The following is a 144179-nucleotide window of genomic DNA, read 5'->3' as shown; positions in this document are numbered from 1 at the left end:
AGCAAACACTTCTGGCCGGAGGTATCCAAGAAAGTAAGTAACACTTACCCAGTGTTTTTTTTTTCCTGAGTTTGGTTGAATTTAACTAGTGATTAACATGTGAATTAATATGAAAATGAAAACTTTCATCCTTTTTGTATTCAGTTGGGGCACAGAAAATGAAATCAAGGTTTTTCTTTCGTTTACTTATGTAGGTGTGGGGAAATTATCTTCTGCATTTTGTTTGGTTAGTAGTGACAGGAAGTAAATTTACTTTTATGGTTGACTTTAAGGAGTTAAATCTGAAAGCTTTTTTAATGTACAAAAGAAAAATTACTTTCCATCTTTCTTTCCATTATCTGGGAAGAAACTGATGGCAGAGTAACCAGACAGTCACATAAGGAGAAGGCACCCGAAATGGCAGCAAATTGTTTTCAGGGTTCATGTTCTGATTTAATGCATCTGCTATGAGGACAGGCAGCAAGGAACACTCCTTTTTCAAAGGAGCAATTCTCATATCTGAGTTCATAATTATTTGTAACTTAACCAGAGCTAGAGCCTTTCAGCTCCTCCGCAGTCACAGCCATTGTCCCAGTGAGATAGTTATGCCACGGGTAGATACAAGCAGCAGTAAGTCATTAATCACAGATATGTCAGAAAGCTTCTAATATTGAGGACATTTGACGAGGCGTGGTTGCCATTGTGGTTTGTATTCCCATGCTTCCATGTTACTGTTATTCCTAGGCTCACGTGCAATAGACAAGTTTAGATGTGACCCAAATAAAATCGTAGTCTTTTCTTGCTAACAGTTTCCACTTGGATGAGAATTAGATGAGCTAAAACCCATTAAGATGGGCTTTTGGCTTTGCCATATTCTTTATTTCTGAGCCTTTCTTGTTGCTGCTGCTACTGCTGCTGTTGTTTTTGTCATGAGATGCTCATTTCTACTTGGTAGCTGATGTAGGGAAGAAAAGGCACAGATCCAGGAAGGAAAATGAGACAAGAAGAAAATGGGTTGGCATGGACCATTAGGAGCCAAAGGAGCAATAGGAGCAAAGAGTTCATGGGGAAAGGGAGACAAAGGAGGAGAAAAAGAAAATAAACTGGCTAACTGTCCAAATAAAAACAGAAAAGTAAAGCATAACTACATGGGATTCTCCACCTCTGCTGCAATACCTGCTTACATTTAGTCTCAAGGGATACCTTGTAAAGTTTAAGTAGGATGGAGAGCAAACAAGCCTACTTATCTGTTTGCCTTTTTATTTACATCATGTTCCAGAAAGGTTTTCAGGCATCACCCACTCCTATTAGCCCACCCACTGCCCTACTGCTTTTGAACTACTTACTATTCAGATGACTTTCTAGAGAAGCCAACTATGCTAAGGCTAGCAAGGTGTGCAAAGCAACCAACATCAGAAAAGAAACAGAAGTTGAATTGAGAGCCAGCACTCATTCCAGTACAATTACTTACTTACTTATGGCATCACTTAGCTAATTTCTAAAGTAATATGCTGCCCCAAAAGTTGAATCACTAATTCTCTTGGAAATTATATGAATATAGGGCCATAAATCATTTTAGTTGTTGTGAATATAATACCTTCACTCTATGTTTCAACCATTCATAGATATGTATCTGAACAAACACAAGATAGACTTTCTTGTTTCCTTATATCCACCGGCACAATAAATGTCATTCTAACCACATTTATGTGTTTTTCTAATCTTACAGTGGTATTTGCTTCAGTGCAGTAATAAATGACCATGGGGGTGACTTGGGGAGATCTTGCCTTTATCTTGTAAGAATCCACACTACCTAGCTGAGTTCATGATCTCCCCTACCTTCCAATTATACTATCGTCATTTCCCATTCCAGTTCTTATAAATATGATTACCAAAGAGCAACTCTGTAATTCCTGAAACCAAACAAGAAACGCAGCCAGTGCATACATGGAAAGGGTACGAGTATGCTACTGATTAAAGTGTACTTAAAAAGAAAAGATATCAAAGCAAAATGAAGTAATTCATCTTAGGATATAAATTTCACGAAAAGGAATGTAAAGGAGGGGCCGAAGTCATTATGAAGATATACAGATAAAAGACACTATGTACCTCCTATGGTAAGTTTTTCTATTGTGAACAAATACTATTTACTTGCTATTCCATGGGGAATTACAATATACTGTCTTTCATATATATGTCCTGGCCTTCACCACAAAGTCATGTTGAGGTCACTGAAAATCAGGAGACCAGGTAGTAGTACAGATTCTTTATTCAATCAACTACTACATTCTATGTCCCAGACAAAGAGCTTGGGATGCTATCCATGTTCCTAGTGACCAAGACCCTGACTAGGCCTGCATCTGAGCAGTTAAGAATCCAGGGAAAATAAAAGTAGTCTATTAGTCTGGGAAGAATATTTCCAGAGGAAAATGATCCAAGCATCTTGTATAAATTTAAGACTCTCTCTTTAATAGTATGGGCTGGAATGAAATGCTGATTGACAAAGTAAAACCCATGGTCTTCTGGACTTTGCTTTGGTTGCCTTTGGGATTCGTGAGGCCTGTGGGGCCTTTGGTAGAGAGAATGACTGATACATTTGTACTTTTGTAGTGATACCTTTGTTGTCTCTGGGCTGTCTCTGAGCTCTCAGTGTTTGCTTTTCCAGCCCCCACAATACTCCTTCTTGTTTTCTTTTTCAACATCTGTTTATAATAAACAGTGTTTATTTAACATCCTACATCTGGTGTTGACATTTCCAGGCTACTAAGTCTTTCCTTTCCCTCCCACCTTCGTATGCACAAAAGATGCAGATGATGGATTTCAAAACTGGAGTAAGCAATATTTGACTCCAAGTGTTCCTCAAACATGCATGTGAACACACACACACACACACACACACACACACACACACACACACACACACACACACTTATCCAGGAGAAAAATAAAGGAGGTTCAACTCTGAGCGAACTTCTGTACTTCTTTCCAAGCCCTAGGTTTCCTGAGCCACAGCCGTACCTAGGAGACTTGAAAAAGTCTTGAAGAGGCTTGAGAAAAGCCAAGTCTATAAGGCTCTGTGTTCAGCTTTCCTAACTGAGCAGAAAAAAAAAAACGTATTCAGTTCCAGAGATTTCGAGAGGTCACCATATTGAGAGTCCACTTCTAAGCAGTAACTTCCTTACAATCCATGAAGCATACTTTTGGGGGGAAAATAGTCTTACTTAAAGTTCCCTGTGTTCCACATTGAACATGAAAGAATTAGAAACCAACTCTTCAACTAATCAAATCAACATGGAGAAAACAAACCAGAAAGGCTGTAGCTCTTAAACCAGCAGTTTATAAACACAGCACAGATTTTGTACCCCACTCTTTCAAACTTTTGTGAAATGAGACAGAAACACAAAGTTGTGTGGATGAAATGGCATGTGTTTTCTGCCATAAGTCAGAACTAGGTGGTGATTTTTAGGGCTGCTGAGAAGTAATCACACACACACACACACACACACACACACACACACACACACACAGAGAAGAGAGAGAGAGAGAGAGAGGAGAGAGAGAGAGAGAGAGAGAGAGAGAGAGAGAGACAGAGAGAGAGAGACAGAGAGAGAGAGAGAGAGAGCAATCAACATATTCCAGGAGATGCTCCTTCAAATTCCACATTCTAGCAGCATGAGATGAAAGGTGATGGGGATAAGTGAGCATTCTGTCCTGCCCATGCCACCTCAATTGCAGAAGATCATCGAAACAGTCTCATTTAGGTTTCATACCCAAGATCATCCAAAGCTGAAAATCCTTTGCACAAAAGAATTGCTTTTTGCCAAGTCTCAGTCCAGCTTGCTTACTGGCTATTTTCTACTACTAACATCAGCCTCAGAGCAACTTTCTTCACTCATCTCTAGGCACACAAAGGGACAACATTTCTCTCTAGATTGCCTGGGCTCTTATACATGGCAGTCTAGTGGTTGAAACATGGTACAGGAAAAGGATTTATACCCTCAAGGCAAAAGCTGGAGATGTATCTGGAATCTCTTAAGCGGGGAGCTGAGTTTCATCAGATGCTGCCACATCAGCATTTTGGAAAAGAAGGCATCTCTTCATTTTCTTTTCCTTGCAAGACCCAAGTTCACCCTTGTACAATGATCCTTACTGGGCCAGTTGCTATTTTGGACTATTCAGGCATACCTCTTACAAATTACAGGATGCTAGATTCTGATTGCCATGAGTATACTCTTACTGCTTATCCATCAGGTTGTATTTACTGTGCGCTTTACAGGACATGTGAAAGTATAGCCTTCAAACAGAGCTGTACAGAGCTGTAGGGAGAAGTATCCCAGGTGAGCTATGGATAGCTGCAACCCAGCAAGCAACCTTAAAGGTACCAAACAAATGTGAGAAAAACTGGACTTGCCAACTCCAACATTGCAACTAGAAAGGGCATGTAGCTAGAGACTGAACCCTCAGAGGCATTCAGTAACTTGTCCAAAGTCATACAGCTTGTAAGTGGAAGGACTAGCATTAACACGCGAACATTTTCCAAGGATTCTTTCTTGTTTTCCAGCTGAATTGGGGAACTGGGGAGAGAATTGTGGATACAGAAAAACTTCCCAACTAGTTCAAGTCTATAGATGAAGTAAATGGACTTCCTCTTTCCTTCCTTCTTTCCTTCTTTCTTCCGCCTTTCTTCCTTCCCTCCCTCCTTCCTTCCATCTTCCTTCCTTCCGTCCTCCTTCCTTCCTTTTTTTAAAGAGGAATTGCTGGTTGCTTATGCCAATATTTTCAGGGCTGAGAACTGGTGATTGAAGATGCAGAAGTCAAACTAAGCATAAGAAATAATCTGTCGGCACTGTGTTGGTAGAGCAATACCCAGAGGCCCTTTAATTCTCACAGGCTAGCTCTGTAATAACATGGTAAACTGCCTTCCCTTCCCTTCTGTCCAGCCTAGCTCCTGCTAGCCAGCTATTCTGAGCATGTATTTCACCTTTGGAGCATGTACCTCATAAACAGACAGTAAAGGATGAAGGTGAGGGAAAAGACCAGCTAGATTAATCACAGGTTTCAAAAAAACAATCCTAAGCCAAATGTCCTCAAATCCCTGTCAGGACAGGCTAAAGCTACTTGCCCCCAAACAGATCCATCACACTACTGTGTGAGTCAGCTTTACTCTTTATAAAAAGCTTTCTTTTCTGATTGCAAAGATGTCACCAACAGAGACAAGAAAGCAGGGTAAAGTGTTCACATTGCAGGAGGAAGTTAGGGCTTATGGGCTGCCTGAATGGAGGACTTAACTGGACTGAGAACAGAATTCCTAGACAGGGAAGAAAAATTCACTTATGCCCCCCCCATATTTTGTCAGTGTGGTCTTCTTATATATTGCCTGTGTTTAACCATACACCCACTAGTCCACTGGCTTCTCTGTACTAGTCCAAAATTCTAACCCTCATGAAGCCAGTAAGAACCCATTTGAATTGTGTTGGAAAGATGCTGTCACTCATATCTCCTGCTCCTGGTAGCACAGTACCTAAAATGCACCCATTACAACTTCATTCCTTTGAGTGAAGCATTGCATTCAATTTTTCAAACTAACAAATATCTTTTCTGTTGCTAATATCTAAATGCAAACTCATTTGTCAGATTGGTTTCTTCTCTTACATAAGATCCCTAAAGCACTGACAGATTCCTGGTTGTCTAGACAAAAGACAAAGGAACAAATGGAAATGAATAAGGAATGGGAAAAGGCTATGAAGGTACACAGTGAACAGGGTATGAAGATACCAGAAAGGGGTGCTCATCTATTTGCCAATTTGGCAAGGGCATATTTCATGTCACATGCTATCCTTGCTCTGTCTCTTCTGGAATAAAACTAAGTTGAGGGCAGAGACTGAGGACAGATGCTTGGAGAACACTGACACCTTCCTAAGGTCAGCCATCCTGTCTCTGCTTTAGTTTGTTCCTGGACAGGGTAAAGCCATTTAGTGCTTCATCTCCAGAAGGCACTTCAACCCAGGAGCCAGGGAGCTTAGTAGACAGCAAAGTACTTCTGATGCCAAGAGCATGAGCTCAGTCTTCATACGGGCCAGTGAAGCTTGCATAGTCATTACCCAAGCAGTGTGCTCCATGGGGACCTGAGTGCGACAGTATGTCTGGATTTACTCAAACCCATCCCCACACAGTCCAAAGTAAGTCATTGGCATCATCCTCCTAGACAAAGGACAGTCTGTTTCAAAAGGACACCTTTGATAGCAGAATTCCATCTGGGTGAATATGTAGCTCCCTACTCCTACACCCTCCCACACACTAAGGATTCATACACAAATGAAGTCATTCTGTCTGATCTCACTCTATTTAAGAAGCTCCCGTTGCTAACACAGAATCAACAAGCTGATTAATGGGTACAATTAATGAGGATGCCTCTTCCCTCAACGAAGAACAACAACAGCAACACAAACAAAACCAACAAATCCAATTCTTTGCAGAGATGTTGGAAATAATGAAGATCTGCTGAGCTTGGCAGTTTCCAATAGTACTCATCCAGAAAGGTGTCCAAGTACAGTGCATTGCCAAGAGTGCAGGAAAACTCATTCCACACAAGCACACTGAAATTTTAAATGTCACCAGCACAGTCCCATAGTCTTCTACTGATGATTGAAAATGCAGTCTGTATTTTCTCTTTCTTTTGCCCAGGTAGGCTACAGTCCAATATCCCCTAGTCTCTAACCCAGTTTTTCCATGCAATAATCCATCAGTGGTGCTACTGATGAAACAAACACCCCACCCCAGCCCCTGGTGGCTAGCACTGTCAACATTTGTCTCCACAACGGATAGTATTTCTAAAGAAACTACCCCCTATTGGGAAACCTGACAAGCCTGTGTCTGAAGTGGATGCCTCTGTCCTCTGCTTAAGTCAGCAGACAGAGAGCTCAATTTTTTTTGTCATACCTAGAAGTTTCTCTCCTCTAGCTGGCTTGCAGAACTAGAACTGAGAGGATACAGGCAAAAGTAATTAACATGCCTAAAGGAGTTTTCTACCTGTCACAAACAACGCCAACCTTCCTAAGTTAACTCTGCAGTTGCTGGAGGGTTCCCCATATTCTTTTCCTTTATTTTAAATGACCCTACCAATTGTCAAGGCATTCCTTTATGAAGATAAGAATTGTCATTAGTGGTGATACTTAATCAGCAAATAACTGCTATCCATGTTTAAGGCACTACAGGGCTAAGGGAGGTAAAATGCCTTTGCCTCTGTTTTTCTTTTCAACAGCTCCATCAGACTTTTCATGCTTGAAGTAACACTTGTTTCTACAAACCCATCCAACTTGTTTTTCTACTTGAGTTGGGAAAAATTTGACCAGGTTAAACTAACATGCTGTCACAGACATCAGCAGACACTAAAAACAACACAACCAATGCAAGCTCATGGGGGAGGAGGGGTGCCACTAGGAACTGTTTTATTAGAAAGCAACTCTGGCTCTGTAGGCAACTTGCTTCTTCAGAAGGACAAATGAATACATAGAAACCTAACAGGCAAAGGCCTCCAAGCAATGGGAGAAGATAGACTTGGAAATGGCACCATCAACTCTCCATGGTTTGCAACAGAGATCAAAGTCCTTTGGGATTGGTATTTGTCTAAAGCCCCAAATATGTCCCAAGTAATAGGTTAAATGCTTAACCCCAAGATAGAATAAATCACGGGACTGGTCCTCTTGGACTGTAGTGAGAGAATTGTCTTTTAGAAAGCAGAAGGAGGTGTGGGGATTTGTTTCAGCCACTCAAGAATGGCTTGATAAACAGCCACTCAGAGGCACTCTCCTTAGAAGATTCTGTTACTTAATTTATGGCACCTCACCCTGTCACCAAAGTCTATCTATGCAGAGGAATCTAGAGAAGTTGGAAACAATGGAATCAAGTTTAAAAACACAACACAGCAATAACCTGAGTGGGGATAGTTAACCCATGAAATTCCCTGCTAAGGGAAGGCAGGTGACTGCTAGATTTTGAAGAACAGGAAAATAAATTCATACAGGATAAGATGATGACTGAATATTGGCCAATAACATCTTCAGTTTCTCAAAAGGACAAACACAACACTATTGAGGCACTATTAAAATCCTGATAGATATGGGAATAGACAGTAATAGCTAACTGCTCTAAGTGTTTTCAAATCACTTTCTTGGATGTACTAGATTCCATGGAAGGGATGGAAAGAGTAATCCCAGGACACTTAGACAAGGAAGCAGTGGCTTCAGGAAACAGCATAGGCTTGAGGTGATCCCTAGGCTTAACACAAGGAGAAAATACTTCACAGGCTGATTTACAGAATAGCATTTGCTACTTAGCCAAGGGTGTCAAGAAAACCTTTGGAATTCTTCATAATTAGCTCAGCTACTTGGCTTCAATACAAAACTCTGACTCTGAAGGGATCCCTGTATCAGCCTGAACGCTAAAAAGCACCTCAGTTTGATAACAAATATTAAAGAATGTCCAATGGCAAGCTGCTGTGATGACCCCTCAGTAGAAAATGCTGTGGAAAGAGAAGGTGCCCCAGGCCTTTCCCCAATTAAAGCATTTTATGCAGGAGTTCACAGACTATCTTAAAGCTTGCTTTTGTTCCTCTGCTCTCACAGACCTATGACATGGAGCACACTTTCTACAGCAATGGTGAGAAGAAGAAGATCTACATGGAAATTGATCCCATGACCAGAACAGAAATATTCAGAAGTGGAAATGGCACTGATGAAACATTGGAAGTCCATGACTTTAAAAACGTGAGTTGTCTGTCTCCCCTGAGGCTTTCCACTTAAAATATTACAACCATTGAATCAAGTTAAAAATAGCCTTTAACTTTCATTTCATTTATGACAAAGCTTTCTCTATGAATTCCAAGTTTGCTAGTCTGAGGCTCTGGTAGGCCACGGAACTCATTGGAGCCATTACAGGAAATTAATTGTGGTACTGTTTTGTCTGTTTGTAGGGATACACTGGCATCTACTTCGTAGGTCTTCAAAAGTGCTTTATTAAAACTCAAATCAAAGTGATTCCTGAATTTTCTGAGCCAGAAGAGGAAATAGATGAGGTATGTGAGAAAAATGATGGTAGTAAAAGACATCATTTACTATACAACTGCTGTATGGAATGCTCTCTTCTCATTGAATCTTCGATCTTGTAAATAGGCACCATTGTTATCCCCATTTTCAGATATAGGAGCTGGGACTTAGAACAAAAGAGTGACTTGCTGAAGGTACACAGCTAGTGAGTAGCAGATTGAGGTCTTGAACTGAGGCCTTTTAGAAAAAAAAATGAAGTTCATCCATTGGGATATAACACTATACATTTATACCCAGATACCTATTTTAAAAAACAAATAACAACAAAAACCCTATGAAGGCAAGGTTTAAATGAGTCCACCAGACCCAAGATAAATGATAAACAGGTATTTATTAGGGAAGCACTTACACAAATAATAGTCAATAACTGTCTCGGTCTTTCTTCTCCAGAAGATGCAGTCTCTGCCCTTCCAATGCTCTCACGGGAACCCAAGAGAGCGAGCCAGACCCTCCTCTTCTTTATAAGGGTCTGCACCTGAAACAACACCCATAGGATGTGGCCACCACAGCAAGTTCACTGGCAAAGCAAGATGCCCCTATAACCCTATGTACTTATGCTCCCAAACCAATGATTTCTAGTGAGAGCAATGAATCAGAAGAACAAAAGCAAACATGTGTGTGAGAAAGACTTCAAGAAAATTAGGCCAGGGATGGAGAAGATGGCGCAGGGACCCCTAGTTCAATTCCCAGTGTGCACATCAGTCAGTTCATAACTGTCTATAACTCCAGCCCCGGGGGATCCAACACATTTGGCCTTCATTCTCATGCACAAATCCCAACAGAGATATACATGCATCCACATAACTAAAAATATAATTAAAATAGGGGCTGGAGAGCTGGCTCAGAGGTTAAGAGCACTGACTGTTATTCCAAAGGCCCCAAGTATTCAATTCTCAGCACCTTCATGGTGGCTCATAACCATCTGTAACTCTAGTTACAGGGGATCCAATGCCTTCTTCTGGTGAAACACATACACGCATGTAAAACACCTTACATATAAAATAATAAAAATAAATAAATTTTTAAAAAGGAAACTAGTCCCAAGGCTACATACAACTTCTGTCATGCTTCAACATTCACCCACTTTAAAGGTCTCTGTGGATTCACTTTACCATTTTATGCTGAGATGCTAGTGTCATAATCTAAAGTGCTCCCTGGGAGAAGCAAAGACAAAGGCAAAGGCAAAGACTTCCACATAATATGGATTCTCTGGAAACACTGCTAAACTGGGATGACTAGGCCACTGCTCCAGTTAGTGAATGAATGATCCCAAGAAGCCATGGGAGATGGGACATCACTGCCTAAAACAGAGCAATCCTTATATCCCTTGTGGTTCTTTTGGTTTAATTTGGTTTGGTTTTATATTTAAAACTGGAAAACCTAAAGCACAACTGTGGCAATGGCATAATGGACTCTGTATACTTTGAAATCTCTGTCTCCCATATTCTTTTCCATGTTCTTCCAACTGGCCATGTATATGTATTTCTTCTACTTTTCCTTTTCTTTTATGGGAAATTCTGATGGGTAGCAATGCTTTTCCTGTTCCTTACCCAAGATTCCTCAGTGCTGTGGCTAGTTCCCACGTTACTTTCTCATGCTATTGATCTCTTCACAGCTACATAAGTTTCAGACCCCTGTTCCTAGAATTTCCCCCAAAGAAGAAAGTATCTCCAGAGAGGATATTTTGCGTCCAAGATCCATGGTAGATTTTACAGACTTTTGTTTTGTTTCTAATAAACTTATGCTAGATGCTTCTGGAAAACAGGTCAACTTCCAAGAAATTAGGAAGTAGTATAGGTGGCAATGATAACATGAAAGGAGATTAGGATTTAAAAGATACTTTTGAGCCAGAGAGAAGGGTCAGCAGGTAAAGGCACCTGTGGTCATGTCTGATGACCCAAGTTTAATTCTCAGGATCTACCTGACACAAGGAGAACCAGTTCTTGTAGGTTGCCCTCTGACTTCCTCATGGGCACTATGGGATATGCCCTGCTCCCCATCATACAATAAATAAAAATGTTTTAAAAGTGACTATATGAAATAGCATATGAGAATGTTTACAGAAAAATATGTCTCAAGCACAGACAGGCACCAATGAGAGCCTAAATCAATAGAATGGGATTTTTCTGAATAATAAGGAAGACCATGTCTTCTCTGTGGCTCAAATTTTTTTCCTCAGTTCATTTGGTGGGATCTTTTAAATAATACACATATTGGTCACATGGTAGTAAAATTGTTTCATCTCCAAGAAAACGTAATTTCACACTACAGGTCTTTTTTAGTGGGACAAATTTGTGGTTGTGAATTACACAACCTCTCTAACTCTGTACTTCCATCACCACTGTATCTATGGCGTGTGTGTAAGTAAAGCTTGCAGAGCTGATATATAAATAGCCCTGGTTTTGCTAACAAAGCTGGTCAACACATCAACCTCATTTTATACAACCCTTTTCAATGTGTTCCAAGGTCTTCACAGACTCAAGGGCAAAAGAGCTTTAAAGTTGGGAATGGTTCTGAGAAAAAAATCATACAAAGGCTTATTTTGGATAATAAATAAATACACTGAAACCATAAAGCCAGGAAGAAACAAAAGAGGTACAAGAGCCTTCTGTGAGATAACCCTTAAGCATCTGAAATGAATGGAATTAATGAGTCCACCTTCCACACTGAATACTTAAACATAAAACACTAAACATAAACATTAAACATCAAACATGTAAAGACAAATTTCTCTTAAATCCAATATGATAGATAGGTTAATTGGCTATTTAACTGATTTGGCTAGTTAAGATTATAGGAGGGTTTTTTGTCTTCATTTTGGGGCGAAATCCTGTGTTCAACCTTAGCTATAATCCTAAAACAAGGTAGATATTCACCCATTTAAAGGGGAGAAATGTAAATCACTCATGTTCCAGATAATCGAATTAAAACTTGCATGGCCCAGGAATTTCCCAGAACATGATGGAAAGCCTCTCAAGGGAAATGATGCCAGACAGTACTCTTATTTTAGTGAGAAACCTTGCTGCCAGACCCAGAAAGAAAGGATCAGTTAGCTCCTCTGTGGGCATCTACTGTCAGCATAACATGGAGACAGCTCTCACGCAGCTGTCCGCTACTGCAGCCATTACTCAGGCTTAAAACATACTGCTTTTCAGTACTTCATAATGTCTAACTTGCTGTACTAATTTCCCTACAATCCCAACCCTGACCTTTCTTCTTTCAGAATGAAGAAATCACTACAACTTTCTTTGAACAGTCAGTCATTTGGGTTCCTGCAGAAAAGCCAATTGAAAACCGAGACTTTCTGAAAAATTCTAAAATTCTGGAGATTTGCGATAATGTGACCATGTACTGGATCAATCCCACTCTAATAGCAGGTATGGTATCCTATCCCCAATCTCCTTCTCTTCTCAATGATGGTAACATGCTAGGAATGTTGATACATCTATGCATTCTCAGTATCCATGAGTCTGAGGCAGGAAGATTTTTGAGTTCAAGGCCAACCCAAGCTGTGTAGTATCTATATACTACATAGACAGGTATGTATATGTACATATGTGTGTGCTTTTGCATATACATATATATAGAGAGATTATATATAGCAATATATTATCACAAAAATACAGTAACAGGTTAATGTTTCCCACATTGAGAGACCACATTTCTATGAAAACAAATGATCGGTTTATACCTTCTTGGATGAAACTGTATATGCTGACTGTGGCGAAGAGGGAATTTTTCACAGCCAAGTTATAAATCAGATAAATTAATGCTGACAGGCTTTTAAAATATCTCAGGAAAGGCAACACAACCCTAATGTGACCAGTGATAGCAAAAAGCTAATCTATCTTTCTTTGTACATCGATATTCATTGCAGCAGGGATACCAGACTATTCCTCAAAACCACAGTGTCCCATCCCAAGAACTGGGGAGAGATGAGACCAAAGAGTGCACTGCTATCTCAAGAATTCTCATGTCAAATGGCATTCTCTTCAGAATATATGACAATTGTGGCAGTACAGTTTCTTTAGGAATGTTTGAGGACTCACTATAAATGGTATTGGAGGTTAGGGGTCCAGAGCAGAAAAGTATAACCTTCAATTCAAGAAGACAAAGGTCCCCAGACACCTTATTCTGTCTAGCTGACACAGACTTTGGCCTCCCTCACTCTGCACAAAGACTACTTCACTGTATTACTCAAGACAGGACAGTACCAACAATGCAGGATTCTACTGGCATTATTTGTGTGTTTTTTAGATGAAAAAATGCAATCTGGTATCCCAAACTGGATGCTGCAAAACAAAGAACATGAATGGAAATATTGATAAATAAAGTCTGTAGTTTAGTTAATGGCAATGAACCAATTCTTACCTGTTACTTTTGACAACTGTACCACAGTTGTGTAAGATATTGAGAAACAGAATAAAATATATGTAGGAACCTATACTTTCAGCAAGTCTTCCACAGATGTCAGTTAAAAATAAATAAGACATGTGACCTTATAGCTCAGCAGTTAGAGCACTTGTCTTGGGGATGGCGCTGGAGAGATTTCTCAGTGGTTCAGTGCACTTGTTGCTCTTGCAGAGGACCCAGGTTCAACTCCCAGTACACACAGGTGACTCACAACCATTTACAACTCCATTTCTAGGCTGTCTGATACCTTTCTCTGGCCTGTGTGGGCACTGTATGCATGTGTTGCACAGACTTATGAGCTGGCAAAAATCCATATGTGTAAAAAACATAAATGTAAAAAATGAGACACAAAAGAAAAGTGATAGGAAGGCAGCAGAGATGAAATCAAATCAGTTAATCAGGAAATATCTTGAGCACTTGCAACTAAAACATTGAGGGAGACAGAAGTCCCTTGTCTTGTGTCAATTGACTCTACTACTAAGAAAAGGGGCAAATCTTTGATGACAAATGAAGGTGGTGAGAAGTGAAATACAACTATTCACTTAAAGAGCTAGGAAATGTAGTCCATGAATGCCTAAATTATACCAGTCAAAAAATAGCTCTCCCTGACTTTTATTCTCCTAAACATTTCTCTCAGAAATACTTGCAAAGTAATGGCATCACAGTTTCTTATTTACTATCTTAGTTTCAGAATTACAAGACTTTGAGGACGACGGTGAAGATCTTCATTTTCCTACCAATGAAAAAAAGGGGATTGAACAGAATGAGCAATGGGTGGTTCCGCAAGTAAAGGTGGAGAAGACCCGTCACACCAGACAAGCAAGTGAAGAAGACCTTCCAGTAAATGACTATGTGAGTGCTAGGCAGCCCCTGCACTCATTTTCAGGGTGGAAACAAAAGAACTCTCATTAAGTTTACTATCTGTAAAAGCAGTGGGAAAAATTATCATGATTTTAACAAACATTTAAGAAACTTGGACTCTCCAGGGAGTACGTTCACCATCAACTTTGATGTCTACATTTCCATGATTTGGCTAAGAAAATTCTCACCAGCCTCCCAACTCAAAGTCACATAGTTCTCTCCTGTTTCTGTTCGGTGGGACCCCCTCCCTAGAGAGCTTTTCCCTTCACCACTGTCTTCTTCTTCTTTCAGACTGAAAATGGAATCGAATTTGACCCCATGCTGGATGAAAGAGGTTATTGCTGTATTTATTGTCGTCGAGGCAACCGCTACTGCCGCCGTGTCTGTGAACCTTTACTAGGTTACTACCCATATCCATACTGCTACCAAGGAGGACGAGTCATTTGTCGTGTCATCATGCCTTGCAACTGGTGGGTGGCCCGCATGCTCGGGAGAGTCTAATAGAAAGTTTGAGTTCAAATGCTTAACCTTCTGTTAGCCAACATATAATAAATGCATGCTATTCAATATTTTTCTGTCTTTGAGGCATTTGCCTCCTAGTAGCCTATCCTCCAGAATTATTTTTAGGATGTTCCTCTCTTCATGTTCTAATAAACTTCTACATCATCAATGGCCTTGTTGCTGCTGAACACAATGGTACCCATTGTGTTTGCTGAGAATACTCCTGACAATTGAAATGGAATAGACCTGCCTAACATGGATGGCAAAAATATAAGTTTACACTACATCAACAGGCTTGGGTAAAGCATACCAGTTACCAATGCCCATATTTTTACTATTCAGTTTTGATAAAGTTACAATGAAGGGGTGATGATAAAATGTTCCCAGAAGCAATGAATAAAAACATAAAATTGTGTACATAGTCCCAATGCTTAATTACCTGAAGGCCATGCTGTGGACTTGCTTAAGTGTCTATAAAACTGCTGGTCAGGCAGTGAGTCACAGCAGGGCAACACTAAAGTGTGCTAACTGCTCAGACTCAGCAAAGGAGAAAGCTATCTTAGCAAAGGGGGTCCTGGGTTTGCCTCCTGTGAATGGGAATTCAACTTTGAACAAATTCAATATTTTAGGACCTTCACATCTGAATTCTCCTTAGATCAGTGTCTGGCTACATAATGTTCCAAGGCACTTTTCTGAAACATGAAGACCAATAAAAAAATTCACAGAAACAGACATAAGAAATTACTGAGGTGAAGAATTAAATGCTCTTTTTTCTTCCCAAACTACAGGGGATTAGCAATTTGCTACTTAAAGGAGAGGTAAGACCCAGTTTCCAATTACCCCATATTTTCCTTAGAAATAGAAAAAGTACAAAGGGGAAAGGGAAAAAGAGGTTGGAGGGTAATATTAACTTCAAAGTCCCTGCAAGGTCAAGTTTCAAAATGCATGCTCTGCCAATCTGTCACCCCTTATAGTTTTATTTGAAGATAACACCCTTTGTCACCAAAGTATCTGTAGGCCAGGAAGTCATTCTCCCACTTCACTGTTGAGAAAATATAAAGAAAGAGCTATGACCAAGATTGATTTAGGACTAGCAAGTTACTACTTACTAGCATATTACCATACTTGGATTAGTATAGTCACAAAATGAAAGTACAATCCAATATAGCTAACAGTACATAGCACTGAAATGTCTCCTCTTTTATTAATGATTGAAAGGCACCAGACCTTTTTGGATTGCTTCAATTTTAACAGGAATTAATTTATGTTTGAAGTAGACAAATGTGAAATATGAGGCTGTATGAACTTAGTGATGTTAGCTATCATTTTAAATAAATTACTCTTTTTAACACTGTTTCCACAGATTAACCAGTAATTTTAAAGGTCCCAAGACACTCAGGATTGGCTAGTCTCTAGTAGGTACTGTGCTCTGTGGAGGATACAAATTAATTTGAAGGTATTCCTAAGAACAACAACAAGAATACACGTTCATAATGAATAGAGGAACATCTACAACACAAACCACAGTTGTACTTCCTAGGAACATGTGCTGCTTACACAGCTATCCACACCCACACACGGATGTATACACTGTTCTATATAACACGTTTGAATACAGGATTCCTATTCACATTTCCCCTCCTTTCTTTCCCTCCTCCTATGTCTCCATGCTGGAAAATAGCCCAGGGTTTTGAGCATGTGAGGCACAGAAAGCATTTCTTGTTCAAATATCATACCTCAACCCACTAATAATTTCTCGGTGGAAAGTATGAGTCCTTTAACGAGGCAGATCAAGTGGGGAAGGAAAGGAGCACGTGTAAGAAGCGTTTAAACCATCTCCTGGTTTACAGGGAAGAAAAATACCACCACAAATAAGCAAAGAACCCCAAATATGTTGGCCTATTTCAGCACAAGCCAGAACAGAAAAGGAAACTGTGATCTCACTCCTGCCACAACTTTTTGTCCTCTTTTGAGTCCTGTGTAGAGATTTCATGTCTTATGCTATGCCCAGATCAACTCATTAGAGCTGGAAGAGCCTCATTTAATTCCTGCCTCTCTTCCCGGTGCCAACTTCCCAATCACAAGGAGCAACACTGAGGAAACACTGACCTCCCTTGTGTATGATTCACCTGTGTATGCATGTGCACTGACTGCATTCCTAGTTCCCTCAGAAGCCAGAAGAGGGCACAAGATCCTCTGAAAACAAAGTTACAGACAGCTATAACCATGTGTGTTATAGAAACCCAATCCCAGTCCTCTGAAAGAACAGCAAGTGCTTTTTACTGCTAAGCCATCTCTTCAGACCCTTGTAGTCAGTATTTTTAAGCAATCTCTCCACTGACAGAAATTTAAATGTATCTTTTCCCTCTACTCCAGGCTCTTACCAAATGCTCCCATCTCTCCCTCCTAAACCATCCCTCAATTATGTTTATAGTCTAGTTCATTGTCTTAGCCTTAACCATGACAAACTGTCCTTGCTGAAATTCCCAGGTTGGAGATTAAAGTTAACATAAATGCTTTTACACAAAGTTTACTTTTCACATATAGATTTTATTAATGTTATTTTCTTACCTGAAAGCTACTTACTACATTAAACATCAGGTGTAACTCACCTCAAGACATCCTTAACCAAACCACTCTCAATAGCCACCTCCAATCCTTTTTTCCCCTCTCACTACCAAATCTTCCCCACTTGGCAATTCTCAAACACCTTAGTTTCATGTTCTGTTTATCCAGTCATCCCATCATCTCCTTTCCCTCTTGTCTACACATGCAATCTAAATCTTCTGCATTTAAGTATGATATCTAAGGTATACAGGAAACTCCTGAACATATTTTTGTAGGCAATGAGACGGAAGAGGAGGAAGAAGAAAGAAGAGAGAGGGTTAGAAAAGAGTACAACTATAAGGCCCTTAGGAATAGCACCAAAAGTTAGCTTTGAGCTTTGTTCAAACTGTCAACGAATGTACTTACCGTACTTAAATCCGTCTTCATATTCCTCATCTTCTGACAATTACAACAGTGAGGAATGCTCTAATCCCAGAATGATCCAATGTCACCATGACTGTCCACAGCCCAGTGACCTATTTCCATTATTAAACTGCAGGCTTCTGCGTTTTGATCTCAAGTTTCAGTGATTCTACTCATAGCGGGAGGGGATAGGCAAAAGGCATAACTTCTGTGAAATCACAAGAAATATATTAGCATTCAGATTCATTGGGGATCTAAATTGCAGTTAAAAAAAGTCAGGTGAGGCAAAGCCATGCATCTCTCCCACTCGGCAGAAGGACACTATGCATTAGTGTGCTCAGCGCCTTCCTGCACACCTAAAATGGCTCTTTGGCAGGACTAGGGGCAAAGAAAATCTATTTTTGAGTTTTTATATATAAGGCTCACTGTCTGGCTGAGTCCAAAACTGTCACTTTGGCTCCTAAAGTCTAACGCTGAAAGCTTACTGAGATAAATATGGACCTTCTCATTCAGGCTGTCAGGAAATGCGTGGATCTATTTTATTTATACCCTTAAAAATGATTTCATTTTGGCTTTCCTTTTTTGAAGAAGTTTCATCTAGGGCTTAATTTTGCTGACAGCATGCTGTTCCCTAAGAAGAAATAAAAGTAACTGCATATTCAAAACCAGGTATGAGTGAATATACAAAAATTATTGTTCCTGACATCACGGAAGTCCTGCTCCAATGTCTCCTAGAGTATTTTAAATCAATTTCAATGAAAGCCACTTATCCAATAACTGTGATTGTGACTTCTTTAGATGAATATTCTGTCTAGTATTTATAGACTAAGAAGTAAATAGTCACTTGCCTACTTGCTTCTCTGGTATTTGGTTCTGTTTTTACCTATATTTTTCTCTACTTTCTTAACTTCATATCCATGCCTGTTGTCCTTGATAGAAGTGCTCTAAAAGACGGACCTATTGAACCAAAGGGAACAAACTAAGTCACAAGAAATCCTTCAGTCAAAACAAATGGCAGCAACAACCAAAAGATTACAGCAATTCCATAGTGCTAAGCTGATCTCTGACAGTGATATTAACACACTGTTTACATTTATCCTTCCCTAATTGATGCTATCATCTGCCATTCTGAATTTTCCACTGACAGCAGTATTTCTGCTGCTCTTCCAGAGATGTAGACTACTAAAATACGACTCAGGCTTACACCCTTATCAGTCTTCATTGAGCCAAGAGCAAGACACATGCCAAGGGCAAAGGACTTAAGGGTACAGGACATAGCCAGAGTTGAGCAAAGAAAAAGCAGCAGTGTAAGTGCCAAGAGATAGAAGAGAGAATTGAGGTTGTTCATTTTACAAAGGAGCCCAGGTTTATTTTACAAAGGCTTGCCAACTCACAAACTCCCTGTCCACCTGAAATCCATTCCTTGGTGTGAAGATTGCCTATTATGTAGCAACATTGTTTGAGTTGTATATATCTAGTAAGCCAATGTGCTGTAACCTGTCCCCTCCAACCCTTCCAATAATAGCCTTTGATGTTTTGATCATGCTAAATCATATTATTCTGAAATCAGTATGGTTTGTGGTTAACCTTTTATATTTCCTGTTCCTCTAAATTACTTCTCCTTTTAAGAATGCCTTCCTTTAAGGTCATACCAGCCTAGGACAACTGTCACACTAATACCAAGACCAACATAGGAATAACCAGCATTGAGTTTGACAAGGAAAATAAGACGTTCTTTTTATTTTATAGCATTTATAAAATATTTTAATGATACAATCTATGCACTTTAAACAGCTAAGAAAGTATAAGACAGTTTTTGCTAAAGGATCCAAAACAGCAAAACTTCTTCAAACTCTCAGAAAACAAAAATTTTCTTTCAAAAGACAACAGTTGATTTGCTTTGAACCGGAATGCCAAGTGTACTGGGAAATCTGTAAAGCTTTATTTCCAGAAAATGTTTCTTTTCAACGTATCATTAGGATCAAGTTTGGCTGCACAAAACATTAACCCATCAGAGTACGTAACATTTAAATAAGGTGATCCAGGTGATTCAATCAAACGACCTGTGAGCTCCTCCCCCTTTCTGTTCCACCGTCCTGATTATGTAGTTTTACCTTCGAGTTTACCTCATGATCTTAGATAAGTCTAATTGTATATTCACACTCTAGGTTGGCATCAAAAAGAAGGTAGAAAAGATAAAATGCCATTCTATCTTTTGTGTAGAATTAAGTTTATATACTCTAGGCTTAAAAGTAACTACATGAACAAATAGAGTTCAAAAAAAAAAGATTTGTATTAGTTCCATGATTACCTCAAATGAAATAAAGATTCTGTTATTGATGAAGAAGTAGCAAAGACACAGTAGAAAAGGTAACTGGCAACTTGGCAGTTATCTGGTAACTTGTCATCAGATCTACAATCACCGCTACTGATTGCATGCTACTTTTCAACACTTGCAAAGGGGTAAAAGTCATTAACAAACAAAGACCTGTTCCTTTATATTCACAAACCAGTCTGGTTAACTTTACCTCAGAAGAATGAAAGCAAAAGGGAAGCAGCAGCACCTATGAAGAAATGATAGCTATGTTCACAGATAGTGTGAAGTCAAAAGACTACACAAGGCAAGGTTGAGTGTAGAAAGATAACCAAAACCAACTTTACTGACTTCAGCTTTTCTGCAGCTTCATCCCACACATCTGGGTTATAATGCAATGGTCTAAAATTGCTACAATGTACAACTTATACCCAAAGACAGAACACAAATTGAACAATCTCTCTACTTTTATCATTCCCAAGGCTTTTATTTGAGGCAGAGGAGAGAGCATGAAAAGACTTAGAATGGGGTGCAGAAGTCCCTTAAACAGTCTTACCTAGTGCCATTACACCAGAATAGGGCATTGTTTTGGAGAAAACTTGGGGGAGAGGTTTTGTTTCACAAAACCCATTAGATTTTGGAGTAAGACCTTCGTAAGATGATAGTATTCATTAAAGGGGTTTTATTTCTACAAAGTTAAATTGACTAGAGAAAATGTGTTTTCCATGGTGGAGAATCAAAATGTGTCTAAAAGAACAGAGTAAATCTCATGACATATTATACACAGTGCAGATGTGAAAGGTTGAGGCCAGAAAAAATTATTTTACTGTCATTCAGGGAAACCTTTCTTTTCTATCAAAAGCCAACAATCCACACATAGTTTTCAAAATCTGGATTCATTGGTCATCCCAATGAATATGGATCTGAAAATATAAAAGGCTGGAACCAATTTATATACCAAGCCCAAGAGTAGAAACATTTAATTTTTTTCCTTTTATTTAAATTAGAAACAAGCTTCATTTACATATCAATCCCAGTTCCTTCTCCCTCCCCTCCTCCCCTGCCCCCACCAACCTACCATCCCATCCCTTTTCTGCTCCCTAGGGAGGATGAGGCCTTCCGTGGGGTATCTTAAAATCTGCCATTTTATATCTGTCATATCATATCATTCGGGACAGGGCCTAGGCCCTTCCCCGTGTGTCTAGGCTGAGAGAGTATCCCTCTCTATGTGGAATGGGCTCCCAAAGTCCATTTGTACACTGGGGATAATAATCCACTAACAGAGGTCCCATAGATTAACCAGACCTCCAAACTGACATCCTCATTCAGGGGGTCTGGAACAGTCCTATGCTGGTTTCCCAGCTATCAGTCTCATCAGGTCCATCAGCTCCCCCTTGTTCAGGTCAGCTGTTTCTGTGGGTTTCTCCAGCCTGGTATGGACCCCTTTGCTCATCACTCCTCCCTCTCTGCAACTGGATTCCAGAGTTCAGCTCAGTGTTTAGCTGTGGATGTCTGCTTCTGCCTCCATTAGCTACTGGATAAAGACTCTAAGGTGGCATATAAGGTAGTCATCAATCTCATTATCAGAGAAGGGCTTTTAAGGTAGTCTCTCCACAATTACTTAGATTGTTAGTTGGGGTCAACCTTGTAGATCTTTGGACTTTTCCCTAGTGCCAGAATTCTCTTTAAACCTATAATGGCTTCCTCTATTATGGTATCTCTTTTCTTGCCCTCCTCTATTCTTCCCCTGACTAAATCTTCCTGCTCTCTGATGTCCTCCTCCACCCTCCTCTTCTCCCCTTCTCTTTCGTCTAACTCCCTCTCCTCTCCCTACATGCTGCCAATTTGCTCAGGAGATCTTGTCCCTTTCCCCTTCTCCAGGGACCATGTATGTCTCTTTTAGGATCCTCCTTGTTTCCTAGCTGAGAAGAAACATTTATATTCACATAAATTATAGTGACTATTAAGGCCTTAATAAAATAAATAAATATTATTACTTTGAAACTCATTCAGTTTTAGGGGCAACCAAAAGAAACTGATTCTCTGCCAACACATTCGTTGTAGATACTCAACAAATATTAACCAATATCCTGCAGTGTGGCAAACCAGTATCATACTTAGGTATCTTAATGAAGCCTGTTCAAGTACTGAGAGATTATTTCACAGAAATTCTATTTGTCTTATGTTCAATATATGCTTTATTCTAAAACTTGTTTTCTGATCACCTGCGTCTTATTCAAGAGCCATTCCTTCTCTTTGAGTTTACAGAACACACTGAGAGGGGTTTTTCATTAGAGTGGAGTACTATCTTGGTCTTGGATAGTTTGATTTGTGGGAGTTAGGAAAGGGGGAGAAAAAGCTGATACATATTTTAGCTTATCCCCAAAGCTTCCAAACCCATATTATCCAGTATTCTTTGTAGATGAAAATTGGGCCGCTTTCAGTAGCTGAGAAGAAGAAGAAAAATTTCAATCACAGAACACTTTCCTAAGGGTCCACATGTTTGCCTCTGGAAGTCTAATTACGAATATCAAAGTCTATTGTTCAACAAATTTAGTAATTCAGCATCTCCTAAGTTTTCTTACACATTTCTCAACTTTTCACACCCCATCTTAAAGTTGTCACTCAGAGCCTGCATTTTACACAAAAGGAGACCTCAATATCATCTCATGATGTGGCATGCATAGGAGCTGGTTTTCTATGTTTTTACATAGGTATTAGACCTATTAGATTTCACTCTGTGCTAACTTTGAAAAATTAATACCACAACCTAGAAGGTCACATTCTTGCCCTCATATAGAAGTGGCCCTTGTCTCTTTCTACACAACCGGGAAGAAAAGATACCCACACTAAAAAGAAGAAAATAAACACCTCAGCCTTCTTTGTTTTACAAAGCTTAAGATCAACAGACTTACTGTGCTCTCTACTGGCAAAATCAAGAGCTACAGGCAGCATCAAATACTTGAGGAAAACTTTACAGAGCTAGGCACTAATGATTACTTTACAGTGCCCAGAAAGAGGATATCGTACTGCTGAGTTCAAAAATTTCAAGACAGCATTAGCTGGAGAGCAAAAGCTAGCGAAGTCAGAGCTGCTCCAGGATCAAGGTGAATGTGGATTCATATACTAGTACCTTGTGAGATCATGGTCCTTGTCACCAGCTGTTCCAGTATGCTAGACAAAGCATATGTAAATATACCCTGGCTCAATGGCTCTCACACTGTAGTCTGCATCAAAGTTTTCAGCCTTAGCTCCATGGTCCAGGGATTGTGCAGCTTTGAGAAAAGTCTCTGGGATTGGTATTCTATCAATTCTGACACATATAGCCTGGGAATATTTTTAATTATTATTTATTTCTACTTTATATGTATGGATGATTTGCTTGCATAGATGTATGCGCACTGCATGCATTCCTGGTGTCCATGGAGGCCAAAAGAGGGCATCAGATCCCCCTGAGACTGGAGTTATAAATGATTGTGAGTCTACATGTGGATGCTGGGAACCAAATCTTCATTCTCTACAAGAGCAGCCAGTGCTTTTAACTGCTGAGCCATCTCTCCAGCCACAACCATGAATACTTTTGAATAACACTGACACATTTTACAAAACGTCTTGATAGTATCATCAGCTACATATAGTTCGTTATACAATCAGAGAATTTGAAACACAAACATAAATAAAGACATAAGTTCAGAGAAGTGAGGGGTCTTCTTTATAGTCAGCATAATAAATCTCTGTCTGAACCTCACCATGTTTGGGTATGTCACATCTTCAACTGTAGACCTTCCGTTTCTTCCTTTTGTGCCCTTCCTTTAAACCACTATTTTATTCTTTGTGTTCTGTGCATAAACTACTTCTAAATTAACAGACACAATGGTCTTCTTCTCTGAGCTTCTGCAAAAATAATTGTGAGTTCAAAACATATGCAATTCTTTCTAGGTGTGACACTGAATGCAAAAGGTCACCAGGAAATAGCCAAAATGGTCACCAGAAATTATATGTTCCATTCGGAGTTCATCAGAGTCTGAGAGCAATTTACAAAAGGGAGTCGCATTTATTTTATTTTTACACTCATTTGTAGTGGTGAAGTGTGGACATGTGAAAGTCAGAGGACAACTTAAGGTAGTCAATTCTCTCCTTCAAACATGTGGATTCCAAGGATTAAACTCAGGTTGTCAGGTTTTGGAGCAACCATCTTTACCCACTGAACCATCCCACTGGCCTGGGAGCTACACTTTAGCCACAGCTAAAGAAATGATATTTTATCCCCACTCTGAAACAGTAAGTAAGTCAGACATGATTTGTCTCCTCATTTTGTTTTCTTTCGTTTAGTGACTTTTCCAGACTAATTCCCTAATGTTTATGTTACCTATACCATCAGGAAGTATGTTTCTGCTCAGTTAGTTTAGTAATAAGCTAATGATTTATCAGATAGTTCCTACCATGAGTTAAAACAAGTTGCTCCACCATTTGCCAGCAATGATGCCCTCTGCCATCTGGGGGCACACTTTCACTGTTCTCGGATGTCAACTCTGCCCTAGCCTTCACTCTGGCTAGCCAGAGACTTCATGTTTGCGTTCCCTCAGGTCCTTCCTGGGATTTAGACAGCTGTAAACACGGAGGGTAGCTTTCTAGATCCCGTGAAATAGATCAGCGCTCTTTCAAGTCCATCATTAACACTGAGCTCTTTCTTTTAGGTGTCTGGCCACCTCACACAGAAGCCATATTAAAGAGCTGTAACTGATTATTTTTGACAAGCGCACTACAGATAGGGCCTCTCTCGAGGAGAAAGCTCTCAGTCTGGTGAAATAATGAAAATACTTTGTAAACAGTCTTTCCCCCAGGGAGCCATGAGATAGGTTCAATAGTCGCATACTTCCTGAGGAGCTTCACAAACATCGTCTGCCCGCTCTGAGCTCTGCAAAACTGCTGCTTGTCACGGGTGCTGCAATTGCAATTCTGCGAGTCTTCAAGGTGACTGTGCAGTTGGGGAAAGAGACATGGATACAGGCCAGGTTCCAATGCTGGGAAGTGTCCTGATAGAAATTAGTCTTCCTAGGATTACTTTAGGCCTTTGATTAATTTCCAGATATTTGAAAAAGTTGATGTTTATCATTTTTACTTAATATTGTTGCTGTTCTTTTGGAGGATTAAATTTACATAAGATTTTACTCTGCCATGCAAGCTGCCCTGCCTCATTAGCTATTATTTTATTTCAGAAGCTATTTCTAGGATTGTTTCTCTCTCTACCCCTATTTAACCATTTCTCTTGAAGGGTTTTATACCAGGTCATGCCTATCTTATGTAGTGTTCCAGAGTGAGCATGGAACATAACATATTTTAGTTAAAACTAAAATGCAGTTGCTGGGTCTGTGGAGGGAGAAGATAAGACACTGAGTTAACAATTATTATTATCGAAAATATCCATTTCCAACAACTCTTTAAGAAGGGTCAGATGTGATTCTAAAAATGCATTCAAAGACCTAAAGGAAATTGTGGCTTTAAAATTTCTAAAAGGAAACATGACAATGATACCCTATCATTTCAACATAGAATGTCAACAAAAATAAAGACTTTACAAGATCCAGATAGAAGTTCTAAAGGAACTTTAGCCAGGCTTAGCAATTGTAGCACTTGGGAGGCAGAGGCAAGGAGGCAGGGGATTGCAAGTTTCAAACCAGTCTGAGTTACAGACAAAGCAAAATAGCAAAGACACGGTGAAGGTAGTGGAGTGAGTAGGGAGGAAGAGGACAAGCAGGGGAAGGGATTCTGACGTTGAAAAGTCCAGTAATGAAGGATTTCACTAGAAGGTGTCAACAACAGACTTACGCTTCAAAAAAACATCAGAGAACTCACAGAGATCCGCCTGCCTCTGCCTCTGCCTCCCGAGTGCTGGGAACCAAAAAAAAAAAAAATTCAGAGAATTCAAAGATAAATCGAGATAGATAGCTAGCACAGTCTGTGTAACAGAAAGCAAAAATGATAAAGCAAACGAACAGACCCTCAGAGTCCTATAGTGTACCACCAAACATATCGATGGATTAAGGAGTAGAAAGAGCATTTAAGGAAATAATGGCCACCAGGAAGAACTTTGATCTAGACTCAAAATGGGATAGACACACATCTATACCCAGATAGATCATAATCAAAATGCTGAAAGACAAATGTTGACTCTTGAAGGCATCAAGAGGGAGGCAACTCATTACATACAAGATCCTCAGTAATATTAACAGTGGTAGCTCCATCAGAAACCACAGCAGTCACAGTGCATTGAGAAGATATACTCTGAGTGAAAGGAAGAAAATTCTCTATTGAATTCTGTATTTGATGGTATTTGATGGTAAAGATATGTCTCAATGTTTAAGAGCACTTGGTGTTCTTGCAGAGGACCCTGGTTCAGTTCTCAGGACCCACGAGTTCACAACTCTCTGTAACTCCATTTGCAGGGGGTCCGATGCATTCTTTTCTAATATCCACATGCACCAGGCATGCATGTGATCCATAACCTTACATCCAAGCAGAACACTCATACATTTAAAATAAAATAAATCTGAAATTATTTTAAAGAATTTTAGGTTTGACAAAACTATCTTTCAAAACCGAAAAATAGCCGATGCACTCCTAGATGAACAACAACAACAAAAAAAAAAAAAACACAAAGTATTTTCACTAATATGCTTGATATATAATAAATATGAAAAGGATCCTTCAGTTTGAAATGAGAATACTAAACAATGACTCAAATCTACACAATGACATAAACACCAATAAAGGTCCTTCACAGATAAACATAGGACCGTACAAATGCATTTTATAAATTTAACTTCTCTGATCCAACTATGTCAAATGAATAAAATATTTTTAAACACATGTGTAATATGCCCACACAAAGACATTTCTGGAAATGCCCCACAGCAGCATTCTTCATAATTGCTCCAAACTTGAAACAAAGTAAATGTCCATCAACTGGAAAGTGGATAGACAGGATGTGGTATAACCATACAACAGGGAAGATGGCTCAGAGGTTAAGAGCACTGGCTGCTCTTCCAGAAGTCCTGGGTTCAATTCCCAGTAAACATAACCATCTATAATGAGATTTGGTGCCCTCTCTGGCATGCAGGCAGAACACTGGATAGATAGATAGATAGATAGATAGATAGATAGATAGATAGATAGATAGATAGATAGATAGATAATTTAAAAGAAACATACAGCAGAACACTACTCAACAGCAAAGAGGATCAAACTACCACACATGCTCCCTCATGGATGAATCTTACATTCCATGGAATAAACTACGTTCAAACCAAAAGTCTATTGCATGATTCTTTTTGTATGAAAGTCTAGAACAGGAAAATAGATTAATGATTGCATATAGTTGAAGGTAGAAACAATATTTAACTGGATCAGAAATGTAAAATTAATTTATGGAGATGACTTCACCATATAGTAAGGTCAGTAAAATACTGAATTATATAACTGAAATGACTGAATTTTGTGGTAAGAAAAGCATATTTCTATAAATTCCTTGCAAACATTAGACAAGACAAACACTTAGTATGTATGTATCAGACATAGTTTTAAGTACCTGGTATATACCAATTCACTTAATTCTCACAACAGCTCCATGAAGGAGATAATAGGGTTTGTTCCCCTTTCATTAATGATGAAATGGAGGCACAAAGATAGAAATAACTTGTCAAAAAGCACACATGGCTCCCATTGACTTGTTTCTATAATTTGTGTTGTTTTTTAAACCATGACTCTATTTGTTCAGAGGGAAACAGAAATGTATAGATACACTGCTATATGACAATGTATGGAAGAAATTACAAGGATTGTTAACAACTACCTATGAAACAGGAATGAGGGGACCTGAGAGGGACCCTTCAACATATTACTCTGTCAACCTTGAGATCTTACACAATTTATAATAATTCATGTATTCTTTTTGTAGATGACACATATATTTTTACATCAAAGTACTGGTTATCTTTATTTGTTAGAATATACATTTTAAGTTTTCAGTAAACATTTTTATATCTTTTCCCAGTTCTTTGAAGAATATTTTCAGGAGGTCAAATTCTCCATTAATTACCATGACACAATTTCTGCTACACTTCATCCTTCCAATGTCAGAGCACCAGGGTGCTCTGAGGCCAAGGACGAAGACTGGATAAGGCTGAGGCACACTTCATTGTACTATTTGCACTGCTTGACAAAACCCTGATTAAATTGGATTCAGGGCTACCGTGAATGAACTCTGGTGTGAAGTTCCCAATTCCCAGAATATTCTGGGTTCCAACAGGGGTGTTAGCTGCCTGAAACATTACTGCTGACCAACAGGGGAAGAGATTCTTACATGCATTTGCTCATAAGAAAAGAAATCCATTTAATGAAAACTGTCTGGATTTGTACCTACAGGGTGAGAGTGATTCTGCCTCTGGCATATGTATGTCTGTGCAGTACAGGTTTATTTATCTGGTTTTATTTTCTGCTCAAGATACTCACATGGGAGTAGACTATAAAAACAACCAAGAGATGGGAAGTATCTTTACTATTGCAGGAAATAACAGCTTGTAAATTTTTAACTGTGCAACAAGATGCATAAAATTAGTGCTTAAAGTTTAAACTATAATAAACTTTCTGTGATCATTTCCTTGATTCAGTAGTGTTGAGGGGTCCACCAGGAATAACAACAGGGTGGACTGGTTTGTAATAATGTACTTACTGTACACTGACACCATTCGTGGGCATGTCATTAGAAAACAGAATGCCCTTTTCACGAAGGTCTTTCTTTTTAAAGATTCCACATTTAGTAAGACTGTTGAAATATATCTGGAAAGGAGGAGGGGTTTTGGTTTTGTGTTTGTTTTTCTGTTTGCTAGATATAGGCTGTGTCACATAATCTCCTTCGATATTAAGATGCAGAAAAAGCAAAACAAAACATGCTGTAGAGTTAGAAGGATGTGGCTCAATGGCAAAACACTTTCCTAGGCCTGCCCAAGGCCTTGAGTTCAGTTCTCAATCACACACACACACACACACACACACACACACACACACGCACGCACGCACGCACGCACGCACGCACGCACGAAAGCACAGGCACACACACGCACAGGCACACATGCACAAGCACACACATCACAAACAAGATATAGTAAAAATCTCGTGAAAGAAGCACAGGCTCGAAATCTGATTTACATTCAAATCCCAGATCTGTCACTACCAGCTATGTGACCTTGGAAAAATTGGATAACCAAATCTTCATCGTTTTTTAAGGTGGGGAATGGAATCGCACTACCACCCTACCTGTAGTTGTCAATTAACTGGAGCAACCAGTGAGATCTCAAGAAACAAACATCCTGTCTCTCCTCTGGAGAGGGAATTGAGTTAGGAAAGAAAAATCCTTTGGGCCAATGACCTACTTCCTCTTAACATGCCATTTCTCTTCTAAGAAAGTTATAGCCTCTCCAGACATTGGAAATGCAATGCAGCCACCCTATACCCCTCAAATTCACCTATGTTGTACCTGAAGTATTCCCTCACACTCTACACAATGGAGCCACTCTACACGCTCCAGCTGATTACGTAGCTGTTTCGTCCACTCTACACTGAGTGCACATATTTGTGCAGCGCTGTGCCTATCACACCAAATCCATTTGACTTGCTTTGGGATATTGCTACCAGGCTATTTTCCCAAAAGAGGTGGTGCAAAGCTTCTGTGTTCCAACACAGAAAAACCCTTCCATGTCATCATTTCAATGTTCTTAACCAAAACCTTTGGAGATATGGTGATGATACCACTGCCAGATCAGGGACAGCAATCTTACCCAAAGAATTTGTGATCACCTGATATATGAATGTGGCAGAGCCAATGAGGATCAATTTTTACAGCATCTACCCCATTTCCTGCAATTCTCATAAAGCACATCACCCTGGTGAGAAGCAAATCAGTGAACACCAAACGTGTACTTGTTACTGGCCATGTATCCGTTGTCATTGAAGGCTGTTGGGGAATGTTTATGTGATCAGAGTGCTAAGCTTCTAGGTGTCAGAGGGCAAGGGGAATGCAAATGAGTTTCTTGGACCAGCACAAAACAGAAGCATGTAAGAGATAGCTCTGTTCATCATTTAACAGAAGCATGTAAGAGATAGCTCTGTTCATCATTTAACAGAAGCATATAGGAGACGGTCCTGTTCATCATCTACATTGAGTTTCTCAAGGTAACAAGCCTAAGGGAAGAACAGAAAAGCAAATGCAAGCCCTGGAAAGGACGGCAAGAAAGAGGAAATCACAGTCAAGTAGAAAGATCAGTGAATGGAAAGAAGATCAGCATCTCACACAGTCAAAGTAAAACAAGAGGGGGGCAAGTTTTCAGTGGCATCAAATACAGCAAAGGATTTTAGGAAGAGAAGCGGCAAGAAGCGATCAAACCAGGGGGAAGTTCACAGTGGTTTGTGAGGTTAAGTGGTTTCTGGGTAGGTAGGTGGTTTCTGTTATATAAACACCGGCTTACATAGAACGAGATATTTAGATCAACATCTTGTTTTTCCCGGACCATTAAAGAGTTGTTATAATTAGACTCAGTCATTCATTCATTTATTCCATTAGCATTTACGGTGCTCTCATAAGCACCTAACTCCACTAAGCTCCATGGGGTAGGGCACCTAATAGAGAAGCCATAATTAAATCACAATGCTCCTTTCTTAAAAGCAATCTGGCAAAGTTTTAAATGAGAGACTTCTTTAAAAAATGGAAGTCTCACTGCCCTGTAGCTATTTTCAACTTATATTCTTTTCTAATATAGTAACCTTTTGTTTTCCTTTCTTTCTTTCTTTCTTTCCTTTTTAATTAGGAAGGTTAGGTTTGCCAATCTAGAATGAGGGGCACCAATTTGCAAGGAAATAAAATAGTAAAATCAGAATACTGTGAGGAAAGGCAGGAATGGTATTTTTATCTTGTGTTAAATTTTACTCTACCAACACAGAAACCCACACAACATAGTCCAAAGGCACCAAATCAGTTACACACACACACACACACACACACACACACACACACACACACACACACACGCTTTTATATTGCCTTGCATCTCATAACTTAGCAGATTTGTTTGGCCACGCCACCGGCAAAGAACTAACTTGGATGTCAATGGGAGGTTAAAAAGAGCAAATCTCAAAGAATCTTGTGTGAGCTCTGAGGGAAAACAGAAGTTGTATTTATTCCTTGTACTAGGTAGGTATGTATGTCCACAACTCTTGGTGCCTACAACATAAGCTTGACTGCCCACATGGAAAACTACCAAGAATTCCACATTTTCAGAAAACAGAGCTCTGAGTCTCCAACTGGAGCTCAGAGCCCCCTTGCAGCACAGAATATGGTACCCGACAAACAGGCAGCCCACTGGCCACATTCGACACGCCAAAAAGGAATAATTTTAAATTTAAACATGGGTATGATGGGAAGGAAAAATAGCAAGTTTGCCACATTTTTATAAAAACAAAGCTTCAAAGGATTTTTCCCCCCTTTGGTTGTGAGACTAGCCTTTAACAGCTGAGCCATCCCTCCAGCCCCAAAGGATTTTTTTAAATGAAGACTCAAATGCAGGTCTGTGTCACAAAAAGAACTTATTCAGTGAACGATTATGGATTTTAGCATGGAAAGGGACACCAGTGCAAAGTGAATAAGGTTGACTTACATCACTAGATCCCCTCAGTCTCAGCAGCTATTGCTTTTTTTTTTTTTTTTTTTTTTTTTGCTATTTTGAGACAGGGTTTCTCTGTGTAGCCTTGGCTGTCCTGAACCTCATTTTATTTTGTTTCCCTTTTAAAGATTTGTTTATGTATTATGCATACAGCTTTCTGCCTGCATGTATACCTGCAGGCCAGAAGAGGGCACCAGATCTCATTGCCATGTGGGTGCTGGGAATTGAACTTAAGACCTCTGAAAGAGCAGCCAGTGCTCTTAACGTCTGAGCCATCTCTCCAGGCCCTTACCAGCTATTCTAATCAGTAAAGACATGTGGAACTTTCACTGTTCAGATAGAACCTGAGAAAACCAGGGCACCCATTACCACCACAATTACAGTTTACAATCCAATATGCACAAACATATGGAAGTTTTATGAGTGCCCTTTTGTACTGTGCCATCCAAAGGAGCCCAACTTAAAACTAACCAAGCCACTTGGGTATGTACTGAGAGGTGTAGTATTTTTTTTTCTTTTTCTGCTTCCCATATTTTAGCTTCCTCCAGTCTTTTCTTTTTTCTTTTCTTTTTTTTTTTAGTGAGGAAAAAGAAACATTTTTACAAAAACTAAAATCCTTTAAAGGCTTTCCAAGATTAAAAATGTCTGAAAAACCATTGTGAAGACCCTTGAAATGCTTATTTCCTTACTGTCATTAACCCCTATACCTAGAAATCTGATTTATCAAATTTGGAGCATCTCCACCTTTTGACTCATGTCAAAAGTCACACCTATCAAAAACCCAAGAATATCCTTTTTACACAACTTCAAGCATTTCAACACAAGCACTTTAAATTCATCAACTAGGTTTTTTTTGTTTTAACATCTATTAATTGCCCCAAATGAGTTTCATTATGAAATTTTGTGTTTGTGTACATGTGTTGTTAACACCTTAAGTGTCAGTCACCACGAATCTTTCTTTTTTGTTTCTTGAGAAGAGAGAGTCTCTCATCAGCATGCAACTCACCAAGTAGGCTAGGTTGGCTGGCCAGGAGGACCCAGCGATCTTCTGTCTCCACCTCCCCAGCAAGTGTGCAACTCCTCACCTGGCTATTTTAAGGTGGGTTTCAGGGATAGAACTCAGGCCTCTGTGCTTTCAAACCAAGGTAAGCAATTTAACTGAGCTAGCTCTCCAGCACCATAGGTTGTTTGGGTCTCAATTTTCTTTTTTTTTTTTTTTTTTTTTTTGCAGGACTAAGAATTAGGTCCCCTGCTAAGCAAATGCTCTATCCCCTGGGACCCAAATCCGGCCTTTCATTACAACAATTTTATGCATGTATATAATATACTCAGATCATATTCCACTCATTCACCTCTCTTGTGCCCTCTTCCCCTCCAACTAATCCCCTTCCTTATCGTGAACTGGGTAGGTTTTGACCATTTTATTGATAATTGACTCCTTACCATGAATTCGGTAACTATGTGATGAAACAGGGTTCCCTACTGGATGCACAGACTCAAAGTCAAACAGTATTTCATTATTCTAAAGACACAGGCTATATGATTTCTCATGTAATTTTTCAATGTAAACTATACCACCAAAAAAGTCTGACCTCTTAAGAAAATGCTAAGCACATGTTATTTAATGACTTGGAATGTGCTCTTATCATATCATAGAGAATACTAGTTTTAGACAGGGAGCGTATTTTTTTAAATAGCAGAGTCAAGGCCTTGACCTTACCTTCCATCCCTAAAAGTGGAACTCCATGTGGAAATGTAGGGCTTCACTTTCTCAGTGGAAAACAACCACTCTAATAGGTTTTCTAAAAATTAACACGATTCTTTTAGAGGAAATGCGGGGTTTATTGCGTAAAGGATTTATATTTATTAATCAAGGATACAAGGCAAAACGAACACTATTAAAATTAAGCAAAATGTTGACAGTTGATGTGAACTATTATTTCAGCTTGGTGAGAAAAATCTAGCTAGAGTTAAGGTAAGTTCCATTAAATTCATAAAGAAAATACAATAGTTCTGATACCATTAAAGTAATAATAACCTTTGAAATAACAAAGTATAACCAGTATAAATGCCTTAGTTTGGAGACAAAAATACATACATTGTGTGCTGGAAGCTGATGTGTCACAGAACATGGGTAATGGTTTGTAGTCTTACTGCTTTACAACCAAAGCCTGAGATGGTTACCACCACCCAGGAAAGCTAATGATAGGCACCATCTGATGACGAGCTGGAAGGAAATTACACGATATGACTCTGCCTATCAGCAGAGACTAATGAAGCATTTTTCTTCTTGGTGCAGATTTATACAATCAAGCCTCAGGGAGGCCAATTTTCTATCATACAACATCAACAGCAAATTCATAGGGGTTAAATTTCCATCACCACTGTATCAAAACAGAAAATTCACAGCACTTTTCACAGTTGCCACACTGAGAAATGAAATTCAAGGGAAACATGGTATTTCATTTACAATTTACTAGCTCTTCCAGTGTTTCAGAGATACAGGGATATAGGAATAGGACAGAAAGTGGACATAGAACACAACAATACACAAATATCTTGATTGAATCAGTCTACTGCTGTAGTTTTTCAAGCTAATCAGATGTCTGTCTCCAGCCAGGCGATGTTAAAGCTCACAAATAACCTTAGTGTCCAAAAATTAGAGAAAAATGGTTAATTTACTTGTTACCTAATTTCATCATCAGCATTTGCTTACACCCTGCTGTATTCCCACTAATGAAGACCTCCCCATTTGCTCCCAGGCTATGCCCCAATTAAAATATAACAGGTACACTAGAGATTAATTCAGCCAGTAACAATTGCCTCCCACATCTGCTTTCTGGTTTAATCCAGATGAAATTAATCCACCCAAATCTATTCTACCAAAAGTACTTTTCTACCAAGCAACACTCTTAAGCACTGATTAAGACTGTTTGGTGAATGAAAATTAAGGAGTAGGGGAAATGCCAACATTAGTCAAGAGCAAGACATTTTCTTGAACACTTCACGAATTAAAGGTCTTTCTTGGCTAGACTCTATTTCTCCCCACTCTAGGTCAAAACACATGAGAAAGGAGACCTCTTGTGATCTTCACGTTAACATGTATAAGTCACACTTCAATTCAGACAAGATCTGTTATTGGAGAAATTCTTGAAAAAGCAAATGTGGATAAGCCTCATTAGTACTTTCAGGCCAGCCTTGCAGATAGAAAGCTGACCTGTCTAAACAGTGCTTAGATACCAAGAAGAAGATTTAAATAAGCTACTGGAGAACACCTTGGAAAAGTTCATAATTCATATGCACAAGCTACCATAATATGAATATGAACAGGGTTAAGAATCAAACTGAACGCACCTTAAAGTTGGAGAGAAATAAGCCCGTGTGTATACTGGTTATACTATTTCATATTGATTATTTGTTATAGCACGAGAAAGGCAGTAGGCGAGAAAGATTCCAATTAGCTGGAGAGAAAATATGAACAAAATTAAACACCACACACACACACATGTATATATGTATGCTGTATACTTACTGGTGGGATTAAATTGAAGGCATAATTGAAGGCATAATTGGCTATGACAATAAAAATTAAAATTTAGAGCTATTTGTAGTTGTGTAAAACAAAGAAGTCAGAAAACCCTTCACTTGAAAGTAAGTCCCATGACTTTACCATAGGAAAAGCCAGAGGGTTGCTATCCTGTGATGGTCAATTGGCTGCTATTTGAAAAATAAGACTTCAGTAGCCAGTCTCCTGAAGCAAAACCTTCCCATCTTTTGTTTGTTTGTTTGTTTTGTTTTTGAGACAGTGTTTCTCTGTAGCTTTGGAGGCTGTCCTGGAACTTACTCTGTAGACCAGGCTGACCTCGAAGTCACAGAGACCACCTGCCTCTGCCACCTGAATGCTGGGATTAAAGGCATGAGCCACCAACGCCCGGCCAACCTTCACATCTTAAAAGTGAAACCCAGCTGGGTGTGCTGGCACATGCCTTTCATTACATCACTTGAGAGGGAGAGGCAGGTGGATCTTCTTGAGTTCAAGGACAGCCTGTTCTATCTACATTTTGAGTTCCAGGACAGCTAGGAAATATTGTGACACTCTGCCTCAAAGAAACAACCCCCCCAAAAAAAACCTTCCTCTTATATCTACAAGAACAAGACATTTCACAAAGAACAAAGAGCTTACCTGAAAGCAAGCAACTCCAAAAGAAATTCCAGCAACGACTCCCATTTCTGACTCTATAATTGTCATTACCTTTATGAAGCAACCCTAACGGCAGAGGAAAAGACATTAAGTACAAAACAAGAAAGCTGTGCTTTTCTTCCTGGCAATTACTATTTTGATCATTCAGCTGTCCACCGAAGAAGGTTTTGAGCTACGATTAGCCTTTATCATTTTACTGAAATCTAGCTTGTTTTATCTGCTCCCAGTCTCAACTACTTTCACCTTTTGGATGATGCATTGGAAAGTCACTTGCTAGTTGTAGCACCAGCTACCCTACAAACCAGATTATTTATATTCACACTTTGTATTCCATTAAATCCCCAAATACTTCCAAAAAAGCCCTAAAAGGGTCATTACCTCTTCGTTGACTTTATCTGCATCTCTCTGCGGAGAACACCCCTCCAGCTTACAGCAGCTCTTGGGAAATCCTGTTTCTGAGTAATAAGTAGTACCTTTCCAGTCTCTATAGTTGGTGACACCACAACAATGCAACTGAAAAAAAAATTTTAAAAAACATTTGTAGTCATTCATATTACTGGTTTGCAGCCAAGCATTTACCCTTCATCTCCTATTGTAATATGTGACCAAACCAATATGTGACATACTGGACGATCTCTCTTCTTGATTAATTCAAGAGACTGGCACTTGACTCTAACAATAAGCATCAATGTTTTAGGCTGACTTTACTGCCCTGTCGTGGTTGGCATTCACAGTATTTGTCTATGATGTAAGTGGGGAGGAAACGAACAAGGACACGCAGGTGGACTTAACACATCGCTTTGTAGGATCATCGCACACGACTTTTGCATACACGGGGGGGGGGGGGGACGACTCCTAGCAGCCTCGCTCCATCCTTTCCACTGCGGCAATAAAGAATGTACTTCCGTCTTGAGAAGACACCAGCCCTAAGCACTTACCGTACTTTGGATCTTGTCTACAGCTTCACTTCTATAATCCCGTGTGGCATTGTACTCCTTCAAAGCATTTTCATAGTTATTCTTAAAGCTGTTCTTAATCTGTATCAAAAAAGGAAAATGCCGATCAACAAATATTCTAGAAAACACTTGGGGCTTGCTACATCAAATAGAATTCTAATGTCTGGCCAATGGTTATAGCTTGGATGTGTGGTAGTTAACTTCCACGGTCCAATTTTGTCTACTAAGGGATACAGTTTGTCTAAAAGGCCTATAAAGCAAGATGTGAGCTGCAAAGTTTTACATTGGAAGATTACACTAACAGTTCAAACCACACTAGATGAATGGCCTCTCAACAGTGCCGTGTTTACTTGATTTTAATAAATAACTCTTAAGACTTTGGTGATTTGCATTAATTATTTCTTTTCAAAATGTAACTTATGGGAAGGTATTAATTGTATTGTAGACTGTATTTTACTTTCCCATTAGTAAAGTTATAAAGCCCCACTTTAATAGGTGCATGTGCACCAAATTACAACTAGAAACTAGTGTGAAGGTGGCACCATTTTCTTTTTCTTTCTTTCTTTTTTTTGTTTTTTTGTTTTTGTTTTTGTTTTTCGAGACAGGGTTTCTCTGTGTAGCTTTGGAGCCTGTCTTGGCACTCGCTCTGTAGACCAGGCTGACCTCGAACTCACAGAGATCCGCCTGCCTCTGCCTCCCTAGTGCTGGGATTAAAGGCATGCGCCACCAATGCCCGGCTTGTGGCACCATTTTCTTCTAGTGATTATTATCTTACAAATTTTTGAATGTTCATTTACATTAAAAGTATGTCAGAATTTTTACTAGAAAACCACTATTGTCAGACTGAGGTTCAAAGCTTGAAATACAGCCTGAAGTGGTTTTTAAAAATAATGAAAACTGTCAAACCTGCTACCTAACCTAAGATGAATTTTAACATAGTGTGATTGTCTAATTCAGGCTTACCTCATGTCTGAAAACAAATCCTACAATGGCAGCAACTAGTTCGACCAAAAAAATGAGTGTCAGAAACATCGCATACTGTGAGGTTAAAAAAAAAAAAAGTTCAAGTTAGTACAAATAAGACTCATTGAGGCTGCAAGGGGAAGGTGACTGGAATTCAACATATTTTTTATTGAAAGGGTAGGGAAAGCAGTATCAAAATGTCTACTTAAATATGGAAGCCGGTAGTGGGACTGTTAGCTTTTTTCATAAGAAATGAGAAAAAGTGTAAACAGCTATGGGCAGTTCCGAGAAACATAGACAAAAGGTTAGAACATGTAAGACTTCTAAGAAAACTCACCAGTTTCAGCATCCATGCAGAGGCTCGACAGGTAGCAAAACAACCAAAGGTGCCCAAGAGAATAATGACAGTGCCTGTGCCAATGAGCACAAAAGGGACATTGGTGGCCTTCTCATTTAAAAGAGAAAAATAATTTTCCAGGCTCACCTTGCCCCAAATGCCAACGGCAAGAAGGATAACACCAGTGATCTACGTGAGAAATCAGAGAAAGAAACAATTAGGCACCATACAAGCTTGTGTCTTCTACCACAAACTCAGGAAGTATCTTAAGACACAATTGGTGTGAGAATTAATTTAGCAGTCTGGTTGCCTCAGTGCGGTGGGTAGGATAAGGGGGTGAGGGGCAGGTACTGACAAGGTATGAAAGGGTTCTACAAATAAAGGAAGCTTGTGGACAAGGCATCTTCTCAAAATTGCATAAAATCCATGTGTTTTATTGTGTAAAACACATACCCCACGGCATACAAGTCTAGAGATCAAAATTTCCTTAAGCAATTTACTCCAGTCTGAGAAAGAAAGCCATTTTGTAAGGGGGAGGATCAGAAGCGTTTCTGGATTCCAGGAACTTCTTGCATCCCCCATCCCCAATTTAGGGATGGACGTAGGATACAAAGGGATGGAACACAAAAGAAAATCCAAGGATAGACTGGCAGGAACAGAATCACACCATACTTACCTGTGAAAAACTCCCCTCTTATGAAGCAGTGAAAAGAGAGATACTATTATGCAAAAGACCCCTTCAAAGGGAAGGAGACAAGCCTCTCATCTCCAAAGGTTCAGGGACACCTTGTGTGCTCTAAGGGCCTTAACTCTTGTTCCAACCTCGATCTCTCCTGAGACATCTGGGTTCCACTTCAACCAGGAATATCGCATCAAGATCCTAGCGCCGATGCTACAACGCCCGGGACCCAATCTCGGGGACCCCGCCACTGCGGCCTAGGCCACTGGTCGCCAACGCTGGGGTCTCGGCGACAGCCACCCAAATCTCAACCCATTCCAGACCTGAGGTTCTCTGCTCCGGGTCACACCCACCACCTAAGCCAATGTTCCCCAGCCGTTCCCGTGTCTCACCCAAAAGATGAAAGTGTAGATCAAGAGAACGCTTTTGAAACAAGTAATGACTGGTTTAGTCTGCAGCCTCCGAGATGGGGACGCCATGACTAGCCCGAGACCCTGCGCCTCCGCAACGGGCGATCACTCGAGCCAGCCAGGCACGGGAGTTCCCGAGTTTCCCCGGAAACTGCCGAAAACTTACGAATATCTGCAACTGAGAAGAGCCGGAAACACGCTACGATTTTCTAGAGGGTCACGTCTAGGAGGCTGTCCGGAAAGCTGAGACAATTTCGGAGCGCCCCCTGCTGTGCGTTACTGGAAACTATACATACAGTTTCTAGTGGAGCTTGCTTCATTTTGTTGTTCCTTCTATGGAATCTTTCCCGTTTTCCACCCATCCCTCTTCCCCATCCATTTTTTTTTACTTCATCATATGTTGTCTATCACTGCCCGCAGTGCTGAAAGGTCCAGCCTCCCAGGTCCCTAGTGCCCTAAAAGAAAAGAATAAAAACAAAAATCAGATTACCCTCCACTTGGATATGATTTTTGCTTCTCATGGGAATAACAGGGTAGGGATATTTTCTACTAATCAAGTTCACAGTACTTACATAAATACAAATGAATGAAGTGATATAGGCACTCTCTAGAAACAGAGAATACTTCATGGGTGCAAAGACTTTATATTAATTGATGTATATTCCTGTTTCCTTCATAAAATATATAACCTTTCATGAGAAAATAATAATCTCTGGAAATTCTAGTTGAAACTAACAGCAATTATACAAATTTATATGTTCCTTTGTCTATACAGTGACACATAGCAGTTTAGTTTTGTAATTGGATATCCAGACATTTAAAATATAAGAATGAAATATGCTATTGCGTGTAGGTACTTGCTTCACCATTATGTATTACAAATATATTGATTTATACTGTTACATCACAGAATGCATATTGAGGGCTGGTTTCTTTGAGAGCAGAGATGGTTGAGCGTGTGCTATCACTACAGGCAATATCACATCCAGGTTATATGTTCATGGGAGACAAGTGGATGCTCAAACGTTTCCTGCTTGAAACACATGCCGCCACAGAAACAGAGAACAGGAAAGTTCCACTGACTTGATCATGAAGAGCTTTCCTGTGCTTTAAATATTGACCTGGGACCAGTTCCTATAACATCCAACCAGACGTCTGCAGTCCAAGGAAACACCACTTGGAAAATGAGTTACTTCATTGCCAGGGTTTATACTAAGTTTTACCCCTAAATTACAAAGATGTAATACACAAATGCATGGAAAATGGAATGTGTGTGTGTGTGTGTGTGTGTGTGTGTGTGTGTGTGTGAGTTTCTGTCTGTGTCTGTTGTGTTTCTATGTCTGTGTCTGTGTGTGTGTTTGCATGTGTCTGTGTCTGTTTGTGGTTGTATGTGTGTCTGTATTTTTTGAGTCTGTCTCTGTGTGGGTTTGTGTGTCTGTGTGTCTGTGTGTGTGTTTGTGTGTGTATCTGTGTTTGTATGTGTGTGTTTCTGTGTGTGCTTGTGTTTGTGTTATGTTTATATGTCTGTGTCTGTGTTTGTGTGTGTATCTGTGTCTGTGTGTGTATCTGTATGTCTGGTGGTTTTGTGTGTTTGTGTCTCTGTGTGTGTTTGTGTATCTGTGTGTGTTTGTGCATGTGTCTGTGTCTTGTGTGTGTGTGTTTGTTTCTGTGCCTTGTGAATGTGTTTGTCTGTATATCTGTGTGTGTGTCTGTGTGTATATCTGTTTGTGTGTGTGTCTGTGTATCTGTGTGTGTGTGTGTGTGTGTGCCTCTGTATGTTTATGTGTGTATCTGTGTGTCTTGTGTATTTGTCTGTGTGTGTCTGTGTGTGTGTCTGTTTTTTTCTGTGTGTATCTGCGTGTCTGTGTGTTTGTGTGTGTCTGTGTTTGTTTGTATTGTATCTGTGTTTGTGTTTGTGTGTGTGTGTCTGTGTGTTTGTATGTGTATATTTGTGTGTGTGTTTCTCTGTGTGTCTGTGTCTTTGTGTGTGTTTGTGTGTGTGTGTATTTGTGTGTGTGTGTATGTTTGTGTGTGTATCTGTGTCTGTGTGCGTGTTTGTGTGTGTCTGTGTTTGTATGTGTATCTGTGTTTGTGTTTGTGTGTATGTGTATGTTTGTGGTGTGTATGTGTGTATTTGTGTGTGTGTTTGTGTTTGTGTGTTTCTGTGTGTGTCTGTGTGTGTTTGCGTGTGTCTGTGTGTCTTTGTGTGTGTTTGTATCTGTGTGGTTGTGTGTGTATCTTTGTGTATGTGTGTTTGTGTGTGTGTGTGGTGTTTGTGTGTGTGTGGTATGTGTGTGTGTTTGTGTGTGTTTGTGTGTGTTGTGTGTGTGGTGTGTTGTGTGTGTGTGTGGTGTGTGTGTGTTTGTGTGTGTTTGTGTGTGTGTGTTGTGTGTGTGGTGTGTTGTGTGTGTGTTTGTGTGTTTGTGTGTGTGTTTGAGTGTTTGTGTGTGTGTGGTGTGTGTGTTTGAGTGTTTGTGTGTGTGTGGTGTGTGTGTTTGAGTGTTTGTGTGTGTGGTGTGTGTGTGTGTTTGTGTGTTTGTGTGTGGTATGTGTGTGTGTGTTTGTGTGTGGTGTGTGGTGTGTTTGTGTGTGTGGTGTGTGTGTGTGTGTGTTTGTGTGTGGTATGTGTGTGTGTGTGTGTGTGTGTTTGTGTGTGGTGTGTGGTGTGTGGTGTGTTTGTGTGTGTGGTGTGTGGTGTGTTTGTGTGTTTGTGTGTGTGTGTTTGTGTGTGTGTGTTTGTGTGTGTGTGTTTGTGTGTGTGTTTGTGTGTGTTTGTGTGTGTTTGTGTGTTTGTGTGTTTGTGTGGTGTGTGTGTATGTGTGTTTGTGTGTGGTATGTGTGTGTGTTTGTGTGGTGTGTGTGTGTGTGGTGTGTGTGTGTGTTTGTGTGTGTGGTGTGTGGTGTGTGGTGTGTGGTGTGTTTGTGTGTGTGTGTTTGTGTGTTTGTGTGTTTGTGTGTTTGTGTGTGTGGTGTGTGGTGTGTGGTGTGTGTGGTTTGTGTGTGTGTGTTTGTGTGTTTGTGTGGTGTGTGTGTTTGTGTGATGTGTGTGTGGTGTGTGTGTGTGGTGTGTGTGTGTGTGGTGTGTGTGTGTGTGTGTGTGTGTGTGTGTGTGTGTGTGGTGTGTGTGTGTGTGTGTGTGTGTGTGTGTGTGTGTGTGTGTGTGGTGTGTGTGTGTGTGTGTGTGTGTGTGTGTGTGTGTGTGTGTCCATCGGGAGGGGAGAGACCATACTCCTATAAATACTTGGAGGTAAAGTCATCAGGAAACATAGCAGACATCCACCTTTTAAATATGTTGACCATAGCTACACAGGGCAGCTGCCAGAAGCTGGCTGTAAGTATATGTGAGGCTTCATTCTTAAGCTAACTGACCTTATCTGAAGACGCATGTATTAAAAACAACAAACATCAAAGGAAGTCTCGCTAACTCCTTGTCATCCTAAACAAAGTTTCCTCTGAAGTTCAGATTTGTTCCATGGCCTAGGAGGGATTTCATTGTTAAGTCTGAGAGCAAAGTAATATTTCTGTGGCTGAAGCAGAAACAAAACAGCTCAAGCTAAAAGGCACATCTTATTTCCAAGAATGTGTTGACTTTCCTTCTCCCTTCCTCTGCCACTCACAACGCTGCTTTGTTTGAAGGACAGTCAATGCCAAACTAAACCAAAAACCAACATGGAAATTAATATTCCTGTGGCCACACCACCTTGTACCAGTGCCTCCTGCCTCATTACACCCGCTTTCTCCCTGCCGTGCCACCAAATCCAAAAGTTCAGTTTAGTTAAAATCTAGGCTGGGGTCTGGATCCTAAACCAAATTGATAGTTAATCCCATCTAAAACAGCTTAAGATACACTTCTTTAGGCCACAAGATAAATGTACTCCTTCAAGTACTGTTGACTGCCGTAGTGGGCACCATGTGCCAACCACTGCTGCTGTGCCCTTGATACCCTAGATCCTATCTACATCACAAACTACCTATTATGACCTCAAACCTACTACTCTCCTCATTTTCCAGATGAAACCCCAGGTTCAAAGAGACTGGGTAACTTGCCCAAGATTAAGCCCCGCATACCTCTGCTTCCTTCATCAGACACAGGGCACACTCTGAAATGAGACATAACTAATACAAAAACAAACAGCTATCTTGACTCAGATGGAGCCAAGATTGTTCCTGCTCAGACTTTGAATCACAAATAGGTGCTCTGCAGAGTCCCTGGAGGGCCTGCTGCCTCCAGTCCCACCTTGCTCTTAGAGAGGCAGAAGTTTCCGTTTTGCTTTTGCCTTGGCTTCTAACAGTCCAATCACTTACACAGAAACACTAATCTCCAAGTGATAAGGCAGACTCCAACCTTTTTTCTTTTTCTAGTTCAGTCTGTTATTTTTCTCCACATTTTGGGCAAGAAGAGTATCCTTGATGCCAACAAATGTAAGAAAATATTTTCCCTAACTATTTTTGCTACTTGTGTTGCATTCAACGTTTAGTAGAGATTAGCGTCTCTTTCCTATCAAATTCCTGTAACCTTCAAGATTAGGTTTAAATGGTTTTCTTTGCCAGACATCAGGCATGGGAAACAGCATAAACAAGAGGTCACTTTTAAGTCAGATGTCCTCTGTGGTACCCCAATCCCTTACCCCTATGAAACCCTCAAAAGAAATCTTAATGTATTTGCCAGTGCCTTGCCAGCATGAATTAATCGTCTGCTGCACACCAAGCCCAGTGAGCAAGGCTTGCTCCGTATTCCCCGCCAACCTTTGAACATTAAAGCTAGTTCCCCTACACAAAGTCTACCTGCGCGCACGCGCCCCGACTCAGTGACAATGTTCTCCCTCCCACATCCCTGTCGCCTAACATTAGTACTTGTAGGCTGACCACATTCTGATATTAACTTAGACCGTTAGTCGGCTACTGTAGTACCTACTCACCTACTCTACATCCTGCTTCCTAGATGTCCAGATACTAAGGAAGAGCCTGTGGGGCAGGGCCACTGCACCTCCTTTTAAACCCTCTGAGCACCTAGGACATAATGCTTCATTGATGACCTCATCCAGTTTTCAGCCAATCCCTGATTAGCACATGGCTCAATAAGATCGTGGCTGGTCTAGAAGTAACAGCCTGTTTGTTACTCGAGGACTGACTAAATTAAATAAAAACTATCTAAATCATTTTAGTGTTACACTGCCACAAACCAGGGAAATTAATCTGAGCTGCTACATAATGTCTTCAGGCATTGCTATTCTGTCTTTAAAACCAGTAAAAAGTCAAAGTACATTTTGTCTCTTATGTACATAATAACCTTAGTATTTTTTACTTCCTTACCCTTTTTCTAATATGCCTCCACTTTCCCTTGGCATGTCAATGAGGAGGACTCAGCACTCTAGGGGGCCCCTGGTAGTGGATTAGTATTTTTTCCCTGTTGTAAGAAGGGACTTTGAGAACCCATCCCACGTGAAGGGAGGCTCTCTCGGCCTGGACACATGGGGAGGGCCTAGGCCCGGCCCAGGATAATGTGGTGGACTTTGGGGAACTCCCATGGAGGGCCCTACCCTGCCTGGGGAATGGACGGTGGATGGGGTGGGGGGCTGGTGGGAGAGGTTGGGGGGAGGGGAGGGAGAAGGGATTGACATGTGAAGTAAGCTTGTTCCTAATTTGAACTAATAAAAAAAGATCTCTTGATACAGCTCTGAAGCCAGAACTTCTCACTAGATTTATCAGAAAAAAACAATCATATTTTGTCATGTCAAGTGATTCCAAACATGGGATGGACATAGGCTTTCTCCATTTTGAACACTCCAAACATGTGTAGCTACCTAAATAAATGTCAGGCAACAGAAAAAAAAAGAAAAAAATTAAAAGCACTTTCCAGTTATTTTTCTAAAATGTAATATTGGATGTTATATCATCTTACACTTTATAATTTCATCAACTGATCAACATATGCAGTATTAAGGCGGCTTATTTTCCTGAATGGTTACATCTTTTTATTCCCTATTATCTCTTGCATGTCCCCACTATTTCTTCTTTAATTGTCTGTTATATGTCTGTGTTTCTTTTCTGTTCACTTATAACTTATTGAGACAAGCTGGCCCGAACTTGCTGTAACTCATGAATATCTGCCTGCCTCTGTCTTTTGAGTACTGGCATTAAAGGCATATGCCTCCACACTTCGAGATATATATATATATATATATATATATATATATATATATATATATGCAGTATGTTATGCATCAATAGCAGCAACAGCTTTTCCAGGTTCTGCAGTCATTTGAACAAAATTGTAGAAACATCCAGCACTCTCCACTAAAAAAAAGTAAAAAACAAAATCCCAGAAAAACAGCACAGTTCTGTTACCCTTGTGGTACCTGGCACCATTTTTTTTTAAATTAGCTTCTCAATCATCATCTGGAAGGAAACCATTCTGAGCAATATCATTAAAAACAGCTCTGATAAAGCACGGTCACTACTATGTATCATAAAGCAGGTCCACATATGAGTGAGTACATATCATGTTTGTCTTTTTGTGATTGGGTTACCTCGCTCAGAATGGTTTCTTCGAGTTCCATCCATTTTCCTGCAAATTTCAAGATTCCATTGTTTTTTTTTTATTTCTCCATTGTGTAAATGTACCACATTTTCTGTATCCATTCTTCAGTTGAGGGGCATCTAGGCTGCTTCCAGTTTCTGGCTATTACAAATAATGCTGCTATGAACATGGTTGAACAGATGTCCTTGTTATATGAATGTGTTTCTTTTGGGTATATGCCTAGGAGTGGAATTGCTGGATGTTGTGGTAGACTCATTGCCATTTTTTGAGGAGTCACCATACTGATTTCCAAAGTGGCTGTACAAGTTGGCACTCCCACCAACAGTAGAGGAGTGTTCCTCTTTCTCCGCATCCTCTACAGCATAAACTGTCATTGGTATTTTTGATTTTAGCCATTTTAACAGGAGTAAGATGGTTATCTCAGAGTTGTTTTGATTTGCATTTCCTTGATGGCTAAGGATGTGGAACACTTTCTTATGTGTCTTTCAGCCATTTTAGATTCCTCTATTGAGAATTGTCTATTTAGTTCTGTACCCAATTTTTTAATTGCATTGTTTGGTGTTTTCGAGAATAGCTTCCTGAGTTCTTTGTATATTTTGGAGATCAGCCCTCTGTCAGATGCAGGGTTGGTGAATATCTTTTCTCAGTTTGTGGGCTGTCGTTTTTGTCTTGCTGACTATGTCCTTTGCCTTACAGAAGCTTCTCAGTTTCAGGAGGTCCCATTTATTAATTGTTGATCTCAGTGTCTGTGCTACTGGTGTTATATTCAGAAAGCAGTCTCCTGTACCAATTAATTCAAGGATATTTCCCACTTTATCTTCTAGTAGGTTCAGTGTGACTGGGTTTATGTTGATGTCTTTGATCCATTTTGACTTAAGTTTTGTGCAGGGCGAAAGGCTTGGCTCTATCTGTAGTCTTCTACATGTTTGCATCCGGTTATGCCAGCACCATTTGTTGAAGATGTTCTTTTTGTTCCAGTGTATATATTTGGATTGTTTGTCAAAAATCAGGTATTTGTAGGTGTGTGAGTTAATTTCAGGGTTTTCAACTCTATTCCATTGGTCTACCTGTCTATTTTTGTGCCAATACCAAGCTGTTTTCAGGATTATAGCTCTGTAATAGAGCTTAAAGTTAGGCATGGTGATGCCTCCAGAAGTTCCTTTATTGTACAGGGTTGTTTTGGCTATCCTGGGTCTTTTGTTTCTCCATATAAAGTTGAGAACTGTTCTTTCAAGGTCAGTGAAGAAATATGTTGGGATTTTGATGGGGATTGCATTGAATCTGTAGATTGCTTTTGCCAAGATTGCCATTTTTCCTATGTTGATCCTGCCTATCCAAGAGCATGGGAGATCTTTCCATCTTCGGGTATCTTCTTTAATTTCTTTCTTTAGAGACTCAAAATTCTTATGGTACAGGTCTTTCACTTTTTTGGTTAGTGTTACTCCAAGGTATTTTATATTGTTTGTGGCAATTGTAAAGAGTGATGCTTCTCTGATTTCTTTCTCCACCAATGTGTCATCCATATATAGTAGGGCTACAGATTTTTTTGAGTTAATCTTGTATCTTGCCACTTTGCTGAAGATGTTGGAGTTCCCTGGTTGAGTTTTCAGGTCACTAATGTAGACTATCATATGATCTGCAAATAGTGAGAGTTTGACTTCTTCCTTTCGATTTGTATTCCCTTGATCTCCTATTGTTGTCTTATTGCTCTAGCTAGAACTTCAAGGACAATATTGAAGAGGTATGGAGAGAGTGGACAGCCTTGTCTTGTACCTGATTTTAGAGGAATTGCATTGAGTTTCTCTCCATTTAATTTGATGTTGGCTGTTGGCTTGCTGTACATTGCTTTTATTATGTTGAGGTATATTCCTGATATCCCTGATTTCTCCAGGACCTTTATCATGAAGGGATGTTAGATTTTGTCAAAGGCATTTTCCGGCATCTAGTGAGATGATCATGTGTTTTTTTTTTTTTTTTCTCAGACTGTTTATATGATGGATTACATTGATGGATTTTCGTTTGTTGAACCATCCTTGCATCCCTGGGATGAAGCCTACTTGATCGGGATGGATGATTTCTCTGATGTGTTCTTGGATTCAATTTGCTAATATTTTATTGAGAATTTTTGCGTAAATGTTCATGAGGGATATTGGTCTGTAGTTCTCTTTCTTAGTTGTGTCTTGTGTGGCTTGGGTATCAAGGCTATTGTGGCCTCATAAAAAAAATTTGGTAATGACCCTTCTGCTTCTATTGTGTGGAATACTTTGAGGAGAATTGGTATTAGCTGTACTTTGAATTTCTGGTAGAATTCTGCATTGAAGCCATCTGGCCCTGAGCTTTTTTTTTTGGTTGGGAGACGTCTAATGACTGCTTCAATTTCATTAGAAGTTATAGGTCTATTTAAGTTGCTTATCTGTTCTTGATTTAATTTTGGAAAGTGAAATCTGTCCATAAAATTGTCCATTTCCTTTAGATTTTCAAATTTTGAGGAATATAGGTTTTCAAAGTATGACCTGATGATTCTCTGAATTTCCTCTGTGTCTGTTATTATGACCCCCTTTTCATTCCTGATTTTATTAATTTGCATGTTCACTCTTTGTTGTTTGGTAAGTTTGGATAAAGGTTAGTCTATCTTGTTGATTTTCTCGAAGAACCAACTTTTTGTTATATTGATTCTTTGTATTGTTCTCCTAGTTTCCATTTTATTGATTTCAGCCCTCAATTTGATTATTTCCTGGTGTCTGCTCCTCCAGGGTGTATTGGCTTCTTTGTTTTCTAAAGCTTTCAGTTGTGATGTTAATTCTCTAGTGTGATTATTCTCCTGTTTCTTCATGTGGGCATTTAGTGCTATGAACTTTCCTCTTAGCACTGCTTTCAGAGTATCCCATAGGTTTGGATATGTTGTGTCCGCATTCTCATTGTATTCTAGGAAATCTTTAATTTCTTTTTTATTTCTTCCTCCACCCATGAATTATGCAATTGGGTGTTACTTAATTTCCATGAGTTTGTAAGTTTTCTGTAGTTCTTGTTGTTGTTGAATTCTAATTTTAAAGCATGGTGGTCTGATAAGACACAGGGAGTTATTTCAATTTTTTTTGTACTTGTTGAGGTTTGCTATGTTGCCAAGTATGTGGTCGATTTTAGAGAAGGTTCCATGTGGCACTGAGAAGAAGGTAAATTGTTTTGTATTTGGGTGGAATGTTCTATAGATATCTGTTAAATCCAATTGCGCCATAAATTCTATTAGTTCTTTTGTTTCTTTGTTAAGTTTCTGTCTGGTGTTCCTGTCCAGTGGTGAGAGTGGGGTGTTGAAATCTTCCACTATAAGTGTGTACGGTTTTATGTGTGATTTGAGTTTTAGTAAAGTATCTTTTACAAACGTGGATGCCTTTGTATTTGGGGCATAAATGTTCAGAATTGAGACTTCATCCTGATGGATTTCTCCTGTGATGAGTAGCAAATGACCTTCTTCATTTCTTTTGACTGATTTTAGTTTAAAGTCCAATTTGTTGGATATTAGGATTGCTACCCCCGCTTGTTTCTTGGATCCATTTGATTGGAAGATCTTTCCTCAACCTTTAATTCTTAGGTACCGTATGTCTTTGAGGTTGAGGTGAGTTTCTTGTATGCAGCAGAAGGAAGGATTCTGCCTTCTTATCCATTCTGCTAATCTGTGTCTTTTTATAGGGGAGTTAAGACCATTAATGTTGATGGATATTAATGACCACTGATTATTGTTCATTCTTGTTTGTTTTTGATTTGGTGATGGTGGCAAGATTATGTGTGGGTTTCTATCCCTTTTTTCTTTTGACTGTTGGTAAGTTGGGATTATCTATTGCCTATGTTTTTCTGGTTGTAGTTAACTTCCCTGGGTTGCAGTTAACCTTCCAGTACTTTCTGTAGGGCTGGATTGGTGGATATGTATTGTTTAAATCTGGTTTTGTCATGGAATATCTTGTTTTCTCCATCTATAGTGATTGAAAGCTTTGCTGGGTATAGTAGTCTAGGCTGGCATCCATGGTCTCTTAGTGTAGGTAGAATATCGAAAACCTTCTGGCTTTCAGAGTTTCCAAGGAAAAGTCAGGTGAATTCTGATAGGTTTGCCTTTATAGGTTACTTGACCTTTTTCCATTGCTGCTCTTAATATTTTCTCTTTGTTGTGTCCGCTTGGTGTTTTGATTATTATGTGTCGAGGTGACCTTTTTTTTTTTTTTTTGGTCCAGTCTATTTGGTGTTCTGTAGGCTTCTTGTATTTTCATTGTCATGTCTTTCTTTAGGTTGGGAAAGTTTTTTCCTATGATTTTGTTGAATATGTTTTCTGCGCCTTTGAGTTGGATTTCTTCACCTTCTTCTATACCTATTATTCTTAGGTTTGGTCTTTTCACAGTATCCCATATTTCCTGGATATTTTGTGTTAGGGATTTGTTGGACTTAAGATTTTCTTTGGTTGATGAATCTATTTCCGCTAGTGTGTCTTCAACTCCTGAGATTCTCTCTTCCATCTCTTGTATTCTGTTGGTTATGCTTACATCTGTAGTTCCTGATCGTTTACCCAGGTTTTCTATTTCCAGCATTGCCTCAGATTGTGCTTTCTTTATTGTCTCTATTTCAGTTTTTAGGTCTTGAACTGTTTCTTGTACTTTTTGGTTTGTTTTGTCTTCAGTTTCTTTAAGGGATTTTCTCATGTCCTCTTTGAGGTCCTCCATCATTTTCCTGAAGATGTTTTTAAGGTCATTCTCTTCTGGTTCATCTGCATCGTGGTGTTGAGGTCTTACTGGTGTATGGTTCCTAGTCTCCGGTGGTGTCATTTTGGGTTTTCTGTTGTTGGATGTGCTTTTACCTTGTCCTCTTCTCATCCTTTCTTCTGGTGGGTGTAGCAAGTGTTTCTTGTTCTCCTGGTGGGTGTGGGACTATGGTTCCCCTCTGGTAGATGCAAACAGATCCAATACTCTGATGTCGGTCCTCTTCTCGTGGATGAAGGCGTCACTATTATCTGGGTTTCGGCAATGTCCGGGCGTGCCGGGTCCTGCCGGGCCAGCAGTTGGAGGCAGAGCTGTCACCGGGCCTGGGGATGTTGGATTCCGCTGCCAAACTCCGTATGGTCACTTGTGTCAGATGACTCTGAGCAGCGATGACGGGAACCCGAAACAGTTCCTGGCCTACCTTGGCCTGTGGATGGAGGCCGGGCTGCCTCTGGGTGTTTGGTGTTGGTAACCCTCCATGGCCGAACTGGGTCTGGCACATTGGTCCCTTGCCTCAGATGACTCTGAGCAGTGATGACAAACTGGAACCGGAAACAGTTCCTGGCCTACCTGGTCCGGCGGATGGAGGCCGGGCTGCATCTGGGTGATCGGTGTTCGGAACCCATCGCTGCCGAACTGGGTCCAGCTCGAAGGTCGCTTGCGTCAGATGACTCCGGCCATATTTATTTTTATGTGTGTGTTTAGCCTGCATTTATGCACCTCTTTGAGCATCTTTGAAATCACAAGAAGACAAACAACTTTATCTAATATTTTTAAGAGAACAAACCTTATTGAATGTTTAGAGGCCTCATATCAACATTATTTTTTCTGGTTTTTTTTTTTTTTTTCTGAAGAGGGTTTCACTATGTAACAGCCCTAGCTGACCTGAAACTTGCTCTGTAGACCAAGCTGGCCTTGAACTCACAGAGATCCACCTGTGTCTGCCTCCCAAAGTGCTGGGGTTAAAGGTGTGGGCCAACCCCCACACCACCACCTCCCTGGCCAGAGTAACATTTTTTAAGTTGAAAATGATACTGAACTTTAATAAATTTAGCATGTTTTTTTTCTGTATTCCCATCTTATCTTTCCAACCAAACACAAAGAGAGGTGGGTTTGTTTAATTTTATACTCTAAAGTATCTAGCGTGATATTTTCCACACAAAGTAGGTGCTGCATAAGTGTGTGTGTGTGTGTGTGTGTGTGTGTGTGTGTGTGTGTGTGTTGTGTGTGTGTTTAACCCAACATGTTCTGGGTGAGGCATATAACAATCACCCATGTGCTTCATAGGAATGCTGTCTCCTCATATATGTTTTTCCTTTCATGAAGCCTTCTGGAACATCCCCATCCTAGTCTGTGCCAGGCTCTCTGTTGGGAGCTGGAAATATAAAGAAGAGTGCAGATAAGAACCTGGCCCACTAGGCCCTCACAGTCTATTAAGGATCAGACATAAGTCAAGAACAATGACAAACAACTGAGATGGGTATGCAGTAATTAAGATGTATACAAATTGTGTTGTTGGAAGCAAACGAAGGAAAGTAAACTCCCTCTGACTGACTGAGTTGGGGCTTCTTGGGAGAGAAGGTGTTCAATTGGCCAAGAAAAGAGGGGGATTTGTGAGGAACTTTGTGTGGACAAAATGACAAAAGCATTAAAGGGAGGGTTCCGAACTCAGTGTGTTGGGAATGAAGGGTAATGAGATGAGTGAGATGAATATCCGAACTAGGCTGAAGACAGATGGGGGCTTGCTTGCAAGGGGGCAATATGATGTGTCAGGACCTGTTGAGGAGTTCCCTAACAGCCTGTTGACTGTTCCCTAAGTCAAGACAAAGCCGGAGCCAGAACCAGTGAAGGAGTTATTTCAGAAAGCCAACAACCTAGGAAACAATTGTTATTTTGCCTTTACCTCTCCAACACACACACACACACACACACACACACACACACACACACACACACACACACACACACACAAAGAAGAATGAGAGAGAGAGAGAGAGAGAGAAAGAGAGAGAGAGAGAGAGTTCATATATTCACTTTTCCTAGTCATGACTTTGGATCTTCTGAACCTAGTTTATTTATTAAACTTCATTTACTGTGACTCCCCTGAACCATCTTACCCCACCTAACAGTGACCCCAGTTTGTCATTTCTTTTGCCTGAGAATAGATTATTTAGATTTACTTAAATAGCCTTCCAGAAAAGCCTCACTAGGCAGACTTTCCTCCCATTAATAGTATGGGAAATTAGTCTTGGTTCTTCAGGCAAGTGTTGGTAAGTGGGGGGTGTGCTTCAGAGTGCTCACAGGGCATGTAAAAAGCCCCACGTTTGATGCCCTACAATCACACACACACACACACACACACACACACACACACACACACACTGCATGATATTTTTGTAAACATAATCTTATCATGAACTTATGGCCAATGAAGTTGTTTGTTTTTAAAAAAGAAAAGAAAGAAAAAGAACGTAAAGTTGGTTGGGTAGGCAGGTGGGAGGATCTGTGAGGAATTAGGGAAGGGAAAACCATGATGTATTTATTGTAGGGGAAAAATCTAAAAGAACATGAGAACAGAAGTTAAGTCACTGAGGGGAACATTTCAAAGTGTGTCTGAGCCTGCATCACGCACGTGGAAAAAGCAACTGTGAATTTGAGAGAACTAAAGAATTATAGGGAAATTTTCAAAGGTGGTATCTCAGAGTTGTTTTGAAAATTTCCCTATAATTCTTTAGTTCTCTCAAATTCACAGTTGCTTTTTCCACGTGCATAGAGTAAGGGATTACCAGCCTACAATACACACTGCCAGAGAAACTAGTAAACAAGGAGGACCCTAAAAGAGACAAACTTTGCCCCCTGGAGAAGGGGAAAGGGACACGATCCCCTGAACAAATTGAGAGCATGGGAAGAGGGCAGAAAGAGCTACAAGAATGAGAAGGGAAGAAGAGGAAGGCTGCAGAGGTCATGAGGGAGCAGAAAGGTTGAGTCGGGTATAGATTAGAAGAAAGGATATGTGATAGGTAGGGTTTTAGTTGGGGGTGGTAGGGGAGGAGGGAAGGAGAAGGGAACTGGGATTGTCATGTAGTTCAATCGTGTTTGTAACTCAAATGAAAAAAGAAAAAAGAAGAATTATAGGGAAAAATTCCTAGGGAAAAGCTAAGGTCAGCTACATGCATGCCCCCTTTGGAGTTGGTGAAATTCCTTTTCATTCACTCCTGATGTCATGCTGAGTCATAAAATGTAGTGTGTCTCCAAACCCATCTCTGGAAGTCCTTTGTTAGTCATCACTACACTCAGAGCTTGAGGCCAGTGCCATTCACACTTGCCCTATTCTGCAGCAGACAGCTCCAGCTCCTCTAATCCTCCTTTTTCTCCCCACCCCCCCAAAAAAAAACTTTTCTTGAGGAGTAACAACTATAGCTTTGGGGATAATATAGCTTTAAGACAACTTTTGGCAGATGCAAACATCCCAACATCTGGGCAGTGTTACCAGAATCCCGGAGGCCCTGACAGACCAGGAGCCACTGGTTCTGGGAATGTTAAAGTAGAAAGGGTTTTTCCGACTGATGAGAGGAGCAGAGAGCAAGGAGAAAAAGGGGAGAGAAGGAGACCGCAAAAAATAAAATAAAAAGCAAGTAAGTACTGCACTTAATCCCTCACACTGCACTGCCCCATTTCACAGCTGTGGAGAGGTCAAAAGACCCGGGACTTAGATGCTATGGCTGGAGGTGGACGAGGAAAGAAACTTTTTTAATGAAATTGGATCATATGCTGTTTTCATTTGTGCTGGCTGCAGATGCATGTTCCTGCTCTCTTCTCCGCTTCCAGCAGAAGGATGGCTCCCTCCGGTGAGTCAAATTTCTCAGTCTGAGACTGGGCAGGAGGTGGGCAGGAGAGAGGTCATAGGCTCTAAGAGTCTGGGGGCTGACACAAGAAAACCTTTGTTCCACTGCAAAGGAACTGGTTTGGGGCTGAATATGGGAGAAGGGTCAGTGACTAGTTCATTTCCCTGGATATTTTTTTAACTTTTTTCCCACTTGGTGGTTTAATCCATCTATTTCCTTTCTCTCCTTTAGATTTTCTTTTCTTGATAGCCCCCTTACCATAGCATTCCCCCATTCTTTACCTGCATTCATTATTCTCACTTGTCCCTCTCTCCTACTTTGTAAGCACTACAGATCTAAAGCCAAGGAGTAATGACTTGGAAAATGAATTTTTGGCTTTATCAGATGCCCCTTTAAGGACCCTGCCCAGAACCTGCCATTGTCTTTTGTTTCTCCATTTCTGAGACTGATTACTTCTCTGAGTATGGCATTGCATGGGAAGCATGTGGGTGAACGGATGCTTGTTGAGAGGTTCAGTGACCAGTTTTTATTGATGGGCAGCAAGTGTTAGTGCTGCTACTTGGGGAATATTTGTCCAGTAGCACCACAGAATTCTCTCATCTCATCTCATTAGTGTGAAGATTTCCCTAGAAAGGAAAACGGGATAGCAACAGGAGCTTGGTCATACTCTTCTTGTGGGCCTCGTCAGGTCTTCTGCAACCACTCTGCCATCCTGCTAGTTCAGCAGGGCAAAACTGGAGAGGTAGGCTGAACTTGAAAGCCAGAAGTGACTGTCAAACCACTAAGCCTCAAAACCCAAAGCTAAGAAGAGAGCAGAATTATAGTTACTGCCTGCAGGGGAGAGAAAGAAAACGCCCTGTCTTGTCCAATATGAAGTTAGTAATAATAGTGGGAAAACACACTGATTGTTTCCCGATGTAGCAGACGATAATATATTCCATGAGGTAGGTACCATTGTTATTGTTTTGTATGTGAAGAGACAGAGACGTAGAGAAGTTGCCTCATTTGCTAATTGGTGACAAAACTGGATCATATCCAGATCTGCCTCACTCTCCAGCTCAAGGTCTTAGACCATATATGTTAATGCTTCCTCAGATTTGTGGTTAAGAAACCTTGAGTGGAAAAAATCCCTAACTAGCAGCCTTTGAATTTCCAGATTCCCTCCTAGTTCTGTATGACTTTATGTTAGCATTGCCCTGGTCTTGGAACTTCAGTGTCCCTCCCTGTGACTTGGACCATACAATATCCACACTGGATGGCACCAGAGTTAAGTTGAGGACTAGTTGCTTAATGTCCTCCTCTTCCTGCTTGGAGGAAGGGGACCATAAATCCAGATAAGTCTTATCACCCTATGAAGTAAGAAAGGTTTATGAGCCAGATTATACAGCTGGAATTGATTAATGTTAAAATTTTCTTCCTAACAGATCCCATATATCTGCTTCTTCTCACTTTTGGGAGTTCATAGCTGGCTCAGTTCTGAAAGTCATTGTCCCTTACCCTGATATTTCTGGCCTATTCTTGCCTCCTGAAGCTTCCATGTTAAGGATGGCTGGTCAACTGACCCAAAGAGGTGCTCTCTCACTGCTGCTCTTCCTAACACCAGCAGTGACACCAACATGGTATGCAGGTAAGTTCTGGGAGCTGTTGTGCATTCCTGCTAGGGTGGTCAAGAACTACACCAAGACATAGAAGAGGGAATAATGAGACTGCAATGAGAGATCCCTAACTTAGAACCAGAGAAAAACTGTTAGGTGGCAATAATGGTGACAAAATAGTAAAAAGGGCTACCAATCAAGGCCCATGAGACACCCTAGCAAGAGCTATTTGATAATAGGCTATGCTAACACAAAAGTGAAAGAGTGAGACAGTGTGGCCTTTGAGGCTATGTATTAACTTCCTGACAACAATGAGGTTTTTAGGTTTGGCTGTGTGTTTGGTTGCTTGGTTATATGTTTTGATTTCTATGCAGGGAGATGAACATAGAGTCTCACAAATGCTAGGCAAGTTCTCTACCACTGAACTGTATCCATAACCCACTGAAAACTTCCAAGGAGTTTTTAATAAGCCAAAGATTTATCAATATTAATCCTTTCCTGAGTCAAATATCCTTGATAAGACTACAAAACAGGACTCAGATTGTGTATCACTTTGGGGGAAAAAATAAGGGAGACAGGCAGTCTACTAAGGGGGAACAAGAATCCACCAGGCCACCCTCTTTTTTCTTTCTTTCTTCCTCTCAGTGTATCTGTAGGATTTGTACAGCCATTTTTATTTGTACAGCCTTTTTTGGTTAACACAGTCAATGACAGTACGGATCACATTTTCTTAATTAGGAATCCCCCAGTCTCTTCGGGTTTGTTCCCTATTTCAGAAAGGATGTCACTTTCTGGAGTCCTGAGTATTTCACTCTGCACTCCTGGGAGACATAGTAAGCCAACAAGAGTGGTCTGAGGAGGAGGGGTTAGAATGCAAGCGGGGCAAGAAAAGGATACTGAGCCACCATACAGAGGTTTTGACTGGGTTCCAGGGGCATTTCATAGTGCTAAGAATATTCTGTGGCCTGCAGTGTCTGCCCTTAGAGGGGCTGGAGAGAGTGGGGGAATGAGATAGTCCCAACCAGTGGGGTTAGGAAAATTTCCAGAGATGAGTAAATAACAAACTGCAACCATCACAGCCACCACCATTGCAGCTAAAATTTTCCACATACCCCCTAGCTCCCAGTAGAGGCCTTTGGCAGCAGCTCTGTTTGTCTGGAACAGCTGCATCCAGCTTTCAAACAAGTATGCAAGCTTCTTCCCCTCTTTGGCTTAACCTGGCTTTGTAGGGGGTAAAGCACAAGGGCTGACATTCAGCTGAAGAAATTCAAATCAAGCCCTTGGCAGAGTGTACACTGTTTGGGGTTAAAAGAGCCCCAAGTCTTCAGGAGATAAATATGCAGCTGTTCTCCCCAAACACCCACTGGCTTCACTTCAAGTATAGAAGACCAGAATCTACTCAAAAGACCACAGAACTAAGGGAGTGGAGATCTGATGGTTCAAAGTCCAATTTCGAACACCTGTATGAAACTCATTAAATCCTGAGATGTTAGAGTTTTTCAGACAAGGCATTAGAAATACTTAACTACATGTGAGGTTCTCAGAGGGTTGTTTGCAAATCAGACACTTCCCACTTCTACACCAATCACCACAGTCAACACTACTTGCTAAGAACCCAGGCTGCTAAGGTATCTGGCAGTCCTATGAGTCTTCTTAGAAGGTTGCATGATCGTAGATACTTGGAGACTTAATCGTTCTTCCCTTCAATGCTGGATCAAACACTGGGTTTGTGTCCATTTGCCCATTCATTCATTCAACAAATGTATGTTGAGCATTGCCTATACCCCCAAGGACTGTTTTGTTCTCTTGTTTGGGAATGGCACAAAGGCGCCCAAGTGTGGACTAAGGGTGAGTGAGAAAATGCACCCAGGAATGATCAACAGAGAGTAGAAAATATACATGAAGCTGAGTGGGTTAAAAATGTGTACTGCAGTATCTGTATATTTCAGAAAGCCGTGCTGTATTTGTCATCAAAGGGCAGGCATTAATGTGGCTCTTAACAGCATCTTCAATTATGAAATACCTTTCAAACCATACAAGAAAGGCTGGACTTAGAGAGTCCCACTTGGCTGTGGAATTTGAAAGAACCCAATAACAGACCACACAGTGGGGAACCACTGACTGATGCAAAGGAAATGAGAAACGTTCAAGCCAATGGAATGATACAGGGATTGTGTCCTTCTGTATAGTTTCATTCTTATAGCCCACTTCAGTATCCCAACATGTGCATCAAATATGTGAAAGTAGGCAACGAGGAGACATGGGAAAGTTTAAGCGGTTAACTAGCCCAAGCCCATTCCTGGTACAAAGGAAACCTAGCACTAGCTTAGCTACCTCCACATGCTGCTAGAGACTATAATTATGGGATTGAGTCTTCCCCTCAGTTCTCCCACATGCCCTGCAATTCTGGAATGGAATAAAATGCATGGTGGTCAATGGTCTCCCCCACCCCACCCCATTGCCACAGTAAAAATTCTAGATTGCAAGACTGATTTTCCCTTCTGCACATAGTCAAAACACCTCCTCTATCACCATTTGAATTTTAGTATTTGGGTCTAGCCCATGAGATTCAAACAGACCTGGGCTGGGAGATCTACTCTGCTTCTGTGTCTTATACATAGGAGATCATTAATGGTGTGAATGCAGTTGAGATGTTATAGCAACATAATGAGCTAGCATATGCTCTACATAGTAAGAGCTAACTTGTTATGGTCATTATTTTATCCAGACATAAGCCATGACACCCTGCTTTCTCGTCTGCTGAACAGCTGTTCCCTGACGAACATTTCTTCACAAGCTAGCTCTACAATAAGAATGGGGAGACCTAATACTTTAGGGAACCAAGCACATCTGGCCTCCTGTTTACAGGAGCTGTGAGGGATTGAGGCTACCACTAAACTGAAACAGCTGACAAGGAGTCTACGCTGCACAAACAAGCATCCCATGTGGGAAAGAAGAGGAGGGGGCCCATGGAGAAATAAAGGAAAGTCAGATAAAGTGAAATGTGAAAAAGGCCAAAACCAAAGAGAAAAAGTGAACCTTTTCTTTTGGAATGAGGGTAAACCAATAAGGACATGATTTCATAAGACAAACTTGCAATTTGATTCATCTCCATGTTTACCAAGTTGGACTGACACACACACATACACACCCCACTCCCCATCCCCCATCCCACACACACAGAGTCCTCGCCTGGGCCCTAGGGAGTCAACGAGCTTCATCATCTTGCCCTCTGCTCCACCCTTTAGTGCAGGAGGCCCTGTACCTCTGCCCAAGAAAAGGCCACAAGCTTATGTTCTGTGTGTTTACATAGGTCAAAGGGCTCCAGCTCTAAAGCCCAGCCCAGTCCTGGAAGCACACCCTCTCCTGGAAATGGAGAATTGTCTTGAGACTCCAACACGGCTGGCTGCCCTGTTCCTGAACATGCATTAGAACTCAGGGGCATTAGAGAAGGCCTTCCGGAAACTTTGCTACGGAAAGAACGAAATTGTTTTCCAATTAGTTCATATTCATGACCGATTTCCTGCGTCTGGTGGAACACACTGTTTAGTCTCCCCGACAGCCGCAGACCTGCCACCACCAGGAACTGTGCCACTTAACTGGATGGAAGTAGATAGACTGGGAATGTTTTCTAGTTCAGCAGCACACTGCTAAAGCTGCTCATGACCGGAAGAAGAGGAAATTATCCCAAGGACTCTGCCTTGGGAGAGGGGGCACCACATGGGTGAGGCCCTAGGTTCGATCACAAGCACTGAGAGAGAAAAAAAAAAACTTACTCTGACTTCTCTTTTAACTCCAAGGCAGAATAAAGTGCTTATGAAAGAATTCTCATTCCTATTTGCCCTTTAAGCCATCCATCTCGGCCTTGGCATGCCACAGCAGCAATTAACCATCAGGTGCTTAACATGCCCTGTAGGCTCGTGAGAGTGCTTGAAATACTGTTTCCCTCTGAGAACTGTGTACATGTCTGTCACTGGAGAAGACACTCAGGCGCTATTATTTCCTCAGAGCTGGGACAACAGTCCATCCCCAGAGCCTGGCTATCAGTGTCGCACCAAGACTAGTGAGCTGCATCAGGGGAATGGAATGGGCCGTTTCTAGTCTAGATTGGCAGGTTTGACAGGTGGTTAAGTCCCATTGTTTTGTTTTGAAAGTCTTCTCACGAAACCAGAGACCCCACCACACCTCACCCCTCTGAGGTTGCTCTCTTCACACCTCATGTGACTAAGATCACCCACAAGAGCTCTGCAGTTTTACAAATCACTTGGCAGCCCTATCATAAAGTGCCAGGTCCTCAGAAAAAGACAGGGGTTAGGGTACTGGGATGTACTTGTGTGATAAATGAATACCCTTTTATATTTTGTTCCTCATTCTAGGCTCAGGCTACCATCCAGATGAAAGCTACAATGAAGTATATGCAGAAGAGGTCCCAGCTGCCCGCTCCCTGGACTACCAAGGTAATTCTCATTGTTTCTCAAGCTCAGGAAGGATGTTTTCTGGACTAAGATCTGGATCTTCCCACAAATGTCCTCATCAATGCTTAGCTCCTGTGTGTCCGAATGGCAGCTCAGAGAATCGTCAAGAACTATGGTTTTCTTTGTTGATGTCTTCATCTTGTTTTTCTTTGTCCTTTTGTTTGGTTTTTACGCATGCACTCTAGCACTGAGCCCAAGCCCTCTTGTTTTGTTCATTTCTTTATTGAGACAGGGCCTCACTATGTATCCCTGGACAGCTTTGAACTCAAGATCCTTCTGCCTCAGCCTCTTCAGTGCTAGGGTTACAGATGTGTAGGTAAGCTATGATTTCTTCTGCCTCAGCCTCTTCAGTGCTAGGGTTACAGATGTGTAGGTAAGCTATGATTTCTAATTACAAATTTGGTCACTGACTTGCTGTGTGGTTTTTCCCTCCATGGCCTGAAGGTTGCTCATCTATTATGAGTCATTAGCATGGGCTGAGTATCTGCTCTATGTCTATTCCTGTGCAGGGTAAGCCTATGGGAAATACAAAGGCTACTGTAAGACTCTGCCCCTCCTCTTCAAGCTTCCATTCTATTGGGCATGAAGTGAGAATAACATTAACACACACAGAGCAAATAAGTGTGAAACTGTGTAGTAGCCATAAATGAAGTAGGAGTTTAAGATGAAGAATTCAGGAAAGAGATGATGCTTGAAAGATGAAATTCAGGATAGACCTTAAATGATGAACAGACCGTTGTAAACTGGGAAAGGTGACAGGTAGACATTTGCCAAAGCAGATGGCCAAAGATATTAAGGTAAAACCAAATTCACTGTACTAAGGAACTAAGAAGAAATTACACTGACTTGAAGGGATAGAATACAGGTGGAGTAGTAGAGAATCGAATTGAATATAAAGAGTGAATTAGGAAAGGTCCAATGGGTTCCATCAAAGGAGAGTCAGAAAGAATGCTGAATAGTAATTCCTTTATTGGATAGAAAGTCAGTTCAAGTGATGTCAAATATGACTTCAATTTATGATTCTCTCTGTCCATGCTTTCCTAGGCACACATAAGAGTTTAGCTGTTATGCTCTAATGACTGGTTATATGGTTTTTCACGGGTCAGTGACACTGTAAAAGGTATTTCAGAACACTAACTAGGTTATTCTGTTTTGGTTGGAAGAAGTAAAGCCTGAGGTGAAGAGAGTTTCCAGGAGTCAGTTACAGTAATGTTAGGTGGAAACATTTGAGTAGAGTAAGGATACACCCCAGAGGGACTAGAGGTGTAGCTCAATAACAGAGTGAATGCATGGGGTATAGAAGGCTTTCCTGGGTTTGATTCCCAGCATCACAATTAAATGATGTATTCCAGAGATGTTTCAAAGGAGATGGTAAGATTGGGTGGGATTTGATGTGCGAAGGGGTCAAGAAATTAATGTCTGAAAGAATCCAATCTGATTACCAAGGAAGACTCTTAAAAACCTTTCAGAAAGACAAAGTTTTTTTTTAAGTAAACTAGGAGCCTGTGAGTCAAATGGTAAAAAGAGCCCGCTGACAACCTGAGTTCAATCCCTGGCACCACACAGGATAAGGACACACAGACACAACTACATGTGTGAGTATGCACTCATATGGATGTGTACACACACAAACACACACAGGAAAACTAATTTGGAAGGTTACTGGGTAGATAGTTGAAAGAAAAAGAGGAAGTTTTGTGAGTATCCAACTTAAATGAAAGAGCTCTCTGAAGAAAGACATGAGTAGGAGAAAAAGATACATCAAATGAGAGAGAGAGAGAGAGAGAGAGAGAGAGAGAGAGAGAGAGAGAGAGAGAAGACAGTGTGGAAGAAGATTGTCTATCAAGAATATTACAAATGTTGCAGATGAAAATGTAGAAATATGGAAAAGATATGGAATCAGCTATGTCAAGCATTACAAAGAAATCAAATGATAGTAAGTATTTCAGTTACTGAAGGTGTAAATGGTGGGCTTTGAGAAAGCTGTTCCAGTAAAGAAACGATTCAAGCTTGGGGTTCTTCTATGCTCCTTTCTGGCTATCTCTTTATTGTCTTTGTTTTACTGCTAATGGTGCACAAGCAATACCTGTGACTCTAAATTTCCGGCAGCAGTGGACACAACACATCTTGAAAATGATAGTTCTCCCTTGAACACCAAATCATATGGCCTTGAGCTTCAGTTTCCTCAGTCTCTCAAACAGCAGTGAGCAAACACATCCCTTTCTTTTTGGTTCCCCTTCTTGGGATTTCCTTATTCTGATCATAGTTGAAGCCAAGATAGGAATCTGGGTCTCTGGTAGTGACCATGGAGAGAAGAATGCTGGCATCTGAATTTTGGACAGCACTGACTTAACTCCATAGCTCCTGGACTGCATCTCTAACACTTCTAGATACACCTATTTAGAGCTGTCTTAACAGCAAGTATTTTGTCTTATATGAAAAAAATTCTACTGCAACCTCACTGTCTTAATTTCTGATAATACTACCAATATCCCCTTAGTGACTCAGACTTCAAAATACCCCAGTGTCACTTCTAACAATCTCCATCACATTTAATAACCCCCTTTCCTCATCATCTATCACTAGTCATCCACCAAGACCTATTATTTCTTTAATACATGGGATTGGAATTATTATTATTATTCCATACATAGACAAAGGCTGTTTTTTTTTTTTCTTAATCAGATTCTCTGGCTCAAGTTTCTTCATTCTCCCAATGTAGTGACCTAGTAAACCATTTAAAATCAAAATCTAGCCTTAGCTCTCAGTCTGACAACTTTTTAACACCATTTCTCCACATGAAATCCGTGCTTTAGTTAGGGTGGTTACTGGGTTTTTTCCACAAAATGATTTAGTACACGTGGGGCTTTCCCTCACTCATTCATTCATTTTTCTGATTACATTTATTCATTCATTTGGAGGAAGTGTGCCACAGCACATGTGTGGAAGTCAGAGAACCATTTACCAGAGAGTTGGTTCTTTTCTTCTACCATGTAGATCCTGTGGATGGAACACAGGTTGTCAGGCTTGTTTGCAAGTACATTTACTCACTCAGCCATCTTGCTGGCCCTCATTACTTAATTAAGTATCTACTATCTACCTTTTCTGAAATTAAAGTTTTGTTTGTTTGTTTGCGGAAACCACTCACTCATTTGGCCTTCATTATGTACTGCTTATCGCTCTAAACGGAATAGTTATTTAACAAAGGGAATCATATATATATCCCTCCCACAGAAGCATATGAAAAGTGGGTTACCTTCTGGGAACCAAAACTGGAAGAATCTGGCACTAAAAGTTTCAGATGCAAAGGGTACTTCTTTAGGTGGTGTTGTGAGTTAGACGCAGGGCCTCGTGCATGCTAGGCAAGTGTTCTACCACCAAGCCAGACATCCAGCTCCAGAGCTACTTTTGAAGTGTCTTGCATCCCCGTTATTACTACTTACCTGCCTCATTATTTTAGCAACTTACGTGTCACACAGTAGCATTTGCCTTGGTGTCAAGTGTCCAACTCCTTTTGGAACTTAGTCTCCAGGCCCAAAACAAACTAAGGCTATCAATGAAGCATGCAAAGGAGTGGCTAGGAAAAGTACAACCTGAGGTTCTGGCCTCCTTTGTAATCCTTTTTGTGCCTCGTAATCATTTTCTCTGCAGCTGTACCATTTCAAAACTTCCTGCAACTTAGAGGCTATATCACTGGGTGGAAGTACTGGACATGGACACCAGTGTATTGGTGCTTGAAGACACATGAGACAGTCATTCTAGCCCAGACACATATTTGGAAAAAGTCATTCCTGGGAACGGGTATTTCATATGTGAGTTTTTTGTTTTTGTTGTTTTTGTTTTTTGTTTCGTTTTGTTTCATTTTCGAGACAGTGTCTCTCTATAACAACCCTGGCTGTCCTGGAACTAGCTCTGTAGACCAGACTGGCTGGGAACTCACAGAGATCCACCTGTCTCTGCCTTGAGAGTACTCAAACTAAAGGCATGTACCACCACAACCCTGCATGTGTGGGATTTTATTTGATTGTCACCACAGCCACATGGGGATGCTTTTTTATCTCCCATTTTACAGACCAGAAAACTCAGCTCAGGGACGTCTTAGAGTGACAGAAATGAATGAGGCAGAAGAGACATTTAAACCTAGGTCTGTCTGACTGCAAAGCCATGCTTATTCCATCTCTTTCATTAAAAATGTAGCTGTTTTTAAAGATAAAGAAAAGAGATAACAGGGAAAAGCCATATCCTTATTTTAGGGAACACTGTCCACATAATTTGATATTGTTTTCACAAACCTTACCCTTTCTGACATTTTCTTATCAGGAAACCTGGGATCAGAAACCTTTCCCTGAGCTGTAGCCTTAGTCTGCTGGGTGGCTAAGCAGTTGCCTCACAGTTTGTCTCAACCCTGAGGAAACTAGTCACTTCCTGGGTTACCTCAAGTTTACCTTAGAGATGCCTTTTCCTTGTCAGTCTTTCTTGTCCTTGTGTGCCCATGGGGGGAGGGAGGGAGAGGAGAGGAGAGGAGAGGAGAGGAGAGGAGAGGAGAGGAGAGAGAGAGAGAGAGAGAGACCTTCCAGTTTCTTAACTCTGGCCAAGCATTATTATGTGTCACTCATAATACTAAGTGTTCTATAAATGTTATTCCATTTAAATTAACTACATGCTTGCTATGTTGTGATATGCAAAGAACACTTGCATAGTGATAGAGCACTTGCCCAGCATGCATAAGGTCCTGGTTTTGATCCCAAGAACCACAAAATATAAAGTAGTAGTGGGAACAGTATACACAATATGCTACTGTATATGGGAAAATAGCAAAGAAAATAATAAGTTATACAAAGGTTTGCATTCTACCTATAAGCTGTTATCATAGGTTCTCTGGAAGTGCAATGGATGAGCTTAGGTATATGAGAAGGACTGACAGGAAATATTTTACTGTGTAGCTATTTACACTTTGGAAGTCATGAACAGGTGGATAGATTCGGTGGATACTTCAAAATGGCAGCTGCAGTAACAGATTTTTGTACTTAGAAGGAACAAGTTTTTAGAATAGACAAACTTGGGTTCCATCATGCCCCTGACCCTTACTTCCCAAGGAACCCTGGGAAAGTCATCTAAAAAATACAGATAAATTCCGTGTAAGTCATGGGGCTATTGGGAGAACTATATGAGATGGGCACGAAAAGGGAAGGATGATGCCTAAACACAGGACTCAATATTATTACATTTCCCAGCAGACATCTTAGCGTGCACTATTTAACCATAGTCTTAGTTCCAGTTCCCACTGGCAGTCTTTCTGCAAGTTGTTCAACCAGTTATGACTCTCTTTAACTGTACTGTCACCTCTTCTGTATTTCTTCATCTCTTTCACATCCCTGGCATGAAAGGCATTGTCTGTCATGCCTCACTGACATCCACATAATGTATCTATCACCATCCCTGTTCTACCAGTCTGGTGGCTCTACCCAAAAAGGAAATGAAGTCAGTCTGGAATTACTCGTTCTTGAGTGCTCCTGCTGACTCATAAGCCTCACCTTGAAATAATCCAGAACACTGTGCTATCAGATCCATTCGTGTTACCAGGCTACGCTTCTAGATACTACCTTCTCCCTTATTTGAAAGCTGAATTTGTGGTTTTGCCCCTTTCCTGTCTCCCAACATTCTGCCTTATGTCACAATTCCTCTGGGCTATCAATTTTTTAAAAATTCAGAGACATATATATTGTGTGTTGAATGACTCCCTCCCTACCCCTCCACCATCCCATGTCTCATCCTCACTGCTTCCATTAGTCCCCTCAGTTCCCCTTAGGCAGTTCTATTTGTCCTTTCAGGCCATAATTTTCTACATCTGTATAAAGTGTAGGGATGACAAATATCTTTAAAAACATGTGATATTTGTCTTTCTGAGACCAGGCCAGCAAGCTTGAACTTCTTTACCATAGCTGGACCCCTTTCACTATCTTTGTATTGATTCTGAGGTTTGTATTCCTCTCTCCCATTCTTCTTTCCTCTACCAGTTTCAATCTGGTGTGTGTTATCCTTCACAGAATATGGGAGACAAACAGAACAGAGTTGCTTCTGAGGTCCCAGCCTCGCCCCCCCCCCTCCGCCGTGTTTAAGTCTTTGTGATCTGTGTGGTGGCTTTGTAATTAGCTGCTCTGCAAATTCAGCACTTAAGAAACATTATGTAATTTGGAGATGGTGTCTCCAGATGTCATCCCTGTTACTGCCACCGATTTAAGCTAAAACTGGAAGCCCCAAGCATGGTACTGGTTGAAGAATAGTTTTCTCTCTGTCTTCTGACTTCATTCTCCAGTTGCATGCAAACAGAGGCCCTAGCCTTTCATTGCTCCTTGACTTCCCTATGTAATGTGCTTTTGGTAAAAGTTCCCCCTAACTTTGTCCCTGAGATTTGAAAACCAAATAAACTTATATAGTGCTTTTGCCTTCCAAATGCTAGGCAAACAGATCTGTGCCATGCTGTGTGTGTAATCTTGTGCAACCCACCATCCAGTTGTTCCCTTGTGTTCCTCTGAAATCTGAACCATATAGAACAAGGAGTCATGCTACAGACCGGTAATCCCATTAATCAGAAGACTGAGGCAGAGAATCATGAATTTGAGGCCAGCATGGGCTAAATAGCAGACACTACTATCTCAAAAAAATAAACAAAAACACAGAACCAGTGGAAAAGCATTTATTTTGTTACCACTAAGGTGTCTTTATGATAGAACCACCTTGTAAAGTCGGTTGCTCAGTACTGAACTGGAATTGGGTTTCAGTCTTCAGTGGTCTGTTTTGATGGCATGTTCCTGTTCTTTCTCTAGTCTACATTTTCCTGGTTTTGTAAAGCTGTTTTAAGGTTGCATACAGCAGAATGCACTTTGCGTGTGCAGTTCTATGAGTTTTGAGAAATATATAGAATAAGATAACTACTACCAAAGGGGGGAAAAGTTGTATCACCCCAGAAACTTGTCCCATGCTGCCATTTTGTAGTTCTCTATCATTTTACCTTTAACACCTGGCAACTACTGATACGTACTCCGTGCCTATGGTATTGCCTATCTATGCCCCTTTGTATTTGTCATATAATGAAGTCTTGTTTCTCTACTTTCCCAAAACACTCTTAAACTTCATCTGTGTTGTCACATGTATCAGCACTTCATTCTTTTTTAATTATTTTTTATTTAAATTAAAAACAATCTTATTTTACATACCAATCTCAGTTCCCTCTCCCTCCCATCCCTCCATTCTCCCCCCACCAACCCCCCATTCCACCCCCATCCACTCCTCAGGGAGGGTGAGGCCTTCCATGGGGGATCATCAAAGTCTGTCACATCATTTTGGGCAGGACCTAGGCCTTCCCCCCTGTAGCTAGGCTGAGAGAGTATCTCTCCATAGGGAATGGGCTCCCAAAGTCCATTGGTGCACTAGGGATGAATACTGGTTCCACTGCCAGAGGCCCCATAGACTACCCAGGCTTCCCAACTGACACCCATGTTCAGGGGACCTGGTTCTGTCCTATGCTGGTTCCCCAGCTGTTAGATTGGAGACTTTGAGCTCTCACTTGCCTAGGTGAGCTATTTCTGTGGGTTTCTCCAGCCTGGTCTTGACCCCTTTTCTCATCACTCCTCCCTCTCTACAACTGGATTCCAGAAGTTTGGCTCAGTGTTTAGCCGCAGCACTTCATTCTTATACAGAGAGAAACACATTAATTCCACTATTCACACAGAGATCCAATTTTTGACAATTGGGAATAGAGGTACTTTAAGCATTAGTGTATAAGATTGTGTGTGAACCCAGGTTTTCATTTTCCTTAAGTAAACAAGGAAGTGAAGTTGCAGAGTCAAATGCTCAGTAATCCTTTCTTTACACAGAAAGTAGGATATTACTCTTACTATAAACTAGTATGTTACAGTATGTCAGCATTTTTGCATTTCCCCAAGCAATGTGTAAGAGTTCTGGTTTCTTTCCACCTTCTTCAGCACTTGGTGTAGTCATTTCATACATTAGACATTCTGAGGGATATATTGATATTGCCCTGAGGTTTTAATTTGCATTTATTTAGTGAATAATGGTTTTTTCATGTTTATTAATCATTCATAGATCCTTTCTAATAGCATGTCTCTGTATCTAACTGGATTGTTTGGAGTGTTTACATCTTTACTGTTCAGTTTTGAAAATTCTTTCTATATTCTCTATCCATTCACTAGTCTTTTGTTGTGAATATGATATGTTGTTTGCAAATATTTTCTCCCAGTTTTTGCATTTTCTTGGAACTCCTTCATAGATCAAAAGTTTTTACTTTTGAAAAGGTCCACTTTGTTGATTTTCTTTAATGATCTATGCTTTTGGTGTCATGTCTAAGATTTCTTTGCTTATCTTTGAATCCCAGAGATTCTCCAATTTTCTATATGTTATGGGCTTTGTTTTCAGTGTAAATCTAACTTCTGTTTTTGTTACATTGTTGGTATAAGGTGTGAGACTTAAGCTCTATTTCTTTTCTTCTTCTGCCTCATTTTTGCACAAGAAATTTCAATTTCTCCAGCACCATTTGTTTTGCAAAGCTGTTTTCATAGAATTGTTTTTGTACCTGTGTCTGAAATCATGTTGACCTACTTAAGCCTATTTCTGGCATCTCCATTCTGTTCTACTGAGTTCTGTGTCTTCTCTTTTGACACTGCCACACTTTTTTGTCATTGCTGTTATTGTTTTGTTTTTATTTATTTTTGAGGTTGTATTTTAATTACAACATTTCTGTCTTCCCTTTCCACATACCTGTCCTCACTCTCCTTTGAATTCATGGCATCTTTTTCATATATATATATATATATATATATATGAAAATATATATATTGCTGGTAGTTCCAGTTATTCTTACAGATGTGGAATCCTAATTACAGAAGACCTTACTGTTTACTATGAGAATACACAATGGGCATAGCATTATTGCCTATAGATCCAGGCTCCTTTCCCCTCTCTCCTAGATAAAGATAAATTTGTGTTCTTTTAGAAATATTTATATTTAGGAATATGTATATATGTATAGGCCTATTGAGTCAATAAAATGTTATTTGTATGTATGTTTTCTGGGTTGACTGTTAAACACTAGACAACCAATTGGTATGTTTGTCCCTAAGGAGCTTGTCTTCTGCTCCTAGCTTTACTCAGTTGCCTATAGTTCTCTCTGTAAGGTTTATTACTGTACTTCTAGCTTACTTTTCCTCTGCTACTGCAGTTCCCCGATGGTGTTATACATTGAATATCCAGGATGGAGAAGCCACATGCTACTCACCCAGGGGAGGAAATTATCACAGCAGCCTAGGCACACGTTGTGAGCTCTCCTGTGACCGGGGCTTTCGACTGATTGGACGGAGGTCGGTGCAATGCTTGCCAAGCCGGCGTTGGTCTGGAACTGCCTACTGCAGGCGTAAGTTGTATGTGAGCATATACTGATGTGTGTATGAGGAGAAGGCAGCCCGCTGGCCATGGAAGTTATATACCTGGAAGTTTTACTCGGTGAAACTTGGGAATTTTCCATAGGCCTCCAACAGAGCTTTTCCTCTTCCTGACATTGTAGTTTATTTTTCTCTGTATGTGATTACTGTCCAAGTAAGATGGGTATTTAAGTCACAACCAGCCGCTATGACTCATAGAACCCAGAAATGTGTGTAGGAGGACAAAACTTGGCCATGAGAAGTGATGTAGGCTGGGGCCACCTCTTGGAGCTTCTAAGGATGTGTTCCAGACTCTTTCCCACTTGTGGTCAAGTGTCATCCTTCCTACCCTACAGCCTTAGAAGGTCTTGCCAGTAAAACTAAAGAGACATCTGCTAGTCTTCATTTTCTTCTTAAAGTAGGAAGAATACCCAATGCCATAATATGGGGATACAAATATACACATAACCCCAATCCTATCTCCCTTCATCTCTCATACCTCGTATTCAAACTATTCAGCCCTTTGGCAGCAGAGATTTGTCTTCCATATATGATCAGCAAATACCATTTGAAGGACATCCATGTGTACAAGGTTCTACCCTGGCTGCTTCAGGAGCTCACTCAGCTTCTCGACTACCCTAGGGTTGCTAATAGGCTAATGAGATAGAAACTTAAATATGTGCACATACACGCTGCACACCTGGATGTGAATTGCTGAGCATTCGGAAATAAATAAGCCTGGTGAGAAAAATCTGTGAAGGAGAGGAGAACAGGGTGGACATAAAACAGTCACTACAACCCTTCAGGTGATGATAAGTAAGTTGCTTTAGGACTTAAACTCCATCATTTCCAAAAGGAATCTGAATTGAAGTGACAAAACAGAATTAAGGCTATAAGTTATAAACATAAAATTAGCCAAAGCATAGAAATATACCTATTTTCAGGTGCCTAGAATGAGGTGGCTATTGCAATTGAGTCCTGTATTTAGCTTGGACCTCCCTCGTGGTTGAAGTTATTGTTTTCACTGTTGTATAACACCAAGTAAGTGAATTCATCCAAAGAGACCAATCTTTCTGATTTCTGGTTCTGATTTTAAGGAATTTATTTTTTGGATGTGATTTTTATGTAACAAATACAGGAAAACAGTAAAGCAATAATCTTCGAGCGTCATTTAGTCAAGAAGCAAAAATAAACAGAGCCTATATAGAACTTTTCTAAAAAGTTTGAACATTCAAACTTATACATGATTATAACTTAGACAAGCCAAAGAAATGTGCACGACTTACTTCTCTCAAGTATCAGGTGTCCTAAACAAGAGCAATGGCAGGCTCACAACTATTCTATGATAACAGCCTTTAAAATACACAGATTCCACCTTTATTAAATATCACCACGCCCTTTAGACAGTGGCCTGACTCATGTGGACAGAAAGCCAGCTGACTGTAAGTGAGCCTTGGCTGAACTATGTGTACAGCTAAGGAGCTTTGAGCATGCTTTAGGGTATATATATAGCATTTGAAGAAGACACAGCATCTAAGGAATAAGAAACAAAGATTAACCACTGCCGATGCTTTCCTTAAATTGTCCTACTTAGGTAGATATATTTTACCAATAAAAAACAGTGAGGCTCAGAAATGAGGCAATGCCTGTAAGTCACAGAACAAGAGGTGAAGTTGGGATGCAAATAAAGATCTTATTTTGATAATCATGCACTCAGACAACGGATATACCCTTTTTTTGGACTTCACTATCCATACAACTAATATTGCTTCTTTACTTTGTAATATGAAAGTTAAGAACAGCCTGGGTGAGGTTTTTATAGTCTGTTGAATATGACACTGATCCCCCTATGATAGATGTTCATGCATCACCTCCAGATAGTGCTGAACTTGCTGTTTGGTTCTCTCTTAGAGATGAGATGTCATGCACTGCCATTCATCACTAGTGGCACCTACACCTGCACAAATGGGGTACTGCTTGATTCCCGCTGTGACTATAGCTGCTCCAGTGGCTACCACCTAGAAGGTGATCGCAGCCGTATCTGCATGGAAGACGGACGATGGAGTGGAGGCGAGCCTGTATGTGTAGGTAAATGCTGGTAGCTCCAGTTACTCTGCTGCAAAAAGGGGCCTGACATTATGCTCACAGATGTGGAATTCTGATCATAGAATTCATATACATTGTGTATGAGAATACACAATAGGCATAGCATTATTGCCTACAGAGTCAGCCCCTTTTCACCTTTTTCCCAGATAAAGGTTAACTTTTGTTCTTTTGCCTACCAGTGGTGTAATATTGCTTCCACCAGGGAAAGCAGGGGATATATAAATCCACATTTGATCTTTGACCTTGGCAGACATAGATCCACCCAAGATCCGTTGTCCTCACTCACGTGAGAAGATGGCAGAGCCAGAGAAACTAACTGCTCGAGTATACTGGGACCCTCCCGTGGTAAAAGATTCTGCTGATGGTACCATCACCAGGTGAGCTTGTGTCATGCGTGCCTCTTGTGTCCCAAGCACTTTCTCCATTCCCCCGGAATACTCACACTCAGAAAATACAGGCTGTGCCTGATGTGATGATGTGCCTCAGATATCCATTCTAGCCATCTTTCCCTCAGAAGCTCAGTGACTCCTTTATCCTGTCTCATGCAGGGTGACACTTCGGGGCCCAGAGCCTGGTTCTCACTTCCCTGAAGGAGAGCATGTGATTCGTTACACTGCCTATGACCGTGCCTACAACCGGGCCAGCTGCAAGTTCATTGTAAAAGTACAAGGTCAGACAAAGCTCTTCATCAGACATACTGTTCAACATTCCTGCTCTGCCCTGACCTTCAGAAACCCTCAACAACCCCCTCCTCTTGTCTATATTGGGAGGGGAAAGGCCAACTTCATCAAATAGACTTATTAAGAAAATACATACTACATGGCCATAAAATTGTTACAGAAACCTTAACTCTCCAATAAGATTCTTATCATTCTTCTAAATCTAGATAAAATTCACAGATAGTCTATATCCCTTTCTTTTCTTGGCCTTAAAAATGATCAAATCTAATCCGTCTTTACACCCACTCACATTTGCTGAAATGATAATGTTGGTTGCCTGGTATTTTCCTCTTTGCTTCCTGTAACATTGCTTAACTTTGCCTTTCTCATCATTAAAATAATTCATGATCAGCTGGGCGTTGGTGGTGCACGCCTTTAATCCCAGCACTCGGGAGGCAGAGGCAGGTGGATCTCTGTGAGTTCAAAGCCAGCCTGGTCTCCAGAGCAAGTGCCAGGATAGGCTCCAAAGCTACAAAGAGAAACCCTGTCTCGAAAAACCAAAATAATAATAATAATAATAATAATAATAATAATAATAATAATTCATGATCATAGTTAGACATTTTAAAATAAAGAAATAGCCAGGTATAGTAGCACATGCCTGCAATCCCAGCACATGAGGAAGAAACAGGAAGACAGCAAGTCAGCCTGGACTACTTAGCAGGGTGCTGTCTCAAAAATAAAATTAAAGCAATACATAAACAGAATAATTTATTACTCCATCTCCCAGGGCTCATTGTTGATAACATTTTAGTATTTTCCCTCTAATCTTATATCTATACATACTTACAATATATAATTTAAGATAACCCTTTCCACTTTTCATTAAAACATAAGCAATTTCTCATATTCTTTGAAGTTGTTTTCATAAATATTTTCAATCACAACACAATTAATTCTACTCTAAGACTGTACCATGATTGGTTTAATCATTCTCTCCATCACGGACTCATCTGGTATATATCCAACTAAAAGTAAGTCTGACCCATTGTGGTGGCACATACTCATAATATTACTACTTAGGAAGCTTGGGCAGAAAGACAGTGAGTTTGGGCCCTCTTAGGCTCCACAGAGAATCCATTACAGTCTGTGCTATATTGATTGTAAGACCAGGTTTCAATAGAAAAAGAAAAGTCATTCTGCAAGTTAGTCATCTTTACTCTGGGTATCTATAGAAGTCTATAAATATAGATGACAACATTTTCTTTTATACATTTACAGTTACCACATTACTATACGTGTGTCTGTCTATCTGTCCATCTGTGTCTGTCTGTGTTTGTGTGTGTTTCTAAAGACTAGGAACCTATGTTTGTATTTCAAGTTTAATTCCTTAGGGAAGGAAACTGTACCTCCATCTCTGGCTACTAGAAACACACACACAAAAAAACATTCATTTGATTAATCTCAAGTCTCTTGTTCTAGAAAGTCCGGAGTGGGCCCCTTAGCCTTTCCTGACTATAAGAGATATCACAACCCCTAACTTGAGCTTCTCCCTGGCAGTGAGACGCTGTCCAATTCTGAAACCACCACAGCATGGCTACCTCACCTGCACCTCCGCAGGGGACAACTATGGTGCCACCTGTGAATACCACTGTGATGGTGGTTATGAACGCGAGGGCACCCCATCCAGAGTCTGCCAGTCAAGTCGACAGTGGTCAGGATCACCGCCTATCTGTACTCGTGAGTAAAACTAGGAAATGAGTGAACGGGCCTGTGGCTCGGGGGCATTTTCAAAGCACTTCTTCCATGGTCCAGAGACCTAATATTACTGTGTGTGATATGAGAATGGGGATTCTGACATAGGTATAATTTAAGGGCCAACATTCTCCCTGAGAATACTCATACCTTAAGAAGAAGGGTATAAAATATTCAGGTTTCCTTGTGGAATTCACCACAGGGAAGGGAGGGCAAGGATGTAAGACCGGAATGCCTTGCAGGGTGAAGAGCGGCACATTCTGACTGACCATCTGCTTCTGCCCTAGGTATGAAGATTAATGTCAATGTCAACTCAGCTGCTGGCCTCCTGGATCAGTTCTTTGAGAAACAGCGACTCCTCATAGTCTCAGCTCCTGATCCCTCCAATCGATACTACAAAATGCAGATATCCATGCTGCAGGTGAGCCCTGCTTCCCCAGGGTGGCCTAGCAGAAAGTTTTCTCTGTGCAGCACAAAATCTGTACATCCTTACCTTTCGTGGGAAGTATTTGATTTGGTTTATGGTTAGGTACATTGATCACATTTTTAAAAGTGTTGTTCTGTGGAAAAGTCCGTAAGTCCACTGCAATGGTAAGATGTATGTTGCAAGGAACTGGGTGTAGGCTGGGAAAGGAATGTGGAGAGGCTTGGAAAGCAGCTATGATCAAATGTAAATATGAAGAATAAACTACATGTGTGTTTCCAAGGAATTTCACTTGTAAGTACCAGGAAATGACTGGCATGCTTTTACACATCTACAACCAGTTCTCCCACCAACCCCTACGGTGTAGGTGCAATTCTGGGCCCCACTGAATAGGTGAAGAAACTGAAAACAGCCACTCACCCAAGAACACTAGCTTGTAAGTGGTAGAGCTGGAACTGAACCCGAGCTATCTAGCTCTGGGTCCGTGCTGTCAACCACTATCAGTACAAAAGTGCCGTGATATTATAAAGGAAAGCAGGGACATTGTATGGTGAGTTTAACTGATGGGTGGGAGAGATAGGTAGGTAGGTAGAAGACTGATAAAAAGATCAGACTGGGTGGCTGTCACAAATTATCTTTCTCTTTTGTACTCCATGCTGCACAATCAGTTACAGGCACTTAAACAGAATAAAGAAAAACACTTTTGTGTAGCAAGTAATTCAGGAAGGACAGGTAAGAGGTTGCACAGACCCCATAGCATGTGATAACTTGATTATAAGACTGTGTGACTGTTGCAGAAACACTTCCTTTCCTGTGTTGCCTTACGTGGTCCCAGGAGGGAGTCAGCCAAGCAGCCTAAGAATTTAAGTGCAAGAGGTTATTCTATTTAATGTTCTCTTTCCCTCCCAGCAATCCACCTGTGGATTGGACCTGAGGCATGTGACCATTATTGAGCTGGTGGGGCAGCCACCTCAGGAGGTGGGACGCATACGGGAGCAACAACTGTCAGCCAGCATCATTGAGGAGCTCAGGTGAAGGATGGGAAGATGCAGGGCAGGGATGGGCAAAAACCTGATACAGGACACTAGCAAGCAGGAGCTCTTGGAGACATTCCTTGTGTTTGAACTCTTATAGCTGCACTAAGTCAGGAGAGTGACTCTCAGCTCTATTGGAACATGACAATTAAATGGAGGCTTAAAATACACATAACCAGGCTCTCCCACAAACCACATCTCTGGGCTTTCATAAAAGCACCTCAGGTGACTTTGAAGAGCCATGACTAAGAGAGACAGAAAGGATTCCTCTCCAGACGTGAATCGCCAGGAAGCTTCTGATCATTGCCTATGAGTTCCTCTGTTTACCTTCAGTCTCCAAAGGAGAGAAAGGCATCTCTGGTCACTGAAATTTGAATCATATCTATCTGTCCCTCATGAACGAGAAGGTTAGAGGTAGCAGGTGGTAGAAGTTGACTTTTCTCATTATCTATCCATTATCAGCCTTACAGTTCCCCAATTATGCTCAGGTTCAATAAAGCCATCAGTGGTCTCTGTTTGAGAAACAATACCTACCTCTAGGATTCAGTTTCATTGGGGACAGAGCAATTGCAGCCAGTTAAAGAGACTAGGAAACACTCTAAGGAAGGAGACAGCAGACTTGCAGCTACAGGTGGAAGAGTTAAGCAGGATTTGCTTATCAACCTCGTGAATGCTAGGTATGGTGTGCATACAAGTCATAGTGTCTGCAATATGAGCCTCCTGGGGTTGCTCCACGCGGCCTGCATGCAGTAGGTAATAGCCTTGCTTAAAGTGGAAAACATGGTGCAGAAATACCAGGCTAGGTCCAGGAAGGAAAGCTAGATATCTAAGAGTACCAAGACTAGGAACTGAGCGGAAAAATAAGCAAAAAGGATCTGAGATGGGTGGGGGAGGGGCAAAGGAAAGGGTGGAGCTATAAAAGAGCAGAGGGTGGTAGCACAGTCTTTCGCAACTTGGACCAAGGTCTCACACCTCTCTGGGCTGCTCTCTCTAGGCAATTCCAACGCCTCACTCGTTCCTACTTCAACATGGTGTTAATTGACAAGCAGGGTATTGACCGGGAACGCTACATGGAACCTGTCACCCCTGAGGAAATCTTCACATTCATCGATGACTACCTGTTGAGCAACCAGGAGCTGGCACAACGCCGGGAGCAAAGGGATATATGCGAGTGACCTTGCCTCAGGGTGTGGCCGAGGTCAACTGTGCAACTGTCCTAGGTAGCTTAAACTGAGGAGGAAATATTTTCCCAGTGTTGGGAGCCGGACTCAGGTGGGGGTGAGGTTTGCCAAATCTAGTACAGTTCCAGGCATCATTTTAGGGCAGAATATTCGTTTCCCTAAGCAAGGCTCCCACTTCAGGTAACCCTGGAAGAGCATCTGAAAGTAGGTAGGGACTGAGGACAGGCCCTGGGCAGGGGATTGGGAGTAAATGGTCTTCTGACTAGAGCCTCTGCCTAGCTCTCCAAAGTCTCAGATAAGTAAATCCTAAATTCATTCATTTACTGTTGCAAATGGTTCCTTTACTCTACGGTGACAGCAGAGGGCAGCATCACAACAGACAAGAGGGACACTCTGAAGAAGTATAAATAGACTTTCCTTAGAGTTCATTCATTGTACTGGGAGCAGGAGAGGGATGACAAGGGTCTACAAAACATTCTTGAAGCTGAATTCACTTCCCTTTCCAGGACACTGGACTAAAAACTGTTGCTCAAACCATTGCTTCATTGAGAGTTAGAAAAACATTTCCCCCAGGAATTTGGGAAGCAATACCCAGCCATAGCAGGATGTTCCCTCCTAGACACTCCAACTAGCTTGTGGGCCGGAACTTCTGCCTACTGAGGGCTTTAGTGCCCCGATGGTGGCTCCTCATTAGAGGCTCCCCCTGTCTGGGAACTAGATTAACTTTAGAAACTGGGGAGATGGCTCAGCTGATAAAATGTCTTCCATGTAAGCATTTGGAGCTGATTCTGATCCCCAGGACCCAGGCAAAATGGCTAGATATGGTGGTGTATACATGAAATCCCAGTGGAGAGGTAGAGATAAGTAGATGTGTGGGGATCACTGGACAGGAAGCCTAGTCTAACGGTTAGTACCAGGCCAAATACAAAACACTATCTCAAGAAACATGATGAATGGCATGAGGAACAAAACCCAAGTCTGGCCTCTGAACTCCACAATCTCCACAACCAGGCACATATGTGTATATGTACATGTGTGTGCGCATACACACACACACACACACACACACACACACACACACACACACACACACACCAACAACAACAACAAACATAGTAGGAAAGCAAAAGGGATAACCTCATGCATAAACTTCCTCAGATGCCCACTTTTAAGAGATGAGCATAGAGCTGGAAGGTACAGGAGCCAAAAGTCAAGGTTGGGAACCAGGCCCGAAAGTAAACATGAGGTTGGGCTTTTGGGAAATGGAGGCACACACGGGTCCCTGCTTTTCTTTTGACTTTCTTTCTTTGCTGTGCATCTTTAGTGGCCCCACTCCTTGCCCCTTTTTGCTGGGCATTAAAGCTAGGATCTTCCACATTCCAAACACTACTGCAGAGACACATCTCCAGCTGCAGAGTTCTGTTCTGACTTGTGTCTCACACGGGGTGTTTCACCAGTGTTTGAAAAAAGTTCTCCCCTTGCTTCTGAGAGTTGTCTCTTCTACAGTGATGGAAGGCAGAGTCATAGTCAACACTCAGATGCCCTGTTCCTTCAGCTTTCTCTTGGGCACCATCATTGGGCAACTGGAGACAGCAAGCAGGCTGGGTGTGGAGGCAGAGATAACAATGATCAAAAACCTACTATGTGCCAGGTACCATTATAAACACACTATTGATTGACTCAGACGTCTTCACAAGAGCGATAGAGGCAGGTGTTGTTATTAGCTCCCTCTTACTGATAAAGGAATTGAATTCCAGACAGGCTAGGCAATATGTTAAGATCCCACAGCTATTAAGTGGCAGTTGGGCATAGATACCAGCAGCCAGGTTCCACTATGCCATCTGAACTCCAGTTCATTTTTCTCTACTTCCCATTAAAAGATAATTGAACACTCTAAGGAGAAAGGTTCCATCTTCTATGGATACAATATTCACAGTGGTCCCAGGAGGAAGGAGCAAAATAAAAGGCTCTCAGGCCAGGAAAATTCCTCTTTAAAGCAGAGTGGTAAGACATAAATCATAAGCCTACAACATAAGGGCATAGCAGTGAATCAGACAGAAGCAATTCAACTGGACTTTCAGTAGAAATCTCACTTTTAAAAGGTAAAACAAAAGCCAGGCAGTGTTGGCGCACGCCTTTAATCCCAGCACTTGGGAGGCAGAGGCAGGCGGATCTCTGTGAGTTCGAGACCAACCTGGTCTACAAGAGCTAGTTCCAGGACAGCCTCCAAAGCTACACAGAGAAACCCTGTCTCAACACCCCCCCCCCAAAAAAAAGGCAAGACAAGAAGCGAGGGAGCTACTTGGAGTGGAATATGGAAAAAAATGATCAAAGTGGGAGGGGTAATTCATTTCATCTTACCTTGAGAGAAATACTGGAGCTTTGAAAAGCTAAAGTCAAAGATAGGCAGAAGCTATAGTGAGCTAAAGTCATAGATAGGCAGAAGGTGAAATAAAATGAGTTCATGTAGGAACTTTCTGGTCAGAGCAAGGCAAAGACAACACATTGGGAAGGATAAATGCTCTCAATGTCTTTACCCTAGCACTCCAAGTGGCAAGCCAGGACATGCTGGCAGGTCAACAGCCTAGAAGATAACACAGGGCCCTGCTACCTCCTGCATAAAGTTCCCAGCTGGGCCTTACTCTTGAATGCAAATGGTCCAGCGAACTGAGGCTTAGAACAACTTTAGGGGCTTTCTTTTATGTCATTTGGAGTAGCCAAGTCAATCTTGCCTTCTTTAGGTAAGGTTTTACTACAACCTCCTTTGTAGTCCTTATGACTTAAGAAATCCAAGTAGAGCTGGGCAGTGGTAGTGCACGCTTTTGATCCCAGCACTCAGGAGGCAGAGGCAGGCAGATCTCAGTGAGTTAAAGACCAGCTTGGTGTACAGAGTGAGTTCCAGGACTATTACACAGAGAATCCCTGTCTCTGGGAAAAAAGAAAGAAAAAAATCCAAGTAGGGGAAAGACACAGAAGGACTCAGGGCCATAGCCAGTCCGAATGGGACTAGCATGACAAACGCCATTTAATTCCTTCCTATGCAGTTCCCTTTCCACTTCCCCTCTCCACCTGTTCTCTTCTCTTTTTGTCACTCTTCTCCCCTCCTTCTTCTCTCTCTCTCTCTCTCTCTCTCTCTCTCTCTCTCTCTCTCTCTCTCTCTCTCACACACACACACACACACACACACACACACACAGTGTTGTCACTGTGCTGGCTTAGTAATATCCAAAGCATTCTTAGTGTCCTCCTTTGCAAATTAATCCTAGTTCTCTAAGGTACTTTGGGAGAGACAAGCATAATTTTGTTTGATGATTTGTCCTTAACAGATATCACTCTCATAGAAGGCAACATGGTAGAGTCAGGCCTGGATTCAAATTCCAATTCTGTCACATAATAAGGAGCTCATCTGAGTGTTTGATCTGCAAGAAGGGAAGGTTTCCTCCTACATAAGGTGTTGGAGAGAGTCAGACAATATCATGCAAAACCTTGTATACAGGATGCATTTGACTTTTGCAACTATGCTTTTGCACAGAGGCCAAGAATCACTTGAACTGCAGCTAGAAAATCAGAGCCTTATTTCAAAGGTGAGTTGTATAGCATCTTTGATTTAGCTCTGGAATCCAAATAATAGAATAAATGAGAAAAAACCCTGACCTCTCAGAGAAACTGAATAATCTAGAAAAAAGTGCTGGTAGCCTGGAAGGTGTTCCCTCATGCCTGTGTGAATATCTCTCTCCTTCTTCTTCCAGCAAAGGACAATCTACAAAGCCAAGGGCCATCTTCTATGGGTACCTGAGAGGGAAAAAAGTAATGCTACTTTTAGATTCCAAACATATATGGGAAAAGGCAGATTTTCTTCCAGTATAGTGAGGTGCACTTATTATTCTGGTTCTGACCTTCCAGCTATGAGTGAAAGTGGCAACAATAAGTCAGGGCATCAAAGACTAAAGCATATGCAGAACTCAAAGTGTAAACACTCAAGTGATAAAGCTTTATTGAAACACACATGCATGTTGAGGTGGAATGCCAAAGAACAAGTATGAGCCAGGACTCTTGAGTTACACTTCCATTACAGTACCAATCCATACTGAAGGGATCTTTGAAAAACATTCTATACAATCAACACATATGATCTTAACCACCCCAGCTGCATGCAATCCAGGGACCTTACAGGAAAAGTCAATTCGCAGCTGGCTCCATTGACAGGATTTCTCCTCGGGCACAGACACCATCCACACACACACACACCTCTGTATAGACAGACTGCTATGACTGAAAAGTCCAGTCTAGAAGAGTGACTAGCAGGAAATGAAAGCTTTCTTGGTCTCTCTTTTAAATCTCAACACATTATTCCCCTGTTACCCATAGGTCAAGTTCAGAAACAACCAAAAACAGGAACTGAAAAATATATTAGGTCGAAAGTCAGAATAGCTGGGCGATTCCATCCACATTTTTTACGGGGTGGTATTAAGCCCCAGGCCAGGGGAGCACTGTAAGGTTTAGACTGGCTGAAACAGAAGTATAAAGACTATGTTCTATGTAGCAGCACACCCTAGACACAAACTTAGAGAAAGCTATAGTACATGAGAGTGAAGATGTCTCATCTTCCATTAGGGAAATAAGGAAATGCCTCTTCAACAAGTGCTGTAACAGCTAAAAAGAGAGAACTCAGCATGGACTGAGAAAAACTTTATTCAGAGTCACTTAGACCTTCTGAGATCAGCTAGTAGGTCTCACAGGGCATGTTAATGTCTCAGTGAAAAGGCCATTATCTAATTGAAGTGATTTTTCTAAAATGACTCCATTATAAGGGCTCCCCAAAGGTCTAGGAAGGAGCTGGGGAATTTTCACTGCATTTCAAAGAAAACCACTATACTCACGCAAGGTGGAAATTGCCTAAAAACAAGAAAAACTAAAAAGCAAGTTCTAAAAATATATCAAAGTAGATGATGACATAAAATACAAACTGGAGAGGAAGGACTGGTTATAAATCCCTCTCCCATAGTGGACTGTCTTTAACAACCAAACCTTGCTTCCAAGAGTCTTGGCCTTTGATCTAGACCTACAAACTAGAACTACTGACAAAATCAGCCATACTTCCAGGGAAAGTGGGAACAATAATAGCAAGATAGAAGGTAGAGAGTTGCTGTAAAGGGTTTCTAAACTTAATTAAACCACAGAAAGGTAGAGGCAACTATGTACTCTGAAAATATACTAGACTATAGATAAATAAAACCATTTGAAAAGACCCTTATTCTTGGGCTGCTTTAAAGGGAGGAACACATCTGTGTCACACTAGCTAGCAAAATAAGATCTGCAGAAATATATGTTAATACAAATGCATGCACACACATTAAATTAGCAATCTCTCCTTGTGGTTGCTTAGCTTCCTTTGACTTGGACTGACCAGGGTTGCACCTGCAAATAAAGATAGGGATTCATACACCCAGGTTCTGTTTGACCATTGAAGAACGTAGCTGCAGAGTTCCTTCTGCCCAAGACCCTGGGTACTGTTGCATCTTCTGCCACAGGCTCACTTCTTCACCAGTCGAATCCATCCAGTCCACCACTTCGCCATTACTGATCCCTGAGGAGAAACACCAGAGGAGGCTGAACAGAGTCCTACCACTAGCCCATCAGGGAGGATGGGTTATATAGTGAAGAAGGTCAGCCCAGAAACAACAATGTACAGTGAAGACAGAATGCTGTGGACAGCAAGCTGGCAAGCTGAGTCTACAAATACTTGTGCCCCAGAGATAATCAGGAGACTGAAGGTTGATGAAATGGGACTTGAAATGGCATAATGTCAATTGGGGCTTATTTTTAGTGGCTTTTTCAGAGCTCTGGTGTCTGACACCCCATGCGAGAACTGCTACCCTTCTGTCATTAGCAATTTAACTTAATTTTTTAGAGAATAGTTTATTGCATATACAGTAAAAAGGCAATGGACTGGTTAATAACTAGAGTACACATAAGGCCTTAACATTTTTCAAATTCTCTCTTTTTATGTTATTAGAGACAGGATTTCACACTGGAATCCTGGCTGACCTTGAACTTGTGGCAATCTTCCTGCCTCTGCCTGCCAAGTGCTGAGTCCAGAGGCATGCATAACCATGCCCAAGCTCTGAATACTTTTTTCTATAGCTGTAAATACTGGGACCAAAGTTAGGATTATGTGATCTTACTCCTTACTTTTTTGTATAGTAATTCATTCATTCAATGAACATTTCCTGAGTGCCTACCCTATGCCAGTTTGTGGAAGCAGTGATGAACACACCAAAAAATGTCCCTGCCCTTAGGCAGCTTACATGTGAATAGGAAAGACAATCATAAAGTCTCAATGTAGGATGTAACCTGGCATATTTGGAGAGCAAAGTAAGAATTACGGTGATTGGAACACAATGAGTGAGTGAGAAAATGATACAGGAAGAATAAGAAAGGAAGAGTCCAGATTACGTGAGGTCTGCAGACTTAATAAGAATTCCTGAGGTGGGTGAAAGCTACCAAATTATTTTACACAGGGAGCCGACATGAAGTAGCTTACATGTGCAAAAATATTAGAGATGTTTTCTGCTAGTTATTCATATATAGTTATTAATCGAGACCAAAAGAATGAATCTAGCAAATATGTCCAAGCAGAGCTGCATGGAGCTGAGGATAGCTATGAATGTGGCCCAACACAAAATAATAACTAATTAAAACAATGAAGTTCTTTTTACTTTCTGTGACTTCTTGGTAACTGGATTGCACAGTTCCTGAGTATAAATACTGTACTTGAAAATGCCATGATATCACAATGTCAAAAGGTTGGATGGGCCTGATCAATACTATAAAAAGAGGGGGAAAAAGAGCATCTAAGCCCAAGCCCAGAGATCAGCATCATTCAAAGTTTGAATACAGAAGTGCAGAATGAAGAGTCCATGAAGGAAATTTAGAAATGGTGTGTAATGGAATCACAGGGAGTCAAGAAGGCAATAAGTGGTAAGACTTTTAAGATAATGGGAGTAATCTGCTCTATTAAATAGTTCTTGGGAATTATAGAGAGAGACAAAAACCTCAGTTTGGCAGGAATAATGACTCAGAAGAGTAGAAGAATAGCAGCCATATCACAATGGACTGAGAATTGCAGGAAAGGCCAGGAAACTCTTTTTAGAGTCCTGGGGGGAGTGGCCAATGGAAGATTTACCTTTTATTTAACAAAATTAGGCCTGAGCATGTTGGTGCATATGTACTATCTGAGCACTTGAGACATAGAGGTAATAAGTAAATAAGTATCAGGAGTTTGAAGCCAATCTGGGCTCCATGAGACCCTGGAGAGAGAGAGAGAGAGAGACAGACAGAGAGAGAGAGAGACAGACAGAGAGAGAGAGAGAGAGAGAGAGAGAGGTTGGTCTCACCAGAGCACGTGTATACTCCCCTTCTATAGCCAAATCAAATGGAATCGATCATACAGAAGAAATATAGACTATAAACAAAGAACCACTGAGAAGCGAGGAGTAAGTCAGAATCCTTGGATAATAAGGATTTGCTGGCAAAGGACCCTTCTCACTACACCAAGATAGAAGATAAGAATCACAAGTCAGGGGTTTAGGTAGCTTTTAGATCTTCTTTTGTGGGAAGATGATGATGTTCCTGGCCTTCAGGGTCATCTTTCTATACATAGAATACTATATGAGTTCAGCCTTCCCTTAGGCTTAGCAGGCAGCAGGTACTCAGTAAGTACTTGTTGGATGTTTTCATAAAGGAAGAGAATTTCTGTCAGAAAAGATCTTCATATCTCATGGAAGGTAAGAGGTAGGAAGAGTAAGATAGACAAAAGGCCTTTGAGACATGTGATGATCGGATGGAAGAGAGTCTCACCAGTGCCAACACCCAGCCTGACCCCTCCCAGGAAGTCATTGCTGGCCAGGGGCTCCCGGTCCCATACAGTCAGTTCCAGGCACATGTGTTGTAGATCTTCCAGCCTCACACCATTGTAGACAAATGTATGGTTGTAGTGGGGATTCAGGGTCTTCTTCATCACAGGAGTTTTACGCTTACTGGCCTTGTTCCTCATGGGAAGGAGGTATCTGGCAGAGGGTGGGGAGTTATCAACACCTACTTAATCTGGGAATACGTCTAAATTCCCCTTGCCCCTACCACAGGCCTAGCCCAGGATGGCAAGCCAACACCCAGGTCCCAGTGCACACAAGCCCTCCTTTGAATGTGAGGATGCAGGTTCCCCACTACTTCCACTAGATTATCTACTTCCTGTAACCTGGAGAGAAAATGAATATGTTAGTCATGCTCTGGCCTATGTTCCACCAAGGATGGGTTTAAATATGTGGTTCCACTTCTCTCCCACAATTACTAATATGTGTTAGCTTAGTCAACCATGAATTCTTGGTGAGCTTAAGTCAGTAAATCATCCCCACTATAGACGAAGCTTATACTGCTTAAAAATTATGGACAACAGAGCCTTGAACCCTGAATCCAGACAGTCAGGGAGCATGGACTGTCCATCTAGAATTCAGGAAGAGGACTGGTCTGAGAAAGTCAGAACCTATCTGTCTATCACCCTCCTCTTTGAAAACTAGCACCACAGTTGAGACCAAACCAATCTCAAACCTCCAGGGGTGGAGGTTTCACTATTACCTAGTTTCAGAAACAAAGCTGCTGGGGTGGTGGGGCAAGGGCAGGATCTACAGAAGAAAATTCAATTGAGTTCCCCGCTAACTTGCTTGTCCTATAACTGGTGGTTTGATGCTGGTCCAGGGACTCACCCCTTGACAAAGCTGTCTGAAGTCCCTCCTGATTTGGCAGCAGTCAGGTTCTTGGCTTCTTTGATCCACACCTGGAGTTCTCCCCCTTCCCCACCTTTACCTGTAAGGGATGTCAGCCATTGCAAGTGAACCACCACACCACCAGGTGTGTCCTGCACTTTAACTATATAGCACTTTCCTTTCCTTGCTTTGGAATACTGCAAACTCCTTGACTGAATTGTACCTGTGTCCTGTGTTTCCTAGCACAGTGTCCAGCATAAGCAGTAGGGACTCAATTAATAATCCCAACAGCAACAAATGCTCATTGAAAACTTCCTGTGAACCACCTTAAGCATTTAATTCCTTCAAGTGGTCTTATGAAATACACACAGTGATTGCCCTTATATTATACATGAGTCAACTGAAGCTACAAGAAGCAACATTGCTTGGCATTTTGCTAAGCAATTACAGCAGGAAGGAACTCCTCTGCTGAGTTCTTGACCTCAACCCTTACCACACAGGCCTCACCAGAGCACCATCAAGTTCTACCTTCACCTACCACTTTAAATATCCCTTTCCCTGGACTGATGCCTTGCCCTCAGTATGAATACAGGCTAATCTTAGTGTTTCTTTCTTTTTAAAAAATAATTCTACCTGCAAAGAAAACCTCCCTTGCTTCAATTGGATCCTGTTCTCTGTGCCTTTCTTTCCTTTCATCACGTCCAATTCCCCTGGCTGACAATGACCATGCTTATCACGTCTGCTTCTCCATCTCCTCCACTCAGCCTAGTCTCTTGTGAAATTAGAGTTCACTAATGTCTTCCAGCCCAATCTGAACAAGCAGTGTCTCCTCAGGCATCATCTGACCTAGGTTCCTGTAGTGTTGAGAGAAGCTGACAGTTCCTGCCCACCTCCTCTTTAAACTCTCTGCTGGCCTTGTAACGTCCTGATAATCCTGTCCTTCACTGGCATTTTCCATCTCTTCATCCTTTAAAATGCTGCTGTTCCCACAGGTTTACTCCTTGCTTCTTTTCTAGTCATTTCTGCATACCCTCCTTGGAACCTATTGATCCATCAAATCTTCTACATTATACTTTGCTAAAGGCAATTTTTTTTGAAAAAAAAATAACTTTGGTTTGCCATTGACAGCAGACCAAGTTTAACTCTTCACCCAAGGTCTTTTTCTTTTTCACTTGGCTCCAGACTCATCTCCAATCCCAGCTGTACTAATACACATACGCATGCATACCATAACTCCAGCTCCAGTATAACTGGGAATATATTCCTGATAGCTGACCTAAAACTCTACATTTACCAGGCATATATAGAATGGGCTTTTTGTTGACACCGGGACTCCTGTAGCCCAGGCCTGTCTCAAATTCACTATGTAGCTGGCCTGATGATGACCTTCAATTCCTGACCCTCCTACCTCCACCTCGGAAGTATCAGTTTATGCAATGCTCTCTGCATACAATGGAGGCCCTTATGCAGGCTATGCAAGCCCTCTATGAACTGAACTGCATCCCCTGCCTACACTTTTTATCTATTATTTTGTTTCTCTTTTTGTTTTACATTCTCATTTTTTTTAATGGGGCCTCACTTTATAGCCAAGTCTGGCCTGTTATTTAGTTATATGACCTATCCAGCCTGGAATTTCATGGCAATCCTCCTGCCTTAACTTCCCAAGTGCTGGGACTGTAGGCATGTACCATCTCATCCAGCTGCCAAGCTCTTTAAGAACCCGGTGCTAGTACTGTTCCTTATGCCAGAACTGCTCCTCTCTTTCGCCTTCCCTCCTTTTGTACCTGGTAAAATCTCAAAGTCCAGTTTCAATATTACTTCTTCAACAAAGCTCTCTCCATCTCCCTCATAGATGGATGGTTTGGGCACATGATTACCTTTCTGAACAACAACAACAAAAAACCCATGTCCTGCGAGGACAAGTACCGTATCTCTCTCATCTATGTATCCCCAGTTATGAGCACCATGCTGGCTATGTTAGTGACTCAGCCTTGCACTTGCCATAGGATACCATGCCTTCCAAGCACCTTTCTCAGCCACAAAGCTCCTGTTCTCTTCTGCCTTCTTAGTAGCTTAACACAGATGGAACAAGACCAAATCACACTAACAGCCTAAAGGTCATCTAAACGGAATGTCAGCACCATGGCATTTCCTTCCAGTTGAGAGAGGTAAAGGCTTCCTCAGGAAAGGACTCCTGCATAGAAGATCCAGGAAACATCCCAGCCTACCTTAGCCAAGGAGCCTATACCAATCACTCACGGACCCTGTACAGAAGCTAAAAGCTGAATCCAGTGACCCAAAGAAAACTCACTCTTTTTCCGGTCACCTCCAACAGGGAGTTTGGAGGCTGGGATGTATTTCAATGAAACCACCAACTCGCCTTTGTGTGCTGGCAAGCCAGGCGAGGAATCAGCACTGATCTGAAACATAGGGAAACCCAACAAGTGAAATCAGGTCCCCCCAGGAAACACTAGGGCCTCCTCCTGAGAGGGTTACAAAGTTGTTCCCATAGGTGGCTGTAATGGTACTCCTCTGCAATCCCAGCCCCGGGGAGGCTGAAGCAAAAGGATCACAAGTTTGATGGCAGCCTAGAATACATAGGTAGCCAGACCCTATCTCAAAAATAAGTAAGAAAATAAATAAATAAAATGACCCCAAGAATAGGCTCATGGCCTGATATTGTCCCTCTTTAATGGCTACAATCCCAGAGCAGCTACAGTTTTCTTTGGCAGTCTCTTCGGGAGGAGATCCAGGAGAACCAAGGATCACTATCGTGCATTCTGGGGATATATATGGCCACTAGATTCCAAATGCTCCCAAAGGTATGCCAACAAGGTGGCCACACAAACTTTCAAAAGAATGAATGACATATCATTAAGAATCTTGCTACCAGCATTGTTAGTAGGGGTCAAAAAGTGGAAAAAATTAAGTATCAGTGAACATAAGCAGGGTTAAGAGTGATTTTAACATCTTTAGGTGACATGTGGCATGAGGTTATCAGAAAGAACGCAGGCTACCTCTGATAGCCCAAGTGCAAGTTAAGAAAGGTCAGTGAGGAAAAGAAAGCAACCTACTTTCCTCTCCTCAGTCATAGCTTGAGCATGGGCTTTCTCTTACAATTCAGCCAGTTATATGGAACCCTACCTATCCTGGCTATGTGTCAATTGCTCCTAGAAGTGTTGCTGTTTTTTTTCATTTCAAATCCTGGTTGAATATAACATGTTATATGCCTAGAAAATATCTGCCTTATAAATGTTGGGTAAAATAAACCTAAATCTATGGTTTCATTTATATCATAAAATAAGACTGTACTGAATTTATACTTTTTAAAAAGGGAAAATATAAAAGATATATTTACTGTTAAGTGAACAAAACAAGAAGTAAAAAAATCTCCCTCATATTAAACATAAACATAAGATGTATTAAAACTATACATATGACTATACTCTGTAATGTTTTTATTACTGCCTCTAATATAGCTCTTACTATTTGCCAGAGAGTATTATTAGTAGTATAAATATATCATTTATTTAATACTTAGAGTAATATCTATGAAATTATTTTATGGGCTATTGAATAAAGAAACAGAGAGGTTAAGTCATTTTTCCACAGATACACATCTAATAATTAGCAGACCTAGGATTCAGATTCAGCCACACTGGTTCCAGAGTCCATGCTTTTTAACACTAGACTGGATAAAACAATCCAAAAAGTGAAGACCAGTCTAACAGCAGGGAGAACAGACTGGGGAAAGACAAAAGACCTTTCCCTACTTACTCTATCGTCACCAATAGTATCCTGTTTGTGAAAAGGAGACCCATCTGATTTTTAAAAGTAAGAAGAACTTTAAAAGGTGGTGGGGTTATACAGATTTTAGGGTAAGGTAAAAGTCTGCTACACAGATTTTAATATTTTACTGTTTGCTTGTTTGCTTCAGTGTTGGGTGTCAAGCCCAGGGCCTCACATGCTAAACATATACACTACCACTGAGATATATCCACAGCTCATGACTTACATATTTTTAGTTAAGAATCATCAGTAGAATCCATGTGCCAGAAGGACAGGAGTCAATCTTATTTCTGTTCATCCTAGAAAGGTCAATACTTAGTGTAGTACCTAGTTTGCACAGGTATCCCATGTTGACTGAATGAATATAACAATGAATGAACATATGTCAAGGACAGAAAGCAAGTAGCTCTGGGAGGCAGAACTGCTTCACTCTCTTGGCTCCCACGGTGTCATTTCCTTTATGCTCCAGTTTTCTGAGCACAAGCTAGCACAATCTAGAGATGCCCTTTCATCTGCCCATTTTCCTTGAGGCTAGGCTAAGCTTGGTTCTCACCACTGAGCATGCTGATACTGGTAGGTATTATCTCCTATGTTTCAATAGACTTACTGCAGACCCAGAATATATAAGCTTAGTCTATGGGGAAGATAGACAAGAAGTAGGAGTGGATTGTTAGCAAAGGGAAACAAAATGATAACGCATGGACTGTTGGAGAGTCAAAACATCCAGAAACGTTAAATATATATTGTTTGAAGCTAAATAGAAATACATGATTTTAAAAATTTTTAATTAAAAATTTTGTTTTAAAAGCCTTACTTTGCTGGGCAATGGTGGTGCACACCTTTAATCCCAGCACTTGGGAGGCAGAGGCAGGCGGATCTCTGTGAGTACGAGGCCAGCCTGGTCTATAGATTGAGTGCCAGGATAGGCTCCAAAGCAATACAGAGGAAACCCTCTCTCCCCCCTCAAAAAAAAAACAAAAGGCTTTACTTTATATATAGCAATATAGCTTCCATATTAAATAACACTATAGTAGAATAATTTGATAGAGTTTTAAATATAAGGTATAAGGGGAAATTTCAAGCTATTGAAAACTTTTAAAGAAGGAGACAAGATGGCATTTTACCTTGTAACTATCTGCACAATTTATTAACTCCTAGGTTGTTGACTTTGGTGAGGTCTTAAAATCGAGAGTTTAGTATTGAGTAGATGGCAAGTTTGCTCCCACAGCACACTTTGATTTTGTTGAAAATATTTTCAAAGAGCAAATACCCCCATTTTGATATAAGGCATTGCTTTCATGGCAATTCAAGGTGGTTTATAGTGACATTTTCCATATAATTACATAAAATTCAGGCCACTGGGAGAGAATGATTTTCACATCAAATGCTGAAGAAATTCTAAGGTTCTAATAGCATGTTTTACTTGGATAGTAATTGCTTTCCTGTTTTTATGACAATTTAAAGGGGGAAAATGTAATGTCACTAAATTTCCTGGAAGGCAACAGCCCTCAAATTACTAGATGTACAGTCCTCTGACTCAGCTGTTTCACCACTAGGGCTTTCTCTGACAATTACATTCCCCAAAGAAGGCAAAGATAGGGGATGGGGTGAGTCAGTGGTATAGCACTTGTTTAGCACATGTGAAGCTCTTGGTTGGACCACCAGTACTGAAAAAAAGATATACAACAGCATAGTTTTAAAAATTAAACAATTTAAGTGCCCACTGGTAGGAGACTGGCAAATAAATGTGTAATACAGAAATGTGAGAGAATATTATGTAGCAAGTAAAATAAGATATATCTGTAAGAAATGGCATAGACAGATGCCTATGATAAATTGTTAAAATCAAGAATCTATATATACATACATATATATGAAAAACAAGAAATGTGAATTCACTTGAGTCAAAAAAGAATACAGTATGTATGCATATGTATAAATGGATACATAGATGATAGACAGATAGATGAAATCTATGCTGCTTAACATAAAAAGTCTAAAAAGATACTTAAAATACTTGTTAAGAGTGGCTATTTACATCCTATAGCCTTCATCCAGCAGCTGGTGGAAGCAGAAGCAGACACCCACAACTAATCACTGAACTGAACAGGAATCCAGTTGCAGAGAAGGATGAGTGATGAGCAAAGGGGTCCAGACCAGGCTGGTGAAACCCACAGAAACAGCTGAACTGAACAACGGGGAGCTCTTGGTCCCCAGACTGATAGCTGGGATACCAGCATGGGACTGATCCAGACCCCAGGAACGTAGGTGTCAGTGAGGAGACCTCAGAAATCTATGAGGCCTCCTGTAGTAGATCAGTACTTATCCCTAGCATAGGTGTGGGCTTTGGGAGCCCATTCCACATAGAGGGATACTCCCTGAGCCAAGACACACGGGGGTGGGCCTAGGCCCTAGCCCAAAGGATATGATAGACTCTGATGACCTCCTATGGAAGGCCTCACCCTCCGTGGAGAGCAGAAAGGGTATGGGATAGGTAGGGTTTTAGTTGGGGGGTTAGTAGGGGAGGAGGGGAGGGAGAGGGAACTGGGATTGATATGTAAAACAAGCTTGTTTCTAATTTAAATAAAAAGAAAAAACTCAAAAAAAGAAACTCTACTCATCACACTGAAGTTTGAATTGTATATAATTTTCATGAAATATTGTTTGTATTCTTTCAAGCAATTTCAAAACATAAAGATTATTATTAGTTTTTAAGCTGTACAAACAAGGTAGCAATCTGAATTTAATCTAAGGGCAATAATTTAATGGCTCCCAATTTTTGTTGGTGGTGTCTATAGAAATTATTCTTAAGGAGGATGGATTTTCTAAGATGCAAATTCATTGCATAGGATGAGATTCTGGAATGGACCAGGGTAAAGGGGTCTAAGTTTTTAGAACTGAATCAGACTTGGTGTTGAGGCCACAAGGTCTAAAATATGTAAAAATATCTCACTAGCCTAAGAGAATGTCTAGAGAATGTTTAGAGATAAAGGTGTAGTGTGATAATAAAGAGATAAAATGTGAAACTTCCCAAAAAGACAAAGAGAAATGAAACAGATGAAAGTAAATGTCTTCCACATCAGGCTCACTTTCTAAAGGCAGCCCCATTCTAAGTTGCTAGACTATCTTTCCATAGACATCTATTGCTGTGCATTGTTTGAAACATTGAAAATACTATTATAACTTGTAAAGAAGTTTCTCTTTGATTCATTATGATAAATGGGAAATTGCAGCTAAAGTTCTCTGATGTAGCTATTTTATCGTAAGCAGAATTTCAGTAAGCTATGGAATAGCCATTAAGTGTTACATATTCAAGAATGCCTTGCATTCAGTCCTGCAACAGGGAGTAACACCGTTACACCATTTTGTAGAAGACTAAACTGAGGCTCGAAGAATGTAGGTGGATTCCCAGTAAGATTCTAATCCTGATCCACACTAAACTACCAATCACTATGATGCCACCTTACTACACTAAGATCTGAAGTGCCCTTGCTAAAGTAAAATTCTCCTGGCCTGCGCCCTTAACCAAGAGGACAGCCATTACAGATCCACAAACGGTCTTGCTTCTTACTTCTGAAGCAGGATGTTTAGCTTGGAAAGGGGTGCGGATTAGGATACGCTCCAAAGGTTAGATCTGAGAGGAGGTGCAAGTTAGGATGTCAGGATACGTTCAGGTTCTGGGCGGTTAGCAGGAAAAAAGCTTGGCATGCAGTAGCTTCCTGCTTGGCCTGAAATTGCTCCTACTTGCCTTGCAGGAGCCTCCGAAATTGCTGCCAAACTCAGAACAGCCAGCAGGGTGTGCTAGAACTCTACAGAATACTATATGCAAAGCTACTTCCAACCCAGACCAGCAGAGGCCACTGCAGACAATCCACCTAGGAACCAAGCTGGGGAAGACCTCTAAGGCAAACTACCTTTCCATGTAAAGGGAGGCAATGATCCTGCTTCTTATCCAGCTTCCAGGAGTCCATGTGGACCTCTGCCTCTCCAAGGAAAGTGTTTCTGCCAAAACGACCATGATGCCAAACGGAAAACTGCAAAGTCCGCTGAGCCAGAAGAGATTCTGAAATCTCATACTGTGAAGGGAAAGAAGCAGCCCAAGGCAGCCAGTTAGGAATAGCTCCTCAAAAAGTACTTCTTCCAAACCCTAAGCAACCTGTCCCTATGGTCTGTCAAATGGTTTCAGTTCCTAGGCGCTCTGAATTGCTCCACTCGAAGCAATTCATTCTTCGAGTGGAGCACATTCATTAGTTAATTAATTAATTAATTAACACTAACACAGTCCATAGGAAGCCAGGGGAAATTTCATTTTTCCCAAGACTATCAGTAAACAATTGCCAAGGGGGGCCTTCCTTTTATCTCTAATTACTTCTAATTTTTTTTTATTTTATTACATTTTATTTCTACACACATGCATATTTGGGTACATGAATGTCATGTGTACATGTGTGGGCACGGACATGCCATGACATGAGTGTGGAGATCAGAGGACAACTTGTGGGAGTCAAGCTGTCTCTTTCTACCACGTGGATCTGAAGAACAGAGCTCAGATTGTCAGACTTTACCTGCTAAGTCATTTTGCTGGCCGTCAAATGACTGCTTTTTTTAAAGAATATATTTTGTTTTATGTGGGTTTTATGTGTGCCTGAGTATATTTATGAGCAATGCATGGATGTAGATGCCCACCAAGGATATGACGTTAGATCTCCTGGAAGTGGAGTTACAGGCAGTTGTGAGCCACCATGTGGGTGCTAGGAATTGAACTCCGATTCTCTGCAAGAGCAGCAAGAGCTCTTAGCTGCTGAATCATCTCTCCAGGTGCTCAAATGACTTTTAAAAAGAGCTAGGTGGTCATGTGAATTAGGAGCTTAACAACAATTCAAGGAAGCCAAATTCACATTTGTTCTCTTCCCCCAGGAGGTCGGGATATGAACAGATGCCCACAGTGAATCCTCAGGCACAGACGTGGTCATCTACCCACGTTGTAGAGACACAGTCACAACACAAAGACACGAAAACAAAACAAAACCTTCTCCCCTCTAGGTTGAGAAACATACCCTAAAGGTCTCATCATATAGTGGATTGATGGTGTCCCGCTTGATGCTGGTTTTTCTTTTTCCTTGGCGGGACTTGTCAGGCAGAAGGTAAGTCTTCACATATCTAGAAACCAAAGACAACCAAAGTCCCTTCTTTACTTCCCTGCACAGCATGCGATGAAATACTATGTCAACAACTTCTTTCTTGTTCCTCCCAAGTCCTAAGCCCTTTAGTATACCACATCTCACTAGTCTTTACTCAGAGAAACGGTATTTTTGGTTCAAGAGTACCCAGACAGATTCTAAGGTCTACTTTTCCCTGTCAAAGTATTACTCAGGAGCCAGAGCACTCACGGGTTAGAACGCTTCTTTGCTTCATCAGCATAGGCTAGCTGGTGGCACTCCTTTACATGGATTATCAGAGTCTGTGTTTTCTGCTCAAACTTCAGAGAAAAGATGATCTTGCCAGTCACAGAGATGTTCCCAAAATCACCAGCTTCACTATAGATACTCATCATGCTGCCAATGGTACTCTGAGGGTAAAGCAATAACAAAAGGGTAAGGAAGACACACTCCACATCACCAATTGCTCCCTCAGTCTTCCCTCATGATGAAGCCAAAAGTCTCAGAAGGGCCTGCAAGGAGCCAGTACTGCCAATAGTCTTTTACCCAGAGGGTAAGTCAGTGCCAATAGCACATCCAAAATTGTTTGGGTTAGTAATTTGTCTCCTAGCTCACACAGACTCTTAGTGTCTTTTTCCCCCTTGTTTTACACAATCTATTGATGATTTTCCCCATCTGTACAATGGTGAAAAGGAGTAAGGACGTAAGGTACAGCTAAGCCCATCTGTGGTGTGTGTTATGTATGTTGCAACATTGGCTAGAAGGTGTTAACTAACAGTTTAAAATGGGGCCTTACCTATCTACTAACTGAGAGCAGCTGGAGAGGCACCACTGGAAATATAAAGCAGCCTCCTCTCTGGTAGCAGTCAAGCATATGAGGTGAGCTCTATATTTTCTTCCAGATTGAAGGTGAAAATTAAATTACTCTTTTTCCCAAATCTGTTCGCCCAAATAGAAATCTTTGCACTTGCTATAGATATAGGCCCTGATTAGCAAAAGTCCCTAAAATGTCAATGAGGCTGCTTCATTTTGTACCCTATCAAGACCTTGGTGTCAATCTGGCCAAGGTCTTTCTTGTGCCACCTGCATGTCTTTAGTGTAAGAATAGGGATCGGCTTAAGATGAAAAAGGATGGTCTTGTTTACTTCATGGCCTGGTTATCCTTTCAAAGGAGTTACAGCTGCTTTTCACAAAGCCATGGTGAAAGAATGGCCAGAGTCTTCCTTCCTCCTTGGAGAGCCTCCAGATTGGAGGTTCAGGAAGTCATCTATAAGTTACGCTGAGCACCTAAGCTCTAAAGTGAGGATATGAACAAACGAACGCATGCCCCTTACTTAGGATGAGTGAGTGACTAGGTCCCGAGTCTGCTCTAGAGAGGCTGGCTCTTCTTTCCTCCTTGGTACCCCAATGTGTGTATAAGCACAAACACATGGAACATACCATGGAGGAGCCGCTTTGCATGCTGCCTCTGGCCAGTTTCTGGCGATGCAACTTCACCAGGTGATCAATATCCTCTTCTTCCTCCTCCTCCTCTTCTTCCTGGAACAACAGAGACTTGAGAATTAATAAAAGCAATGTTCAAAAACCAATGTCTTTCCTTCAGTAAGGACCAAAATTGGTTGCAAAATCTCTAAGGTTTCATGTGAATATATATGTGCCTACCCTTGTTTTTAATATATCTTCATATCTCAGAAAATATAAGTGTTTAATATTTTAATAGGAGATTTGTAAGTTTCCCATTTGAATACACCGTCTAGCTATCTTTTTATATACTTTTAATTGTATTAGTAGTAGTAGTATGTATATTCTATCATCATCATCATCATCATCATCATCATCATGTGTGTGTATTCAGCCATGCATCCATGGCACAGATATGGAAGTCTAAAGACAACTTTATTTTTTTTTAAGCTAGAGATATTTCTTGCAGATTTTTTTATTTGAATTAGAAACAAGATTGTTTTACATGACAATCCCAGTTCCCTCTCCCTCTCCTCCTCCCCTGCCACGCCCCCTCCCAACTAAAACCCTACCTATCCCATATCCTTTCTGCTCCCCAGGGAGGGTGAGGCCTTCCATAGGGGGTCATCAGAGTGTGTCATATCCTTTGGGATAGGGCCTAGGCCCACCCCTAAGTGCTAAAGACAACATTAGAAAGTGAGTTTTCTCCTTCCATCCTGTTTTTTGGGATGCCACATGGTGGTGAAGCGCATCTTTTTTAAAATTTGCTTTTTAAAGAGAATATTCAATGTTTTTAAAATTATTTGTTTATTATGTGTACAGTGTTCTGCCTGCATGTCTGCTTACAGGCCAGAAAAGGGCACCAAGTCTCATTACAGATGGCTGTGAGCCACCATGTGGGTGCTGGGAATTGAACTCAGGACCTCTGGAAGAGCAACCAGTGCTCTTAACCTCTGAGCCATCTCTCCAGCTCCCTCTCCTTTCATCTTAATGTGGGTTCCAGGGATCAAACTCAGGATTCCAGCCTTTCACAGAAAGTGATATTGTCCTGTCGAGTCATCTCACTGGTCTTCTCTTTATATTTTAGCAAGACTAGGTGTTTATTTGAGTAGCCAACCATATACCCAACAATATGATAAACAATAAAAGACAACAAAGACAGTTCTTTAAGCAAATCAAGAACTGGTACTACTTCAGAAATTGGGAGCAATGTGGGTCATTTCATCTTTCCTAAAGAATTAAACCATTTGGATGACAGAACCAAGTACTAAAGTCAGCTCTATATTTAAATTTTTAATATAGTGACCAAGAGAAATGTAAGAGTACTCACCATATCAGCACTGAGGCCTGGTACAGATTTGCTCCTGTCTCCCATGATGCCACTGTCTTGTGCCGCATCTTCTGGGCGAAGGTCTATTACAGACTTAGTGTATTCTGCGTGAAAGATCAAACATTTACATCAAAAGAAGCCTGCAGTACTCCATACGAAGAGCCCAGCAAAAGCACTCAGAACACGAGCCCCTTGTAGCCATGAAGGGAAGGCTACCTGAAGGCCTCAGGATTTTTCTGGTGTTCTTCTTGAATATCATGTCACCCTCTTCGTTTTGGCTCCCTGGCTGAACTTCCTAAAAGGGAACAAGGGCAAGGACATAGCAAAAGACCGGCAGGTAGACCAAAGAAATGAGTAAAGGATACTCACAAACAGCTTATGGATCCGATTTCAACCCAACTATGACAAACATAAAGATGAATATAACATCTATGTTCACACACATTTCAGCCAAGACCATTGAAATGTTTCCAAATGAACCTGAGGTAAAAATTTTAGTTGGATTCCTGATTTAAATTCTGACTTGAGATAAGACGGCAGGAGTGGAAGGAGGGAGGGGAAGTGGGACATGGGAGAGAGGGAAGACGGAGGAGAGAGAAATAAAAACCAATAGCTTTCAACTTACCTTTTCAACATGAGATTTGGGAGCAGACATCTTCTTCCATTCTGGGAAGAGTCCAGATTTATCGAGAGAATCTCTCCTAGAAGTATCAGAAGTTAGAACTAAGTCATATCTTCCCCTTCCTCTTCTATCCAGGCCCCAAAGCACTAGCAAGGAAGGAGAGTCACTGCCATAATAACTATAGCAACCAAACTGAGACGTCATATTTCCCATCCGAGTCAGCTTGAAGGAGTGAGGAAGATCAGGCAAGCAACTCTGCACACACACAAATGTGCACACCCCCTTTCCTGAGGGACCATAGCAGAATCCTCCACAGGTCGGCATCCAGGGGCAGCTATCTCACTCCAGGAAGCTGTGCTCTGAGCCAAAGCAGTTGAAGTACTAAAGAGAAACTTCTGGTGAGGTCGGAAGAAAGAGTCACTCAAAAGCCCAAGGACAGAAATCAGGAACACTCAAGGCAGAAGAAACCTGCATCCTAATGCTAGAGAACAAAATGAGAGCTCAGCATTGGCAGAGGTGAGACAGACAGGGAAACTCCACCTGGAGGTGCTATCCGAGTCAGCTGTGTAGCTATCCAGACTCTCGCTCTCAGCCTCCAGAGCACTCTTTCCACTTTTCAGCTTTGGCACTTCAAACAGCACACTAGAATAAAACCAAGACCTGGTGTTTACACTAGAATAAAAATCAAGATCTGTGTTCTGCTGGAAGTGAACTCTTCTGCCTCTGGATAGGTATCTTTCCCCTGTTCCATAGTAGTTAACGTGAATGATTTTTTTGAACATAAATGTGAGTCGATTGTACAATGCTGGGACTCACGCCTAGGGACTCATGTGTGCTAAGCAGATGTTCTCCCATTAAGCTGCATCCCCAGTGATGTGAGGAGACTTTGCAAACACTTAAGTCATTCCCCCATTCCTGCAGAAACTGAGTTCTGGCTCCTTAGCATAACATGAAACTTCTAATGAGCTGCCCCTTCTAAGGTCTCCAGGTTCATCTTTCACCCTTCACTCTTCTTCATACTCTACATTGCAGAAGACTAAGATCTCCTACTTTCTAAATATCCCTAATCTGTCCTTCCTTCTATGGAGACCAGGCTGGCCTCAAACTCACAGAGATCCACCTGCCTTTGCCTCCAGAATCCTAGGATTACAGTAGGTCTGAAACACCACACCTGGAAGTAACATTACAGGCCCTTTTCCTGATTTCTTTGGGATGTATTTATTAATTTATTTATTTTGTGTGTATTAATGTTTTGCCTGTATGTATGTCTGTGTGGCATGTTCATGCTGGTGCCCATAGAGGGCAGTAATAGGGCACAGGATTGTCTGGAACTGGAGTTACAAATGGTTGTGAATCACCAAGTGGTTGCTGGGACCCAATCCCAGGTCCTCTGCAAGAGGATCAAGTGCTCTTAACAGCTGAGGCATCTCTCCAGGCTCATATAGCATTGTTCTTAATACCCAAAAAGTAGAGTCCAAATGCTCATCTACAGGTGAAGGGATGGCCAAAATATCGCACAGCAATACAAAGGATTATTGTTCATCCATAAAAGAGCTTAAAACTCTAGCATCTACAGCAACATGGATGAATATTGAAAACTTTTATGCTAACTGAAAGAAAACAACCAGAATGTCCACAGTTGGTATGACTTCATTCAGATGGTAAATCCAGGGTATGCAAATACAAAGAGGTAGAACACAGATTAAGGGCTGGAAGAACTAGCAGAGGCTAGTTAATGTACAAGGATTTTTTTGGAGTGAAAGCAATATTCTGACAATCAATAGCTGTGATGGTTGCACAACATCCTAAAATTCCTAATACTCATAGATTGAACTTTACAAATGGTTTAATGTTATGTGTATTTTACATCAATTTGTAAACAACAATAATAAAGAAGCAATAAAATCATAACATTGGTTCTGGCATCCTGTCTCTTAAAGTATAGTCTTTACAGCAGTCAACAAAGTCTTATATAACTGGCTTCCCATCCATTTCTGTGTTTATATCCATGTACCTACACTGCTCCGACTCAACTCCAGATTAGACATGTGTCAAACTTGTTCTGAGTTCTTTAGACCTACTGAGTTTTCTGTCTACAATGCTCCTACTCTCCAAATACTTCCCATGTTTGCCCCTACATTTTTTCAAATGCCACCTGATAATTCAAACTTGCCCTAACTATCCTAAGGAAAACAGCATATGTACACACGTGTGTTCCTGACACTCCATATCCCTTCACTCCAGCTAATTTTCTCCATCACACTTGTCAACATCTGACCGACTATGTATTTGATTATTTGTTTTATGCGCTCCCTACTCCCAAATCTACAATCTACAAACAAGGGACCTTTTTGTGTACACCAGTATCCCAGTGCCTAAAACAATGTCTGGCACATAGGAAGCTTTTGCATACATTGAGCAAATACATGAACAAAAACAAGGTAACCAAATCTATACTATCTCAACATCTCAGCCAGTGGAGAATAAACTTTCCAACCTGTCAGGTGATGTTTGAGATAGGTCTGTGCAAACAAACAGAAGGAGCCAAGCTGAAATCTTAGCATATACAGGAGGTGAAACAGAGGTCATTCTCAAGAAATGTACCAGCTTTATCACACAGGACACAGCAAGGTGCTTGGTTTTCTTTTCTTTACTCTAAAATCATTATTTTGTCCCCATGCGCTGCAAAGTGAAAAGGAGCTTGAAACTATCATTCCTCTAGAGACACTATTCAACAATGGCCCATGGAGTGTTTGGTGCTTGTATTTCTTTTCTCTTTTTTTTCTCCCTAAAGATGAATATGTTCTGATCCTGAAGTGATGTAAACAACCGTAGGGCAAAAAAGCAATTATTTGACATCTGTGCAGTAAAAATAAACGCAGAGATAGGAGTCCTGGTCTTTATCTGTATGATCTCAGGTAAACCATTTATCCTGCTTTCTTTTCTATAAAAATAAAAGGGTTGAATTCAATTATCTCTGAGGCTCCATAATTTTATGTAAAAATCACTTATGCTCACTCAATCTGTTTTCATGTTTATAATAAATAAGAGGTTTCTCAATCCAATGAGACAAGAGGTCGCAGACAGCCAGAAGCAGTAGATTTCAGAAATTGCATTCTGACCAGTGATGTCAGATGCTTTAATCAAGTTCAGCAAATAAAAGCCATTTTTAACCTTAACTACAAAGGAATAAGGGGGCCTCATCACCTGGAACAGATGACTCATGCACCCAAGGCTATCTGATAAAATCACAGTACATATATACAGTCAAACAGCACACAAGCAGAAAAACGAATGAAGAGCTCTGGTGTTGGAAAAGTGCCTGTGTTGCAGTTTTCTGCTGTTTTTAACTAATTGGCACAAATCAGCTGTACGTGCCTAATTACGCACGCTGATGATTTCTGGCAATAGATATGCACTTCAAAAGCTACTGCTACAATTAGTTAAGGAACATATTAATCACTCTCCAAAGTGCCTTCATGCCCCTTAGCAACCTCTCCTTTCCCTTCCAGGCCCTGGTTCCAGGCAAATGTTGATCTAGTTCTGTTGCTAGAAATTAGTTTGTACTTTGTGAAATTTCGTATAACAAAATCATATAGACTCATAAAGGGAGCAGTCTTTTTTGTTTCGTTCTATTTTAGTTTGTTTGTTTTGAAGTGTGGCCTCACTGTGTAGCTCTGGCTAGCCTGGAATTTGCTGTGTATACCAGGCCAGCCTTCAACTCAGCGATCCACCTGCCTCTGCCCTGTCTCCTAACTGCTGGGACCAAAGGTTTGTATCACCACACTCAGAACATAGCTACTTTTTTGTTTAGTGCTTTTTATCCATTTGTATTTTGAGATCCATTTATGATACTGTATGTATCAATAGCTCATTCAGTTTGTTAACAGATTATTAGTACTCTGTGGCTAGCTTAGCCATTCACCTATTGGTGGGCACTTGAATTGTTTCCAGGTTTTAGCTATCATGAATGAAGTTATTGTATATACATAATAAACCCTAAAGACACCACCAGAAAACTTTTAAAACTGATAAAGATCTTCAGCAAAGTGGCAAAATATAAAATTAATACACAAAATCACTAGTCTCTCTACACACAAATGAGAAGCATACTGAAAAAGAAAACAGTTCCAGTCATAATAACCTAAAAAAATACATTGGAATAAACCTAACCAAGGATATAAAAGACTTCTATAATAATTTTAAAACACTGAAGAAATTAATTGAGAAATATACTAGAAGATGGAAAGACCTCCCAGGTTCATCAATTGAAAAAAATCAACATGTGAAAAGTCAAATTGTGAAAATGGCTATTTTACTAAAAGCAATTTACAGATTCAAACAATCCATACAACAGTTGTAGGCTTTTCCCTAGGGCATCTCTCTGTCCTGCTGAACCACAGGCATATGATCAGGTTTACAATACCAGGCCTGAATTCTTTCTGTGGAGCAGTTTGTTAGTTATCCTTATAAACTCCATGCCACTATTGTACCAGTGGGTGCATTTTGCCTGGCAGGTCAGTAGCATGTAGGGTTGGCTTTATGGATACCTTATTCCCTTGAAACAGGGTCTTCCACCAAGCCTAGAGCTAGGGTACTTGCCAAGTCTCAGTGGTTCTTTCCTTCCTTCCACACAAAGCAACTGGTTCAGGTACATGGTAATACCTGGGTTTTACATAGGATCTAGTGATTGAAAGTCAGGTCCCAAACCCAAATAGCATGGAGGGAAAGAATAAGTTGGGGTCTCCACAGTTAATTGCTTCCATCTTTCTCTTTTGCATCATAAACTTTTAAAACACATTACAGAAATAGAGGATAAATGAATTCCAATATCCTTGAGGTGGTATGATGGTGGAAGTGCTTCTGTGTATGTGTTTGTCTTATTGGATGATAAAGTGCTGTTTGGCCAATGAGGCAGCAAGTTAGATGGGACTAGGAGTCAAGGAGGATTCTGGGAAATGTAGTAGAGATCCAGGAAGGAAGTGATATAGCAGGCAGACTCATATATAAGTAAGATCAAGAAGGAAGTCATCCTTTTCCACTTGCTCTTCCTCCTGGTCTCTGCTCTGGAGTCGCCATGTGATTCGCCAGCAAGAGAGGGTGCCAGTGGGAGGCGTCCTCGATAAGATAAGTCTTATAAAATATATAGATTTATGATAATTAAGACTGAGCTAGCAAGCTGGGCCTTGGTGGTGCATGCCTTTAATCCCAGCACTAGGGAGGCAGAGGCAGGTGGATCTCTGTGAGTTCGAGACCAGCCTGGTCTACAAGAGCTAGTTCCAGGACAGCCTCCAAAGCCACAGAGAAACCCTGTCTCGAAAAAACAAAACAAAACAAAACAAAACAAAACAAAGACTGAGCTAGCAGATGAGAAATCCTAGTCTTTGGCCAAGCAGCATTTGTACCTAATATAAGTCTCTGTATGTTACTTGGGACCTTAATGTGGTGGCGAGCAGAACTTGGGCAGCCTGGTGGAAAGCACCCACATGGCAGCAGGACTTTGGCAACTTGGTGGAAAGATTTATTGTTACAGTGGTGCCCTTAACTAACAAAACAGGAAAAACTGTTTAAGGACATGATACAGAAAAATTCTAACGATGAAGAAAATATCAAGAATATATCAAATTTCAAGAAATAGTAGTTCAGAATAATTGTTGACTTACATTCTTGTTACTAATATTGAAGGAAATGTATTTGTTCAGTAAATCCAACTACTTATCCACACAAATTCTCATGCCCATGCACACCTGTGTGCATTTGTGCATGTGCACACACAAAGTTACCTACAAGGATAAAAATGTCAAGATGGCCTTCTTCATAGTTAGAGTCAATGGCAGAAGACAACAGAGCTACATCTATAGTAGTCTGAGAGAAGAAAACATGACTCAAGTCTGTAAGGCTCAGCTAAGATGCTATTCAAGTACAAAGGTAGTTGGGCAGGCATCATGAACATGAAAGAATTCAATAAACATCACAAAGCCTTCCTGGAAGCACTTCCCAATGATGAAGTCTAGACAACCAAGAAATAGAGCCAAAGGAAGGAATTCAGTAGTAGAGAAGTCACTGTGCAAGGCCTAAGTACAAGCAAACCATCCTTATAAATATGAAACTAAAACTAAACCAGGCCTTAAACTCTGTTGATTTATGGCTGCATAACAGAAAGAAAATATAACAAAGCCTGCAAAAAATTAAATAATTTTAGTAACCAACACCAAGAATAAAAGAAAAGATTAGGAAGGTATGGAAGAAAGCTCATGGTGACTGGCGAGATGAAGTGGCTCCACAATTAAGGATGCTTATTGCTCTGGCAGAGGACCAAAGTTCAGTTCCCAGTACTGTTGTCAAGTGGCTCAAAGCTGCATAGGAGTCCAACTCCAGGGTATCTAACACCCCTCCAGCCTCTGAAAGCACCTGCGTACATGTGAACATACCTGTCTACAGACACAGAACTTTTTAAGTAAATTGTTGTTAAGAGTGGATGGTTTTCTTTTTCACAGCACAGTGCACATAAGAACAAAGTAAATTTGCCTAAATGTTGATATTTACATAATCAGATCAAGATTGATTTTTTCTCCTTCTTTGATTTTATCTGTACTTTCCAAACTCCCTCTAATAGTGCCTATTGTTTTAGAAAACGAAGTAAAAGTAATAGAAGAATTGAACAATAACAATTCCTTGGCTCTTACCTGGATTCCTTCTGTTGTTCCTGAATGATCTTTCTTCCTGGCCAGATATCGGCCATCTGTGTCTGCTGAAGGAGGGACTGTCCCACTGTCTCTCTTTTATTTGCTTCAAAACAAAAATGTGGCAGAGTAGTAGTAACCAGAGCAAGGAAGGAGACAACTTTCAAAATATCTCCCCCACCCCAAACACACACTTGCAGATGGGGCAGACACATTCTTTTATGTTTCCCCAAACTGCCTGAGCCCCTGGAGTTAAATGGCCACTGACTAGACTACAGCTGCATTCTCCAAAAGCCTAACTAACCCTGATGCTGGGGCCTTCAGGGAACAGCCTCTAGCCTGGTTCAATACCTGCAGGCTTCCTGCGCAGAGACATCCTGATTATCTCACTGCCTGTTCGGTAAGCGAAGCGGTTTACTTTCTGGTCATAAAACCAATCTCCAGTTGCTTTCTTCAGCTCTCTGGGAGAAAAGAAAAAGGTCAGATGTATAAATAATAAACTCTGCCATTCAACTAACCAAGTTGATGAGAAAAAAATTCACACTACAGCCTGACTCATCTCCCCTCTTTACTATGCTGTTGTTAAGTAACACTCACATTTCCTTGGCGCACACCTTGCACCGCCAGGAACCATTACTTTCCAGAATGCGGCATTCTCGACACACTAAATGATTACAACCCACACAAGTGTTGTTCTTGGGAATCAAACGGCCCAGGCCCTCCTGGCACCGGGCACAGGTCCGATCACTGTAGTGCTGGCTGCCCCTTTTGGCACCTTTGCGTTTTATCTCCAGTAGCTCATTCTTCAGTCGCCTGCCAAGACCCAAAAGAGAAGCACAAATGGGTTCAGGATCTTCACAAGCTGAGGTATTGACAGTAAGACTACTAGGTTGTGTAAAAGGAAGAAACTCGGAGCCCAACTTGACCCACTGAGCTGTCAAATCCTATGTGGAGTTCTGACAGTGAGTGAAGAAGCAATGGGAAAGTCTGGGTATCCTTTGTTGGAAGTCCAGAAATGCATACTATTTCTGGGCCTCTTACCTAATCCTTTTCTCATCTGCTTTTCTGAGTTCCTCATCTCTCTGAAGAACACTGAGGATCAAATCTCGTTCCATATCAGACAGAAAAGAGAGGTCTAGTATTTCCGACATGATGTATATCGTCTTCTATTCTTCTTTCTTCAAAGCAACTGGGCAAGGAGAGTGATCAGAGTTGTCTGAAATAAAAGAACAATTAATTTCACAAAAATGGAGTTCAGATTAAGTCCAGAATAACTAAACAGCCCTAGAACCTTTCCCTGGGATACCTCCTCCTTGAGTCAACCTAAAGAGACAAAATAAAAGAATCTGATCTACTCACCATTTCCACTTTCACACTTGAACCATGCCCTACAATGTTTTTTTTTTTTTGAGAAATTACTCATGACTCTGGGAAATGTAGGTCAAAGAAGAACTCATAATGGACTAAATGTGTCTTTAATATCTTAGCAAATAAAACTGCCTTTTGCCTCACCTCCAGCATCATGGCTGTTTTCATACTATGGGGTAGAATATATTCCCTAGGAATTCAAAAGGGAATATATGGAATAAAGGGTAACTTTCCTTTGCAATTAATTAAATGATATCATTTTAGGGTAAATTATAATGTTGTATTTTGAAAACCATAATGAAAAAAACCAACAGAGGCACAAACACAGTTTAAGTTAGAAAGCCATACAAACACAAAGTTATAGAAAAAGTAACGGCCATTCAGACACTCTCAACTTATGGACACTAGAACTTAATAATAGTGAAGTCAAGGCCTAAGAAAACTTGCTACGCCACTTCACTTTCATTCAGTCATAAATGTATAGTCAAAAGAGCCAAGTCATGGCTAAGATCATTTGTCAAAACTTGAGCTCCTCTGGTGGACAATTGTTCATTCTGTGTAGTCATGTTGTGTCAAATTTCATTGAAGTGGTATTTTGGTAGGGCCTAGGTCCAGAACAAGGTATTCTGGAATAGGCAGCTTCTTTAGTTAGCAATTGCATGCATTTATTGCTAAAGAAGAGGACAATATTCCATGCATATACCAAAACAAGGGGCAACTGTAAATTTATCCACCAGAACAGAAAAATGACATATGTCCCAATAATAGTTCTAGCAGAAAAAAAATAAGAAATGTATAGGCAAGTAGAACAATGACTTTGGTTTAATGAACATACTTAGAATTCTAAATAATCTGTACCCTGATCCTATAGATTAAGAAATAATAGTGTGTAACCATTAATGCTAACTCCAACAAAGCTAGGTTTTGAGAAAAGAAGGAACAATCTTTTCTGTTTTCTTTATTCCTCTCTCATATATTACATCCCAACTGCAGTTTCCCCTCCCTCCACTCCTCGCAGAACCCCCACCTCCCCTCTCCTCCTGATCCATTCCTCCTCCATTTCCCTTCAGAAAAGAACAGGCCTCCCAGAGATATCAACTGAACACTGCATAACAAGTTACACTAAGACTAGGCACCCTCATATGAGTGATCTTAAAGTATCTTAAATTCCAAAAATAGCTTTTAAAATGAAAAAAAACAAAGCATGGGTAATGAAAATAGTGGCAAACTCTGACTCTTTATTAGCTATATGACCTTTGGAAACACCCTAGAAAGTCATTCAGACAAATGCATTTCCTAAATAGCACTCAGATTAAAAATCACTATTGGTGTTCAAATTAGAAAACACCTCTTGCAGGAGAAAGAAAATCCAATAGATTTTATTCTGCGTTAATTTGTTGAACACACTAATACCCTCCCCCTCTCTCAAACATGGAGGGTAATTATAAATGTGAAAACAGTAATTTTTGCATTCAGACTAGAAACTTCTGCCTGATGTAACTTCCTTAAAAGAAATTCTTGAATATGGACTCACACAGCCAGAAGCTGAGAACAGCACCTGACATAACAGTATGATTTCAGTGAATCAATGATTTCAATGAGTGTCTTCACTCAGAGACCTATTTGTGTGTTTTGATTTAGATCCACAAAAACTGAAAAGTGGTAATGGAGCTGAAAGTAGACAAAACAGTTGTTTTCCTGATGCAGTGTGGGTACTGGTCTGAAATATTTGGACTGTGGAGCCACACTGAATTTGAATTTCAACTCTATCATTCACTATGTGACTCTGTGTAAACTTCTACACATCCTCCCCAGTGCCTTCTTTATTTGTAAAAATGTATTACACATTCGTAACTGGATTTACACACCTGAGCTTGTTTTGTATAGGTTAAATGAATTTTGAAATACACAAAGGGCATTAGGTTATGTGAACATGGAGAAGCTGGGTAGTGGCTTTAAAAAAGAAAAATGTCTCACTCATTATAGAGAACTACCGTTCCACTGAGCTACAACAGCATGGGTCATCACTTTATAGATGTAAATTTAGATCTTCCGATGCAGTAGAATCTACCACATCTTGGAAAAATGTTCATTTGGTTTTAAAGAATATGGGTCAATCATGAATTAAACTCTGTGTGATGCCTTCAGCCTCTTAAATATAAGAAATCACACTGATAGCCTTACATATAACAAAAGGATTTCTGAAAACTGACCCATGCTCAAGGGCTAAAAGGCTGAAGTGATAGTAAATATTTTTCTAAACTTACAAATGCTAATTATGTTATGTTTTTACATGTCAACTCTAATGGATTAACAGTCATTTCCCACCAAAAACAATGAACAATTTTGGTAAAAATTAATATCTTACTAAATCTTACTAAACATAAAGGAGGGAACTAGATTTGTTCAAAGGATTTTAGTTTATCCATGAAGCCCTACATTAAACTACTCTTGCTAAGCCAATGTATGGTATACACAGACACTGTTTTGTTTTAACTTCCTTTTCATTTATTCTCTCTGTCTGTCACATCATGGATCTCAATCCCATTCATTTACCCATTCCTTCATATCTGCCCTCTACCCTTGCAATACCCGCTCCAAATAAAATAAAATAAAATTTAAGGAAGAAAAAGAAATTTCTGGTCATGGAAGCTCTTGTGTGACACAGTGAGTGACACTGTATATGTTTTAGTCCATATTCTTTATTTGCCAATGGTTATTGCAAAGAGTCATCAGTCTGATTTGAGGACTCTGGTTTCTGCTACACTATCGGTACTATGATCTCACTGGGACTCCTCTTGGATATCCTGCTGTTTCCCTGGGTTGTGGAGATCTTGCAGCTTTGAATCTTCAGGACCTGCCCTATTACATGCTCCAGAAGATCGCAGATGAGGTGGATGTTGGGATGGGCCAACTCATAGTTGCAGGGTTGGTCAACTGGCCACGTCTCCTCCATCCTCACCACCAGGGCAAGCTCTCCAGTGTTGCCCTGGCTAATTCACCTTATGCAGTAGGAGCAAGGGGGTGGACCGGTTCTCCTCTTTTCATGCCCTCAGGGCCATCTCACCCATAACTACACCACCAGTGCTAGCTCTACTGCTGGATGCCAGATTCTGCATGCATTTGAACATAGTTATTTAAATATGATTTGGTAATGTCCAACATGTTTGAAAGATGACAACTGAAACTGAGTTACAAACTTGTCATAATCATTTAGAGTTGCCAAAGGTTATATCTACTGACGTTCAAGATGAAGTAACAAAGAATGTGTTACTGCCTAAAATAACAATAAACTGACAAAATACATGCAACACTGGTGTTTCATGTGTTTTGAATATGAGGCAATGTTAGCCTGTGATCTCTGTAAGATGGGGAATACATGGGGTAAGATGTGTCATTTTCTAGCAAACTGTCTTGAGTGAGTTTTCAGACCAAAGCATAGAGGAAGAAACCAGGAAAAACTTGCTAAGCTTCCCAGATTGAGAAGGCTGAGAACCTTAGCAAGCCTTAGGTGACCAGAGATCTCAAGACAGAGTATGTGATAGAACAGAATAAAAAGAATCTTTCAAGTGCCTACACGAAGCCTCCTTCAAGCATTTAGCAAAGGATCAACCAATACAAGTCATCCCTGTGATGAAATTACTCTATTTCAGGGAGTGACCTACCTGAAAGGATTCAAAAGTACTGTGCATATCATTCAAGTAATACCAGAAACAATGTCTATTTCCACAGCCAGACTATAAAGCCTCATGATTCACAGACCACTGGCTCCAGAACTAAGTCTTATTACCTCAGTAGTGGGAAACAATTAGGCCTACATTATGAATTGCTCTGATCCTGCCCACCAAATCTAACCAGAAAAACCTGAAAGGATCGATCTATTTTCAAGTAACTTAAGTGCTTCCAAACAGCTTCTGTGAGTCCCCAAACCGTGCTCAAGAATGTTTACACAACAGCTAACGAAGGAAAATTCATCCACATCTAGTGCCTATTAAAAGTTAACAAACCTGCCAGAAATCAGGAAAATTCAGTGCACAATATGGAACAAAATCAATTAAAAAGGTTCAACAAATTCCAATATTGGAATTAATGGAATCAATAATTAAGAATGGTTACTATGGCTGCATTCCATGTGTTTGAAAACTCAAGTAGGGAAATGGAAGCTGTAAAGTACAAGACTGAAGTCAAACCTAGATATATAAAACTACAGTGTTGGAGATCAAACATATACAACATGATATTACCAACAGGTTAGATATTATAGGTGAAAGATAGTTAGCATGAAGACATGATAAATGATGCATAGTAAGAAAAAAGTATGAAAGAAAAGAAATATAATTAGTTGCAGGACAGCTCCAAACTGTCTGGTATATGTGTAAATACTCTAAGTAATGAATGAAAGTAGGAACACTAAAATGTTCAGGAAAAATAATGAATGAAATTTGAAAAGTACTGTTAAATTCACAGCTACAAGAAGCTTAATGAACGTCAAGAATAATATACTAACAAAGTAATGACATGTAGCATACCATTGTCAAAGCACTTAAAATCAGAAATAATAAGAAAAGTTAGAGTAGGGGACAAAGATACATTACATGCTGATACACAGAGATAATGAGGAAAGCACATTAATTATTGAAATTAATTATTGTAAAAAACCATGAAAACAGTGGAACAATATCTCTAAGATGTTAAAAGGAAAATACAATCTATTAAAAGACAATCTACATCACAGGAAATATTATTCAAACAAGTGAGTGGCTAGAAGGATGGCTCAGTTGTTAAGAGCGCTTACTGCTCTTCCAGAGGACTGGATTTTAATTCCCACCACCCATGTCAGCAGATCACAACTGTGTGGAATGCCAGCTCCAGGTAATCCAATGCCTTTGGCGTCTTCAAGCACCTGCACTCATGAGCGCATACCCTACTTAGACACATAATTAAAAAGAAAATCAAGCATTTAAAACTGGGGGTGAACTGAAAGCTTTTTCCAACATGAAAACGTCGAAAGAATGAGGGGTTGGAGAGATTGCTCAGTGGTTAAGAGCACCAGCTGCTGCTCTTCTTGGGCATCTAGGTTAGCTTATCAACACCCATATGTTTGTTCATACCATCTAGAACTACAAGTTCTCTTCTGGCCTCCATGGAACTGTACACCCATGGTACACAGATAGATGTGCATGCAAAACATCCATACACATAAAAATAAAACCTATTTTTGAAAAAAGAAAGTCAAGGGTGATAAGGGACCCAGGGCCTCACACGTACTGAGCCACACCCCAACTCTTGTAGATGCAACTTAATGGAGGATTTTTATGTATCTACTTGTTCAAGCAAAAATTACAACTGAGTACAAAGAAAATTTTATATCTCACTCACTTTTGCACTGCTCTGACAAAATACCACAGACTGGATAGTTTTATAAAGAAGAATATATTTGACTCGTGGTTCTGGAGCTGTGAACTTTAACATTGAGGTATAATATCTAGTCTTTTTAATTTGGGAAATAAAATATTATTTCACTTTATAAATTATTTTATTGATTGATTTTATCTTTGTGGTGATAAGGGACCCAGAGCCTCACACATACTGAGCCATACCCCAACCCTTGTGGATATAATTTAATGAAGGATGTTTAAGTATCTAATTTCTCAAGATGATGAGCTCTAATATATTTTCATATAAATATGTGTTGGCTAGTTTTCTGCCAATTTGACAGAAGCTAGAGTCTTTTTGGAAGAAATAAACTGGATTGAGAAAACATCCCCAATAAATGGCTTGTGAGCAAGCCTGTGGTGTATTTTCTTGACTGATGATTGATGGAGGACAACCCAGCTCACTGTGGGAAGTGCCACGCCTGGGCTGCTGGTCCTGGGTTCTACGTAAAGCAGGCTGAGTAAGCCATGAGGAACAAGACAGTAAGCAGAATTCTTCCATGGCCTCTGCATCAGTTCCTACCTCCAGTTTCCTCCCCGGATTTCCCTTCATGATGGGCAACACACTATAAGATAAAATAAACCTTTTCCTCCCCAACTTGCTTTGGGTCATGGTGTTTATCACAGCAATAGAAAGCAAACTAGAACAGTGTAGATAATATATTTTGTTCATATCTGTGCATTGCCCTCTTTTCCTCCTCCCCACATACATACACTTATAACCTTACTATTCCAAAAACAGCTCCCCTTATATATATTTTTAAATATAGATCCTGAATATTGAAAATGCAACATTTGACTTTTTGAATCTGACTCATTTTACTTCACACATCTTAGTAGGCCCTTTTTGTTCAATCACCCCATGGCAGATGGTTTAGAATGGCAACAAAGTACATGCACACATTAGAAAGGAGGGGGCATGGAAAGAGAGATCTCAACTACTATTATAACAAACACACTTCTATAATAATGTCATAAGTCCATTCCTAAGGGTGGAGACCTCATAATCAAAACATCTCCCACCGGGCTGTGGTGGCGCACTCCTTTAATCGCAGCACTCGGGAGGCAGAGGCAGGCGGATCTCTGTGAGTTCGAGGCCAGCCTGGTCTCCAGAGTTAGTACCAGGATAGGCTCCAAAGCTACACAGAGAAACCTTGTCTCAAAAAACCAAAAATAAAAAATAAAAACATCTCCCATTAGTCCCCACATCCCAACACTGTTACATACGACTGTTGGAGAACACATTCAGAATACAACAGGATGCAGAAGCAATGGATATGTACATTATCTTACATTATTATGTATAATGTTCTGATTATTAGTTTCATGTAGATTACTATATGCCAACTATATCTTATAATATTATTCCTAAATTTTAAGATTAAATGTACAAACTTCCTTTTTGTAATCATGGATTTTACTATCACAAAATATGTATAGGGTTCTAGAAAGCTTTAAATAAGACATTAAAATAGGTTATTTAATGTTTTTCCAAATAGAGAACATTGTTAACTGATTTTAAATATTACTTTATATAACTTTACCACCTTGTACCACATCTATGAAATTCTTATGATATATATATATATATATATATATATATAATATATATATATCATATCCCTCCCCTCTTCTCCCTCCAACCCCTCCAATGTTCCTCTAAATATCTAAATAAAGACTTTCAAGAATTTTTTTCACAATTTGTTAAAAAAAATACAGACTGCAGCATGATCAGAGATTAGAAGGCAAAATCATGAAAAATGTTTGGACAAGGAATATCTGGAATTATGAGCATTGTTATTTAGTTAGTATATCCAACAAGGTATTTCATTTTTAGATGTATGTATGTTGTGAAAAAATCAAATATAAAATGAACATTGGTTAGAATCAGATTTTCAAGAAGCCATATCATTAACCAAACTTTTGTTTAAAATCACTGCTCTTGGAGCTGGTGAGGTGGCTCACTAGGTAATGTCACTCACACAAGCCTGATTATCTGACTTTGATCCCCGGAGCCCATGTAAAAAGTCAGATACTGTGGTACATATCTGTCACTCATATGGCAAGATGGCAGGCAGTCAGAGACCAGGGAACTACCCAGAAGCACACAGACCCAGATAGCCTAGAGTAAGCAGTGTGTAGCACAGAAGAAACACCAAAAAGGGGCAAGGTAGATGCAGAGAACCGACTTCCAAAGGTTGCTCTCTCTCTCTCTCTCTCTCTCTCTCTCACACACACACACACACACACACACACACACACACACACCATAATACTTGCATACCCACACTCACATAAACCTTCTCTCTCTCTGTCCCCCTCTTTCTATTCTCTCTCTCTCTCTCTCTCTCTCTCTCTCTCTCTCTGTGTGTGTGTGTGTGTGTGTGTGTGTGTATGTGTCTCTCTCTCTCTCCAACATAATATAGTGAAAGCATTTAATATCACTGCTCTCACCAAATGAGTACAAAACATTTTACTTTTAATAAATGTTAAAGTCTTCTTCACAGTATCTACCTTTCATTCTTCCTTATTTCTACTATTCTACATGCTTCATAATATGCTCTTTGTACAGCACTAAATAAATGTACATATTTGATGGGTTAAAATCGAAATAATAATGGTAAGTAATCAAAAATCTTGAAAAGCTGCTTACAGGAGAATTGAAGGAAACCATTCTTATAAACTCCCTACCCTATGTTTTCTGAATCTGCTTGTATATAGGCATGCAAGGCAATGTTAACTGGGAAACAGTAAATCATTCTGCTGACTGCAATGCATTTGTTCTGGTGCACACAATTAATATAGACATCTGTGCAGTCTTAAAGCAAATATCAAAGTGGACTCTATTATCTGTCACAAAAAATGGCAGTATTTGAACCAGACTGTTGTAAAGCACGCACAATTAATACCTACTGTATGTATGAGATTCCAAAACATGATAGCTCTTAAGGCTTTGAAAATCCAGTGCCCATGTGGATTTACTTATTTGATCATCTAAAATGAAGAGATTTGATTTTAGAGTGTGGTAAAGTAAGACAAAAATGTCGAGAGGGGGACTGGAGAGATGGCTCAGAGGTTAAGAGCACTGACTGCTCTTCCAGAGGTCCTGAGTTCAATTCCCAGCACCCACATGGTGGCTCACAACCATCCGTAATGAAATCTAGTGCCCTCTTCTGGCCTTCAGGGATGAGCAAGAAGAACAACATATACATAATAAATAAATCCTTTAAAAAAAAAAAGTCGAGAGGATGTGGTCAATCTCCAGAACTTCAAACAAAGAAAACCATGCCACACAGAAAAGAAAGCATTCACTCGACACTTACAAGGCTGAAAGAAGAAACACAGCTTATGATAACCTCAGGTACATAGCAAGACTGTGTCTCAAAAAAAAAACAGTAGGGCAAGGAAAAGAGGCGGGATGAGTGAAGGAAAGGAGAGGGATGAGAGAAAGGAGAGAAAAGAAGAGGGATGGAAAGGGAACAGGGAAGGAGAGATGTGATAATATGAAAAGGAGGCAGGGAGAACACAAGCAAGCTAGCTTCTAGGGATTCAGTGCTTGCAGAAATCCTGTATGGATGCTGCTGCACACAAAGGAACAAGCAGCAATACAACGTCCACATTGGAATACTGTGTTGTTTGTTGTATTAACTGTTCCTTTCCATTTTGGGGTGATGTCCCTTCTAGAAGTGTTTAATAAATACACTCATGGAAATCAGTATGCCTGAATTATCTAGTCTACACTACTGAAATTTGGCACAGATTCAAATGGTGAAACTGTTAGATTTGGCATCTCCAAAGTTTAAGAGTTCTTTTTGGTACATTCCAGAGTGAACTCCAGGAACTGTCACTAGGGCAATAGCAATATCTGAAGGAGATCAACCAAAAGCACTATCATAATTATTATCTATGAATATTCAACTCCCTTCTGCCTCCTGGATTTGTAATTATAAGTTTATCTAGCCTCACAGATTTTTCCATGAGACTACCCTCTACTGTCCTAGTAATTACCTTTGAATATGTTCATGGTTTCTACTTCTTTCCCAGCCTTGGAGTTCTGAATTCTGCACTGTGTACAAAACATTCACTGATTGAGTGGACCAACTATGTTCTAAGCACCATGCAAGCTAACTAAGGATAAAGGAATAAAGCATAGGCCATGCCCACAAAGATCACACACTCAGAGAAGCAGACACTTGAACGATCATGTAAAAAATAAGCAAAGAAATAAATATACCCATAGTGGGTACATAATGCTGTTCTTAGAGGCCATGTATTTTAAAATGAAATTCCAGGGCCACATGCAGAATAACTTCCCATGAATTGTTGTTCAAGGAGCCCCCAGAGGTTCTCTCAAATGTTGTCATTGCTCTTGGTTGCTCAGAAGAATCAGATAAGACACTGTTGGTGAAGAAACTATGCGCTCAGATAATTAAGCTGAACTAAATTGGAAGCTTCCTCGCCACACGCTAGCATTAATGGTGCTGGGAGGTGCTAAGCAGGCTGGTGGGTGAGAGAAGTCATCAACGGGCTTACCCAGCTGTGAACTCTATGATTCAATAATGACGTTCCAGGTAAGTACAACAGTGGCATGGCTATTTAGGGCAGAACCAACCACTTTCTAGGTAGACTTGAGGCCTGCTCCATGGTAAGAAATACATGCCTGTGACTGTAAACCTGATAAAATGCCTCTAACTACAGAGGCCACGTAATACTGACGTTTTGCTAAATGTAACTAAACCACCTCCTTATTATTTATGTTTCTACCCATAGATGAGTGCTACTCTCATGCCAGATCAGAGAAGTTCCTTGTTGCAGTTGGTGATGTGATGCAGAGACTCCTATGTTTCCAAAGTGCTGAGAAGTGAGTGTTGAGTGCTCAGCCATAAATGGGACAACTCTGCCACTGCCTCTGAGGCCTGGAAGAAGGGGTAGAAAGGTTGAAAGAGTCAGAGAATTGGGAAGAGTTTTATGAAGGCTTATCTTCTGGCTATGACATACCCATTGCCATCATTTACACACAGCAGCTGTGGCTCCTGTCATAAGATAACAATAATAAATGAAAGTAAGAGAGGAGCTGGTGTGGGAAAAGAAGGAGGTCAGCAGGATTGGGAGAGGGACAACAGACAGTAATTGGGTAAATATCACAATACATTGTACACATAGATAAAATTATCAACAATTTAAAAATTAATACAGTCTCTAAAGTCTAAAAACTGATTATACACACATGCACGCATACATATGGTAGCATGAGAATATTAAGTTGGAGCCTCTAACTCAGCTGGGGAGAAAAGCGGACTAGGAAGAGAATGATCAGCAGGAGCACATGAACTGAATGTAAGTTTAATGGGTAGCAGCTGGTTCACCAGGAGAACGAGGGCTTTCCATCAAGAGGAAAAAGCATGGAGGCATAAAACAACATGCTATAACAAGCACTATAGTGATAACGCCTGACAAATTATAAAGGGAGGGTGTTAAAGGGGCAGAAGGTGTGGGGAACTTGGCCCACAATATGCACAGAAGCTTGACTAGCTAGCTTTTGACAATAGGATACACTGAAGTGTCTCAGGTAAGGCAAAGGCATTTTTTAGAGCATTCAAACAGTTGTGAAAAAATATCAATTTGAAGAGTGTGTGACATAAACCCTGGGGAGAACATTACAAGAAACAAGTTCAGAGCACAGAAGTAGTAGAGAGAGAAAGGAGAAAATTGTGACGGTAACACGGAGGGAAGATCTGCAGGACCAGCGGATGTTCTATAACACAGAAATAGCCTCTCCTATGAGGACTTGGAGTTCTGATGGACTAGATTTCTAATTAAGGACAATGTAACAAAGAACTGTGCTTGCAAGCACTGGATATGAAGTCTGGCTGCCTATGTTCAAATTGTATCTTCTGTATCTTCGTGACATTTTATCTCGATGAACATTGTAAAAGTTATTTGACCTCTCTGAGTCTGTTTTTCCACTTGAAAGAATGGCAATAAGAAAAACTCTTGCCAGGGGGCTGTGGGCATTCAAATATGCATCATGGGTAAAAGGCACAACACAGCGTCTGGCCTGGAATAAGAGCCCAATATTGTTAGCTGCTTAGTTTTAATTATTATTAACCATATGCTTTGGAAAATATATGAGCATATGGCTGTTTTGACATCTTTCTATGAAATTTGAGAAATCTAATCAGTATTCTTGCCCAGATGGAAAATTGCCCGTACCTCTCTGCATGGATGTAGACTGGTAAGCATAAATATTAAGTGAATGTTAGCAATTAGATACGATCGGTTTTAAAGATATTTATTTATACACTGTTCCAGACAGGATTTAAAGTGACTTATAAAGATACATAAAACATGGAAAAATTTCATAAATTTTTAAAGGGGGATCAAAAAACCCAGAAAAACAGGAATGGAAACAGAGTAAAAGCTTCAAAGCCTTGGCTCCTAAGTCAAAGAGCAAGTGGGGCTTCTCAGTATCTGGTGTCAGCTGCAGTCCACCTCCCACCAGGTCATCCACGGACCACATCCTCCTCTCACACATGTCCCAGGCCTTGACCTCCCCGAGCCTGCTGTCAACAGCTTCATAGTGGCAAAGCTGTCTCTGTTGATCCTTCATGGTGAGAAATTTACAACTAGCTCACAGTTCTACATTAAGGTTTAGTATCTCAAATACCTCTTCTCCAAGTGGGTTCTATAAAAGGGCTTTTCATGTACTGGGATAGTTTGCAGTTTTTTAAGATATGTACCAACTAGGGTGAAGACCATGGGGAAGGTGGTAGCAGCTAACACTGTAGCAGGCACTGTTCTGAACATTTTCTACCCAAAGAGTTATTTAGTCATTCAAATCATACCAGGAGGCAGGTTCTGAAATGTTGTGTACATTTTACAAAGGAGGAAAGTGAGACACAGACTGAGCAAATAACTTGCCCAAGGTTATATACCCTGGAAGAGACAGTCTAGTTTTCTAACCAGGCAGTCTGCTTCCAGAGTCCAAGGTCTCAGCCATTAGATTGTACCATCTCCTTATAGTCGAGAAGTAGTGTTCTGCACAGTGGTATTATGCCCAGGAACTTGAGTTATGTTTTTAAAGTCATTACCTACTAATGGATCAATGTTCAAGAGATCCTCAGTCTGGCTTATTTTATCATTCCTCTGACTTCTCTACAGATGGGAAAATACCCACTCTCCCCACAGCTCTTCTAATGGACAGTGGTAGCATACCTGGGGGATCAAAAGTAACCAATATGAAATTTTCTTAGCTAACTCTTATAATCCTATGTCCGTACAATTTTCATCAGGTGTTATCTACATAGTTAACTTTCAAAATTGTCAAATACTGTTCACAAATGGATTGAGGAAATTTCCACTTCAGATACAATGTACAACTCTGAAGTAAGTCCTGAAAGGAACCGATATATGCCACTCTACACATTGCTCTTTCAAAGCAGCATGCATGAATATGTGGACCTGGCCTTATTTCTATGATTTCACATTCAAAAAAGAAAAAACCTTGCTTCTTAGGACTTAAATCCACCACAAATCCTAGAAGTAGTTCTCCATACAGGTTGTTCACAGAAATGTTAAATACCATAAAAACGAGATTTTGTGTCAAAAATGAGACCATGGGTCCAAATGCCCCAGCTGGCAATAGGAAAAAATTAAGAATTAAGAAAAACCTATTTAATTCTCTAACTTTCAAAATCTGCACTAGAAAATTTTCCTCTCACATAAGCCAGGCAGACTCCACAAGGGCCTATTAGGCCGAATAGTGGAAGACTGACCTGTTTACCGCTTTCTATACTAAAATCTATTTCCTTAAGAGCCCAAGAGTCGGAGGTGGTACACACCTTTAATCCCAGCGCTCCGGAGGCAGAGGCAGGTGGATCTCTGTGAGTTTGAGACCAGCCTGGTCTACAGATCGAGTGCCAAGATAGACTCCAAAACTACACAGAGAGAGCCTGAGAGAGAGAGAGAGAGAGAGAGAGAGAGAGAGAGAGAGAGAGAGAGAGAGAGAGAGAGAGAGAGAGAGACCCAAGAGTCTTCAAAAATCAAAACTGTCCAGCATGGTGGTACACACAACAAGACTGTGAGTTTAAAGTCAGCCTGGCTGTGTAAGAAAATCCTGTCTCAAAAATCCAAGAACTGGGGGAGTATTTCAGTGGAACAGCATTGACTAGCCATTCACAAAGCCCTGGATTTGGTTTTATCCAGCTCATCCCACCCCCAAAATGAAGGAATATTATAAAATTAATTCATTTATACTCGTTTTTAAGTGTGGCCAGGCTGTAATTTTTCAATAAAGCTTATCACCTTGTAACTTCATTATCATTCCCTACACAATAAGCTTTGATAAAGCAGAACCCCACAGGGAAGACCCTGTTCTTTTGCCAGGGTCACAGATGGTAGAGATTTCTAAACTGAACTCTAACTGGCATCTGTTTCTTGCAGGCCACGTCACCTAAAAAGCACCCACACCATCCTCTTAGATGAGAAATCATGATGGCTCATGACTAATCCAGCCCATGTTCACACCTAGCTGTGATTTCAGGCATTTGGCTTCTTTTTAATTTTAGGGATACTGTGATCTAGCTATGGCCATAGAAACCTTAAACACAAGCAAATAACCTGTATTTGAACTTTAACTGAGCTGCATATGTGGCAGATCATTTGAAAGTGTAAATTTCTTTCAAGTAAAATGCTAATAAATACACATGTGAGTGTGTGTACACAAAAGGAAGGGAAAATACAAAATACAAATGTAATATATTAACTTACTGCAAGTCTTTCTTGCCTCCTAAACTGTTTAACCATAATTACTTGACACATTACTTCAAATCCCCAGTGCAAGATTAGTACATGCATTATCAACATCTGGTGTACTGGACAAGCAATGTTCTAACAGTTAAAAAACAAAGAATAAAGAGTTACAACCTCTCAAATGTCCAAAGTAGATTTGTACATTTCTTTTTCTTCAAAACTGACAATATACATGAAAGTGCCTTTTAAAGTTCTAATGGGGGTAGAAATATGAATTCTCATAATGAAGTAAGTAGAATTTAAGAAAAGAAAAGCACTCAAAATATCTAGATGTCCTTTCTTTGCCACACATATGTAAATATTTGCTCTTATATTATTATGTGTTCTATGTGGAATTACACATAGAGGAATCTCCTTAGCAATGAAGATATCCTCTTCTTTTATGTGAAATTTTAAATATATACAAGCTCCTTTACTGGATTGTAAGCTGTATGAGAAAATAGACTTTATAGATTATGGAGAGGGAAGGAAGTGGAACTTTATTTTGTTCATCTCTGGACCTTCAGTGTCTAGAGTGCTGCTTGACCTACAATATGCACTCAATCAATATTTGTTGAATGAATGGGTTGGCAACAAAAATACCACTTATCATTCAACCACACCCAGGAGTTTATTGCCCAGAACTTCTCCACCTTTGATATCATTGATTCAATACTCCTCTGAATTTAACACCTTATCCTTCTATCTTGTTCACTCGGTGATCTCTCATAAGCCATTCCTACTCCCAGACCTCACTGGACAGTCTTCCACAAACCCTCTCTCATCTGGTCAGCTCCTTCCTGTCTTCACTTCCTTTCCTAGACAGTTTGGACTCTATTATTCCAAACGCACTCTTGTCAGTGTCCTCATTAACTCCTAATTTCATTACCAATATCTGAGTTTTTAAAAGCCTAACCCATCTAGGCTCACTTGTGTGCTTTTAAGCCTTCATGAGAGCTCCTGGGAGCCAGTGAAGAAAAGAATCACCCTGGTAGATTATTATCCACATGAATTCTTCATCACCAAGCTCACCTTAACACTGCTTGGCACCACAAATATGCTTCTCTGGACCTGACTTGCCCTCCTCGTCTCCACAATACCTATTGCTCAAGTGACTATAATGCTCAACCCAAACCTTGTCCACCTAAACTCCTGATCCAAGAAGCTGGTCATACATCTTCTCTTATCATAAAGAAATATAAATGCCAACAAACAACCTCCTGCTGCCAAATCTAGAAAATTATGCTCATCTATGCCCACTCACGGTAAATTTCCAACTAATTCCAGATCCCCCCATGAGGCATAAGGACTTTGCTGTATCAATTATACCATTCTTCTTCTCATCATCCTTCAGAGATACTAAATGAAAATTGAATTCCATATATCCTTATCCCTTTCCTGATTTACCCTTCCTCTGTTCATCAGAGCCAAATGTCTCTAAAGAATTATCCATATTCAGTACTTCCAATTCCTCATCTCCACAATTATTTCTCAACGTGTCACTCTAGCTTTCCACCTCATAGCACCCTAAAATTTCTTCTACTATGGAAATAGCCAGGAACTCCCCAAGTCCTATAGAAAATTCTTAGTCCTTCTCTTCCTAGAACTCTTTTTTTTAAATCCTTAGCACCATGATTTTTTTTTTTTTGGTTTTTTGAGACAGGGTTTCTCTATGTAGCTTTGGAGCCTATCCTGGCACTCGCTCTGGAGACCAGGCTGGCCTCAAAATTATAGAGATCTGCCTGCCTCTGCCTCCCAAGTACTGAGATTAAAGGTGTGAGCCACCAATGCCCGGCAGCACCACAATTTTTAATATAACAGAAATGACCATATTAATAGAGTTATTACATTTGGAAAAAATGATTGAGCTGACATTCAAGATGTGATAGACAGATGGAGAGAGAGAGAGAGAGAGAGAGAGAGAGAGAGAGAGAGAGAGAGAGGAGATGAGATATTCAGGGAGAAACAATGTCTAAAGCAGCAGAAAAAAATCCACCAATAGGGAACTGATTACTTGTGATACATATAATGGTAAACTGTGCCGCTGTTTAAAAACTCAGTTCTATGTACTGACATTGAAAGCTTACTACAAGATAATAAATAAAATGTAGATATTATTAGTTCATTTTTATTTTTAACCTATAAATATAGAGATATGGAAAGGATGGGCACATATATGGGAATATCTTACATAGGCATACAAACAATGTCTGAAGGAAAAAAACAAACAAAATTACCCCTAGGAATTAAGATAAGCAGAGGCAATAAAATTATTTTTAACTCTTACTGGGTCAAGAAATAAAAATACCCTCATATCCTTTAGAACACTAACCTATATAAAAAAGAAATTGAGATGAAGTAATTGAGAGATGCTGTGGGCTCTTCACATCTTAAGTAGGGAAAGGAGTGTGGCTAGTGGTATCAAACAAGAGAGAAACATACCCAATAGACAGGGAATACAAACAGATAATTTTGTCATTTGTGGGAACTTGGGCATGCTATTTCCTTTCTACAAGCGTCAGTGTCTTCATATAGAGGGAAGAGGTGATGGCTGTTTTTCTGTAAGGGACCACTCCACTGGTCTCTGAGGAAAGGAGGAAAACAAATGGTCAAGATATATCAAAAAAAAAAGTCCACTCACTGGCAAGAAATTTTTTTAATTGTTTGGTTGTCAATTCAACAAAATTGCAGAAAGACAAAATTGATCTTCTCTATAAAGATTTAGTTTTATTTATGTGTATTTATGTGTGTATGGTTCATATGTACTCTGCCTGATTTGGGTACTGGGAACCAGATTCGGGTCCTCTGGAAGAGCAGCAAGCTCTCCTAACCACTGAGTCATCTCTCCAGCCACAATTGTTCAACTTTTTAAAAGAAATATATAAAAGGTACTCTCATACTTTCTTAATAAAAGTAAAGTGGTAAAATCTGTTAAAATGAGCTGACTTTTCAAAAGGCAAACTTCACAGAACTTTTCCCAGTAGCAATGAATTTTGTGATACACTGTTTAACACATGCCTTCCCCGCTGGAATGCTCTGCAGGAAAAAAGACCAGTGTCTGTCTCCACTCTATCTCAAGGGTATGGGTAGCCAGACCCAGGGCTCCTAGAATGTTGCAAGTCCTCATAGCTACCATACAGTGTGTCCTCGGCAGATAAAACAATGCTTTATGGAAATAATTTAAAGACACAGCCACCAAGGCACTCCTAGTACCTAAACTAAAAAAAGCTACAAACACAAAATACTGCAGATACTATATGAGGTTCCTATCTCTTTAAAATACCTTAAGTTTAAGGTAGTTTTAGATGGTCACAGACATGAGAAGTCTATGACCTATCATTTCAACTGTTCATTTGCTGGCACTGTCTAATCTTTGACCTTGTCATTTTCTGACACAGCCATCTAGACAAATCTTTCAAAGTAGATTGTTCACAATGATTCCAGACTTGTGGCTGGTGAGTGATGTTGGAAAGTAATGAAACAAGCCTCTGTGACTTAAGGTAGAAACAAACTACAATAATAATTTTTGAAGCTTTAAGGAGGTATAATTTACAAAAGTTGTACATATTTGCAGTAAATTGATGCTGTGAAAAACATACGCATAATCTCCATGGTGTACCCTTCTTTTCATCCTGCTCAGATGCTACTTGAGCCCATCACCACTCTTGTCAGGAGGACCACCCTCAGCATCCCAGCCCTCCACAGCATCACTGGTTTTGCCCTCTCTCTCTTGTCTCAACGAAAGAGCTATTTCCCTTTCTCTAAGTCCAGTACTTTCTCCACTTTCATTCTCCTCAATCGCCACCCCCCACCCTGGCTTCCTCGGGGAGCCTGTACCACCTAACAGTGTGTGATCTACTCATAAATAGGCTTCTCTCTATCCTAAATCTAAAGCAACACAAAATTAATATCTGATCTCCCCTGAGCCTTGATTCCTTCCCATCATAGCCAAGCTTCTTCGATGTAAATTCCACATTGTCCCAGACTGGGGGTGTAACTGACTGGTAGACTACCTGCCTAGTATGCATAAGACTATGCATTTGCTCTCTACCATAGAAAAAATGAAAGAGATATTTTTAAAGATCATCCATCCTTAATAATGGCATAAGTAACAAAAAAAGAAAAGAAAATACTCCTGATAGCAAATGTGTAAACGCTCTGAGATGACAACTGGATCTTGCCTACTCAATTTTTAAAGTAAGTGTGTGTGTGTGTGTGTGTGTGTGAAATTTGTATTCCATTGATAGTAATTGTATGTATTTAAGGGATGGTGGAATGAATTTTGGGGTCTATGTATATATTCTGACTTTTCTTTTAAAAAAAATATGCAATTCATTAGCAGCAGTCATCATGTAGTGCAACAAATAACTAAAACTTATCTTTCCAGTTGAAACTATTCATCCATCGATCCATACCTCCCTTACCCAGAAGATCACTTACTAGAATCATTTTCTAGGGAATGAGGAGATGGGTCAGAGGTAAGAGGTCTAATAATAACCTGAGTGTGATCTCCAGAACCCATGTAAAAAGCCTGGCATAGACAAGGAGGGTGGAGCCAAGAAGACAGGGGTTCACTGGCTGCCAGCCCAGCCAAAACATGGTGAGCCCCAAATTCAGTGAGAAAATGTTTCAAGGGAATAAGGCAGCAATAATAGTGCTGGACACCTAAAGCCCTCCTCTGGCTTCTGTGTACACAACCACAAGCATATGTGAGCACACACAGATACATTACACGCCCATAAAAAAGCTATTCAACTGAAACATTTATACGTACTTGACCATTGTGTAAGAATGCTCAGTAAAACTGGGTGGTGGTGGCACACACCTTTAATCCCAGCACCTGGTAGGCAGAGGCAGGAAGATCTCTGTGAGTTGGAGGCCAGCCTGGTCTACAGAGCTAGTTCCAGGTCAGCCAGAGCTACACAAAGAAACCGTATCTCCAGCGGGGTTGGGAGGGGGCGGATATTCAGTGAAACTTCATGGTGGCTTAGACAGGAGTGGCAGTCAGAGGAGATGGAGGAATATGGAAGAATACATGATACAGTTTGAGACTGAGATCAACAAGAGTTCAAACCCTGTATGTGGTAGGCTAAAAAGGCAGAAATCAAGGGTGAGCCGACATTTCTTGGTTCAACAAACTAAATGGATAATGGTTCCCTTTTTTGTTAGTCATGGGAAGCTGAAGGGAAGGATTAAAGCCATTAGGGCAGTCGATAATCCTCATTTGGCCACATTACCCTTGAGGCATCTATTGGATGACACGTAGAAACGTCAAATAGGTCACTAAGAACATGAGGTGTCAGCACAGAAGACCCAGAACAGAAACATGAATGAGTGCCCAGAGAGATGTGGCAGTAATGGTGCTACATGAAGTTCTGAGAAAGTTTTGGGTGGAGAAAAGTCTGCATGCTGAGACACTCCAGGGCTCAACATTTGAGGAGAGGCGTTTTAAAAAGGCCAAGCAGTTATTTGTGCAAACTTCAATTTCAAAGAAGTTAACACAACAAAAGGTGAGATGTACACACTCACTACCTTTCCCAGGGCCTAACTCCTTCCAAGTCCACAGTGCTATCAAATGCATTCTGAAAGTTTTTCTGGCTGGATACTTCAAACTGCATTAAACAAAACAGCACTTTTGTTTTGCTATACAGCCATTCCCTCATCCTACAGAGAACCAGTATACCATTACGCAGGTGCTGTAAAAGCAGCACTCAGCTGGATCTTCTCCTATAGTCCATAAGCCAATAACCACCTCACACTTTAAAAAGGTCAAGGGCAATGAGACTAGAAACCTAATTTGTGGCATCTTTTATTCTTTTGAGCTCTTCACTTCTCTGTTGCATAGTCAGTCACCTTCTGTACCTTCTCACTGATTTTGCCAAATGCCCAAAAGGCATTTCCTAACGGTGGCTGAATTCAAACCTCCCTTCCCAGTTCAGCCATCTTTAGGAAATTGAACCAACAAGAGGAATGTCTTCACATTTCCACCCACAGATCTGGACTTAAACATAAACAGGAGGCTCTAGTCAGGCTTGCTGGTTCACATCTTCAGTCCTGGTACTCAGGAGGCAGAGGCAGGAGACTCACCATAGATTTGACACCAGCTGGATACACAGTGAGTTCTAGGCCAGCCCAGGCTACATTTTGAGACTCTGTCTCCAACAAATTAGAAAATAAAAAGAGGAACTATGTCTATCTAGGTCAACATTGTTATGAGGAATAGAGTCTCAAAGGGAAAACAAAAAACAGCAGAAAGAAAGCTGTGTGAGAACTGGGCCTTGGGCATCCTTATATGTACAAGGTAGCAAACTGAGAAAGTTTGATTATAGGCTCAGGAAAGTACAAAAGAGTTCCAATTCCTAAAATGGCAATGCCATTCATGCATTCACTCAACAAACATCAGTATGACCCCTATGACATGCTCAGAACTCTGGTTCCTTTGACGTCACTGAATACAAAAGACAGCAATTCCTATCACATGGCCTTTGTGTTATGGGGTGGAGATGGCACAATCAATAAGCAAGACAAATGTAGGAAAGAGGTAGGAAGAATGTTCAGGGAAGGAGTTGCAAATTTAATTGGGTTTGTCAGCGATGGCCTCCCAACAGAGGGATACCACTTATGTACAAACCCCTACTATGGGTCCCAAGTAGTTCAGGATGGTTTCTTCTTATTTCAGTCTCACCACCACCATATCTCAATCCCTCGGAGATGTAGCACCCCCAACCCCTAGCACAAATATTTGCACTTCAAGATCCAGTTACTGCCCTTACAAAAATTACAAGTTTCCAGATGGAAAAACAGAGTGGTATTCAGGTCTTTGCTGAAGTGTAAACAAAGTCCTTAAACACAGTATAACTAGTCATTCTGCTGGAAGGGGGGTGTTCAATGAGGTTGTCTCAAAGGCAATGACTTTAGACTAAATCCTGAAAGGTGAATATGAATTAATGAGAAGGGTGGGATATGAGTGGCCAGTTTCCCAGAGGTAAAACAATAGTTCAAGTTCCACAGGTGGGGTTGTAGAAGAAATATTCTCCTGACTATCTCTACCTAAGCTACAAATAAAAAGGGCACAGTATCACTCTGCCTGATGTGGGTTTTGTCACATACACATATTTCTGTTAAATACTTGTCAGCTGCTACCCCTTTGTCTCTCCCTGGCCATGAGGAAAGGAAGAGATTGAATCAAAGTGCCCATCCCTGGAATCCAGGCACACACCTTAAAAATCCAGGATTGTTCTCTCTGAATTTCAAGACAATTACCATGGTGCCTTGGAGGTTTCCTTCATCAAGGTCCATTCAGGGTTATAGACTTAACAACAGCAACATGTAACTGGCTCTGGGCTTGAAATTAATTTGACTAAGATATGAATGAGGTGATTTAACTCCTCCACAGTGCATCTAAGATGGAACCAAGGACCCAAACTTACAGCGTCACACAAGCTCTGTCCCACTGTCAGAATGTAGTTTAGGGCACTGCACTTAACCCCCCAGGCTCCTTTTCACTGTATCATGGTTGTAACTGCAGCACCCATTGCATTGAATTAGTATGCAGCTTGTCTGAGATAATAGGAGGACTTACCACCAAGCCTGACTTCATCCATTCATTATAGCATCATTATAGCACTTCCAACCTTGAAGGTAAAGTGCGAAGAGAACACCAAGCAGAATGCTTCATATTCTCACAGACCAATAATCCCAGAACAGACCTGCAAGCTCAACTTCACCACTCTGACCTAGGGTGTAGCATCTAAAATCATGTTACCAATGTTCATCTGCTACCCAAATGGAGTCTCACAAACCACTTTTTTGGGGGGGGGGCGAGGGGGCTTTTTCTACTAGGATTTCCAGAAGGCACACACACACACACACACACACACACACACACACACACACACACACACCAAGAAAAAATTGCCACAGTTCTCTCCATTTAACATTGTTTTCACTACTTCAGGGAAAATTTACACTTTAGCTCATTAACTCCTTAATGGCAACGTATTTATGAATAGTGGGGATATGAAGCTGAAAGACCAGCAAAGTATCCAGTTAAAAATAAGAAGCGCAGGACAGATGACATACCTGTAATGGCAGTACTTGGGGAGGTAGAGGCAGGACTGCCAGCCGGTATGAGTCCAGCCTGGCCTACATGATGAATGCCAGACCAACCTGAGCCACAATGAGAACCCGTCTCAAAGCAACAAAAACAGAAAGGGGGAAATGAGGGTGGAGAGGACCCAGGGATGTAGTGGAACTAATTCTTTCCCACAGACATACAAGGCTTAGTGTCGATCCTGCCACAAGCAGTATTCTAGAATGCTAGGTCCTCTGGTCCCGAAGCTGCAGCACAGTAGGGGAAGAAAGGGTTAGTTAAAGCAAAACCCATCACTTTTTCAAGCTACCAGAATTTTAACCAAATTATTTTGCCATCAAGTTCTCCTCCAACCCCCATCTTCTCCAACGCTACAGGCTGAAGGCATACTGGTGTCCTTCTGCCAGAAGCAAAGCCCCAGCTTGCTTGAAGGGGGCATGATCAAGGAGTTCAACTCAAAAGTACACAGCTGGGTCTCCAGCTCCAAACCCAAAGGGAGCCCACTGAGGCAGCACTCACAGTCAATTGGCCTTTAGCCTGTACCTGTGGTGGAGAGACACAGTGAAGCTAGGAACATAGAAGTCTGGAGGGCTCAGAAATAGCAAGGGGCCATGGAAGGAACTGGACCGCCAATCCCTGTGAGAAGCAGTCACAAAAAGGTGACTAGCCACCAAGTCCGAGGACACAGCTCCGCTAGAAGCCGGTCCCAGCTCGCACCTGGCCAGCTCTCCAGAGGGGCGAAGGCTGGCGGGGAAAAAGTCTGGGTGCGCTGGGTCAGCGATACCTGTGGAGAGACAGCAGCACCCAGAAACACGGTCCAAGGGAACCAGGCAGGAGCAGTCCGAGAGAAGGAAAAGTGGCAGGGAAGGACTGCCCGGAGCAGACGGGAGGCACCGCGTGGGGGTGCGGTCCCGAGACGCGGACACGCCAGAGGTGCCCGTGTGGCAGCTGGGAACAGGGACACACAGGGTACAACAGAACACACGCCCCTCCAGGGAGGGGGGTGAGTCATGGGGCTGGGGGTCCTCAAAGTCTCAGACAGAGGGCGAGGGGCACTCAGACACTAGCTGCCACCTACCTGTCACCTGCAACAGGTGCTACGAGGTGACCAAGGTCTGGGTGCTGAACGGTAAGGAGGGTCTCTAGTTCCGAGGAGACTGAGACCGCAACCCGGGCGGCCGGCCCTACTCACCCTCCCAGGAGGCGGAAAAAGCTGCAACTTTCCCTGGAGCGGGGAGGAGCTGGACTCTTAAAGGGGCCGCTCCGAGCGCAGGGATATTTTAGCAGAGGGCGAACTAGCAAAGAACAGTTCTGGGAACCAAAGCTAAGGTACTACTGGAGGAATTTCCTCCCGAGTTAGCTGATTTTGAGGACCTACTGGATGTACCTCCTCCGCCGTTTATGTCTATCCTTGCTCACACTCTTAGATGATGGGGGGAGGGGTTTCACTTACCTTTTTGTTTAGCGAGCCAAAATTGTCCAACTGTAAAGTACTTCTAAGAAAACAAGAGTCTCTCTGGGGGAGGGAAAGAGATCTCCTTCAGTGGCATAGGCATTGGTAAGGAGCCCATGCTGCTGTAAATAATCACCTGGGACCCTGGTAGCAATCCTGATAAAATGGATGGGCTCTTGAAAAGTAAATAACTTAGATAAATTTTTAAAAGAATAAAAAGGTAACTAGATGGTAAAGAAAGGAGGTTAGAGGGAATGGAGGGGAACAGGAGAAGGGTAAAAGTCAGGAGATAAAAAATTGAAAAGGAGTCTGAATTTTGTTTGGGGGAATATTAACATATGTGACATTCAGATTGACTTTCTGTCTTTCAAGGCAAATAAACGTATCCTTTAGGCAAAGGATATAGATTAAATTCGCACATTCACATTCAAAGACACAACTGGTTAAAATATTCAACTTATTAGAAACTAGAGAACAAATTAGAACAATAATGAGATTCTTTTGCAAACAGTTTTTTTTGGGGGGGTTGTAAAAAGCATTTAATGAAGACTGAGTAATCACCAAATAAGCTCTTTTGTAACTACTAGCAGGAATGTATGCTGCTTACAGACCCTCTTGGAAAGCATTGGGCAAGATCTATCAATACACACTAAAATGTTCGATACCTCCACCTTCCTCTCTGTCTCTCTTGGCTCCACATCAGCCATGAAAAGTTAGCAGATCTCTCTCATCTATCCCCACCAGTTAAACATGCTCAAATTTCTACCATCTTAAAAGAAAATTTATGTCTTACCCTTATGTGAGATCTCTCTATACCTCCTTTAAGGGTCAATTTATTGAAAATGTACTTTACAGGTGAGACATGTCTACAATTTCTCACTCCTTTCTCAGTCATTTCTCAACTCTTAGCAATCTAGCTTTCTTCCTCCCCTGGAAGTGAGCTAAACAAGATACCCAACCAATGATCTCTGTGTCAATAAATTCCATGATAAACAAACAAATAAAGCATTGCTGGTTCTTATCTTGCCTAACCTTTTCCCTACATTTAGCCCCATTGGCCATTTCCTTCTCCCTGACATGATTTCTGTGGTATCTGTGACATCACACCATTTTGCTTTTCCTCCAAGTATTTTGTTTTCTTCTCCATCTCCTTGTAGGGTTCATGTTCTGCTGTCTGACCTCTGAAAGTGAAGATAAATACATGTTTCTCTCTCTCTCTCTCTCTCTCTCTCTCTCTCTCTCTCTCTCTCTCTCTCTCTCTCTCTCTGTCTCTCATATCTTTCATCTATATGACCACTAATGTAATTCTATAATTCTTCACAGATGGCTACATTGAGCTCTGTTTCTTTATCATCTCCAGTCAGATATTCTGCAAGCACCTCAAATTCAACACAACCAAAGATGAACCCATAAGCTTTTCTCTTAAATTTGTTCTTTCTTCCAGAGTTTCTTAATAAAAGACAATGTATCACTTGAGGTAAGCCCTGAGTAATAATTACATGATGGGTGAATTAATTAATGAATCCTAAGGAAATAGAGATGGATGCAAAGTTTTTGTTCAACTATGTTAATTCCAGTATAAACTAAAATAAGAAAAAACAGATAAAGTTAATTCAGTAGTTAGGTAAAATATTATATAGTCCTACAAATGGGATATTGTTATAGTCAATTAAACTGATAGTACACAGTTGATGACAAAGAAGTACTTATATTATTTTTATAATATATAATGTTATTTGAAAGTAGGATGCAACATTTAATGGAGAATACAATTATAACAATGGAAATGGAATATATTTGGAAATATGCAAAATAATAATAATAATGAATATTTGTAAATAACAAAACTGATGGACTTTTTGTTTTCTTCTCATTTTTCTTTATTTTTCAACTTTCTTATGCATATACATGGCTTAGATAATACCAAAACATCTTATATCTTATTATATTTTAATGTTTTCAGTTTTATAACCTGCATGTATGTATGTACACCACAAGCATACACAGTGCGTGTGGAGGCCAGAAGAAAACATCAGACCCACTGGAACTGGAGTGACAGATGGGTGTGAGCTACCTTGCAGGTTCTGGGAACTGAATCCATGTCCTCCAGAGGAGCACCCGGTGCTCTTCAGTGCTGAGCCATCTCTCCAGCCCCAGTATCAAAACTCTTTTGAAAAGAATTTTAATAGGGAAAATATTTCCATGTTTGGTGCACAAAACAGTAAAAGTCCAACTCTCTCAGTTTCTGAAACAGGGAAAGCCATTTTAAGATACTTTTTAATACTCTCTTCTAGCCTAAAGAGTGAAGAAACCCCTTCAAAAATGAAATGTTCTTGTTCTGTGAAGCTTTGGCAATTCAGTTCCAGGTTGGAGTGGGAAATTTTCTGGACTTTGTATTACATACATTCATTCATAGATACAACACTCATGCGAGAGAGCGCGCGCGCGCATGCACACACACACACACACACACACACACACACACACACACACACACAGGTGATCTTTAGTAGGAATTAAAATATCTTCAACTAGAATTGACCTAAGAATACATTTATTCCAATTCCTTTATTTCTCAGCAACACTAAGTTTTCTCATCAAACGCTACCTAATTAAAAGAATACAAAGATCTGACTCTTCCTCTCTAAGACAGTCTTACCTACCCAGCAGCAAATGCAAGGAGTCAAACATAAACAATAAACCAAAACAAAGCTAGACAGTGACCTTCTTACACACAGCTTGTGATTTGCAAATTGATGTCACTTTTGGTAGAACCCTGCTTTGCTACTGTACTATTTCTGTTTTTGAATTCTACTAAATATTTTGAAGAGTCTAACGATGCAAATAAATTCAAGCAATGTCATATGAAAACATGTTATCAGGCATAGGGAGCTCTGAAAAGGGGGGTTCGTGGCACACAAATGCTATGAAGTGGCAAGTGGGGAAAATAGAGTGGGAGCCTGTAAGTTGTACAGGTGAAGGGAAGGCAATAGGGATGGAGAAAGAGGGAGAGAAATACAGAAGACTGAGGATGCTTGAAAATCCCATACCTCCAAAGCCACAGAGAAACCCTGTCTCAAAAAAAAAAAAAAAAAAAAAAAAAAAAAAAAAAAAAAAAACAAGAAAAAAGAAAAAGAAAATTCCAAAGGGAAACCTACCATTTTATGTTTAATTAATATAAATGCACATATAATACCTATGTGAATATGTGAATACAAATATAAACAGTTTAAAGGAAATTATGCCACTTAAGGTGATAACAGTCCCCACAAGAGTCATACACTATCTAATAGAAACCCTAGCACCAGGCTTGGGAAACCACCTTTCAAGTAGTTGGTCAGAATCCAAGAGACTCCCAAAACAACCTAGGCTATTGCTGTTGCCCTTGATTGCCTCAGAGAACTTGAGGGTAAGACCTGGTTGCTAGAGATACCACACATTTCAGACACAGGACTAGGAGGAATTGAGCTGAAACTGACGTGGAGACTTCTCTCCCTAAGGACTAGCTCTCATGATATCTGAATTTGTATGTAAGCTGCCAAGGAAGACGAGTAATCTGTAGTCTTTCCCAAATGTAAAGCTTAGGAACCACAACGATGACTTCTCTTCCAAAATATCCCCAATGATGCAGTAGTGGCACTTATATCTTAGGAGTAACCAGCAACCATCTAACTAATTGAACTTAAGGCCTACTCAGGAGAGGTACTCATGCCTGGTATTTCAAATCTAGCCAACTACCCCTAGCTGATGACATCATGGATCCTAGAAGAGAACTTACTAATGTCACTTTCTTAAACCAGGATAATCCCAACTGCATTTTAAATTCCTATTCTTACAGCTTCAGATAAGTAAACTCTCATCACTTGCCAAAGAAACGTCTTTTTATAGCAGTGGGGGGGGGGCATCACAGAAATCCACAACTAGTCAGAATGCAGAGAACAACTGTCTCTGGGGTGCCTATACCCAACTGAGGTACAACCTCTACACCTAAGGCTCATGATGGTAGAAGGGATTGAAAGATTGTAAATGCCAGAGTACCAGGGCATCTTCTGTGAAATACTGTCTTCTATGTGGGACAGGGGCAGCACCACAATATGGTCACTTAAACAAGATCTACACAATGACAGTACCACTTGACATTCCCTTATGGGTTGGGTAAATCTCACAAGGTTCCACCCCTAAATGGAGAGCTACAGGAAATTAATGGCTACTGAGAGAGGGAGACACAGTCTTCTCCAGGAATAATCCCCCTGTTAGGTTATCCTAAGTGGCCAACCTTAAACATAAGTAATACTAAGTGGACTCAGCAAGTAATGCATGCACACTTGTGTGTACATATTTGTGTGTATATGAAATATTCAATGAAATAAAATACAAATATTTAACCAGGAATTCATATTTATCCCTTTTCTGATTTAATCTCCTATCCAATAGAGAATATTGAATTGTTTGGATTCAATGAGTTGATCAACTTTTCATGTTAAGGGTTTTCTGGCTACTGAAAATTTGAAAAGATAGAAATTTTTCTCAGCTACAAGTAACAAGACACCTCAGTATTTAGCAATTACTCTTTACGTAAAATAGTTCAGATCTCCTGGGTAAACTGGGTGGGGGGATAGAAGGGAGAGGATGAGGGATGGGAACTTGAGGGATCAAGAAGACAGAGTTGGAGGAGGGACAGAGGGGGAAAGCAATTAAGGAGACAGAGGGATTCCCTTGATAGAGGGAATCATTATGGGGTTAGGAAGAAACCTGGTGCTAGGAAAATTCTCAGGAATCCACAAGAATGACCCCAGCTAAGACTCTTACCAATAGTGGACAGGGTGTCTGTACTGCCCTTCCCCTTTAATCAGATTAGCGACTACCCTATCATCATGGAGCCTACATCCAGTAACTGATGGAAGCAGATGCGGTGATCCACAGCCAAGTACGGGGCTGAGCTCCTGGAGTTCAGTTGAAGAAAGGGAGGAGAGATCATATGAACAAGGGGGGGGGGCAAGACCACAATGGGGAAAACAGCTGACCTGAGCTAGTGGGAGCTCAGGGATTATAGACTGACAGTTGGGGAACCTGCTTGGGACCGAACTAGACCCTCTGAATGTGGGTGACAGTTATGTGACTTGATGTGCTGGGGGAGTCTTAGCAGTGGCACCAGAACCTATCCCAGGGACATGAACTGGCTTTTTGGAGCCCATTCTCTATGGTGGAATATCTTGCTCAGCCATGATACAGGGGGAGGGTCTTGGTCCTGCCTCAACTTAGCATGCCAGACTTGGTTGACTCCCCAAGGAAGGCCTTACCCACTATGAGGAGTGGATGGGGGTGGGAAGGGGGGAGGTGGGTGTCATGAGATAGGGAGGGAGGGGATACTGGGGTGGGTATGTAAAATGAAAAATAAATTTTTAAAGAAAAAAAGATATGAACTCTTAGCTGTTCCTGCTGCTGTACCTTCCTTATGCCATCATGAATTTTACCTTCTGGAACCATAAGCCCAACTGAATGTTTTCCTTTATAAGTTGCCGTAGTCATAGTGTTTTATCATAGCAACAGAAAAACAACTAAAACAGTATCCCTGGAAAAAGTTAGGTCCTTTGAATATTAAAGAGTAAGTAGGATTTAGGTGAAGAAGTTTGAAAGATGTTACCGGGGAAAAATAGCATACAGCAATGTAAAAGGTCCATAAACACTAGTTAATATACAATGAAACTACAGAGAAGTTAGTGTTATTACAGTGTAAAGTGCCAGAAAAAATTATGAAGGATGAGGATTAAAAAATGGTGTGTTGGCAATAAGACTGACACACACTTGAATTCCCAGAGACTATGACAGCACACATTAAGTCCTGCAGAGCTTTAAACTAGACAAAATCCCATGGAAATCAGTAAGTGAACACAAATTCCACCTCTAACCATGAAGTCATCTACAGTTAAAACATACTGGGAAAGGGAAATGAATTTTCTCCAATGGAATATCACTTTGTATATCAGCCACAGTCCAGTTTCATGCCCATGCCAACACAAAATGAGCTCCGAGAGAGAGAGAGAGAGAGAGAGAGAGAGAGAGAGAGAGAGAGAGAGAGAGAGAATTTGTTTCATTTTGATATTTTTGGTCTTATTGGTTGTTTTGTTTTAATTTTTGTGTTTGTGGCATTTTAAAGAGAGAAAAACATGAAGTTTGGTGAGTAAGGAGGTAGAGATGTTGTGAAATGAGTCAGGGAAGGGTAAAATGTGATCAAAATATATCTCACGAAAATCATTAAGTAGCAAATAGGGGAAAGATGGCATATTGGATTGGAGTGCTGCCATAACTAGATACCAAAACTGAGTGGTTTGAGCAACAGAAACTTGTCTAATAGTTCCAAAACTTGAAGTCTGGGGCCAATCTGTCTGCAAAGTTAACTCTTCTTGAGTAATGTAAGAAAAATTGGCAGCTAGTGATTTCTTGGCTTGTAGAAAGATTTCCTTTATCTCTACCTTCAACCTCATGTGCTGTTCTCCCTGTATCTGTGCCCCACTCAATTTTTCCTTAAAATATGGTTTGAGAACTTTGTACAGTATCTACATCATGCCTTCCCTCCCCATCCAACTCTTCCCATGCCAATTAATGACTTTTTAAATATATATTTCATATGCATATTTCATATATTTCATAGACAGAGATGCTTATATTTACGTGTGTCCAGGGCTGACCCCTGAGTTTGGACATGCTATGAAGGAGTTCATCCCTGTAGGAAACTGATTTCCCCTCTCTCAGCAGGCATTGACTCCCATAGCTCACCATCTAGGGGTAAGATGATGTGGAATTTTCCCTATCTAAATTATCATGTCAATTGCTTTTGACATTATGTCAATCTCATTCAGGCAACCATATTGTTGCAAGTTCATGTGTACATTTTTCCTGTCACGTACAGGGAACAATATCTGAAAGCAGATGCCCTGAGCCTCTGGCTCTTACAATCTTTCTGCCTCCTCTTCTGTGATTTTTCCTTAGGCTTGGGTGCATTGGTTGCATTGCAGATGTATCATTTATAGTTAGGCACTCCATTATCCCATATTCTCTGCATTTTGACCGGTTATGTATCTCTCTAACAATCTCCATCTGTTGCAAAAAGAAGCTTCTTTATGAGGGATGAGAGCTACTAATAAAGGCATCAATCATAATAGGTTAGGGTTCATCCTTATTAATTTATCTTACCTAATTACATCTGCAATGATCCAATTTAGAACACATTCTGAAGTGCTGGAGGTTAGGACTTCAACATGAATTTTAAGATACAAAATTCAACTCACAACGTAAGGGTAGCAGTTAGAACTTCAGAGGCTTTTAATGATTTGGGGATTTTAGTGACAGCACTAGTTTAACTGGTCTTCATCTCTTTTTCTAGATCTTTTACTAGGTCAATAATACTCTTTTTTTTACAGATAAACACACTTTATTTATATATTCAGAAGATGGTAACATTTTAATTATCTCCAATTTTGACCATTATGAATAATGCTCACATAAACAATCATATATGAAGTTTTAATGAGTATTTGTTTTCAAAGCACTGTGTGTGTGTGTGTGTGTGTGTGTGTGTGTGTGTGTGTGTGTGTGTGTGTGTGTGTGTACCTATAGATAGGATAGAATAGCTGGTTCTAACTGAAACTCAGTTCAGTCTTTTAAGTGATCCCAATTTTGCTTTCCAAAGTGTCTTTCCCATTTTACTTTCTCAAGGGCAAAGTGTGAGGACTCTAATTTATACATATCTTTGATAGCACCCACTTGTATCAGTCTTTTTATTACAGACATCCCAGTGAGAATTCGTGTCTTTTGTGGGTTTCATTTACATTCCCTAAAAACTAATAATGTTGAATATCTTTTCATGTGCTTATTAGCCATTAGTATTTACTTCCTTAAAAAACATACCTATTCACATCATTTTTTCACTTTTAATTGGATTGTCTTTTTGCTGTTGAGTTATAAGAGTTTTGTGTGGTGTAATTATAGTTTTAAAAGTAGGTAAGAGGAAGGGGGAAAGACACTCTTAGGAGGGAGAGTGTCTTGAAGACATAAACAGCAGGTTTTGTTGTTTGATTCAAGAGGAGTGTCCAGGTCAGAGAAACCTGTACTGAATTGTATTTAGGATGAGTACTTTATGGTTCTGGCCAAGACTAGGTAAGTGCTGGATTGATTTGTTCTCTGGCAGTTGATAATTCAGGATGAAAACTTTTATGATGTGTTTTCAAAAATGTGTTCTGAGTGGTCATTTTAATAAAAGGATCTCTCATGAAAAGAAAAGCAGCATGTACCCAGATATGAAAGAAAAACACAGAGGTTCTCTGTTATCAGATGTAATGATTTCTTTTTACTTTAATTTTCCTTTGACTCTCAACCAACGTTTGACATTGTTCCCCAATTATTCCTCACTAAGGCCTCCTCTCCTGTGGCTTTTGAAACAATGCCATGGCCTCCAGGTTCATCTACCTCTTCTGCTTGTGCTTTTTTTCTGCTTGTACTTTTTAATATTCTCAGATCCTGCTCTTTCTGCTCCTATCTCAATATTAAAAGCATAAATGTCATGTTAGTTTATTCATAGGAAGTCTGCAGACACACGTATTTACTGGTGCCTGTTATGTGCAATTTTGGGGGAGCTGGAAACTTAGAAATAAATAGCAACAAAGATCTTGCCCACATGGATCATATATTGTTAGTTTAAGAAAAAGAAGCAACACTAATAGTAAACACACATAATATTTGCTACTATTATACACATTGTTCTAAGGTATTAAACCACAATACACATGCATTACACCTAATACTCAAAAATCCCATGACGCAGCTACTATTATTATCCTTATGGATAAGGGAACTGGTGCATAGAGGATTATATGGTTAACTCAGGGTATGAAGTGAAATACAGCTTCACACTCCATATTCTTAACTAGTTATCTATCTTGCCATCCAGTAATAAGTAAATAAGTCCTATGTTGATAGATACACATACATGCACAAATAATATATATTTGTATATATGCATATGGGTCTGCTGCTACAAATATAAGTAAAATGATGTCCAAAGGTAGTGGCTTTTTTTTCTTTTTACAAGTTTTGAATAAGGCCTCAAGATAGAGGACATACATTTAAAGAATAAGACTCCATCCTAAAGAAGGAAGGATGCTGGGCAGACTCTCATAAAACAAGAAGTAGCCAAACTAGTGTCTTCAATAGTAATCTCAATCATTCAACTCCCACCTGTGTGTGTGTGTATGTGTGTGTGTGTGAGAGAGAGAGACAGACAGACAGACAGACAGACAGACAGACAGACAACAGACCAAGAGAGACAAAAAGAAAGAATTATAGGGATTAACTGGAAGAACAAAGAGGATCTTTGAGGGGAGTAGGAATCAGCTATGTTTCCCTGCTCAAGACAAGCAAAAATAGATAGATAGATAGATAGATAGATAGATAGATAGATAGATAGATAGATAGATAGATAGATAGAAACTCAATTAAACCTTTCAAAGGAGGAGACTGGCATCTTATTTCCAGGCTGGAATTATAGACTGCCAGGTTTCTATGCTCAATCAATTTTAGGCCTATGTGTATTACTACCGAAGCAAGGAGCATTCATGGAAGAACCTTACATGTATCATCCTGTGTTTAAATAAAAGTAAAAATATGTAAAAATCTGAAGATTCCTGGAGCAGAATACTAGTTGAAGGAACTCACAATTGTGGGGCAAACAGAGGGATGTAGAGTAGTAATATTCCAATGACTATGCTTTCTATGGGGCAGACAGGTTTTGTTTGTTTTTGTTTTGTTTTTTCTGTGCATATCTGGGAGCTATAGCATAAAATTGGAATCCCAGGAGAAGACAGATATGTGGTTAAGAGCTGAAAGGGAAAACTGTCAATTCATACATTGTTCCTGTAAAGGAATGGCACAGGAAAAAGATGCTCACTAAGGTGATGAGTGGAGAAGGGGTTTCTGAACAAACTATTGAAAGCATGACCCAAAAAGTTAATAGTTTTTGAGTGCTTATGTCACACAGTGCATTGGGGATTAATTATACCAATACCATTCAACTGAGTTTTTCACTGTTGTGGCTTAGATTTGAAGTACCTCACATCCAGAAAGCTTATATATTGAACACTTGGTTTGAAATTGGTAGCACTCTGTTAAAAGGTCATTGGGTCTGGAGGACACTAATCCACTGAAAGTTTCATAACTGAATGGGCTATTAGGGGGTGGCCTAGTTATAGGAAATAAGTCACTGGGGCATGCCTTTCACCAGTGTACCTTGTCCCTGGCTGCTTCCTGCTTTGTTCTCCTTGCCTCTGGTCCACCATGAGGTGAACCACTTGTTCAATTACCATGAACATATTCTGCCTTACCATGCATGCGCTCAGTGAAAAAAGATCCAAGTGAGTGTGCACTAAAGTATCTGACACCATGAGCCAAAAGAAATCTGTCCTCCTTTTAGTTGCTTTTCCCAGTTATTGTGACACAACCATGTAAAGCTACCACCCCCCTAACCACAACTGGAAGTGTTCAGAAGCATTAGGTCAAGCAGAGAAGGAAGAGAAGCAAAGAAAATAAGAGAAAAGAAAAATTCATTTTTTCTTCTCTGGAGGAACTGTGGTGTCGCTTAGTAAGCTGCAATGGAGGTTGGGAGCTGGAGGTTTGAATTGGATATGATATATAATTCTTAATTTGGAATGCTTGAGTTTTTAATTATTTACAAATTAAACTATTAGAAATTGCGTGAGTAACCAAGAGATAATGCGTTATAGAAATAAAATAATGTGGATGGTGATGTTTTGCAAAAAAATAAGTTAATAGAGATTGGTAAGGAAATTTTTTTATGTATTCTACATCTATTAGTCAGTTTTCCCATTGCTGTAATGAAGTATCTGAGGCTAGGTACTTTCCCAAGGGGGGAAAAAAAGACTGCTTAATCTCACAGACTCAAGGGCATTTTGCTAACATTTGCTCAGCTTTTACATAGACTTCTTGGTAGATAAATAACATCACAATAGCAAGAGCATGATGAGAGAGGGGAGAGAGAGAGAGAGGGAAGAGAGAGGGAGAGCAAGAGGGGGAGGGAAGAGCTCAAACAAGAGACTAGAGTGATGAGGCTGGATATATGGCTCAATAGTTAGAAGCATTTGTTTCTCTTGTAGAGGGCCATGGTTCAGTTCCTAGCATCAACATGTTCACTCACAACTGTCTGTAACTCCATTTCCAGGGGATCTGACGCCCTCCTCTGGTCTCACATACATACATTTGGTACACAGACAAATGGTACACAGACATAAGTGAAGGCAAAGCACTCATATACATAAAATAAAAATTAATTTTAAAATAGAAGAAGCCAGAGTGAGGGGAGAAGCCAAGTTTATGCTTTTTTTCAGAAAACTTTGCCGTGGTACTAAGCCAAAGTCCCCAGAAAATTGCCTTAACCCACTCTAAGGGTAATAAACCCCTTGACCTCATTACCTTCTGCCAGGTCTCATCTCCTAAAGGCTCTATCACCTCTTAATATTATCACACTGAAAACCTAGTTTCCAACACAGAAAGTTTTGGAAGATACACTCAAACAATATCCACCCCTAAGCAGTAAATTAAGGAATTCCATTCGAAGTTACCACAAATGGAGAAGAACCTGTGGGTTCAGACCTCTGACCCTTGCACAAAGCTCACATATCATATATCCTGCATATCCAATATTTATATTATGATTCTTAACAGTTGCAAATTTATAGTTATGAAGTGTCAATGAAAATGAATTTATGGTTGGGGGGGTCACTTAATGTGAGGAACTGTATTAAAGAATCACAGGATTAGGAAGGTTGAGAACCACTGCCATAAGAATTTTTTCAACCTGGTATCTTTTTATTATATATGTTCTGCCTTGGACAGCATCTTTTCTTACAGCTTCACTTTCCCCTGGTAACACTCAATCTTGTACCTCAACACTAGATTGTGTTCCAATCTTCAAATACATATTTAATGACTACCCAGCCTCATTTCAATGATCACAACTATGTATTTAAAATTCAGCATTTCCAAGCTTGAGCTTCATTTTTATTTCAACTTTATTTTCGTCACCAGTGTTTTTCATCCCAGTAGACAGCACTATTATCTCCCCAATAGCATAAGCCAGAAATTGTTCTCACACCTAAGTAGTCTTCTAGATCTTGGTGTTCTTACACCTAAATGGAACCTGAATGCATTTGTAACATTACTAATCTAACTCAGACTAGAATCATTTCTCATCTAGACCACATCAGCCTTCAAAATGTTACCTTGTTTTCATAACTCTTAGAACACAATCTGTTTGTTTTCATGGCTTGGAGTGGCCCCTGCATGTCTTCTACTATTCCTTGTTCTTGACCATTTGGCTTCTAGCCAAACTAAATGATTTGCACTTCCTCCCAAACACTAAATTCTTTCAGTGTTGTCTGCCATTATTTATTCTTCTCTAGGCTAATTTCCTTCTCTGTCTTCAATTCTGATGTGACCTTCTATGGAAAGCCTTCCTTGAATTCCTTCTATGGTGGTGGCCAACACTCAAGTATCTTGTTATCCCATAATGTCCTTTATTGCAAACTCTTTTTTCTTGGTGGCTTTTCTTATTATGGTGGTATTGCTGGGGGAAGAACCCAGCACTGTGGCATTGAACTACATATTCAGAACCTCAGCTTTCTATTTGAATTTTCAATCACTACCAAAATTTTACTTTAGTCTACCTCTACTTTATATGCCAAATAGCTCACTGATAAGTTTCTCCGGGGACTAGTTTTCAACCAGAGATAATGCTGCCCCCTTCCCAGGGGGTGATTTTATGTTTTCTAGAGACATTTATAGTTGTCACACTCCTGGGAGAAATGCTACTGGTATCTCCTAGACAGAGACCAGGGGTGGTGCTCTATATAACCCACAACAGCAAAGAAGTTTCCAACCCAAAACATCTGCAGTACTGAAGCTAAGAAACCCTATCCGGTAGCAAGCAAAACCCCACAACTTCTATGTGCTTTGGAGCTTTGTATTTCCTTGTTTTAAATTATATAGCTGCCTGAGAAATTTAGCCCTGTCTTCTGGTGTATAAGATAATGAAGAGGAGGAAAAGGAAGTCATGAAGATAGTTTTTGTGGGCTAGGGTTGCATTTGGTCTTGTCAGAGGAGCAAAATACATTTGAATATATGTAAAAAACCCTTATTTTAGGAAACACTCACAGAGACATGGACCATTTAAAAATAGCCCAAATGGCTTTAGCTAAATTCATAGAAAACTTTAGAGTCACTATTCTTGGCTTAAACTAACACTAGAGCAAGTTCTACACAAGTAGAGAAAGAAGCTACATGCCAAGCTGGATATAAGGGATTTTATGTGCTCACAGTAGCACTAGACAACAAGCATTGTAAAACTATGGCTCATAGAATTTCATAACACATTAATGCTAAATGAGTTCAATGTCTATTACACCAGGCTAGGGTGAGTCAATTTTTTATTATATATTTTATTTAATTTAGGAACAATATTATTTTACATATTATTTTTCTGCAGATTTTTTTATTTGAATTAGAAACAAGATTGTTTTACATGTCAATCCCAGTTCCCTCTCCCTCCCCTCCTCCCCTACCACCACCCCGCCAACTAAAACCCTATCTATCACATATCCTTTCTGCTACCCCTGGATGGTCAGAATGCAAAGGCAAGAGTACTCACATCATGCCACTATCAGAAAATAGTTAATGGTGCAAAGTTTTTTATATTAAAATAACCTGTAGTTCTAAAACAAATAATTTTGTGTAAGTTACACAATGAAACAGTTTTTTAATGATTTTTTTTATTTAATATTAGAAAAAAGATTGTTTTACATGTCAATCCCCATTCCTGTTCCCTCCCTTCCTCCCCTGCCCCCCAACTAACACCCTACCTATCCCATACCCTTTCTGCTCCTCAGGGAGGATGAGGCCTTCCATAGGGTGTCATCAGAGTCTATCGTAACCTTTGGGATAGGGCCTAGGCACACCCCCGTGTGTCTTGGCTC

The 144179-nt window shown here is 40.5% G+C and overlaps 4 protein-coding genes across 8 annotated transcripts in view; 2 read left to right on the top strand and 2 right to left on the bottom strand.

Moving 5' to 3' along the window:
• The window catches only part of Tnmd (tenomodulin), a 15170-nt gene extending 312 nt beyond the window's left edge, over positions 1-14858 (top strand). Inside the window, exons 2-7 of the mRNA XM_027432859.2 lie at positions 1-33; positions 8604-8744; positions 8951-9052; positions 12307-12460; positions 14182-14348; positions 14649-14858. The exon at positions 1-33 is cut by the window's left edge and continues 99 nt beyond it. Coding sequence (XP_027288660.1) covers positions 1-33; positions 8604-8744; positions 8951-9052; positions 12307-12460; positions 14182-14348; positions 14649-14858 — 807 coding nt within the window. The remainder of the gene's footprint in view (positions 34-8603; positions 8745-8950; positions 9053-12306; positions 12461-14181; positions 14349-14648) is intronic.
• An 18819-nt stretch (positions 14859-33677) lies between these two features.
• On the bottom strand, positions 33678-39587 carry Tspan6 (tetraspanin 6). 2 transcript variants are annotated; one of them, XM_027432988.2, is made up of 8 exons: positions 39385-39584; positions 38314-38502; positions 37977-38051; positions 36996-37094; positions 36436-36570; positions 36040-36123; positions 35211-35317; positions 33678-34500 (listed from the first exon to the last, which is right to left on the bottom strand). In XM_027432988.2, the coding sequence occupies exons 1-7, from the start codon at positions 39469-39471 to the stop codon at positions 35249-35251; spliced, it is 738 nt and encodes a 245-aa protein (XP_027288789.1). In that variant the 5' UTR covers positions 39472-39584; the 3' UTR covers positions 33678-34500; positions 35211-35248. The 2 variants fall into 2 exon arrangements, with proteins under 2 accessions (XP_027288789.1, XP_027288790.1); XM_027432989.2 differs by lacking the exon at positions 37977-38051 and having other exon boundaries at positions 39385-39587.
• Positions 39588-53971: 14384 nt separating this feature from the next.
• On the top strand, positions 53972-77517 carry Srpx2 (sushi repeat containing protein X-linked 2). Of its 3 annotated transcripts, XM_027432854.2 has the most exons (13): positions 53972-54320; positions 54482-54533; positions 55144-55272; positions 55955-56157; positions 60502-60582; positions 69839-70030; positions 71949-72125; positions 72394-72520; positions 72692-72813; positions 74363-74542; positions 74845-74978; positions 75891-76012; positions 77010-77517. In XM_027432854.2, the coding sequence occupies exons 4-13, from the start codon at positions 56067-56069 to the stop codon at positions 77188-77190; spliced, it is 1407 nt and encodes a 468-aa protein (XP_027288655.1). In that variant the 5' UTR covers positions 53972-54320; positions 54482-54533; positions 55144-55272; positions 55955-56066; the 3' UTR covers positions 77191-77517. The 3 variants fall into 3 exon arrangements, with proteins under 3 accessions (XP_027288655.1, XP_027288656.1, XP_027288659.1); XM_027432855.2 differs by lacking the exon at positions 55144-55272; XM_027432858.2 differs by lacking the exons at positions 53972-54320; positions 54482-54533; positions 55144-55272; positions 55955-56157 and adding an exon at positions 59662-59849.
• A 3641-nt stretch (positions 77518-81158) lies between these two features.
• Positions 81159-129907, bottom strand: Sytl4 (synaptotagmin like 4). Of its 2 annotated transcripts, XM_027432850.2 has the most exons (17): positions 129766-129907; positions 106044-106218; positions 105600-105815; positions 105354-105463; positions 105006-105108; positions 98860-98961; positions 98323-98398; positions 97914-97992; positions 97698-97801; positions 96347-96445; positions 95138-95316; positions 94805-94907; positions 93662-93823; positions 88270-88378; positions 85959-86058; positions 85057-85265; positions 81159-82783 (listed from the first exon to the last, which is right to left on the bottom strand). In XM_027432850.2, exons 2-17 carry the CDS (start codon positions 106151-106153, stop codon positions 82635-82637), a joined length of 2010 nt encoding a protein of 669 aa, XP_027288651.1. In that variant the 5' UTR covers positions 106154-106218; positions 129766-129907; the 3' UTR covers positions 81159-82634. The 2 variants fall into 2 exon arrangements, with proteins under 2 accessions (XP_027288651.1, XP_027288653.1); XM_027432852.2 differs by lacking the exons at positions 85057-85265; positions 85959-86058; positions 88270-88378.
• Between the last annotated feature and the right edge of the window lie 14272 nt (positions 129908-144179).

This window comes from Cricetulus griseus, chromosome X (assembly GCF_003668045.3).
Source record: "Cricetulus griseus strain 17A/GY chromosome X, alternate assembly CriGri-PICRH-1.0, whole genome shotgun sequence".
In the NCBI taxonomy this organism is placed as follows: domain Eukaryota; kingdom Metazoa; phylum Chordata; class Mammalia; order Rodentia; family Cricetidae; genus Cricetulus; species Cricetulus griseus.
Note: the sequence above shows the minus strand (reverse complement) of the source record. Positions and strands in the feature narration are given on the sequence as shown.

Bases quoted from the DNA above. Each gene is read 5' to 3' on its own strand.
- Tspan6 (XM_027432988.2), bottom strand. From the start codon at position 39,471: ATGGCGTCCCCATCTCGGAGGCTGCAGACTAAACCAGTCATTACTTGT. The intron at 36,124-36,435 runs GTAATGACCCTT...CTCTGCCGTTAG, and splicing joins CAGATAAAGTCAACGAAGAG to GGTTGCTTCATAAAGGTAAT. The intron at 35,318-36,039 runs GTAAGCTCTTTG...TTTTCTCTCCAG, and splicing joins TTGGAGTTGCTTGCTTTCAG to CTAATTGGAATCTTTCTCGC.
- Sytl4 (XM_027432850.2), bottom strand. From the start codon at position 106,153: ATGTCGGAAATACTAGACCTCTCTTTTCTGTCTGATATGGAACGAGAT. The intron at 96,446-97,697 runs GTGAGTACTCTT...CTGTTGTTCCAG, and splicing joins CAGGCCTCAGTGCTGATATG to GAAGAAGAGGAGGAGGAGGA. The intron at 85,266-85,958 runs GTGAGTCCCTGG...ACCCTCTGCCAG, and splicing joins TCAGACAGCTTTGTCAAGGG to ATACCTCCTTCCCATGAGGA.
- Srpx2 (XM_027432855.2), top strand. From the start codon at position 56,067: ATGTTAAGGATGGCTGGTCAACTGACCCAAAGAGGTGCTCTCTCACTG. The intron at 74,543-74,844 runs GTGAGTAAAACT...CTTCTGCCCTAG, and splicing joins ATCACCGCCTATCTGTACTC to GTATGAAGATTAATGTCAAT. The intron at 76,013-77,009 runs GTGAAGGATGGG...TGCTCTCTCTAG, and splicing joins AGCATCATTGAGGAGCTCAG to GCAATTCCAACGCCTCACTC.